Source organism: Ranitomeya variabilis, chromosome 5, assembly GCF_051348905.1.
Source record: "Ranitomeya variabilis isolate aRanVar5 chromosome 5, aRanVar5.hap1, whole genome shotgun sequence".
NCBI classification, from domain to species: domain Eukaryota; kingdom Metazoa; phylum Chordata; class Amphibia; order Anura; family Dendrobatidae; genus Ranitomeya; species Ranitomeya variabilis.
In genome coordinates, this window is record NC_135236.1 from 514,794,351 (window position 1) to 514,938,529 (window position 144,179).

The following is a 144,179-nucleotide window of genomic DNA, read 5'->3' on the forward strand; positions in this document are numbered from 1 at the left end:
ACCCCCATCTGAAGCATATAGCCAATCTGATACCTGAGTTGGATGCAAAAGCCCCAATAGCCTTAACTCCTGGGAAGAGATATGAGTCCACAAGACTAGATAATATATCAACGGCTTCCAGAACGCTCCAGATGCACAGAGACTCCACCTCTGCACACACATTCCTGGCTCACTCCCTACAATCACTCTTACTATCCAGCGGATCCCGGTGAGAGTTGTAATGCAGTCGTGTGTGTGTGTGTGCTAGAATCTGTATATGTGAGCCTTATGCAGCCTCCGTATAGCATATTGTGAATTGAGGCATATTGCGCTCTGTATCTTCCAGTTTAGTGATAATGCTCTTAGCTCTGCACATAGATAGGTGCATTTCTGTACAGAGCAGAACCGTGCTAGTAGCATTTCTGTATTATGCACCCTGCATCATTCTTTGCTGTAATGTCCCAGTTGCTGATGTAATTGCACCCTGTATCATGCTGTTGTTACTGTGATGTGCCAGTACTGATACACTGTTTATTCTTTGCAGTTTTTACCAATATCATCCACTATTATCGTAAAGCATTGTTGTTCAGTAGGAACCAGGCAACCCCCACATGTACTTATGCTGGCTAACAGATGTAAATCATTCAGCTGCGGCGCTGAAAACTAAAACTGCGAGCACTAAAAAATACTCGGAGGACCCCCGAGCGTGCTTGATAAATCTCGAGTAACGAGTATATTCGCTCATCACCAATCCTCACCCATCCCCTGCTGACTGTGAAACCTCAGGGGCAGGGTCCTCCCTCCTTATGCACCTGTGTGCCTTGTTTTTTGCTCATGTTTAGTTGTATTTGTCTATATTTGCCCCCTTTTCACATGTAAAGCACCATGGAATAAATGGCGCTATAAAAATGTACAATAATAATAAAAATAATAGTAATAATAATTTAGATATTTATTCTTTATTGCACTTATTTTATGATTTAAATAATTTCAGATTTTGATAGAATTTGATGCAAAACAAAATAAGCTTTTTTTTATTTTTTTTAATTTTTTTTAGTTTGTCATTGGGAAAAGGGGGATCATTTCAACTTTTATGTTTTTAAAATGAATGATCTCCTTCAAAGTAGCACCAAGAGGACAGCCGTGGGGGGGGGGGATGTCTTTGGGGCCTCCAACCAGCCTCCAACCAGCCTCCAGCTGACATGGTAACATTCCATCAATGCACACAGTTGAAAACCTGTTAAATGCCACTGTCAGAGATTGACACAGACACCTAAATTGTTAAACAGTCGTGATCAGACCAAGCTCAAATCTTGGTTTTAGGGAGCATGTAATGGCTTTATTACAAAACTGGCACACAGCATTAATGGGGCAGGTTCACCTTCTCAACCTGCTTTATACTCCTGCACCCAACATAGGATGTACAGGTGCTTCTCACAAAATTAGAATATCATCAAAAAGTTTATTTATTTCAGTTCTTCAACACAAAAAGTGAAACTCATATTATATAGAGTCAATACAGAGTAATCCATTTCAAGTGTTTATTTTCTGTTAATGTTGATGATTATGGCTTAAAGCCAATGAAAACCCAAAAGTCATTATCTCAGTAAATTATAATTCTTTATAACACCAGCATGAAAAAGGATTTTAAAATTCAAAATGTTGGCCTACTGAAATATATATGTTCAGTAAATGCACTCAATACTTGTTTGGGGCTCCTTTTGCATCACTTAAGCATCAATACAGCGTGGCATGGAGGTGATCAGCCAGTAACATTGCTGAGGTGCTATGGAAGCCCAGGTTGCTCTGATAGCAGCCTTCAGCTCATCTGCATTGTTGGGTCTGGTGTCTCTCTTCTTCCTCTTGACAATACCCAATAGATTCTCTATGGGGTTAAGGTCAGGTGAGTTTTCAGGCCAATCAAGCACAGTGATACTGTTGTTTTTAAACCAGGTATTGGTACTTTTGGCAGTGTGGACAGGTGTCAAGTCCTACTGAAGAATGAAATTTCCATCTAAAAAGCTTGTCGGCAAAGGGAAGCATGAAGTGCTCTAGAATTTTCTGGTAGACGGCTGCGCTGACTTTGGTCTTGATAAAACATAGTGCACCTATATGAGCAGATGACAAGGCTCCCCAAACCATCACTGATTGCCACACTAGACCGCAAGCAGATTGGATTGTGGCCTCTCCACTCTTTCTCCAGACTCTGGGACCTTGATTTCCAATTGAAATGCAAATTTACTTTCATCTGAAAACAACACCTTGGACCACTGAGCAACAGTCCAGTTCTTTTTCTCCTTGGCCTAGGTAAGACACCTCTGGATTTTTCTATTGGTCATAAGTGGCTTGACATAAGGAATGGGACACTTGTAGCTCATGTCCTGGATACGTCTGTGTGTGGTGGCTCTTGAAGCAATGACTCCAGCAGCAGTCCACTCCATGTGAATCGCCCCCAAATTATTGAATGGCCTTTTCTTAACAATCCTTTCAAGGCTGCAGTTATCTTGGTTGCTTTTGCACCTTTTTCTACCACATTTTTTCCTTCCACTCAACTTTCCATTAATATGCTTGAATACAACACTCTGTGAACAGCCAGCTTCTTTATCAATGACCTTTTGTAGCTTACCCTCCTTGAGGAGTGTGTCAATGACTGCCTTCTGGACATCTGTCAAGTAAGCTGTTTTCCCTATGATTATGGAGCCTACAGAAATAGACTAAAGGACCTTTTTAACGCATTTCTGACATTGGGCATCATAGTACGCTGATGTTGGATACCCTCCCTTTGATGTGGGCTCTGGCGGTGAGCCCACATCTTTCCTGGGACATGTCATCTGTTTTGAACAGCTGACATGTGCCCGCTGTAGCCGCAGGTGGAATCGCGATCCACCCGCGGCTATTAGCTGGTTAAGTGCCATTGTCAAACGCTAACAGTGGCATTTAAATGGCACTTCCGGCAATTGCGCCGGAAATACGCACACCATTGACCCGCGTCACATGGCCGTGGGTCAACGGTGTGTCGGCATGACAACCCGAGGTCTACTGGAGACCTCTATGGTTGTCACTGCTGGATTGCTGTGAGCGTCACCCAGTGGTCGGCGCTCATAGCAAGGCAGCAATTCTACTGCATAGAGGTGATCTGACCATCACCTCTATGTAGCACAGCCGATCGAGTTGTGCCAGCTTCTAGTCTCCTATGGAGACTATTGAAGCATGGCAAAAGTAAAAAAAAGTGTTTAAAAATATAAAAAAAAATAAAAAAATATAAAAGATCAAATCACCCCCCTTTCGCCCCATTCAAAATAAAACAATACAAATAAAATCAAACATACACGTATTTGGTATTGTCGCATTCAGAATCGCCCGATCTGTCAATTAAAAAAAAATGTATTAATCTGATAGCTAAATTGTGTAGCGAGAAAAAGAGTCAAAATGCCAGAATTACTTTTTTTTGCTTTTAGTATCAATAAAAGCATCAGTTCAGCACACAAAAAATAAGCCCTCACCTAACCTGAGATCATGAAAAATGGAGATGCTACAGGTATCGGATAAAGGCCCAATTTTCTTTAGCAAAGTTTGGATTTTGTTTTCACCACTTAAATAGAAAGAACCTAGACATGTTTGGTGTCTACGAACTTGTAATGACCTGGAAAATCATAATGGCAGGTCAGTTTTAGCATTTAGTGAACCTAGCAAAAAAGCCAAAAAAACAAAAAACAAGTGTTTGATTGCATTATTTTTGCAATTTCACAGCACTTGGAATTATTTTTCCCGTTTTCTAGTACATGACATGGTAAAACCAATGATGTCGTTCAAAAGTACAACTCGTCCCACAAAAATTAAGCCCTCACATGGCCATATTGTTGGAAACATAAAAAAGTTATGGCTCTGCAAAGGAAGGGAGCAAAAAACGAACACGCAAAAACGGAAAAAGCTCCGCTCATGAAGTGGTTAACTGCTTAGGAAGACTTTGCAGGTGTTTTTTGTTAATTATTCTTTTTTACTGAGATCTACTTTTGGGTTTTCATTATCATCGTCAACATTAACAGAAATAAAGACCTGAAATAGATCACTCTGTAATGACTCTATATAATATATAAGTTTCACTTTTTGTATTGAAGAACAGAAATAAATTTACTTTTTGATAACATTCTAATTTTGTGAGAAGCACCTGTATGCTAAGAGGTCCAACTTGCAATCAAAAAAATATAAAGAAGCCACTAATATTAGGGAGGCTAATATTGGAAAATTATAACTCATCATGGTTATTACCACTCTTTGAGTATAGCTTTTCATTTTCTCTATAATTGTGACTTCCATCAAAATCAGACCACAATTTATTTCCAAAAGGTTCCATTACTCTTTCTTGCAATCTGCTCCCAAGCACATGCATTCTAGACTTAACCCTGCTGTTCTGTTAGGTCAAAAATGACCGTTTTTGAAATTCTATAATGTTATAAAAATTCAGCGTGTGATTCTGAGACTTGAGGCTCCCTGACTTTTCGTCATTAGGGGGGTACTCTCTGTGGGAATTTTTTTTTTTTTTAATTTTTGTTTACTTTATTTGGTACAATTTTTTTTACACTTGTACTGTTCGGTCAAAACTGACCGATAGGCCTTTATTCAGCTCTCCAGACAATTTTTGACAAAAATAAAGGTGCTATCACCTCATTTTGAACTATATATTGCATCTACTACTATTATAAATGTATCTGACTACTTTTGGTCAGAACAGATTTACACATACCAACATTTTCAACTTGCGATACAGCCGACGGATTCGCTTCCAGTATAGCTATGCGCAATTTATTTCACTGGTTTTTATTTACGCTGCTGTTCATATAGATCTAGTTCCATTCAGTTGTCAACATTTCATATTGTAAATCATGATTTTCTGATTTTCCATGTGTTTGCTGGTTGTACAGTATTACACTGTGCAATGCTGTCCTAAGCAGAATTCACCTAAAGTGTTGTACTGTGAGCTTTTTCCTGATTCAAAAAAAAAGTTTTTGATTTAATTTTTCATCTGATTATTGAAAACCATGTTCACATACAGTAAAACAATGCAACAGGTAATCAAATAACACTTGAATTAGGTACAAATCACAACTTTGTTAGGTCCGGTCAAAAATGACCGGGAACAGTATAAGTGTATAAAAAACAACGTTTTTTGCCATTTTATAGAGAAAAAAGCTTTTTTTTTTTTTTTTGCCTTTGAAAAAAGTATATCTACATAATGTTTGATATTATTACTTATAGTTAACATTTAGATCAAGATTTTTTTTTTATCTGCAAAAATAATCAATTTTTACAAAAATCGAAAAAATACCATGTTCCCTTTTGGATATAAAAAAAATATAAAACAAGCTTTGTATTTTTTTTTTTTTCTGGTATTTGAACAACCATCTTCACAAGCAATATAATAGTGCAAAAACTGTTTAAAAAAACCACTTAGATTAGCTAAAAATGATTATTTTATAAGGACGGTCAAAAATGACCGGGAACAGTACAAGTGTATGTGAAATCTAAACAGAACAGCAGGGTTAATCGAGTTGTGATAGGTCGAGTGGAGTAAGCCGGTGACATGTACCTATGTTAGTGTTTTATCCAGCAAAAACAAAATACAATTGTGTTTTGTAAACTAACATAACTGATCCTTCTGTCCCCTGATATCATCTGCCTGGGCAGAGTCTGGAGGCCCCCTTTTTTCACCAACATTAATCTAACATGTATTGAAAGGCATGGATACTAGGTAGGGGAAAGTGACTGATCAGATTGAGGATTATTAATGTCCAGCATTGCAGAATGCAATAGTATAAAAAATAATAAAGTACCGTATTTTCCGGCGTATAAGACGACTTTTTAACCCCTGAAAATCTTCTTAAAAGTCGGGGGTCGTCTTATACGCCGGGTATCGCCTTGCCGGGTGTATATGGTGGGTGGGGGGGGAGTGGGCCTGATGACGACGAGGGGGCGTCTCACAGGAAAGTGAGTATCCCCCATTACCTCATTGTATCACTGCAGCGTGGGGTCTCTGCTGGGAGCGGCGGCGGCTGTGCTGTGGGGCGGCGGCTCCTCTTCTTCAGTGTGGGGCCTCTGTGCTGCTGGGCGGCAGCGGCGGCGGCTTATCTTCAGGCAGTCGGGGCTCCTCCGGTATCTCCTTAAAGCCCAGAGGCCCTGCCGGCAACTCCATCGGTGCAATGCAATGGCCTCCGGGAACATGGCCGCTGCTCAGATTCAGATCTGATTCAGATCTGAATCTGAGCATGCGCCGCCCCCAGCGGCCATTTTCCCGGAGGTCACCGCATAGCAGCAATGGAGCTGTTTCCGGGAAAATGGCCGCTGCTCAGATTTAGATCTCGTCTCCCGAGATCTCGGGACGAGATCTGAATCTGAGCAGCGGCCATGTTCCCGGAGGCCACTGCATTGCACCAATGGAGTTGCCGGCAGGGCCTCCGGGCTTTAAGGAGATACCGGAAGAGCCCCGACTGCCTGAAGATAAGCCGCCGCCCAGCAGCACAGAGGCCACACACTGAAGAAGAGGAGCCGCCGCCCCACAGCACCCACGCGGCACAATGAGGAGCAGCAGCCGCCGCTCCCAGCAGAGACCCCACGCTGCAGCGATACAATGAGGTAATGGGGGATACTCACTTTCCTGTGAGACGCCCCCTCGTCGTCATCAGGCCCCCTCTACCCCCCCAAAAGGCACAAAAGTCACCGGCCCTATAAGACGACACGGTTTATAAGAAGACCCCCGACTTTTAAGAAGATTTTACATTTTAACTGGAAAAGTTGGGGGGTCGTCTTATACGCCCAGTCGTCTTATACGCCGGAAAATACGGTAATACTGTCATACTGATATACAGTATGATTATAATAAAACATTGATACCCAAAAGACTTAATGTATCAGTAAATGATAATAAAAATGTGATAGTGTTTTCACTTTTCAGTCCTATAAATAGGAAAATAATACATTGTTTGTCAATAATCTCTCATATATAGATTGCCTGTAGAATATAAATTCCCTGAATGAAAGCTGTCTGTATAGAATCTCCACATCCTTGTAAATCATAAAGATTATAGAGCTGATTCATAAAAAAAAATTTATTCCGAAATCTGGCATTAAACTGTTTGTAATGTCACAAAAGGTTTGCGCAACTCATAGTTGTCAAAAAAAAATTGCATAATTGTCATTTTAATACCAGTTTGGAGTTGGGGGGCATGGTCAAATGTGTCCCAAGAAATTCATCACAATTTACAACAGAAAAGTGGAGTAAATTTAGATAGGAACATAGTACATTTCTCATGCTGGCTTACTGAAAAGATGTGCCAAACTCATTCAGAGGCAGACACCTCTTAATAAAATTGATGCATAGTACTCCAGTGCACCCTTGATCATGGCTGCTATACAAAACACCAGTTTTGATGAATCAGCTCCATACTTTTTAGAGGCCCTTGCAGTCTGCTCAGTTTAAAGGACACCTTGGAACAAGAGCTATATGGTTGCCATACGCAGCGGAACAGAGCAGAGTTCAATAGTCTAAGTTAGCAAGGTCGAGTATAAAACAAAGATAAGCATTAGAGATATAAAGGTTAGATCAGCAAAAAAAGCTACCAAGAAACCAAATCAATACATCAGACATACCAAAGCAATACAGCCAAAAGGTCAGGTTGTAGGAGAGCATGATCAGAAGACAAGAAAGACACACTGTAGAAATGGAAGAGGGACTGCCGATTGAGAAAGTAGGGAATGCAATTTGAAATGCAAGATTACAAGAATGGAACTAAAGATGACATATCATATATTTCTCAACTGCTATTTGTCATTTGGCAATCTGATTAACCCCTTACAGACATCGAGCGTAATAGTACGCCGATGTCGGTATCCCTCCCTTTGATGTGGGCTCCGGTGATGAGCCCACATATTTCCCAGGACATGTCATCTGTTTTGAACAGCTGACATGTGCGCGCAGTAGCCACGGGTGGAATCGCGATCCACCCGCTGCTATTAACTGGTTAAATGCAGCTGTCAAACTCTGACAGCAGCATTTAAATGGCGCTTCTGGCAATTGCGCTGGAAATACACACACCGGTGACCTGTGTCATATGATCGCGGGTCACCGATGTGTCGGCATGACAACCCGAGGTCTCTTTGAGACTGCTATGGTTGTCAGTGCCGGATTGCTGTGAGCAACACCCAGTGGTCGGCGCTCATAGCAAGTCAGCAATTCTGCTACATAGAGGTGATCTGACCATCGCCTCTATGTAGCAGGGCCGATCGAGCTATGGCAGCTTCTGGTCTCCTATGGAGACTATTGAAGCATGCCAAAAGTTAAAAAAAATGTTTTTGAAAATGTAAAAATTTTTTAAAAATGTTCAAATCACCCCCCCAAATAAAACCAAGCCTACACATATATGGTATAGCCGAGTTCAGAATTGCCCGATCTATCAATAAAAAAAGAATTAACCTAATCGCTAAACGGTGTAGCAAGAAAAAAGCAAAAACACCAAAATTAAGTTTTTTTGGTCGCCGCGACATTGCATTGAAATGCATTAATGGTCGATAAAAACATATCTGTACCAAAATGGTATAATTAAAAAACGTCAGCTTGGCACGCAAAAAATAAACCCTCACCTAACCTGAGATCATGAAAAATGAAGACACTAGGGGTATTGGAAAATGGCGCAATTTTTTTTAATCAAAGTTTGGAATTTTTTTACCACTTAGATAAAAAAGAACCAAGACATGTTTGGTGTCTATGTACTCATAATGACCTGGAGAATCATAATGGCAGGTCAGTTTGGAACTGCACTTGGAATTTTTTTCTGGTTTTCTAGTACATGACATGGTAAAACAAATTATGGCTTTCAAAAGTACATCTCGTCCCGCAAAAAACATGGCCATATTGACAGAAAAGGTAAAAAAGTTATGGCTCTTGGAAGAAGGGGAGCGAAAAACAAAAACGCAGAACCGAAAAAAGCAAAAAGCTCCAGGGGTTTAGGGGTTAAAGCGGTTGTCAGCTTTGAAAATTCCTACTTGCTAAATAGGTCTTCTAAGGATAAGCTGATCACCTGAATTTCTAGTTCTTACTCTTCTAAAGATTATCTGTAAAGGTTTATTAATTCTGTATTAAATACTAAAATTGTTTGCAAAACTTAAGAGTCACAAAAAACAATATTGTAAAATCTCTTAATGACCATCCCATTACATTCACCTTCTTGCCCCCTTGATCTAAATTTCCCTTTTTTTCCCCTACTTCTACCCTTCCCACATCTTTCTATTCAAATCAAGAGGACAACATTTTGCAAAATTTGCTTAACTATTCTTCCCTAAATTTTCTGCTCAGCAAGGGAATATATTCCCTGCAGCACTACAAATAGAGAATTTCACAGTTCCCATTAAGATGACTGTTCTGTGTAAAATAGTCAAAATTGAGAGACCGCAGTGGTTGCTACACTAGTTGATACCATTAAGGTCTCTCAGTTTTAATTATACTTCTATCTACTGGTTAACAAAGTACAATGATATATTTATCCTGTAACAAAATGGGCTTTGTAATCTATTTCCATGATGGCTCCTCCAGAAACAGAAGTTCTCTGAAGTCACTATTTGCAATTTAAATAATATCAAATAGATGTTCCTGTATTACCTCGCAATTCCAATAAAGCATTTAATTATTTTTAATCACACAACACAGGGGCTGTTTGTAGGTTACAGCAACGATCTCCTTCAATGGATAAGCACTACACTTTCTAATACCACTTTTCATCAGGTTTTTTTGCCTCATTCATCCCTTTTGCATTAGGATTTATTGAATCTATGGATGATAATGTATTAGTGTAGTGCACAGTTGTGCTCCAAAGTTAACATACCCCGGCAGAATTTTTGCTTTCTTGGCCTTTTTTTCAGAGAAAGAATGAATGATAACACCAACTGTTGTCTCCACTCATGGTTCGTGGTTGGGTGAAGCCATTTATTGTCAAACTACTGTGTTTTCTCTTTTTAAATCATAATGACAACCCAATACATCCAAATGACCCTGATCAAAAGTTCACATACTCTGGTGATTTTGGCCTGATAACAAGCACAGAAGTTGACACAAATGGGTTTGAATGGCTATTAAAGGTAACATCCTCACCTGTGACCTATTTGCTTGTGATCAGTGTGTGTGCATAAAAGCTGAGTGAGTTTCTGGGATCTAGACAGACTCTTGCATCTTTCATCCAGCTACTGATATTTCTGGATTGTGAGTCATCCGGAAAGCAAAAGAATTGTCAATGGATCTATGGATAAATGTAGTTGAACTGTATAAAACAGGAAAGGGATACAAAAAGATAGCCAAGGAATTGATAATGCCAGTAAGCAGCGTTCAAACTGTTATTAACACGTGGAACAGGGGCTCTGTAAAAACAAAACCATGGTCAGGTAGACCAACAAAAATGTCATCCACAACTGCCAGGAAAATTGTTCGTGATGCAAAGAAAAACCCACAAATAACATCAGCTGATATACTGGACTCTCTGAAAACTATCTGTGTGGCTGTTTCAAGATGCGCAATAAGGAGGTACTTGAAGAAAAATGGGCTGCATGGTTGAGTCGCCAGAAGAAAGCCACTACTGCGCAAATGTCACAAAGTATCTTGCCTACAATACGCAAAAAAACACAGAGACAAGCCTCAAATCTTCTGGAGCAAGGTAATTTGGAGTGATGAGATGAAAATTGAACTTTTTGGCCAGAACCATAAGCGTTGGATATGGAGAGAGGTCAACAAGGCCTATGATGAAAGAAACACCATTCCTACTGTAAAGCATGGAGGTGGATTGCTGATGTTTTGGGGATGTGTGAGCTACAAAGGCATAGGAAACTTGGTCAAAGTTGAAGGAAAGATGAATGCAGCACATTATCAGCAAATATTGGAGGCAAATTTGCACTCATCAGCGAACTTGGACGTTCCAACATGACAACGATCCAAAACACAAGACCAATTTGACCTGTCATTTGCTACAGCAGAACAAAGTGAAGGTTCTGGAGTGGTTATCTCAGTCTCCTGACCTCAATATCATTGAGCCACTTTGGGGAGATCTCAAGCATGCAGTTCATGCTAGACAGTCCAGGAGTTTACAGGCACTGGAGGTTTTTTGCCAAGAAGAGTGAGCAGCTTTATCATCTGAGAAAATAGAGAACCTCATCCACAACTACATGAAAAGACTTCAAGCCTTCATTGATGTTAGAGGGGGCAATACACAGTATTAAGAAATGGGGTATGTGAACTTTTGATCAGGGTAATTTGGATGTTTTGGGATATTATTATGATTTTAAAAGAGAAAACACAGTAGTTTGACAATAAATGGCTTCACCCAACCACTAATCATGAGTGGAGAAAAAGTTTTGGTGTTATCATTCTTATTCGCTGAAAAAAAGGCCAAGAAAGCAAAAATTCTGCCGGGGTATGTAAACTTTTGAGCACAACTGTATGTTTCACTGGAATTATGCTTTATATGTATTTACTGTTATTAGCTGCTATTTCGTTTTTATTGCCTTCCTCCCTACTTGGGGCTTGATAAAGGAGCTAATAATTCTCGTGCTTTGGGTAAAAGCATGTGCTTTTACCCAACAGTTGCATTATACAGTATTTAAATAGAATCTTTCACCAGGATTTGGCTACCCCATCTGAGAACAGCATGATGTCAGGGATCCTGATTTTAACCTCGTATCACTTAGTTTACTGGATGCAGCAGTTTTGATAAAATCATTGTTTTTCTACTGTAGATTTAAAAAGCTGATCTGTGCATAGCCCCCCATACACTCCTAATTGGCAGATTTCTGTATACATTTTGCATTGAGAGAAAACTGAAAATCAGTGTTAGGGGCACGGCTTCACAACACAGGAAGACTAATAGGCATGTGACACCTAATCCAGTAATGATAATCACCTGCTGATAAAACCTTGAATTTATTGAACCTACAGCAAACAGTCTAGTAAGTCACAGATCTCTAGAATCATGGTATCTGCCCCTACTATAAGCTGCTTTCACATCACATAGCAAATAGCAGCTAGAACATTACCTGTAATTATATAATTACTGAATAATATTCCTTCATTTCCTTGTTTTCCCTTTATTACCTGATCATTTTTTATATTATTTTCAATACAATGTTACAGAAACCCACATTTTGTATACATGTACTATTTTTCAATCAGACACCTTTAAAATGAAATATACTTGAGACTTTTGTGTAATTCAATGTATTTCTGTAGATCTTCAATTGTAAAACTACCAAAACTCTGTGTTGTCATTACCTGACACTGCCAAGGAAGCCATGAGTATATGCAGAGAAAAACATAAAAAATAACTAGGTTTCTCAATCAAGCAGGCAAGATAAAGAAAAATTCTGAGCTGCTGAAACCCAAAGCTATTATCACAGGGTTACAGCGACAGTGTGGACTGAGAAGACAGCAGCGTCTGATTGCTCCTACTCCAGCGCCGAACTTCTGGCAGAACAAGGGTTAATCGACCATGTTGGAAATCTCTGTGCTCACCGCTGTGCTTGGTTAGCCACTCGTTTTCCATTTATAATCTGGGCTTTGTTACTAATCCTCATCAGAGCTAGCATTTGCTACATGGCTATTGGTGGGAGAGGAGCACAAATGAGAAGGAATTTGAAGGAATTATTAGTGACTGTTGCTTAGTTTGTATACATGGCAATTCCTTATCTTTCTCTGCTTTTGTTTGTCTGGAGTTTTCTGTTAACCCTAGTCCATGTTGCTTTGTTTGTTGGGTTGGTGTACTATGGTGCACAGTAGCGCCCCCTCTTCCCTAGGTGGGAGAGGTGAACAGACGAAGGGCTATCTTAGAAGATAAGGCAAGGGTGGAGGCCCCGGCATCTTCACCTACAGAAGAATCCTGGGTAGTAGGGCAAGCTAGGGCGCCCCCTAGTGTTAGTGACAGGGAAGGAGCCCCTGGTCCCGGGTCACTTGACAGCTGTGTCATGGCAGCTATGCTTTAAGTAATTGTGCATTCATTGTAGTTCACATCCTGAATTGTTCATTACATAGAAACATCAGCACTGGTGCAAAATCTAACGGCATTCAATCAGACAAGTATTCCTTAAGCGAATAACATAAACATATGGCTCTAAGTGACAGTCAGTAAAGGTGTTTACTTCAGTGTTACGGGTCACGGTTCTTTGATATGAGCCTTTTCTCATTCTTCTTACATGCAGATTACATACTGCAAAACCATGGCTGTTTATTTTATTACTGTATCTATAATTTTTTTATTCAGTTTTGATTGAGATATACAGTTCATTTAGCTAAATGTAGTTTTTTAAAATAGGCATCATAAAAAGACTAATCCACAAATCACAATTAACTACTTTGTAAAACTTTAGAAGTGTCTACAGTCAAATGTGACAGTAAAACTGCAAATAGTTTCCTTCTATGTGAACTGTAAATCATTGGCGTTTTAGGTGGAAGAAATACACCTTAGAACAAGAGCTTATTCTTTTATATTTATTACAGCTACAAAAAAATTAGTCGTCTCATCAAATTCAGACACAAAGAAAGTAATACATTTTATGAAGAGTAGAAGCAAATGGTCAAGTTTTGCCCTTTTTGGAGATCATCTAATATGGTGATGATAAATTGACCTGATAGAACATACAATTTATCTTAATATAAGTAACTGCTGGTGGCCATCTGTTGTGTGTTCCATACTTATCACTTTGGAATATACAAGTACCATACCTGCGTTATCATCTCAAGCTAGTGGAATGTGAAGGAAAGTGTGAATGTGTGAAGCTAAAGTGCTGATGTCCTGTAATTACTATGAGCTGAAGAATGTACAAAAAATGAAACATACGCATTAGGGAGAACCAGTGCAACATTTCTGGACAGTAATATCATAAATCAACATCATTGATTTCAGTGTATTTATAAAATCTCATGAAAATAACTACCTATTTATCCAAAAAGGGAAATTGTGTGAATTCCATTTTTGTGTTTCCTTTTTTATGATCCAGATAGAACAGGAAATGATTGCAAATAGTTCTATGGTGTCTTAAGTGCAAAACAAAAGACATTAATAGTGGGTGTTTATAGTCTGATGCTGGGCAAATGACAAAGTGAACACCTCTTTTTTGTCTATGATGCCTGATATTATTGCATAAAGGTAATTGTCAAACACAGCACCTTCTTATAGGTTAACGTGTGGGCAAAGCTGTTGGGCATAGTATATAAGAAAAGAATATGCAAAAGAATGAGTGAATTTGGCCCTCTTATCTGTCCAGACTATATTCTCCCAGTATTTCACAAGCTTGTCTAAATATTGTTCAGGAAACTTTAAACTTGCTCAAACATGCTTATTTCTGGTGAAATGAAATTATAGTCTTTCCACTTCTGGATTATGGCCCCAACAGTGCTCACGGGAACCTTCAGTTGTTTAGAAATTCCTCTGTAACCAATGCCATCAGTATGATTTGCAAGTTCTGAAGGCCTTGAGATAGCCAGTGGCGCTGCTACCATGAGGCGAGTTGAGCTCTTTGGCTCAGGCGGTACTGCCATCCCTGAAGAGAGGGGGAGGCAGATTCTGTCGGTGTAGTAACTGGATTTGCGTCAGAGATGCAGGTTCAGTTACTATGCTACGCTATTGAGTCTATTCAGGGCTCCGTCCTGGATCTCCTCATCCAGCCCTCCCCAACTCACGTGACATCATCACAGGTCCTGACGCTAAAGTCACTCTTCTCCATGCATCTCCTCGGGTTGCTCATGGATGGCTGCTCTGTGCACCCAGGACCTGTGATGAGGTCACAGGAGGGGGAGGAGTCAGTGGTCACATGATCAGGGTAATCGTGTATGCAGGACTCTGCTGTGGTGATTGTCATGGTGCTGGATGAGGGGAAGATGATGTGTGGGGTCAGGAGGGGTTTGCAGGGTGGATATAGCAGAGCCATGTGTGTACAAGGTATACAGAGCGGAGCCGTGTGTGTACAAGGTGTGCGGAGCAGAGCCGGGTGTGTAGGGTGCAGAGCCGTGTGTGTTTGAGGTGTACGGAGCAGAGCCATGTGTGTACGATTTGTGCGGAGCAGAGACACGTGTGTACAAGGTGTATGGAGCGGAGCCGTGTGTGTACTTGGTGTATGGAGTGGAGCCATGTGTGTACTTGGTGTACAGAGTGGAGCCGTGTGTGTACGAGGTGTACGGAGCGGAGCCATGTGTGTACGAGGTGTGTGGAGCCATGTTTGTACTTGATGTACAGAGTGGAGCCGTGTGTGTACTTGGTGTATGGAGTGGAGCTGTGTGTGTACTTGGTGTACGGAGCGGAGCCGTGTGTGTACGAGGTGTATGGAGTGGAGCCGTGTGTGTACGAGGTGTATGGAGTGAAGCCGTGTGTGTACGAGGTGTGTGAAATGGAGCCGTGTGTGTACTTGGTGTACGGAGTGGAGCCGTGTGTGTACGAGATGTACGGAGCAGAGCCGTGTGTGTATGTGGTGTACGGAGCGGAGCCATGTGTGTACAAGGTGTACAGAGTGGATCCGTGTGTGTACGAGGTGTATGGAGCGGAGCCGTGTGTGTACTTGGTGTATGGAGTGGAGCCGTGTGTGTACGAGGTGTGTGGAACGGAGCCGTATGTGTACGAGGTGTATGGAGAGGAGCCGTGTGTGTACAAGGTGTACAGAGCGGAGCCGTGTGTGTACAAGGTGTACGGAGTGGAGTCATGTGTGTACGAGGTGTATGGAGTGGAGCCGTGTGTGTACTTGGTGTACGGAGTGGAGCCGTGTGTGTACGAGGTGTATGGAGTGGAGCCGTGTGTGTACGAGGTGTATGGAGTGGAGCCGTGTGTGTACTTGGTGTACGGAGCGGAGCCGTGTGTGTACGAGGTGTGTGGAACGGAGCCGTGTGTGTACGAGATGTATGGAGTGGAGCCGTGTGTGTACTTGGTGTATGGAGTGGAGCCGTGTGTGTACGAGGTGTATGGAGTGGAGCCGTGTGTGTACTTGGTGTACGGAGCGGAGCCGTGTGTGTACGAGGTGTGTGGAGCGGAAGCCATGTGTGTACAAGGTGTATGGAGCGGAGCCGTGTGTGTACAAGGTGTACGGAGTGGAGCCGTATGTGTACCATTTGTGCGGAACGGAGCCGCGTGTGTGCAAGGTGTACGGAGTGGAGCCGTGTGTATACTTGGTGTATGGAGCGGAGCCATGTGTGTACTTGTTACATGGAGTGGAGCCGTGTGTGTACAGGGTGTATGGATCAGAGCCGCATGTGTACAAGGTTTATGGAGTGGAGCCAGGTGTGTAGGAGATGTACGTAGAGTGGCCGCGTGTGTACAAGGTGTACAGAGCAGAGCCGCATGTGTACAAGGCTTACAGAGTGGAGCCATGTGTGTACTGAGTGGAGCCGTGTGTGTGCGTGAGGTGTACAGAGCGGAGCCGTGTGTAAGAGGTATACAAAGCGGAACCGTGTGTGTATGAGGTGTGTGGAGCCGTGCGTGTACGAGGTCGGTGTATGGTGGGGAGCAAATTTCATACATCCCAAACGTCCCGGATCCAGTGGGACAGTCCTGATTTTGAGAGGCTGTCCCGGCCGGGAGCTTACTTTTCCTGTGGACACAGAAGTACACGGCGGAGCCCCGAGGAGCACTTTAAAACTCACACGTGACGTTCCACCGAAAGTGACGTGCTGGAAGCTGACTGGAAATTATGTAATTTCGGGAGGAGATTGTGACGGAACCATGGAGGCACTCCAGGGAATGCTTCAGATCCATCACCGTGTCCTCCTCCGACAGCGCGGACAGCGGGATCACCTTGGAATCGGGGATGCTGGCCATGTGAGCGGATCATGATATGTCCTGCAGCGGGATGCTCAGGTGGGCATTACAATGGGAGCCGGGCTGCTATAGTATCTTTATAGAATCTTTCTTTCCCTCTCTGTTCTTTCTTTCTCTGCGTTCTTTATTTCCCTCTCTAATCTTTTTTTCTCTCTCCTTTCTTTTTTTCTGTTCTTTCTTTCTTTCTCTGTTCTTTCTTTCTTTCTCTCTCTGTTCTTTCTTTCTTCCCCTCTTTCTCTCTCTCTCTGTTCTTTCCCCTTTCTTTCTCTCTCTCTCTGTTCTTTCTTTACCCTTTCTTTCTCTCTCTCTGTTCTTTCTTTCTTTCCCCTCTTTCTTTCTCTCCCTCTCCTTTCTTTCTTTCCCCTCTTTCTTTCTCTCCCTCTCCTTTCTTTCTTTCCCCTCTTTCTTTCTCTCTCTGTTCTTTCTTTCATTCCCCTTTCTTTCCCCTCTTTTTCTCTTTCTCTCTCTGTTCTTTCTTTCCATTCTTTTTTTCTTTCTTTCCCTCTCTGTTCTTTCTTTCCCTTTCTCTTTCTTTCTTTCTTTCTTTCTGTTCTTTTCCCCTCTTTCTTTCTCTGTTTTCTTTCCCCTCCTTCTTTCTCTCTCTGTTCTTTCTTTCTCTCTCCTTTCTTCCTTTCTTTCTCTCTCCGTTCTTTCTTTCTCTCTCTTCTTTCTTTCTTTCTCTCTCTCTGTTCTTCCTTTCCATATAACCAACAAACAGAAAAAGGGGGCGGGGTGTTAAAAAGGTACTATTGGCCTCTCAGATCCTCAATATTAATCTGACCTGATAGCAAAATGACTATATTTGCCCATAGGATGAATAGTATATACATGATCTCATTTATATGGTACAAATCAGTGGTGCTTATAAGAAAAGGATGTTATACCCATACATGTTATTGTGACTTACTTGGGCAAGTGGAGGACATATCCTATGGGCAACTATAGTCATTTTGCTATCAGGTCAGATTAATATTGAGGATCTGAGAGGCCAGTAGTACCTTTTTAAAGGGCATCTGTCACCCCACAAATCGTATATGAGCTGCGGCCACTGGCATCAGGGGCTTATCTACAGCATTCTGTAATGCATACTGTAATGCTGTAGATAAGCCCCCGATGTAACCTGAAAGATGAGAAATAAAGGTTATATTATACTCACCCAGTGGCGGTCCCGCTCCGTTACGGGTCAGATGAGCGTCGCCGTCCACTCCAGCTGTTTGCGGGAAGTCAGAAGTAACAGAAACACGCTATCAGGCCACATTCACATGTTCAGTATATTACCTCAGTATTTGTAAGCCAAAACCAGGAGTGGAACAATCAGAGGAAAAGTATAAAGAAACACGTCACCACTTCTGGATCTCTCACCCACTCCCGATTTGGCTTACAAATACTGAGGTAAAATTCTGACCAAATACTGGACGTGCGAATGTGGCTTTAGGCTGGTTTCACACATCCTGATATTTCCGGTACCAGAAAAAACGGTACTGGAGATATTCGTGTCCTTGTGTGTAATACGTGTGGCAACTGTGTGCCGCATCTGTATGACACGGACGCCTGCCGGGGAAGAAGTGCTACAGTAAGCTCTGTTTCCCCGGCCAAGGGCACACTTAAAATGAAGCAAGTTGATCACTTCACCTCAGGCGGCATTTAGTCCCTGAAGAAGTGTAAAGATCGATGTTTCAAATATATTCCTATTTAAAAGTGTATGTATTTTCCATGTGCGTCAGGTTAGGCTAGTAAAGAGTAAACCATATTTATTTGTACTGATTTTACTACGGGGGGCACCATTTTGCTGTTCGCCTCAGGCAGCAGAGAGGCTAGGTTCACCCCAGGAGATAGCTCATTGTTTTACCCATCATGAGTTGTTTCCTATGTGGCACCTTGATAATAAGACATTTTTTTTATAGGCCATCAATTGAACCAGCTAGTAATATTTTTCACTAAGTAGCAGGATTGCTTTCTAATTACATACCTCCCGACTTTTGAAGATGGGAAAGAGGGCCAAGGGCAAATTTTAGGCCACGCCTCTGACCACACCCATTCATAATTAGTCACACCCATATCCACATCCCAACCACACCCATTTAGCACTGCTGATCACACTGTTTCATATACAATAATTAAACAAAAAATATGGCCACACAGTGCTCCATACCGTATAATGGCCACACATGATGCTCAATACTGTATAATAGCCACACAGTGCTCCATACTGTATAATGACCGCACATGATGCTCCATACTGTATAATGGCCGCACATGATGCTCCATATTGTATAATGACCGCACATGATGCTCCATACTGTATAATGGCCGCACATGATGCTCCATACTGTATAATGGCCGCACATGATGCTCCATACTGTATAATGACCGCACATGATGCTCCATATTGTATAATCACCACACATGATGCTCCATACTGTATAATGACCACACATGATGCTCCATACTGTATAATGACCGCACATGATGCTCCATATTGTATAATGACCACACATGATGCTCCATACTGTATAATGACCGCACATGATGCTCCATATTGTATAATGACCACACATGATGCTCCATACTGTATTATGGCCACACACTGTATAATAAGCGAGAAAACAGCCGCACTCTCTCGGGTTATAGCTTGCAAAGTGGTGTATTTATTCACATGTGTTTGACATTCAAATATATGTACACATACAGCAGGATAAGAAAAAAAGTGACGTTTCGACCCAGTTCCGGGTCTTTCTCAAACTGCAAGTAAACATAAAATACAATTAGTGTTTATGTACATAGAGCATAATGCGTGAAATTAATATTTACAACTATATATACAACTGTAATCACTAATAAAAATTCCATGAGTCCCCTTGAGGTGAAGGATCTTTTTGAAGGTACAATAGATGCACTGCAAGTCCTTTCCCTGGATTGCCAGTGGATATACACAGTATATGGATGGTTTTGTACCGCGAGATTTAGGACCAGAGACACAATAGTGGAGAGAGTTTGTGTGGTCAAAATGAATAATCTAGGTTGCCCAGTGGTGAACTAAATGCATAATGGTATATAGTGGATGAAGTGGATGAAAACCTAGTGCACTGACCTGAGTAGCTGATGCTGTTTGAAAATTTGAAATTAGGTCCCAAAAGGGGCTGCGGGTAGAAAAGGGGGGATAAGAGGGGGAATCCTTAGTAAGGAGAAACGAGGTCTGTGTGGTATGAAAGGAAATATAGATTGTGGGCAAGTTACCAACCTCCTCTTGGTGTGGCGCTGGGGTATCCTGCTTCCTGGAAGTGTGTGGGCTAATGTGAGCATTGTAGCTCCATTTATAATGCCTGCTGGCCATAAAGTGAGGTCATGTCAGGGTGAGCTGTGGAGCACAGAGTGCGAGCTGCATGGATTGTGTCTAGGAGTCAGATGTGATGTAATGGCTGGGTTGCCTGCATAATGCTGCTCATACTTATAAGAAAGGCCCAGAGTGTGTCGGGAGTCCACCTGGGTAAACTGCTAATGTGAAACCCCATAGGAAATGCATATTGAATATAAAATATAAAAATAAAAATAATAATAAACAATAAAAATGGAAAAATGGGAATAAATATACATAGACTGTGGGATGGAAAAAAAAAAAACAATGCTCCATATTGTATAATGACCGCACATGATGCTCCATATTGTATAATGACCACACATGATGCTCCATACTGTATAATGGCCACACACAGTTCTCCATACTGTATAATGATCCCACATGATGCTCATTACTGTATAATGACCCCCCCTCCTGTATGCATGGCTCATCTCCCTCCCATCCCATATACATGGCTCATATCCCCCCCTCCTGTATGCATGGCTCATATTCCCCCCCCTGAATGCATGGCTCATATTCCCCCCTAGATGCATGGCTCATATTCCCCCCTGAATGCATGGCTTATCTCTCCACCCCCGCTCCTGCTCCCATCTTGCATGGCGCGCCGTTTTATATCCTCCTTCATCCCCCCATCCCCCAGTCCCATACTCACTTGTGCCACATTGCACAGCCACGCCGACATCCCTCTCGCTCTGTCCCAACTCCCGGCGCAGCACCTTCTTCCTGCGTGAGCGGTCACGTGATACCGCTCATTAAGGTCATGAATATGCGCATATTCATGACCTTAATGAGCGGTACCAAGTGACCGCTCATTCAGGACGAGCTGTGTACGCCGAGACCAGGCATCGCTGGAGCAAGGTGAGTATCGTCTTCAAGGAGGGCGGGTGGGAGTTCAGGAGGGCAGGCGGGCAGGCGGGCGGGTGGGCGGGCGGCTGGGGGGGGTGCAGGGGGGGTTGTCAGAGTCGGGAGGTGACCCAGAACTTGGCTTAACACAGGGGCGTGGCTTAACACAAGGGGGCATGTCGGTTCACTTTTCCTGCTGTCTGCGGGATCAGAGCGTCCCGTGCGGGACTGCAGGGCAAAGCATCAAATCCGGGACAGTCCCGCACAATGAGGGATGGTTGGGAGCTATGCTAATAGATTTCAGTTGATGTTATAACTTTCAAATGGCTTTTTGCACCTTTCATTCTTCATGTGTTCAATACTTTTTTCCTGTGTTATTTCTCATTATTATACATAACATAATTTATGGACATCTATAGTTTGGTTTATTTGCCTTTATGTATGGGTTGCTACTAAAGATGAGTGACTATTTTAATGTTTGCTTCAGAATACATTCACCGAATTTGCAATATTCGTTGATTAATTCATCAAATATACGCCGAACATAGCCGAACGCCATTCACTCTAATGGGAGGCAAAAACGCATGCACAACATCTTAGAATGGCCCCAAATGCTGCCAAAGCACATCAAATGAGGGACAGACACCAGGAAAGTGGCCTCAATTCGCCCACATTACAGATTTTAACATGGCACTGCAGCAATCAGCCAGGAATGAGGTATCGGGGTTTGGGACAGCATTTAAAGCTTTCCAATGTACATCACAGTAAGATGAGGTGGGTGAGGGACTGGTGTAGAGATCCTTTGCTGGGAGCCCTGATACCACATGCAACACCTCTACTTGCTTTCATGCTGAGCCACACTCAGGTGGCACAAATATCAGTTTTCTAGACTACTATTGTCAGAAAAATTTCAGCTTTGCAACACTGGTAGTTGAGTCCAAGGAATTGGAGGCCTGACGATCTCGGAGGCCTACTGCAACAGGCAACACGCATGAAGGAGACCAAACCAGGAGTCTACACATTTACAAAAATTGTGGCAGACAACAACAAGGTGTCATCAATTGCAATAAAGTAGAATTATAATAGCGGGGACTGACACCTATTCCACTACAGCCAACCCAGCAGATATAGACTGTAATGGGCAAGGTGGTGGAATCACTGTTCCATATCCCTCTGAAAGCCTGGAAGGGGCGTAACTAGATGTCCTACCAAATCCCTACTCAGACAAGTGGCAGCAGGTGAAAACATTAGCAGCCTGGAGTCCTGTGTTCCAACCCCACCCAGGACAGCATCTGCAAAGAGTTTGTATGTTCTAACCATATATGCAAGGGTTTCCTCCCAGTACTTATTTTTCTACCCACACTCCAAAGACATACAGATAGTAAATTTCAATTATGAGTCCCAATGGTGACAGTGGCAGTAATGTCTGTAAATGTCTGTAAAGTGAATGTTGAATTATTGGAGCTATATATGGGAAAGAAAAATTTAAATTGATGCTCAGCCACACTCAGATGGCAAAAATATCAGTTTTGTAGATTACTATTACTATTGTCAGAAAAATGTAAGAATAGTAACATGGGTAGTTGACTCAATAAGAGTGGAGGACTGCCGATCTCGGAGGCCTACTGCTACTGGCAACGCATATGAAGGAGACTCAACCAGGAGTCTACACATTTCCAAAAATGTATTGGCAGACACCAACAAAGTGACATCAATTTCACCACAGTAGAAATAGTATAATAAGGACCAACAAATCTTCCACTACAGCCAACCCAGCAGATAGACACCCAACCAGGATTGTTCACATTTCCAAAAATTAGTGGCAGGCACCAACAAAGTGGCATCAACTTCACCACAGCAGAAATAGTATAATAGGGACCGACATATCGTTCACTACACCGAATTTAGCAGATGGACACCTAACCACGAGTGCACACATTTAAAAAAATTAGTTGGAGACACCAACAAAGTGGTATCAATTTCAAGAGATTAGAAATAGTATAATAGGGACCAATGCATCTTCCACTACAGCTAACCCAGCAAATGGACACGCAGCAAAGAGTGGACACATTTCCAAAAATTAGTGGCAGTTACCAATAAAGTGGCATCAATTTCACCACCTACCCCATTTGGACCTCGAACACCGAGCATAATCCCCCTTCCACCACAAACTCGCTTTTTCCCATTCATGTTGCTCAGATGGTGTGCTATGAGTACAGTATTAGCAACTAAAAATTATATTTTTTTACTCTGCACAGCTTAATTTCAGTGGCACTAAATGAGAACGTGAAATATGGTGTGCTGAATTGAGTTAATCACAGAAAACAAATCTGTGTGGATGAGGCCTGTATGACAAAGAAGATGTGCTCCAAACAATTTAGAGATCTCCCCTACTGTATGACTTTAGTAACAGAATTATTTTTTTATGTGAATGGGAACATACAACAGGATTTATAACAGGGCGCTATGGATCCAGGATCCAGCCTACAACTGTTACTCTTCTACCCAACACCAACTACCAGAGAGTGTTTGATACTCGTCAGAAGATAGGTGTAACAGATGTATGTCTCAAGCTAGGTATAAAAGATGTCCGTGAAAAATTGGATGCCAAAGATGCACATAAACTAGAAGATAGCCTCCAAACTATTTAAAAGTGACATGGCCCCTACTGTATGACATTAGTAACAGAAAAATTTTGGGGTCCTGTCGATAAGGCCTGTATAAGATTGAGTGGATATTCCAAACAATTTAAAAGTGACATGTCCCCTATTGTATGATGTTAGTAACAGAAGAATTATTTTGGGCCTGTCGATAAGGCCTGTATAAGATTGAGTTGATGCTCCAAACAATTTAAAAGTGACATGTCCCCTACTGTATGATGTTAGTAACAGAAGAATTTTGGGGGGGCCTCTCATAAGGCCTGTATAAGATTGAGTGGATGCTCCAAACAATTTAAAAGTGACATGTCCCCTGCTATATGACGTTAGTAATAGAAGAATGTTTTTGGGCCTGTCGATAAAGCCTGTATAAAATTGAGTGGATGCTCCAAACAATTTAAAAGAGACATGTCCCCTGCTATATGATGCTAGTAACAGAAGAATTTTGGGGGGCCTGTCGATAAGGCCTGTATAAGATTGAGTAGATGCTCCATACAATTTCAAAGTCACATGCTTCCTACTGTATGACGTTAGTATCAGAATAATTTTTGGGGGCCTGTTGATAAGGCCCGTATAAGATTGGGTGGATGTTCCAAACAATTTAAAAGTGACATGTCCCCTGCTATATGATGTTAGTAACAGAAGAATTTTTGGGGGCCTGTTGATAAGGCCCGTATAAGATTGAGTGGATGCTCCAAACAATTTAAAAGTGACATGTCCCCTACTGTATGACGTTAGTAACAGAAGAATTTTTTGGGACGGGAATGGGAACGTACAACAGGATCAATAACAGGACGGCTATGAGAAGTACAAGATCTAGGATCCAGCCTACAACTATTACTCATCTACCCAATACCAAATACCGGAGAGCGTTTGATGCTTGTCAGAAGATAGTTGTAACAGATACATGTCTCAAGCTAGTTATAAAAGAAGCATGTGAGAAATTGGTTGCCAAAGAAGCACATAATCTAGAAGATATGCTCAAAACAATTTCAAACTCAGATCTCTCCTGCTGTATCACGTTTGTAAAAAAATAAAATAAATAAATTTTAATGTGCAACAGCTCTGCACACATAACAATTTCAACACCACTAAATGAAAAGGTTGGATATAGCAGGCTGTATCTTGTTTATCAACAGAAAATATTAGAATTTTTTGTAATGCATGTTAGGTCTGCAGACAAGTTCATATCACCACCACAACATGACAATGTGGACTGTATCATATTCAGCAGCAGAAAATATTATAATTTTTTAAATGCGCGTTAGGTCTGCAGACAGGTTCATATCACCGTCACAATATGACAATGTGGGATACGGCGGGCTGTATCACATTCAGCAACTGAAAATATACAATTTTTTTTATTGCACGTTAGGTCTGCAGACAGGTTCATATCACCGCCACAACATGACAATGTGGGATGCGGCAGGCTATTTCAAATTTAGCAACATAAAAAATCTACTTTTTCAATGTGCCTTAGGTCTACAGAGTTTCATATCATCACAGCATTAAATGACAAGGTGGGATACAGCAGGTATTTTTACACTTTTCTATTGAAAAAATATTATTTAAAATGCTTTACTTGTACATGGAGCACAATAGAAGCAGTGCACAGCACACCTGTAGGACGTGTGACATGCTGGCTTTGTCTGTGGACTTCAGTGATGGCCCAAAACAAAAAATTCCTGAAGACAAATTTTGCAGCCACACTGGACACTATCTAGCTTCCCTATCTGAGCAACCATCTATCTAACTATCTAAAATGTAGGATACAGCAGGCTTTTTCACATTTAGCTACTGAAAAAATATTATTTAGAATGCTATACTCATGCATGAAGCACAATAGAAACAATGCATAAAAACACTTGTAGGACATGTGCCCTGCTGGCTTTGTCTGTGAACCTCAGTAATGGCCCCCCCAAAAAAAATTCCAGAAGGTAAAATTTACTGCCACACTAGACACTATCTAGCTACACTATCTGACTGATACACAACCGCCTAACTAACTAGCTAAAATCTTGCTGTTAACAGTGGGAGCATCAGAAGCAGCCTCTCTGCACTGTTGCAGTATCAAAATGGCATTAAAACAAGATGTCCGCTATTTATATGGAGAGGGCCATGTGATTTCAGCAGCCAATGACACAAGCCGTTGTGTCAGGACATTGTGGGTGTTTCCTGTTCCCTGATTGGCTAGCCGCAATGTACACACATAAAGTTAGGAATAAAATAAATGACTGCTGTGCTGTGCTTACAAGAAATCCGCACCTCTGAGCTCTGCAAACCCCCTCCCCTCATCAAATATGTGCCAAACACTCGTGGTACACCACTATTACCGTTGCTAAAATGCTTAAAATATTTTTGTGGCAGCACAAATATTTTCCCACACTTTTATCGAATGTTACCGGTTTTTAACAATTTTATAAAATTTTGCTCGGGTTTCCGATCATGAATCCGAATGTGCCATATTTGTGTCGAATTTATGTTTGGCTATCGTTTTCCAAACAAATTCGCTCATCACTAATTGCTGCTGACATCTAGTGAGAATTTTATGTCAATAGCACCTTTAGAAAGTTATTTATTTAGACAATTGATGATGTGTTCAATAATTATTTCACTCGCTGTATATGTTTAAAAATTAACCATCCCTGCATCAAGATAATCTAAGGTAAGCATCTTACTCATCCATTTGGCACAATTCAGAGCATACTAGACTTTTCAATTGTCAGACATTTTATCATAGTCCATATTAAATCTGGCTTAGCTACTGCAAGTCATTTACACTTAGTCAAATTTATTATACTTGATGCAGAACAGAATTAAAAATGACACATTATTATTCATAACTGTAGTGTGCAATACCTGGGCCATATTTTTTGGAAAATGCCATTAGAACACTTTTCTTCCCAGAGAGAACACACTTACTACTTGATGGAAAATTCCACTTACAAATTAAAGCAAAAATGTCGTTGCTTTGTATGTGAAACACATAAATATATACAGTGGTCTCATCTGACCAGAGTATATTCTTCCAGTATTCACACAGGCTTTTCTAAATGTTGTTGAACAAACTTTAAACACGCTTGAACATGCTTTTTGTTCTGCAATGGAGTCTTGCGTGGTGAACGTGCATACGGGCTATGGAAGTTGTCTGAATTACTTATTTTTTCTCTGAAGCACGTGTACCTGCTGATTACAGGTCTTCTTTTACCTCTTCACAAGTTGTCCTTAGCTCTTGGACTAATCTTATGATAATTCTTTTCTCTCCTCTGTCTGAAATTTTGTGGGGAGCACCTGGTCGTGCTTAGTCTTTAATAAAATGCTGTTCTTTCCACTTCTGGAATGTGGCCCCAACAGTGCTTACTGGAACCTTCAGTGGCTTAGAAATTCTTCTGTAACCAATGCCATCAGTATGTTTTGCAACAATAAGGCTGTAAAAGTCTTGCGACAGCTCACTGGTTTTAACCATCGTGAGATGTTACTTGTGTGGCAACATGGTAATAGGATACGTTTTGATAGATTGCCAAATATTTTGTCATGGCCATTTTGATGGTTTTGTGTGAGTTTTGAGGGTTTTGTGTGAAATTATGTCCAATTTGCCTTTTTTTCCCTGTTTTTTCTGTGTTGTTCCAATAGAAAAAGAAATAAAAGTATATAACAAAACATGCCTAGTTGCAATAATTTTCTGGTAGAAATTCTTCATTTTCTGGAACAATTTCAAGGCTGCACTTTCAGCCATGACTGTACGTATATACCAACCTAATGTATTACTGTTCTCATTAAAAACCACCTTATAACCAAAGACATTGGTCAGCTACATTCAGTCTGATAGTGACACTAATATTTGAATACTTTCTGACAGCATTTACCTATTTTGAGACTTAAAGTTTATAGCTTCCACTGTCTACAGCCTGAATTTAAATGACATTGGACACTTTTTAGACAGAACACACGAATGAAACAAAAAATAATAAAATTAATTAAGAAAAGATACAACCTACAATACCAATGGTTTGATGAATAAGAGTTCTCCATTTAGCACATTTTAGGGTCTCCATTTTAAACCTCTCGTAAGATAAAAAGATTTAGATATTCACATACTAACTAAAAGTGAATTTTTGAAGATACAATTTTCCTTTGTAAACAGATGCCAAGAACTGTAAGTAATTTATTTATCTTCATTTGAGGTCTTTGTGTAAATGAAATGCTAAAAGATGAAAAATGTAGGAATGAAAACTGCAAGAGGCCCAACTTGTGCTTTCAAAATCACTTTTACTGTTAAGTGATTACACATTAAACCACAGGCACATAATAAATCTTACCTATGAAGAATGCAGTGTATTTTCATTCCTAGAAGAAAAGAAAATTAAAGCTCCTATTTGTATATAATCCAGTTTTAAATCAAGAAAAAAGAACAGATGTTCTGTAATGAACATCTGTGCACAAGCTTCATGTGAAACAGTGCCGACAGAAAATTCAAGTGTTTCCGCCATTGAGCAGGTGTCCGGATGTTATGGGTAGCACTGTCACTTTTTGGGCTGTTTTTATGCACAAGGGCCATGTTTAACATTAAAGACAATTCTTGTTAGCTTATCTTTTATATAGATAAATTATAAAAATGAGTAATACATTTTAGATTTAGATATCTAGAAGCTTGTTACTGTGGGTATAATTTATATCAGAAAAAGGAAACCTTTCTGTTTACACTTGCTATTAGTGACTAAGGATAATTAGACCGTTATACACTTTATATGAATTGGTGCAGGAAAGGAAATAATGTCCTCTGTCCACTGGGTGGATACCTGTGTAAAATGGAAAAATTTTCATGAACGCGGCATTCCTTTTTTATACATATTCTACAGTGGGGAAAAAAAGCATTTAGTCAGCCACCAATAGTGGAAGTTCTCCCACTTAAAAAGATGAGAGAGGCCTATAATTGACATCATAGGTAGACCACAACTGTGAGAGTCAAAATGAGAAAACAAATCCAGAACAGCACCTTGTCTGATTTGGCGAGATTTATTTAGCAAAATATGGTGGAAATAAGTATTTGGTCACCTAAAAACATGCAAGATTTCTGGCTCTCACAGACCTGTAACTTCTTCTTTAAGGCTATGTGCACACGTTCCGGATTTTTTGCATTTTTTCGGCAGTTTTCGCTGCAAAAACGTTTAAAAAACGTTTATAATAAGCATCCCATCAATTTAATGCATTCCATGAAGAAAATGCAGCATGTTCATTAATTTTGTGGAAAATCTGCAGATTTGCCGCTAAATTATTGTATTGGGAACCTCCGGAAAAAAACGTGAGAAATCCGCAAAAAAAAGCAATAAAAACGTCAAAGATACGCGTGCGGATTTCATGCCAAAGTAGTCCGGATTTGCTCAGGAAAATTCTGAAAACTTTCCTGAGTGTGAGCACATAGCCTAAGAGGCTCCTCTGTCCTCCACTCATTACCTGTAGTAATGGCACCTGTTTGAAAGTGTTATTAGTATAAAAGACACCTGTCCACAACCTCAAACAGTCACACTCGAAACTGCACTACAGTGAAGACTGTGGGAGCAATAATAAGAAAATGGAAGACATACAAGACCACTGATAATCTCCCTTGATATGGTGCTCCACCCAAGATTTCACCCCATGGGGTCAAAATGATCACAAAAACGGTGAGCAAAAATCCATGAACCACACGGGGACCTAGTGACTGACCTGCATAGAGCTGGAATGACCATAATAAAGGCTACCATCAGTAGCACACTACTCTGCCAGGGACTCAGATCTTGAAGTGCCAGATGTGTCCCCCTGCTTAAGCCATTACATGTCCGGGCCTGCCTGAAGTTTGATAGAAAGCATTTGGATTATCCAGAAGCGTATTGGGAGAATGTCATGTGGTCTGATGAAACCAAAGTAGAACTGTTTGGTAGAAACAAAACTCATCGTGTTTGGAAGAGACAGAATGCTGAGTTGCATCCAAAGAACACCATACCTACTGTTAAGCATTTGGGTGGCAACATCATGCTTTGGGGCTGGTTCTCTGCAAAGACACCAAGACGACTGATCCGTGTACATGAAATAATGAATGGGGCCATGTATTGTGAGATTTTGAGTGCAGACCTCCTTCCATCAGCAAGGGCATTGTAGATGAAACGTGGATGGGTCTTTCCCATCCAAAGCACACCGCCAGGGCAAAGAAGGAGTGGCTTCTTAAGAAGCATATGAAGGTCCTGAAGTGGCCTAGCCATTCCCCAGATCTCAAGCCCATAGAAAACCTTTTTGAGGGAGTTGAAAATCCATGTTGCCAAGCGACACGCCCAAAACATCACTGCTCTAGGGGAGATCTGCATGGAGGAATGGGCCAACATACCACCAACAATGTGTGCCAGTCTTGTGAAGACTTACAGAAAACATTTGACCACTGTCATTGCCAACAATGGATATATAGCAAAATATTGAGATGAACTTTTGTTAATGACCAAATACTGATTTTCCACCATAATTTGCAAAATAAATCTTGCCCAATCAGACACGGTGATTTTCTGGATTTGTTTTCTCATTTTGACTCTCATAGTTGTGGTCTATCTATGATGTCAATTAAAGGCCTCTCTCATCTTTTTAAGTGGGAAAACGTGCATGATTGGTGGCTGACTAGATACTTTTTTTCCCCACTGTATATGTCTCAAAAACTGCTGGTGCCCTTAAAAGTGGATTTACACTGCTCAACTATCGTGAACATGCATTACTAGAAATGCTGACTTTCTTGCAGTGTAAACAGGTTGCTGGTCAACCAACAAATGAGCAAAACACTCATGCATCCGGTGATACGATCCTTTGTCTACTTCATCAGCATTATTGGTGGCACATCAGCCTGTGTAAATATGTGCTGTTGAGATTAATGAAAAGCTATTAGAAAATTACTGATTGTTCTATGTGCATCATGTGCATGGTCAGTCTTTCTATAGAGCAGTGTTTCCCAACTCCGGTCCTCAAGAGCCACCAACAGGTCATGTTTTGAGGATTTCCTTAGTATTACACAGGTCAGTGAATGCTTGCCTGTGCAGGTGATGCAATTATCACCTGTGCAATACTAAGGAAATCCTGAAAACATGACATGTTGGTGGCTCTTGAGGACTGGACTTGGGGAACACTGCTATAGAGGCTATTAAATAACCACTGATCAGCTTGTATATTACCTATCAATGGTCTTTTATGGTATAAATGCATATAAAAGGTTCATGAACTATTGGCTTCAATATTTTGATCTCTGCTTAGTGTTACATTTTTTAGGATTTTAGAGATGATACAAAAAGTTTAGCTGTGTGTTGAACTCGGCCTATCTTGGTGATTGGAACATTTACATAATCCACAAAGTTTACAGCTTAAATGGCTTGTTCAATCTTAAACTTCAAATACGCAGTTACTTGTGCGCTGTGGGGATTCTCCAGTGCTGGCGCCGGGAAAGCGATCATGTGACTACAAGTATGCATTATGCATTCTCCCGGTCACACTCTGACTAGACTGTTTCCTTCCTCACTCAATACACTAGCATTGACCGACGCCACGCCCATCTAGTCGGAATGTGGCTGAGAGTTTACTTGCAGACACATGACGAGTCTTTCCCCAGAATATCTTTTATCCTTATAGCGAAATTGCACATCAATTGTGTTCTTTGTAATCTGACATGTTAGATTAAATATTATGTACTTCATAGATGTGTTCAATGGCAAAAAAAAATATTTTATCTTTGTCTAGTTTTGTCCTTTTAGCAAAAAATCTGCCTGTCCTTAAATATAATCAAATATGGACGTCAGAGAATTTAGGCATTAGATAAGTATGGATATAAATACTTCTGCCAATTTTACGCTATGTTAGTGAAGGTAAAGGTCAGTATCTATTAGGACAGAGTAAACAGAGGAGGGAAACTCTTGTATAACCCATGTGATAACGTCAGTGCAACCTCTCAACGTCTCCATCAGTGATGGACAAATTCTAACAGCTGAACTTTTACTCACAACTCAAACACTCCAGCAACATTAAGCTAGGAGAACATTACTTAAGCAAGCTATTAAGTTCAAGGAAGAAACACAATTGAAGAGTAATGAATGTTTTGTTTCCCGTTCACTGTTCAGTGTAAGTGCACTGGAAATAGATCCGCCATCAGTGGGAACACATATTGGAATTTAACCCACTGCCTGAGCAAGAGTTGGAACATGCAGACTCATTCCTGAAGGCACCAAACTATACGTGGGCAGTTAGTAATCTCTCCACAGTTACTGAAAGCCAATGACTGAAATCTAACCCCCTAACAGGTTCTTGTAGAATGGAAATATTAATCAAAGTATCCCAACTGATTTCAGTTACCTTTTATGGTGATGGTAAATGGCTTTAGTGAAACAAAACTAAGACTAGTCCAATTTAGTCTACGACGAATTTCAATAAGCATGTCTTATTTTATATGTTCCACTAACCAAAACAGTGTATTTTTTGGAATTTAAGTAACTTGATCCTATGTAAAAAACAAACACGGGACTGATACAAAAATGAATATTAACAACTGAGAACTAAGATTTAAAGCGATATTTCACCATAATAACTCGTCATTGCAAAACCAGCCCTTTGAACTTTATTGCCTTTGTTTTGATTTCATTTATTTCCATAGGTTAAGTGCAAGAGCATATTAGATAGGAATTTTGGGGAAAAAATCCAAGTCGCACGTAAAGGTGAAAAAAAATCAATTTAGCTAATACTGTACATTACTGATTTTGTTATATGAATTCAATGTGCAATAAAAGCAACAAGACTCCTCATGTCTGTATGATTATGGTGATTCTGTACGTGCATAGTTTACTATTGCAGTATCATAAAATATTCTGAACTTATTAAAGCAAAGTAATGGTATCATTTTGGGGCACATGCAATGCTTTCATCACATTTTATTGCATTTTCTTGTGGGAGGTGTGTGTCACAATTCCTGCGCTCCGTGAGCGATTGCTATGCTGCCTGATAACAACTGTGTCTTGCTGAACTGTCAGTGTTTTGATTGACAGCTTGGCTTTCCAATCGTGTCATGGACTTACTTATATCTCAGTGCTTTGATTGATAGCTCAGTTGTACAATCTGTGACTGGGAGGTGCGGGACTTTCTCTAGGTGTTCGGTGTTCTGGAGATTGCCCTAGCTACTTAAGTAGATTAACCAGATTTAGTTTGCACTTCCTTGTGAGTGTTAGCCTGATTCTGTTGTTCTGAGTTCTGATCTTCTGTTGCATTACCCTTTTGGACTGTGTTCTGAATATCCCTTTGTCTTGTCCTTTGGCTTTGATCTGCTATCTCTTGTTATTGATCCTGGACTGTGACCTGACTTATGCCTTTGTCTATTCCCTTGGTTACCTACGTGCTCTCTTGGTATTGACTCTGGAACATCTGACTTTTCTGCCTCACAGCCTGTCCTTAAGTAAAGACTAGCATCACAGTGTGCAGCCAAAGAGGCATATATTTTGCCTCAAAATCCACGTGAAATCACCCCACAAAATTCCTTCTATAGTAATGGGAAACATGGCTTGTACATTTGTGTCCAAAAGTTTTGAGACTGACACAAGTTTTGATTTTTACAAACTTTGCTGCTTCAGTGTGTTTAGCTATTTTATTCAGGTGTTTTTTTGGTTACTATGATAAGCATTTACTGAGATTATAAATTATCTCCAGATACCTTTCTTTAATAATTGCAGTGTCCTTAGGCAAAATTGTGAATGAGCCCACTCCCTTAGATGAAAAGCAACCCCACACATGAATGGCCTCAGGAAGCTTTACTGTTGTTATGTCACAGGACTAATGGTAGTGCTCACCTTTTCTTCTCCAGACAATTATTCTTGCAGATCTCCCAAGCAGTCTGAAGCTGACTTCATCAGAGAAAATTACTTTGCAGGATCTACAGGTACTGAACTGTACACTGGCGGATACAGACAGAAAAGTGCCCCCGTACAACAGCAATACATGAACCCTTTGCAGTCCAATATCTCATCATAATTCAAAATTCCACAAGCTTTGGAGGTGGCAGTGGGTCCTTACCTTTTGGGCCTCAGCCCTCAGTGTCCTGAATGTATGTTAAATCATGCCAGATGCAAAGCAATATTTCACAGGGCAGTCTGGCCACAGGAGTGGCCCACTGTAAATCTGACATGTAGGGCAGCTCATGAACCCAGGTATGACCAGACGTACATAAGAAGCATAATATATATATATATATATATATATATATATATATATATATATATATATTGTGACGATTCTCCAGTCTCTGTGGATGGGGATGCTCACTTGGCTGGCCGTTGAGGCATACGCTGAGACGCTCAGGGTTAAACAGTCAATTTGGTTTATTAATACACACCATAAACCGAGTCTCAGGTACTTGATAACATGCAGTACCGCATGCACCGTCCGGCCACCGTTCGACTCTACAGTACCCACGGTCCTCGCTGAGCTTGGTGTGCCTAACACGGATTAGTGCCACTAACTGTCTGTGATGACCGCACAGGTTCCTGGATTTCTCTTATCCTCAGAAGTGTCCTCTTCGGAGGTATACCACAAGCCTCCTCTCTCTGGCTCAGCCTAGCTCGCACTGCCCCCGCACAAACACACAGACTCCATCTTGGGTGTTCAGATACGCCCCCTTGGGTGGGGTATGTAAGTGACTGGACCCACCTATCTCTCCAAGCCACCTGGAAGCCTTCCCGATGTATAGTAACACTCAGCAGTAGATCTGCTGAGCAAAATAAGCCCAGGCTTCCATCACAGGACCACCCACCTCTGTGATACATACAGCCCATTAACCACATGGCCACCCGCCAAACCCTAATATATATATATATATATATATATATATATATATATATATATATATATGTGTGTGTGCACACACATACATACACATATGCACAGTATATCCACAAAGCACATAGGTACCTATAGAGAAACACACTGTTTACTGTACGTACTCATTGTAACATGTGTAATACACTATGTACACAATATTACCTATATGTGTACCATATACACACTGTCATGTACACTATATACTACATGCTATTATGTACACTATATACAAATTAAATACCTACTTGAATACACTATATACCATATTCATACTAGTTACTATTATAAACTCTATATACTACATACATTTACGTATGCTACAGACTGTACACAGATTTAGATATACCTATGCTGAAGTCAGTCTCCAGAAGCAGTCATGAGCGGTCAGCAGGATATTAGGTACACAGCCGAGCAGGGCTGAGAGATGAGCAGCTTCCTGTCATTGCCTCTGCATACAATACACCTACCATGTCTGTACTCCCTCTCCCTCTGTCCCAACTGCCTGCCTAGTGATAACCGGAGAGGGAGAGAGAAGATTGGACATGGGTTATACACTGGCGGCTATGGAGCAGTGACACTGCTAACATGGAGGTGAGGTATAATTGGGATCTGGGGCACTTTTCCAAGCTCCGATACTGCCGGCAGCTGCAGACTTATCACAAATCCAGCATCAATCTGTGATGCCACCACCTGCTGGACATAATGATGTTTTCACTCAGAGAAGACATAATTACTGAGGCTTCCAGCCACTGAGCTCAGACAGAAAGTTTACCTGGACTGTACAGGAATGGGTCAGGAAGTTCACAAAATCAGCAGTTCATCATGAATCTGTCCACTTGGGCCTGGTGTGAAAACATGGCAAGGCAGATACATGTCCATCATCGAGTGTCATCCAATCACAGGTGTGCAGATAAAGCGGAGTCTGTGACTGGTTTACAGGGGGTGAGGCACAAGTGTCACTGCAACACTGTGTAAGGGCCCTCTCCATTATCTCCCTTTATAGTGGCTGTAGCTAATGTCTTCACCAAGCACACTTATCTACCCCACTGGCCATTCACGTACAGCACAGACCAAAAGTTTGGACACACCTTCTCATTTAAAGATTTTTCTGTATTTTCAGGACTATGAAAATTGTACATTCACACTGAAGGCATCAAAACTATGAATTAACACATGTGGAATTATATATTTAACAAAAAAGTGTGAAACAACTGAAATTATGTCTTACATTCTAGGTTCTTCAAAGTAGCCACCTTTTGCTTTGATGAATGCTTTGCACACTCATGGCATTCTCTTGATGAGCTTCAATAGGTAGTCACCAGAAATGGTCTTCCAACAATCTTGAAGAAGTTCCCAGAGATGCTTAGCTCTTGTTGGCCCTTTTGCCTTCACTCTGCGGTCAAGCTCACCCCAAACCATCTCGATTGGGTACAGGTATGGTGACTGTGGAGGAGAGGTCATCTGACGTAGCACCCCATCACTCTCCTTCTTGGTTAAATAGCCCTTACACAGCCTGGAGGTGTGTTTGGGGTCACTGTACTGTTGAAAAATAAATGCTGATCCAATTAAACGCAAACCGGATGGAATAGCATGATGCTGTGGTAGCCATGCTGGTTCATTATGCCTTCAATTTTGAATAAATCCCCAACAATGTCACCAGCAAAGCACCCCCACACCATCACACCTCCTCCTCCATGCTTCATGGTGGGAACCAGGCATGTAGAGTACATACGTTCACCTTTTCTGTGTCGCACAAAGGCACGGTGGTTGGAACCAAAGATCTCAAATTTGGACTCATCAGACCAAAGCACAGATTTTCACTGGTCTAATGTCCATTCCTTGTGTTCTTTAGCCCAAACAAGTCCCTCCTGCTGCACAAAGTCTTCTCTTAACAGTTGTTGTAGAGATGTGTCTGCTGCTAGAACTCTGTGTAGCATTGACCTGGTCTCTAATCTGAGCTGCTGTTAACCTGCGATTTCTGAGGCTGGTGACTCAGATAAACTTATCCTCAGAAGCAGAGGTGAATCTTGGTCTTTCTTTCCTGGGGCGGTCCTCATATGAGCCGGTTTCTTTCTAGCGCTTGACTGCCACTGCACTTGGGGACACTTTCAAAGTTTTCCCATTTTTTCGGACTGACTGACCTTCATTTCTTAACCCCTTCCCGACATGTGACGGAATAGTACGTCACATGTCGGGACCCCCGCTTTGATGTGCGCTCCGGCGGTGAGCGCACATCAAAGTCGCGACATGTCAGCTGTTTTTTACAGCTGACATGTGCGCGCAATAGCGGCGGGTGAAATCGCGATCACCCGCCGCTATTAACTAGTTAAATGCCGCTGTCAAACTCAGACAGCGGCATTTAACTACCGCATCCGGCCGTGCGGCCGGATATGAGCGCATCGCCGACCCCCGTCACATGATCGGAGGTCGGCGATGCTTGTACATTGTAACCATAGAGGTCCTGGAGACTTCTATGGTTACTGATCGCCGGTGGCTGTGAGCGCCCCCCTGTGGTCGGCGCTCACAGCACACCTGCATTTTAGCTACATAACAGCGATCTGATGATCAGTGTTATGTAGCAGAGCCGATCGGGCTGTGCCTGCTTCTAGCCTCCCATGGAGGCTATAGAAGCATGGTAAAAGTAAAAAAAAAAAGTAAAAAAAAATGTGAAAAAAATAAAAAAAATATAAAAGTTTAAATCACCCCCCTTTCGCCCCAATCAAAATAAATCAATAAAAAAAAAACCCAACCTACACATATTTGGTATCGCCGCGTTCAGAATCGCCCGATCTATCAATAAAAAAAAAGCATTAACCTGATCGCTAAACGGCGTAATGAAAAAAAAAATCGAAACGCCAGATTTACGTTTTTTTGGTCGCCACGACATTGCATTAAAATGCAATAACGGGCGATCAAAAGAACGTATCTGCACCAAAATGCTATCATTAAAAATGCCAGCTCGGCACGCAAAAAATAAGCTTTCACCCGACCCCAGATCACGAAAAATGGAGACACTACGGGTATCGGAAAATGGCGCAATTTTATTTATTTTTTTTTTTGCAAAGTTTGGAATTTTTTTTCACCACTTAGGTAAAAAAGAACCTAGTCATGTTAGGTGTCTATGAACTCGTACTGACCTGGAGAATCATAATGGCAGGTCAGTTTTAGCATTTAGTGAACCTAGCAAAATAGGCAAGCAAAAAACAAGTGTGGGATTGCACTTTTTTTGCAATTTCACTGCACTTGGAATTTTTTTCCCGTTTTCTAGTACACGACATGGTAAAACCAATGATGTCGTTCAAAAGTACAACTCGTCCCGCAAAAAATAAGCCCTCACATGGCCAAATTGACAGAAAAATAAAAAAGTTATGGCTCTGGGAAGGAGGGGAGCGAAAAACGAAAACGGAAAAACGGAAAAAGCTCCGGGGGTGAAGGGGTTAAAGTAATGATGGCCACTCGTTTTTCTTTACTTAGCTGCTTTTTTCTTACCATATTACAAATTCTAACAGTCTATTCAGTGGGACTATCAGATGTGTATCCACTAGACTTCTGCACAACACAACTGATGGTCCCAACCCAATTTATAAGGCGAGAAATCCCACTTATTAAACCTGACAAGGCACAACTGTGAAGTGAAAACCATTCCCGGTGACTACCTCTTGAAGCTCATCAAGAGAATGCCAAGAGTGTGCAAAGCAGTCATCAAAGCAAAAGGTGGATACTTTGAAGAACCTAGAATATAAGACATAATTTCAGTTGTTTCACACTATTTTGTTACGTATATAATTCCACTTGTGTTAATTCATGGTTTTGATGTCTTCAGTGTGAAGGTACAATTTTCATAGTCATGAAAATACAGAAAAATCTTTAAATGAGAAGGTGTGTCCAAACTTTTGGTCTGTACTGTGTATATATATATATATATATATATATATATATATATATATATATATATATATATATATATATATATATAATTTGTTTAAAATACAAAGGAAATGTGCCATTTATAACTTTATGCATACATAGGTATAAACATGGATTGAAGAAAGAACCATAATTATGGCTATAGAAACTCTCCATATAACATAGCGTGAGAGAAAAAAATGGAGCTTAGAACTCTAATTATCAAAAAAACCTTGGGAATATAGTAAATAAATAAATAAGTCCCCAGTTTAGATCAAAATACAAAAAATCTTTATTAACAATTAAATAACCAGGACAGGTGCATGTAAATATTACCATACGTTATGAAAATAGTACTAAAATCAGATGGGCAATGATACAATCATGGGGAAGCACAATGAGCCAGTCAAAAGATGTGGTGAGGAGTAGGGTTGAGCGAAACGGATCGAACATTTTCAAAAGTCGCCGACTTTTGGCAAAGTCGTGTTTCATGAAACCCGACCCGATCCCAGCGTGGGATCGGCCACGCGGTCGGCGATCTTTGCGCCAAAGTCGCGTTTCGTATGACGCTTTCAGCGCCTTTTCTCAGCCAATGAAGGTGGACGCAAAGTGTGGGCAGCGTGATGACATAGGTCCTGGTCCCCACCATCTTAGAGAAGGGCATGGCAGTGATTGGCTTGCTTTCTGCGGCATCACATGGGCTATAAAGGGGCGTGCACGCCGACCGCCATCTTACTGCTGCCGATCTGAGCATAGGGAGAGGTTGCTGCCGCTTCGTCAGAAGCAGGAATAGCGTTAGGCAGGGTACATTAACCCCCAAACCGCTTGTGCTGTAGCGATTTGCACTGTCCAACACAACCTTTTCTTTGCAGGGACAGTGGAAGCTCGATTTCTCTTCATCAGCTCTGTAGCTTATTGGGCTGCCCTAGAAGGCTCCCTGATAGCTGCATTGCTGTTTGTACGCCGCTGTGCAAACCAACTGCTTTTTTAAAAGCACAAATCCTGTTGCTCCTTCCTTTCTGCACAGCTATCTTATTTGTTTGTCTACACTTTTTGTGTGCAGCAGTCCTTTTTATTGCTGCCTGCCATACTTTTCAGAGATTATTGTAGGGAGATAGTAATTGTAGTACAGTCCCTTTTATTTTATTTTTTTATATCCAGCCACTTTCAGCCCCTGAAACTGTAGTGTAAAACAGTGGGCCTGTATTTTTCTGCACTGCCCACACCTGAAAAGGGAGAAAAATATTGCCAATCAGTGCATCTGCGCCAGTCCTGTTTGTGGTATCTCTGTCAGTCATTTTGTGCCACAGAAACTATACTGTAATATAGTGGGCCTGATTTATTCACTAGTCTCCCATATAAAAAAAATAAAAATAAAGGGAGAATAATATTGCCAAATCTGTGCATCTGTGCCAGTCGTGTCTGTGGTATCTCTGTCAGTCATTTTCAGCCACAGAAACTATACTGTCATACATTGGGCCTGATTTATTCACTAGTCTCCCATATAAAAAAAAATAAATAAAGGGAGAATAATATTGCCAAATCTGTGCATCTGTGCCAGTCGTGTCTGTGGTATCTCTGTCAGTCATTTTCAGCCACAGAAACTATACTGTCATACATTGGGCCTGATTTATTCACTAGTCTCCCATATAAAAAATAAAAAAAGGGAGAATAATATTGCCAAATCTGTGCCAGTCCTGTCTGTGGTATATCTGTCAGTCATTTTGTGCCACAGAAACTATACTGTGATATAGTGGGCCTGATTAAATCACTTGTCTCCCATATAAAAAAAAAAAATAAAGGGAGAATAATATTGCCAAATCTGTGCATCTGTTCCAGTCCTGTCTGTGGTTTCTGTCAGTCATTTTGTGCCACAGAAACTATACTGTCATACATTGGGCCTGATTTATTCACTAATCTCCCATATAAAAAAATAAAAATAAAGGGAGAATAATATTGCCAAATCTGTGCATCTGTGCCAGTCGTGTCTGTGGTATCTCTGTCAGTCATTTTGTGCTACAGAAACTATACTGTCATACATTGGGCCTGATTTAATCACTAGTCTCCCATATAAAAAAAAAATAAAGGGAGAATAATATTGCCAAATCTGTGCCAGTTGTGTCTGTGGTATCTCTGTCAGTCATTTTCAGCCACAGAAACTATACTGTCATACATTGGGCCTGATTTATTCACTAGTCTCCCATATAAAAAAAAAATAAAGGGAGAATAATATTGCCAAATCTGTGCATCTGTGCCAGTCCTGTCTGTGGTATCTCTGTCAGTCATTTTGTGCCACAGAAACTATACTGTCATACATTGGGCCTGATTTAATCACTAGTCTCCCATATAAAAAGAAATAATAAAGGGATAATAATATTGCCAAATCTGTGCATCTGTGCCAGTCATGTCTGTGGTATCTCTGTCAGTCATTTTCAGCCACAGAAACTATACTGTCATACATTGGGCCTGATTTAATCACTAGTCTCCCATATAAAAAAATAAATAAAGGGAGAATAATATTGCCAAATCTGTGCATCTCTGCCAGTCCTGTCTGTGGTATCTCTGTCAGTCATTTTGTGCCACAGAAACTATATTGTCATACAGTGGGCCTGATTTATTCAGCACTCACCCACACATAGAAAAGGAGATTTATATTCACAACAAGTTAACATACACCTTCTACCTTGTTTTTCAGTACCATATAACGGTTGTTAGTTTGGTTACATTTTCCCAAGAATGAGGAAGGCTGGTGGAAGAGGTTGTGGCCGTGGGCGGTCATTGCCATCTGGTAATGCTGATGGTGGTGGTGGTGGTGCTGGTGGAGCATCGGGTGGTAGAAGGAAAATCAAAATAGCACCTAAGTCTCGAGTTGTTGAGCCAGCGTCATCGTCCGGCTACACAAGGCCTTGAACACTACCTTTTCTGGGAGTAGGAAAACCGCTGTTAAAGCCGGAGCAACAGGAAAAAGTTTTGGCTTTCCTTGCTGCCTCTGCCTCTATCTCTTTCGCCTCCTCTTCAGATAGTTCAAAATTTAAAAGTAGCCAGTCGTCGGTAGATGCTCCCGGTCAGGAACAAGTTGATTCCTTGTGTCCTTCCCCCAAAACAACAGTGAAGGATGCGTCAGGCGACACAACAGTTTACTCCATGGAGCTCTTTACACATACCGTGCCTGGGTTAGAAAGGGAAATAGTTAACAGCTCACTAGAAGATGATTCGGACATGGAGTGCACTGATGCACAGCCACAGCTAGATTGTCATGCTGTTCCATCGACTCACATCACTACATTGCCCTCGCAGTGTACTGAGCCAGAAACTGACCCTGATGAGACGATGGTGCCCATTCCCGAACGTTATAGCACCTTACACGGTGACACAGAGATAGCTGAACATGAGATTGAAGAGGAGGTGATAGATGACCCAGTTGTTGACCCAGATTGGCAGCCATTGGGGGAAGAGGGTGCCGCTGGAAGTAGCTCAGAAGTGGAGGAGGAGGATCGTCAGCAGCCATCTACATCACATTTGCATTCATCTGGCAGGCCCGTTTCTGGCCAAAAAAGTTTGGCAAAACCAAAACCATTTTTCGGACAGCGTGGCCATCTGGTTAAAGTAGCACAGTGTGCAATGCCTGAAAAGGTATTCAATAGTAGGAAGAGTGCAGTCTGGCAATTTTTTAACCAAAATCCGAATGATCAGTGCAAAGTGGTCTGTAAGAAATGCTCAAGGACATTTAGTAGAGGTCAGAATGTCAAAAGTTTAAATACAACTTGCATGCGTCGACATTTAACCACCATGCACTTGCAAGCCTGGACAAGCTACCAAACGACCCGTAACGTTGTTGTACCCACTCATAATGAAGCTAGTCAGCAACTCTACATTCCTTCCCTTACTGTAAGCCCACCGGTTAGAACAACAACAGCAGCAAATGTGGAGGTGTCATCGCTAGGGCAAAGCAGTCAGGGAATCAGAAGTTTATTGGTAGGAAACACAGCATGTAGGCCTACATCGAGAATACCATCACCAACCCTCTCTCAATCTGCCATGTCCACCACCACCGCAAGTCCCACCATATGCACCTCGCCAGTCCAGCTCACCCTCCAAGAGACTCTCATTAGGAAAAGAAAGTACTCACCCTCTCATCCGCGTACACAGGGTTTGAACGCCCACATTGCTAGACTTATATCATTAGAGATGATGCCCTACTGCTTGGTTGAAAGCGAAGCTTTCAAAGCCTTGATGGCCAACGCAGTACCACGCTATGAGCTACCCAGTCGATACTTCTTTTCAAGAAAAGCCATCCCAGCCCTCCACCAGCATGTCAAAGACCGCATTCTCCATGCACTGAGGGAATCTGTCAGTAGAAAGGTGCACCTCACAACTGATGCATGGACCAGTAGGCATGGTCAGGGACGTTACGTGTCCATCACTGCACACTGGGTTAATGTGGTGGATGCAGGGTCCACAGGGGACAGCCACAGTGGGACAGTTCTGCCTAGCCCACGGTCTAGGAAACAGTTGGCTGCAGGCGTTCGCCACCCCTCCTCCTCCTCCTCCTCCTCCTCTTCCAGCCGAAGCAAAAGCTCATCCACAGAGCTCAGTTGCACGACCACTCCATCCGCAGCTGCCAGTGTTGCACATGAGGTGTCCCATTATGGAACAGCTAGTGGTAAGCGTCAGCAGGCTGTGTTGGAAATGAAGTGCTTGGGTGACAACAGACACACCGCAGAAGTTCTGGCTGAGTTCTTGCAGCAAGAAACTCAGTCATGGCTGGGCAGTGTACATCTTGAGGCAGGCAAGGTAGTCAGTGATAACGGGAGGAATTTTATGGCTGCCATAGCCCTTTCAGAACTGAAGCACATACCTGGCCTGGCTCACACCTTGAACCTGGTGGTGCAGTGCTTCCTGAAAAGTTATCCGGGGTTACCAGCCCTGCTCCTCAAAGTGCGATGACTTTGCTCTCACATCCGCCGTTCGCCCGTACATTCCAGCCGTATGCAGAACCATCAGCGATCGTTGAAGCTTCCCCAGCACCGCCTAATGATCGACATTGCTACAAGGTGGAACTCTACACTGCACATGCTTCAGAGCCTGTGCAAACAGAGGCGTGCTGTCATGTATTTGTGGGAGGATACACATACACGGGCAGGCAGTTAAATGGCAGACATGGAGTTGTCTGCTGTGCAGTGGTCGAAGCTCCAAGTCCTCTGCCAAGTCCTTCAGTGTTTTGAGGAATGCACACGGCTGGTCAATGTGGACGACGCCATCATAAGCATGAGCATTCCACTAATGCGTCTGCTGATGCAAAGTTTGATGCACATTAAGTAGCAGGCGTCTGCAGCCGAGGAGGGAAGCCTTGATGACAGTCAGCCATTGTCTGCTCAGGGAACTCTCGGGGACAAGGTTGCGGACGAAGAGGAGGAGGAGGAGGAGGAAGATGGGGATGATTATTTATGGGAGGAGGAAGCATCTCAGGGGGGAATAGAAAGTGTTGGTGGTGCAAGGTCAGGTACAGGTTTTTTGCGGGAGACAAGTGATGTAGATTTGCCAGAAAGTGCTCCTCAACCCAGTACAAGCATTGATTTGACACCTGAAACATTGGCCCACATGGCTGATTATGCATTGCGTATCCTAAAAAGGGATCCCCGCATTATCAAAATGATGACCGATGACGATTACTGGTTGGCCTGCCTCCTGGATCCACGTTATAAAGGGAAATTGCAAAATATCATGCCACATGAGAACCTTGAGCAAATATTGGCTACCAAACAAGCAACTCTTGTAGACCGTTTGGTTCACGCATTCCCAGCACACAGCGGCGGTGATGGTTCTCACACGAGCTGCAGGGGGCAACATGCAAGAGGTGTTAGAGGGGCACAAATCAGAAGTGGCGTTCGACAGAGGGGTTTTATGACCAGGTTGTGAAATGATTTCGCAATGACCGCAGACACGACAGGTACTGCAGCATCAATTCAAAGTGACAGGAGACAACATTTGTCCAGTATGGTTACTAACTATTTTTCCTCCCTTATCGATGTTCTCCCTCACACGTCATTCCCCTTTGATTACTGGGCATCTAAAATAGACACCTGGCCTGAATTGGCAGAATATGCATTACAGGAGCTTGCTTGCCCCGCTGCTAGTGTGCTATCAGAAAGAGTATTCAGTGCTGCTGGTTCAATACTGACTGAAAAAAGGACTCGTCTGGCTACCCAAAATGTTGATGATCTAACCTTCATTAAAATGAACCAATCATGGATTTCTAATTATTTTGCTCCACCTTTCCCTGCTGACACCTAGCTTTCCTGTAAAAAGGTCTTGCTTTTGGACTCGTCTTACTGACTGCTCCAATTTCTCCATTTGCAGCTGCTGTATGTCCACCATAGGCCTTTTTTACACCTCCCTAAATGGGCTGACTCCCCCCATGGGGCCGTGGTCACCACTTGGCACAAGCACCCGTGCGAGTGCCTTTTGGCTGAACAGGGGGGTGTGCCCACTTTTGGGCGACGGCACTGGCACAGGGTCCCTCATAGTACAATGAAGTGTTTCTTGCGGTGTTGGTGCACACCCAACGTCAGACACACCGTCGTAACATGAGGGGCCCTGGGCGAATACCGCCACCCACGAGAGAGTGTTCCCCCCCAGCTCAAACAGTGCTCTACCACTTGCAAAATTACCTCTCACTGCTCCACCGTTTAGTCTGTGCTGTTAAATCTTTCAGTGGCACTGCCAATACCAATTTGTTGACATGATTGTTGATAGTAAAAATATTCAGGGGCCCTGCCCTATATTTACACCAGTTAATACTTTGCGCCAACTACCACTGTCTGCAAGTCAGCAGAGGAGCCCACCCCTGTACCTAGGTATGCCACCTTTTTATTTGTGAATTTTTTTTTTGCCAGACATTAACCTCACTTTATTATATTGGCCTACTAACTGTGTCAGACACTCCTTACAGTTGTCCTCCACTGAACAAAGCTAGGCCGCCTGAGTACACCTGTAACCTATTTTTAACTGCATTTTGCCTATTACTTTTTTGGGCCTGCTAACTGTGTCTGCCCCTCAGTGCAATTGTCCTCCGCTGACCACACCAATGCTGCCTGTGTACCCCTGTAGCCTAATTTAAACTGCATAGAGCCTGCTTTTTTATTTTAGGCCTAGGAAGTCTGTCTGCGGTCCCTCCTTGCAATCGTCCTCCGCTGACCACACCAAAGCTGCCTGTGTACCCCTGTAACCAATTTAAACCTGCATAGAGCCTGCTTTTTCATTTTAGGCCTAGGAAGTCTGTCTGCAGTCCCTCCTTGCAATCGTCCTCCGCTGACCACACCAATGCTGCCTGTGTACCCCTGTAGCCTAATTTAAACTGCATAGAGGCTGCTTTTTCATTTTAGGCCTAGGAAGTCTGTCTGCAGTCCCTCCTTAGAATCGTCCTCCGCTGACCACACCAATGCTGCCTGTGTACCCCTGTAGCCTAATTTAAACTGCATAGAGGCTGCTTTTTCATTTTAGGCCTAGGGAGTCTATCTGCGGTCCCTCCTTGCAATCGTCCTCCGCTGACCACACCAATGCTGCCTGTGTACCCCTGTAACCAATTTAAAACTGCATAGAGCCTACTTTTTTTATTTTAGGCCTAGGAAGTCTCTCTGCGGTCCCTCCTTGCAATCGTCCTCCGCTGACCACACCAATGCTGCCTGTGTACCTCTGTAACCAATTTAAACCTGCATAGAGCCTACTTTTTTATTTTAGGCCTAGGAAGTCTGTCTGCGGTCCCCCCTTGCAATCGTCCTTCACTGACCACACCAATGCTGCCTGTGTACCCCTGTAGCCTAATTTAAACTGCATAGAGGCTGCTTTTTCATTTTAGGCCTAGGAAGTCTGTCTGCAGTCCCTCCTTTCAATCGTCCTCCGCTGACCACACCAATGCTGCCTGTGTACCCCTGTAGCCTATTTAAAACTGCATAGAGCCTGCTTTTTTATTTTAGGCCTAGGAAGTCTGTCTGCGGTCCCTCCTTGCAATCATCCTCAGCTGACCACACCAATGCTGCCTGTGTACCCCTGTAACCAATTTAAAACTGCATAGAGCCAACTTTTTAATTTAACACATACTACCTTTGTCTGTCTGCACCACTCAATACCGTTGTCCTCCACTGAATAAGCTGAGCTTCAATCTGCAGGCTTTCGGACAGTATTTAGAATTTTAAACTGCATTTGGCCTACTAGTTTGGGTGGGCCTAGTAACGGTGTCTGCCGCTCCTGGGTTTTCTCCTGTTTGGTTTTCCTGAGCTTCAATCTTCAGGCTTTCGGCCTACATTTTAAATATTAAACTGCATTTGGCCTACTACTTTGGTTGGGCCTAGTAACGGTGTCTGCCGCACCTTGGTGTTGTCCTGTGTTATTTTCCTGAGCTTCAATCTTCAGGCTTTCGGTCTATATTTTTAATATTAAACTGCATTGGGCCTACTAGTCTGGTTGGGCCCTTAAAACCGGTGTCTGCCGCTCCTGGGTTTTCTACTCCACTGAACAAAACAATGCCGCCTGGTTAGTCCTGTTACCAATTTTGAACTGCATTTAGCACACTTTATTATTTGGGCCTATATCTGTGTTTCCTCTTCATCCTGCCCATTGCCCAGCCAGTGCTAGATGAGTCTTGTGGTACATTGACCCAGACCACTACATTCCCCTTGCATGCTACACAGCTACAATCTGACCCTGCTGAAAGTCAGGTTCCCCTTCCCGCATACTATACCACCTTACACAGGGACAAAGAGGAAGGTGCAGATGAAAGTGCAGGTTCCTTCATCAGGTGGGGGGCATACTCGTTGGTGACGTCACTGGCACAGGGCCCCTCAGAGTACGCAAAAGTGTCGCTGCCGGTGGGAGGCGCCCCCGCCGTGCAAACACACCGCCGTACTTTGAGGGGCCCTGTGCCAGTGCCAGTGCGAACGAGTGGGCCCCCCCTGCTTGCTCAGTGATCACAGCACTTGCAAAGTTGAAATACCTCTCACTGCTCCACCGCCGTGAGGTAGTCCACGTTTCCTGGGCCCACTAAAAACTTGAACCAGCCCTACCCCCCACAACTTTAGCCAAATGACCCCCAATTTCCAATGCCTAACTATTATTATAAAGTAAATTAAGATTGACAAGCTTCAGTAACAAGAATGGATGTTTTTGCCATTAAAATGGGCACTGTAGGTGTTTTCCTCCACTCACTGCCGACTATGCTTCCCTATTGACTTTCGTGTTTCGGTCGATCCCCAACTTTTGGCGATAATCAGACGATTTCACTCGACTCGACTTTTGACAAAGTCGGGTTTCGCGAAACCCGACTCGATCCTAAAAAAGTGAAAGTCGCTCAGCCCTAGTGAGGAGCACAGATGAGGTGCACTGCGGCTCCCAATTTTTTCTCTCATTCTATACACCTTTAACTTTAGCCCTTTTAGAGATCATTTCAACTTGCTTAGCAGTTCACAATAACAGCAATTTTGACTAGAGGTTCCCAAACTTTTTCATTCCATTTTATGTGATCTTTACAAAAGAAAAACAAAACTAAACCAAAAAAAATTAAAGCCTTAACTAAAACACCGCCATCACCATTACTGGTATAGACTGTGTGTGAATGACACGGAAGCATAATAACTCTCACTCTGACTATCCCCGAAAGGCTATGGAAACCCGAGCTGGACCGGCCCATCACTATACAATTTATTGCCTCTTTCAGGTCTTTCTAGTACAGGTTTATAGTAAGTAGCATATTAAAAGCTGAGTTTACAGCTATGCTTTGCTGCAGGCTTTGTAGGTTGGTCTATTTGAAAATATAATAGCTAATTGACATTCCTGGTGATATTATGAGGGTATACCGGTATATTTTTTTCTAAATAATCAAATAAAAACAAAAGCTGCTGAGAGCACTGATGCTGTAAAGTAAAAAGGAAAAATGGTTTTGGAAGGATTTCTCGACACATGCTCTCTATACACTCAACAATTTGGTGCTTTGTGAGGAGTTAAGGGAATCACTGGGGAGTCTTTTAGAAGATCTTGCCAAACTTTCATCTTTTATTTTCAGAAGAACAGGTTAGAGAGTTGTAATCACAGAAACACCCGCACCCCTTCTTTTAAGTACTATTGCTAAATAAGCAACTTCAGCTCCAGTCTAACAAAACATGCTGCAAACATTCAGTTTGCATGTGTGCCTAACTGTTCCACTCAAAAAGATCTTAAGCCATGAAGACAACAAGGGTTGTTAATAAGAACTCTAGAGACAGTAAAGGTTAAATTTGGTCAGTAGACGCATGAAGACTTTTTCTCTAAACTTTTATTGTGTTGATCAAGAATGAAAATAAAATTATTTTTATAGGGTAAATTAATCTCTTTTTTTTTAACTTCTTTACAGCATAGGGCACTGTACTTTATTAGACCATCTAGGGTTAAAGATTTACAAAAAATTGGCAGCACGTGGCTCAGTATTTATTACTGTTACTTTGCAGCTCTGGGGTCCTGTGTTCAAATCTCACCAAGAACAACACCTGCACGTATTTGTGTGTCCTCCTTGTGTTTTCGTGAGTTTCCTCTGGGTGCTCCGGTTTCCTCCCACACAAAGACATACGGATAGGGAACATTGATTGTGAGCCCCAATGGGCACAGTGGTGATAATTATGTCCCACAACATGGGTATCATACACCATTGTATTGTTGCTGTGCAATAAGGTTTGCCTTTTAGAAGTTTGTCTTTCCTCTCTCCCTTTTTGCCTGCTTAGCTCTTATGTCAGCAACCCCCTCCTTTTCTTCCTAATTCTGTGCCAGCCATCTTATGAAGCACATGTCTTGTAGCTCTGATTCAGAAAAGTATTTTTTACCTACTACAGCTGGTGCATCTACTGCTACTGTAATAGTGCATAGCACAAGAATATACCTTCTTCTGTAATCTTTATACATGCCTACTGCAGTCAAGGCAATCTTGAAACAGTGTCTCAAGAACGATCCACACTCACATCCTAGTTATGGTGTCAGAATAGTAAAAATGACTTCTGCTATATACTGTACATCCATAAAGTCATATTACAGCATCTATGTATGTAGATACAGCGCTGACATCAGAAAGTCTGCTACCAGCATAAAATAAATCATCATTGTGAGTGTGTAAAGCATCACAACACAGCTTCCCTCAGTATATACCATGTTACAATCCAGCAGATCATTTAACTATACAGATCCATTCTGCCTGTGAAGTAGAATGGCTGAGGGAAAGACTACATGCCCTTTGCAAGATCCACCATCACATGAATGAAGCATAGGTCCCTATCCACATTCCAGTGAGAAGTCTAAATGCTCTATCAAGCTCAACATGAACTTTTTTGTAAGGTATCATCTTACCGCAAAATTTTCTGAGTCACATCAACATCATCTCTCAGTCAGCTTCTCTCGAACTACCATTATAGGGAACTGTAGAAAAACTGTGTTCAGTGTATGACATTTATGACAGAAAAGCCCAAGGATATATTATAACTCTGAAGAAGGTTAATACACATGATTCTCTTGAAGAACTGAAAAGTTCCAGTAACTTAATTTTGAGAGAGACCACAGTACCTGATGTTTAAGTCCAAGATCGATTCAAGAATTGCACAAATTTCAGAGATGTTATCTGGCATTTCTGGGTCCACCAAATAGTCAAAATGATCATCTAAGTCAGTGTTCCCCAACTCCAGTCCTCAAGAGCCACCAACAGGTCATGTTTTCAGGATTTCCTTAGTATTGCACAGGTGATGGAATTATTGCCTGTGCAGGTGATGCAATTATCACCTGTGCAATATTAAGGAAATACTGAAAACATGACCTGTTGGTGGCTCTTGAGGACTGGAGTTGGGGAACACTGATCTGAGTGATGTTCTTCAAAACATTTATGTCTTAGTGAGCAGCTTCAAGGGCACATGCACAAGCTGAGGCTACTAAAATACAAACCGCATTTGTACAAAAGAAGGCAGATATAAATGCACTGGAAGCAAGTGTAGCAGCAGAGCGGTGCGTAGGAAGGCAGAAATTAATGCATTCAGAGTGAGCGTGACAGCAGAAGCAGCACAAAAAAGGTCAGAAAGAGAGGCGCAAGAGAAAGAGTGAGAGTTCACCACAATCAAGAGCTCGCCACAATCATGGCAAGGTTTAAGGTCCTGGAACAAGCTGTCAATGGGAGTCAAATAAATAGCATCAGTTTAAGCAAAATAGATGCAGAAGATCCTCTTATGGATATAAGAGACTATGTACTAAGCCAAAATAGCTAATTCCTGAATGCTACAATTGTTACTGACAGTACAGATATTCCTCCAATGTAACAGGACACAGATCCTTCTTCAGTATCCTGCATTCCAGGTAAGTACAATCCATTGCCAATCCCTCATCCTGAGCCTCATTCCTGCACCAGAACGTACAAGGACCCTGCCCCTAAGCACCTGCACATAAGCCACTGACAAGAGCAACAAAGGTGAAAAGATCACAAACCCTAATCGCCTGTGTCCCATTCATAAGAAACCACATGCTCTAAGAAGTGCATTGGCTTCAGAAAGAAACTGCTCCAGGAATGCAAGGATATTCTGAAGAATAGTAGGGTATGTTCCAGATGTTGTGCTTCTACAGAACACTTTGCAAAATACTGTAAATCACTATTAAGTGTTTGGAGCATGAGAGTTAACACCGTGTGCAAGCGTTCCATGCATCCATACATCCCAACCTAACTCTACACTGCTTGCGCCTTCACTCACCATAAGGCACTGTGAGTAGGATATAGATCAAGCAGTGAGTCCTACCACATTATCTTCTCCAAGCACATAAGTCTGCGGAGAAGTTCTCTGATTAGTGTTGAGCGATACCTTCCGATATCGGAAAGTATCGGTATCGGAAAGTATCGACCGATACCGTCAAAGTATCGGATCTAATCCGATACCGATACCCGATCCCAATGCAAGTCAATGGGACGAAAATATCGGAATTAAAATAAACCCTTTCTTTCCTTGTAGGTTAATTCTACATGAAGGAAAACAACTAAGAATAATGTAGGATGTATTGGGGGAGGTGGCGGAGACATTAAAGGCACAGAGGATTAGCCCAAACAAATAGAATAGCAGTTTTTTTTGTTTTTTTTTATGACGTTCGGCGTTAGAAAGATTTTGACTATGTTTTTTTTTTTTTTTTCAGATATTGATGTTTCACTACTTCCACGTCCTTTACCTTCTTTTTTACTTCTCCCACTTTCTTCTTCATTATCCTCATCATCAGCTTCTTTGACATCAACTATCTTCACCTTATTCATCTTCTTCTTCTTCTACCTATATATTTTTTTTTTACATTGTTCATATTCTTTTTATTTAACTATTATCTTTTTCATATTCAACTTCTTCATCATATTCTTATTTGTGACAGGCATTCCCGTAGTTGTTATCTATAAAAGTTTGAAGATTACACCTTCCGTTCTGCCTGTCACAAAAGAGTTACATTTGTCCGCGTTCAGTTTGGCCTGCAGCATCAGGCTTTATCCAGGGGCACCACGAGGAGGAACGGACTCACCCCCATACAATGCTTAGTCTTCTTCTGCTTATAATTTAGATAATATCTTTTGCTCTGATATTTAGTCTTATGCATAATGTTCTTCTGCTCTTTGTTCTGCAGCCTCTTGTTCTTCTGCTTCTCGGTCTCCCAGGTCGTCGTCGTCTCCAGGGTCGTCGTCTCCAGGGTCGTCGTCTCTGGGGTCGTCGTCATCGGGGTGGTCTTCAGGGTCATCGTCTCCAGGGTCGTCGTCATCTCAGTGGTCGTCGTCTCTGGTGTCGTCGTCATCTTAGGGGTGGTCTTCCGGGTCGTCGTCTTTAGGGTCTTGAACTTGGAAATGTAGCAGAAGGTACAAGAAGGCTGAGAAAATGCCGAGAAACAGCTGATGGAACTGGAACTCGGATGGCTACCCGAAGGTCCAAGAGCCAATGGAACTACCGAGGACCAGCTGACGTTACTGGAACCCGGTTACTAAGCAGGAGGTACCCGTGCCTGAAAGCACTACCAAGGACCACCTGACATTGGTGGAACTCGGATACCCAGAGGGAGGCACCTAAGCCAAAGGCTCTGCCCGGAACCAGCTGACGGTACTGGAACCAGGATGGGGAGCAGAAGGTACAAGAGCAAAAGACACTGCCGAGAACCAGCTGACGGTACTGGAACCCGGATGGGTAGCCGAAGGTCCAAGAGCCAATGGAACTACCGAGGACCAGCTGACGTTACTGGAACCCGGTTACTAAGCAGGAGGTACCCGTGCCTGAAAGCACTACCAAGGACCACCTGACGTTGGTGGAACTCGGATACCCAGAGGGAGGCACCTGAGCCAAAGGCTCTGCCCGGAACCAGCTGACGGTGCTGGAACCAGGATGGGGACCTATTCAAGCTTGTCTTCCTAGAGCCCCAACTAGCGGTGTTGGAGCAAAGGGTCAGCAGGGGGAGAAGAGTGTAGGCCGAAGCCTGCACTGGAGGCATTTGTAGGTCTGTTGTGTCTGCGTGGCTGTTGCAGGACACGTTGCCGGCTACACAGCAGGGGAACAGCTGGCGGTGCTGAACCCCACTGACACATTGGCTGGTGTTTATCTCTGTGCAGCTAGCAGTAGCGGGCACCAACTGGCGGTGTTAGAGCCCAGGGTCAGCAGGAGGAGGAGAGGGAGCAGAGTGTAGGCCGAAGCCTGCACTGGCGGCAGCTTTTGTGTCTTCGTGGCTGTTGCAGGACACGATGCCGGCTACACAGCAGGGGAACAGCTGGCGGTGCTGAACCCCACTGACTCATTGGCTGGTGTTTTTCTCTGTGCAGCTAGCAGTACCGGGCCCCAACTGGCGGTGTTAGAGCCCAGGCTCTGCAGGGGGAGCAGAGTGTAGGCCGAAGCCTAATTGAACCAATTTTAAAGGTAACCTTTAACCCCCCCTCAGGGGTTACAAACTAGAAGAGCCACACCTTATGCAGCAGTAGTGCTGCACAAGTCAAAGGTTGCTCTTTTAATTTTTCTCCTTGCACACGCTGAATGAAACACGTATAACATTTAGCCCTTTATACAGTCAAACTGTGTTGGAGGCGAGAGTTCCCTTCGTAATGAGACGCAGCACAGATGTCAAAAATCCCACCTTGTTGCTGGGTGCAGCCTCCTGAGCGTTGTTATTTGCTGTACAGGAGTCTGCGCTGTCGTGTTATCCCTTGGCCTTGCGCTGTTAGCGCTGCCCGTCTCCTGACATCATTTAATGTCGGCCGGTGCGGTTCGCGATGACCATGAATCCCAGCCCCGTAGTGCCTTTACAGTGTTTCACACTGCGGGGCTGGGATTCATGGCCTGGCGCAGTACATATGTTCGCCTCTCGCTCGGGTCCTTACACCTGCTACAGACTGTGCGGCGTCAGCTGATCCCTTATCGCATGCCACGGCCATGAAGCCGCACAGTCTGAAGAAGACGGAAGGAGATGAGTGACAACAGGCGAAGATATGCACTGCTCATGCCCGTCAATCACACCCTCGCAGTCAAAATAAATAAGACACCGAGGGGCGTTGTGTCGGGCAGGGCGGCCGCAGAGGCGCAGCCAGCCAAACAATGATGTCAGAAGAAGGGCTGTGCTACCAAGGGGGTTGCTGCGTGTCATTACAAAGTAAAGTCACACCTCAGGGACGTTTTAATGGTCACACAGAGGACACATTTTAGACGTGTTTTCAGTTCCACATGTGCGAGGAGAATAAGTTTATGAGCCACCTTGCACACATGCAGCATTACCGCTGTACAAGGTGGCTGGAAAACATACAAACGCCTGGGGGAGGGGGGACAGGTTCCCTTCAATTTCAGTTCTTGTGTCTGCGTGGCTGTTGCAGGACACGTTGCCGGCTGCACAGCAGGGGAACAGCTGGCGGTGCTGAACCCCACTGACACATTGGCTGGTGTTTTGCTCTGTGCAGCTAGCAGTACCGGGCACCAACTGGCGGTGTTAGAGCCCAGGGTCAGCAGGAGGAGGAGAGGGAGCAGAGTGTAGGCCGAAGCCTGCACTGGTGGCAGCTTTGTGTCTGCGTGGCTGTTGCAGGACACGATGCCGGCTACACAGCAGGGGAACAGCTGGCGGTGCTGAACCCCACTGACACATTGGCTGGTGTTTTGCTCTGTGCAGCCAGCACTTCGGGGCACCAACTGGCGGTGTTAGAGCCCAGGATCTGCAGGGGGAGCAGAGTGTAGGCCGAAGCCTAATTGAACCAATTTTAAAGGTAACCTTTAACCCCCCCTCAGGTGTTACAAAGTAGAAGAGCCACGCCTTATGCAGCAGTAGTGCTGCACAAGTCAAAGGTTGCTCTTTTAATTTTGTTCCTTACACAAGCTGAATGAAACACGTACAACATTTTGGCCCTTATACAGTCAATCTGTCTTGGAGGCGGGAGTTCCCTTCGTAATGAGACACAGCACAGCTGGCAAAAACACCACCTTGGCGCGTGGCACGGCCTCCTGAGCATCGCATTTTGATGTACAGGAGTCTGCGTTGTTGCGTTATCCCTTGGCCATGCGCTGCCCATCTTCTGACATCATTTCATGTCGGCTGGTGCGGTTCGCGATGCCCATGAATGCCAGCCCCGCAGTGTCTTTACATAGTTCAAACACTGCGGGGCTGGGATTCATGGCCTGGCGCAGTACATAGGTTCGCCTCTCGCTCGTGTCCTTACACCTGCTACAGACTGTGCGGCGTCAGCTGATCCCTTATCACATGCCACGGCCATGAAGCCGCACAGTCTGAAGAAGACGGAAGGAGATGAGTGACAACAGGCGAAGATATGCACTGCTCATGCCCGTCAATCACACCCTCGCAGTCAAAATAAATAAGACACCGAGGGGCGTTGTGTGGGTCAGGGCGGCCGCAGAGGCGCAGGCAGCCAAACAATGATGCCAGAAGACGGGCAGCGCTACCAAGGGGGTTGCTGTTGTGATTTTGCTTTTTGCTCCCTCTAGTGGTCATTAGTGATTTGACTCTGGAGCGTCTGTCTTTTCCTATATCCTCACCTGGGCCGTTAGTTCAGGGGCGTTGCTATATAAGCTCCCTGGACCTTCAGTTCAATGCCTGGCATCGTTGAAATCAGAGCTAATCTTTTGTGCTCTTGTCCTCTGATCCTGGTTCCTGTTTTTCAAGCTAAGTCTGCTTCTTTGCTTTTTGCTTTTGTTTTGTTTGGTATTTTTGTCCAGTTTGTTCCTATCTGTATCCTGACCTTTGCTGGAAGCTCTAGGGGGCTGGTGTTCTCCCCCCGGACCGTTAGACGGTTCGGGGGTTCTTGAATCTCCAGCGTGGATTTTTTATAGGGTTTTTGTTGACCAGATAAGTTATCTTGCTTTATTCTGCTATTAGTAAGCTGGCCTCTCTTTGCTGAACCTGGTTCATTTCTGTGTTTGTCATTTCCTCTTACCTCACCGTTATTATTTGTGGGGGGCTTGTATCTTGCTTTGGGGTCCCTTTCTCTGGAGGCAAGAGAGGTCTTTGTTTTCTTCTCCTAGGGGTAGTTAGATTCTCCGGCTGGCGCGAGTCATCTAGCGATCACCGTAGGCATGATCCCCGGCTACTTCTAGTGTTGGCGTTAGGAGTAGCTATTTGGTCAACCCAGTTACCACAGCCCTATGAGCTGGATTTTTGTATCTTGCAGACTTACACGATCCTCTGAGACCCTGTCCACTGGGGTCATAACAGTATGCCAGGCCAGTATTAAATGTTTAATGCATTGCAGAAGTGGGATTATAAGAAAGAAAATTTTGAGTTTTTTTTTTCCCTCTCTCATTTTTTTTTTTTTCTTTTCCCCTTTACCTCAGAGTGGCTTAAGCTTGCTGCAGACATGAATGTCCAGACCTTGATTACAAGTGTGGACCAGCTTGCCGCTCGTGTGCAGGGTATACAAGATTATGTTACCAGAAATCCTAGGTCTGAACCCAAGATTCCGATTCCTGAACTGTTTTCAGGAGACCGATTTAAGTTTAGGAATTTCAGGAATAATTGTAAATTATTTTTGTCCCTGAAACCTTGTTCGTCTGGAGACTCTGCTCAACAAGTAAAAATTGTTATTTCATTCTTACGGGGTGACCCTCAGGATTGGGCTTTTTCGTTGGCGCCAGGAGATCCGGCATTGGCTGATATTGATGCGTTTTTTCTGGCGCTCGGTTTACTTTATGAGGAACCCAATCTTGAGATTCAGGCAGAGAAAGCCTTGCTGGCTATGTCTCAGGGCCAGGACGAGGCAGAGGTGTATTGCCAAAAATTTCGGAAATGGTCCGTGCTGACACATTAAAACGAGTGTGCACTGGCCGCTAATTTTAGAAAGGGCCTTTCTGAGGCCATTAAGAATGTTATGGTGGGTTTTCCCATTCCCACAGGTCTGAATGATACCATGTCCCTGGCTATTCAAATTGACCGGCGGTTGCGGGAGCGCAAAACCGCAAATTCCCTCATGTTGTTGTCTGAACAGACACCTGATGTGATGCAATGTAATAGAAAAACCGCAAATTCCCTCATGGTGTTGTCTGAACGGACACCTGATTTGATGCAATGTGACAGAATCCTGACTAGAAATGAGAGGAAAATTCATAGACGCCGGAATGGCTTGTGCTACTACTGTGGTGATTCTACACATGTTATCTCAGCATGCTCTAAACGTATATCTAAGGTTGTTAGTCCTGTCACCGTTGGTAATTTGCATCCTAAGTTTATTCTGTCTGTAACTTTGATTTGCTCACTGTCATCTTATCCTGTCATGGCGTTTGTAGATTCAGGTGCTGCCCTGAGTCTTATGGATCTCTCATTTGCTAAGCGCTGTGGTTTTATTCTTGAACCATTAGAAAATCCTATCCCTCTTAGGGGTATTGATGCTACGCCATTGGCAGAAAATAAGCCGCAGTATTGGACACAGGTTACCATGTGCATGACTCCTGAACACCGCGAGGTGATACGTTTTCTCGTTCTACATAAAATGCATGATTTGGTTGTTTTGGGGCTGCCATGGTTACAGACCCATAATCCAGTCCTTGACTGGAAGGCTATGTCAGTGTCTAGTTTGGGCTGTCGTGGTATTCATGAGGATTCCCTGCCTGTGTCTATTGCTTCTTCTACGCCTTCGGAAGTTCCGGAGTACTTGTCTGATTATCAGGATGTCTTTAGCGAGTCCAGGTCCAGTGCATTGCCTCCTCATAGGGAATGTGACTGTGCAATAGATTTGATTCCAGGCAGTAAGTTTCCTAAGGGAAGACTGTTTAATCTGTCGATACCTGAACATACCGCTATGCGTTCATATATCAAGGAGTCTCTGGAGAAAGGACACATCCGTCCGTCTTCTTCCCCTCTTGGTGCGGGATTCTTTTTTGTGGCTAAAAAGGACGGATCTTTGAGGCCTTGTATTGACTATCGGCTTTTAAATAAGATCACTGTCAAATTTCAGTATCCTTTGCCGCTGTTGTCTGACTTGTTTGCCCGGATTAAAGGTGCCAAGTGGTTTACCAAGATAGACCTTCGTGGTGCGTACAACCTTGTGCGCATTAAGCAAGGGGATGAATGGAAAACCGCATTCAATACGCCCGAAGGTCATTTTGAGTACTTGGTGATGCCTTTTGGGCTCTCTAATGCCCCTTCAGTTTTTCAGTCCTTTATGCATGACATTTTCCGGAACTATCTGGATAAATTTCTGATCGTTTATCTGGATGATATTCTGGTTTTTTCTGATAATTGGGACTCGCATGTGGAGCAGGTCAGGATGGTCTTTAAAATTTTGCGTGAAAATTCTTTGTTTGTCAAGGGCTCAAAGTGTCTTTTTGGTGTACAGAAGGTTCCCTTTTTGGGGTTCATTTTTTCCCCTTCTGCTGTGGAGATGGACCCAGTCAAGGTCCGAGCTATTCTTGATTGGACTCAGCCCTCGTCAGTTAAGAGTCTTCAGAAGTTCTTGGGTTTCGCTAACTTCTACCGTCGTTTTATCGCTAACTTTTCTATCATTGTGAAACCTTTGACGGATATGACCAAGAAGGGCTCCGATGTGGTTAATTGGGCTCCTGCTGCCGTGGAGGCTTTCCAGGAGTTGAAACGTCGGTTTACTTCGGCGCCTGTTTTGTGCCAGCCTGATGTCTCGCTTCCCTTTCAAGTTGAGGTGGATGCTTCAGAGATTGGAGCAAGGGCCGTTTTGTCGCAGAGAGGCCCTGGTTGCTCTGTTATGAGACCTTGCACCTTTTTCTCTAGGAAGTTTTTGCCTGCGGAGCGAAATTATGATGTGGGCAATCGGGAGTTGTTGGCCATGAAATGGGCATTTGAGGAGTGGCGTCATTGGCTCGAGGGTGCTAAGCATCGTGTGGTGGTCTTGACTGATCACAAAAATCTGATGTATCTCGAGTCTGCTAAACGCCTGAATCCTAGACAGGCCCGCTGGTCATTGTTTTTCTCCCGTTTTGACTTTGTTGTCTCGTATTTACCAGGTTCAAAGAATGTGAAGGCCGATGCTCTTTCCAGGAGCTTTGTGCCTGATGCTCCTGGAGTCGCTGAACCTGTTGGTATTCTTAAGGATGGTATTATCTTGTCAGCTATTTCTCCAGATCTGCGACGTGTGTTGCAGAGATTTCAGGCTGATAGGCCTGATTCTTGTCCACCTGACAGACTGTTTGTGCCTGATAAGTGGACCAGCAGAGTCATTTCCGAGGTTCATTCCTCGGTGTTGGCAGGTCACCCAGGAATTTTTGGCACCAGAGATCTGGTGGCCAGATCCTTTTGGTGGCCTTCCTTGTCTAGGGATGTGCGGTCATTTGTACAGTCCTGTGGGACTTGTGCTCGAGCTAAGCCTTGCTGTTCTCGTGCCAGCGGGTTGCTCTTGCCCTTGCCTGTCCCTAAGAGACCTTGGACACATATCTCCATGGATTTCATTTCTGATCTTCCGGTGTCTCAGGGCATGTCTGTTATCTGGGTGATATGTGATCGCTTCTCCAAGATGGTCCATTTGGTTCTTTTGCCTAAACTGCCTTCCTCTTCCGATCTGGTTCCTGTGTTTTTCCAGAACGTGGTTCGTTTGCACGGCATCCCTGAGAATATTGTGTCAGACAGAGGATCCCAGTTCGTTTCCAGATTCTGGCGATCCTTTTGTAGTAGGATGGGCATTGACTTGTCGTTTTCGTCTGCTTTCCATCCTCAGACTAATGGACAGACGGAGCGAACTAATCAGACTTTGGAGGCTTATTTGAGGTGTTTTGTCTCTGCTGATCAGGACGATTGGGTGACCTTCTTGCCGTTAGCTGAGTTTGCCCTTAATAATCGGGCTAGTTCCGCCACCTTGGTTTCGCCGTTTTTCTGCAACTCTGGTTTCCACCCTCGTTTTTCTTCGGGTCATGTGGAACCTTCTGACTGCCCTGGGGTGGATTCTGTGGTGGATAGGTTGCAGCGGATCTGGAATCTTGTGGTGGACAACTTGAAGTTGTCACAGGAGAGGGCTCAGCGCTTTGCCAACCGCCGCCGCGGTGTGGGTCCCCGACTACGTGTTGGGGATTTGGTGTGGCTTTCTTCCCGCTTTGTTCCTATGAAGGTTTCCTCTCCCAAATTTAAACCTCGTTTTATTGGTCCTTACAAGATATTGGAAATTCTTAATCCTGTATCCTTTCGCCTGGATCTTCCTGTGTCGTTTGCTATCCACAACGTGTTTCATAGGTCCTTGTTGCGGCGGTACGTTGTGCCTGTGGTTCCTTCTGCTGAGCCTCCTGCTCCGGTGTTGGTTGAGGGCGAGTTGGAGTACGTGGTGGAGAAGATCTTGGATTCTCGTCTCTCCAGGCGGAGGCTTCAGTACCTGGTCAAGTGGAAGGGCTATGGTCAGGAAGATAATTCCTGGGTGGTCGCCTCTGATGTTCATGCGGCCGATTTAGTTCGTGCCTTTCACGCCGCTCATCCTGATCGCCCTGGTGGTCGTGGTGAGGGTTCGGTGACCCCTCACTAAGGGGGGGGTACTGTTGTGATTTTGCTTTTTGCTCCCTCTAGTGGTCATTAGTGATTTGACTCTGGAGCGTCTGTCTTTTCCTATATCCTCACCTGGGCCGTTAGTTCAGGGGCGTTGCTATATAAGCTCCCTGGACCTTCAGTTCAATGCCTGGCATCGTTGAAATCAGAGCTAATCTTTTGTGCTCTTGTCCTCTGATCCTGGTTCCTGTTTTTCAAGCTAAGTCTGCTTCTTTGCTTTTTGCTTTTGTTTTGTTTGGTATTTTTGTCCAGTTTGTTCCTATCTGTATCCTGACCTTTGCTGGAAGCTCTAGGGGGCTGGTGTTCTCCCCCCGGACCGTTAGACGGTTCGGGGGTTCTTGAATCTCCAGCGTGGATTTTTTATAGGGTTTTTGTTGACCAGATAAGTTATCTTGCTTTATTCTGCTATTAGTAAGCTGGCCTCTCTTTGCTGAACCTGGTTCATTTCTGTGTTTGTCATTTCCTCTTACCTCACCGTTATTATTTGTGGGGGGCTTGTATCTTGCTTTGGGGTCCCTTTCTCTGGAGGCAAGAGAGGTCTTTGTTTTCTTCTCCTAGGGGTAGTTAGATTCTCCGGCTGGCGCGAGTCATCTAGCGATCACCGTAGGCATGATCCCCGGCTACTTCTAGTGTTGGCGTTAGGAGTAGCTATTTGGTCAACCCAGTTACCACAGCCCTATGAGCTGGATTTTTGTATCTTGCAGACTTACACGATCCTCTGAGACCCTGTCCACTGGGGTCATAACAGGTTGCTGCGTGTCATTACAAAGGAAAGTCACTCCTCAGGGACGTTTTAATGGTCTCAGGGGACACATTGTAGACGTGTTCCGTTCCACGTGTGCAAGGATAATAAGTTTATGAGCCACCTTGCACACATGCAGCATTACTGCTGTACAAGGTGGCTGGAAAACATACAAACGCCTGGGGGAGGGGGGACAGGTTCCCTTCAATTTCAGTTCTTGTGTCTGCGTGGCTGTTGCAGGACACGTTGCCGGCTACACAGCAGGGGAACAGCTGGCGGTGCTGAACCCCACTGACACATTGGCTGGTGTTTTGCTCTGTGCAGCTAGCAGTACCGGGCCCCAACTGGCGGTGTTAGAGCCCAGAGTCAGCAGGAGGAGGAGAGGGAGCAGAGTGTAGGCCGAAGCCTGCACTGGCGGCAGCTTTGTGTCTGCGTGGCTGTTGCAGGACACGTTGCCGGCTACACAGCAGGGGAACAGCTGGCGGTGCTGAACCCCACTGACACATTGGCTGGTGTTTTTCTCTGTGCAGCTAGCAGTACCGGGCCCCAACTGGCGGTGTTAGAGCCCAGGCTCTGCAGGGGGAGCAGAGTGTAGGCCGAAGCCTAATTGAACCAATTTTAAAGGTAACCTTTAACCCCCCCTCAGGTGTTACAAAGTAGAAGAGCCACAGCTTATGCAGCAGTAGTGCTGCACAAGTCAAAGGTTGCTCTTTTAATTTTTCTCCTTGCACACGCTGAATGAAACACGTATAACATTTAGCCCTTTATACAGTCAAACTGTGTTGGAGGCGAGAGTTCCCTTCATAATGAGACGCAGGACAGATGTCAAGAATCCCACCTTGGTGCTGGGCGCAGCCTCCTGAGCGTTGTTATTTGCTGTACAGGAGTCTGCGCTGTCGTGTTATCCCTTGGCCTTGCGCTGTTAGTGCTGCCCGTCTCCTGACATCATTTAATGTCGGCCGGTGCGGTTCGCGATGACATGAATCCCAGCCCCGCAGTGTCTTAACATTGTTAAAACACTGCGGGGCTGGGATTCATGGCCTGGCGCAGTACATATGTTCGCCTCTCGCTTGGGTTCTTACACCCGCTTCAGACTATGCGGCGTCAGCTGATCCCTTATCGCATGCCACGGCCATGAAGACGCACAGTCCGAAGAAGGCGGAAGGAGATGAGGGACAGGCGAACTTATGCACTGCTCATGCCCATCAATCACACCCTCGCAGTCCAAATAAATAAGACACCGAGGGGCGTTGTGTGGGGCAAGGTGGCCGCAGAGGCGCAGGCAGCCAAACAATGATGCCAGAAGACGGGCAGCGCTACCAAGGGGGTTGCTGAGTGTCAATACAAAGGAAAATCACACCTGAGGGACGTTTTAATGGTCGCAGAGGACTCATTTTAGACGTGTTCAGTTCAACATGGCCAAGGAGAATAAGTTTCTGAGCCACCTTGCACACATGCAGCATTACTGCCGGACAAGGTGGCTGTAAAACATAGATACACCTGGGGGAGGGGGGACAGGTTTCCTTCAGTTTCAGTTCTTGTGTCTGCGTGGCTGTTGCAGGACACGTTGCCGGCTACACAGCAGGGGAACAGCTGGCGGTGCTGAACCCCACTGACACATTGGCTGGTGTTTTTCTCTGTGCAGCTAGCACATCTGGGCCCCAACTGGCGGTGTTAGAGCCCAGGGTCAGCAGGAGGAGGAGAGGGAGCAGAGTGTAGGCCGAAGCCTGCAGTGGAGCAAGTTGAAAGGGAACCTTTAACCCCCCCCCCAGGCGTTTGTAGCTGAAAGAGCCATCGTGCACAGCACTAATGCTGGAAAAGGTAAACTTAGCTCTTTTAATTATGGCCCTTGCACATGCTGAACCTAACACTTATGAAATGTGTCCCCTCCTACCGTGATACCGTCCGGTTGGTGGAACTTTCCTTTGTCATGTGACGCAGCACAGCTGTCATTCTTACCCCCTTGGCGCCGTGCGCCGCCTCCTCAGCGTTGTTTGAATCAGTCCCGGAGCCTGCGCTGTTAGGTTAGCCCTTGGCCATGCACACATTTTGCGCTGCCCGTCTTCTGACATCATTTGGTGTCAGACTGGCTGCGCCTGTGCGGCTGCGCTGGCCGAGATCCCGCCTCGCAGTGTCGTCTAATGTAATCCCACCGCGGGCCTGGGATCCGTGGCCATGCGCATTGCATATCCTCACCTCTCACTCCCCTCCCTACGGCTTCTTCAGACTGTACGGTGTCACGGCCGTGGCATGCTATTAGGGATCAGCTGACACCACACAGTCTGAAGAAGCCATAGGGAGATGAGTGAGAGGCGGAGGTTCAGATATGCACTGCGCATGTCCATGGATCACAGGTCCGCAGTGGGATTAAATCAGAAGACACTGCGAGGCGGGATCTTGGCCAGCGCGGCCGCACAGGCGCAGCCAGCCTGACACCAAATGATGTCAGAAGACGGGCAGCGCAAAATGTGTGCATGGCCAAGGGCTAACCTAACAGCGCAGGCTCCGGGACTGATTCAAACAATGCTGAGGAGGCGGCGCACGGCGCCAAGGGGGTAAGAATGACAGCTGTGCTGCGTCACATGACAAAGGAAAGTTCCACCTACCGGACGGTATCACGGTAGGAGGGGACACATTTCATAAGTGTTAGGTTCAGCATGTGTAAGGAGCACCACGAAAAGAGGCACTTTTTCCCTTTGCATCATTACTGCTGCACAAGGTGGCTCCTTCAGTAACAAACGCCTGGGGGGGGGGCGACAGGTTCCCTTAAATTTAACTTGTTGTTTCTGCGTGGCGGTCGCAGTACACGTTGCCGTATACACAGCAGGGGAACAGCTGGCGGTGCTGAACCCCACTAACACATTGGCGAGGTGTTTGGCTCTGTGCGTACAGCACTTCTGGACGGCAACTAGCGGTGTTGGAGCCCAGGGACAGGAGGAGGAGGAGGAGGTGGAGGAGATAGGAGGGATTGCCACACACACAGCTGGGGAACAGCTGACGTTACTGAACCCCAATAACAGAGGAGGGACTGTTGGGACTGTGCGGACAGCACTTCTGGACGGCAACTAGCGGTGTTGGAGCCCAGGGACAGGAGGAGGAGGAGGAGGTGGAGGAGATAGGAGGGATTGCCACACACACAGCTGGGGAACAGCTGACGTTACTGAACCCCAATAACAGAGGAGGGACTGTTGGGACTGTGCGTACAGCACTTCTGGACGGCAACTAGCGGTGTTGGAGCCCAGGGACAGGAGGAGGAGGAGGAGGTGGAGGAGATAGGAGGGATTGCCACACACACAGCTGGGGAACAGCTGACGTTACTGAACCCCAATAACAGAGGAGGGACTGTTGGGACTGTGCGGACAGCACTTCTTGACGGCAACTAGCGGTGTTGGAGCCCAGGGACAGGAGGAGGAGGAGGAGGTGGAGGAGAAAGGAGGGATTGCCACACACACAGCTGGGGAACAGCTGACGTTACTGAACCCCAATAACAGAGGAGGGACTGTTGGGACTGTGCGGACAGCACTTCTGGATGGCAACTAGCGGTGTTGGAGCCCAGGGACAGGAGGAGGAGGAGGAGGTGGAGGAGATAGGAGGGATTGCCACACACACAGCTGGGGAACAGCTGACGTTACTGAACCCCAATAACAGAGGAGGGACTGTTGGGACTGTGCGGACAGCACTTCTGGACGGCAACTAGCAGTGTTGGAGCCCAGGGACAGGAGGAGGAGGAGGAGGTGGAGGAGATAGGAGGGATTGCCACACACACAGCTGGGGAACAGCTGACGTTACTGAACCCCAATAACAGAGGAGGGACTGTTGGGACTGTGCGGACAGCATTTCTGGATGGCAGCTAGCGGTGTTGGAGCCCAGGGACAGGAGGAAAAGCAGAGGAACACAATGTAGGCTGAAGCCTGATTGGAGAAAGTCGAAAGGGAACCTTTAACCCCCCCCAAGGCGTTTGTAGCTGAAAGAGCCAGCTTGTGCAGCACAAAAGATGCAAAAGGAAAAGGTGGCTCTTTTCATTATGCTCCTTGCAAACACAGAACTTAACACTTATAAAATGTGTCCCCTGAAACCGTGAGACCGTCCCAGAGGTGGAACTGTCCTTCGTAATATGACGCAGCACAGCCGTCATTCTTACCCCCCCCCCCCCCCGGCTCCGTGCCACGGCTCCTCAGCGTTGTTTGATTCCGTCCCGGAGCCTGCGCTGTTATGTTATCCCTTGAACAGGCACACTTAGCGCTGCCCATCTTCTGACATCATTTGGTGTCAGGCTGGCTGCGCCTGTGCGGCCGCGCTGGCCGAGAGCCCGCCTCTCAGTGTCGTCTAATGTAATCCCACTGCGGGCCTGGGATCCATGGCCATGCGCAGTGCATATCCTCGCCTCTCATTCCCCTCCCTACGGCTTCTTAAGACTGTGCGGTCTCACGGCCGTGGCATGCTATTAGGGACCAGCTGACACCGCACAGTCGGAAGAAGCCGTAGGGAGATGAGTGAGAGGTGGAGGTTCAGATATGCACTGCGCATGTCCATGGATCTCAGGCCCCCAGTGGGATTAAATCAGAAGACACTGCGAGGCGGGCTGTCGGCCAGCGCGGCCGCACAGGCGCAGCCATCCTGACACCAAATGATGTCAGAAGACGGGCAGCGCTAAGTGTGCCTGTTCAAGGGATAACATAACAGCGCAGGCTCCGGGACGGAATCAAACAACGCTGAGGAGCCGGGGCACGGCGCCAAGGGGGTAGGAATGACGGCTGTGCTGCATCATATTACGAAGGAAAGTCCCACCTCCGGGACGGTTTTACGGTATCAGTGGACACATTTTATAAGTGTTAAGTTCTGCGTGTGCAAGGAGCTAAACAAAAATAGCTACCTTTTCCTTGTGCAGCATTACTGCTGCACAAGGTGGCTCTTTCAGTAACAAACGCCTGGGGTGGGACAGGTTCCCTTAAATTTCAGTTGTTGTGTCAGCGTGGCGGTCGCAGGACACATTGCCGACTACACAGCTGGGGATCAGCTGACGTTACTGACACCCAATAACACTGGGTCGTATGTTTTGACTGTGCAGACGGCACTTCTGAGCCTCAACTGGCGGTGTTGGAGCCCAGGAATTACAGTTCAGGTAGTAGAAAGATGAACACAACAGGAGACCTGGATACTGTAGACAGTCACCCAATTATTTAATCAGGAAGAGGAGTGGCAAATTCCTGCGAGATCCAGGCCTGGTTCATTTTCAGGAAAGTAAGCCGGTCAACGTTATCGGAGAATAGTCGCATGCGACGGTCTGTTAGTACACCACCTGCAGCACTAAAGACACGTTCCGATAATACACTAGCCGGAGGGCAAGCCAGCACCTCCAATGCATACTGGCTTAGCTCTGGCCATGTATCCAGCTTTGAGACCCAAAACTTGAAAGGGGAAGAGCCGTCTGGGAGTACAGCAAGAGGGCAAGACATGTAGTCTGTCACCATCTGACGGAACCGTTGCCTCCTGCTGACTGGAGCCGTCTGTGATGGTGTAGACTTTTGTGGCGGGCACAGAAAACTGTGCCACAGTTCGGCCATACTGGTCTTGCCTTGGGCAGAGGCACTGCTTCTGCTCCCTCTTTGTGCAGAGCCTCCACCACTGCCTGGACGCACTGAGCTGCTTTGTAATGCACTAGCTGCACTTCTCTCAGTTGGAATGGAGAAGATGATGGAATTCACCAGTGTGTCTTGGTACTCCCGCATTTTTCGCTCCCGGTTCAACGGTGTGATGAGGCTTTCTACGTTGTCCCGGTAGCGAGGATCGAGGAGGGTGAACACCCAATATTCAGACATGTTGAGAATGTGGGCGATGCGGCTGTCGTTTCTCAGGCACTGCAGCATGTAATCCACCATGTGCTGCAGACTGCCAACTGCCCAAGAAACGCTGTCCCCTGCTGGAGGCGTGATCTCTGCCCGCTCGTCATCACCCCACCCTCGCTGTACACACTGAGTACTGGACAATTGTGTAACTCCCTCCTCTGGACGGATGTCTTCCTCCTCCATTGACTCCTCCTCATCCTCCTCACAAACTGTCCCCTGCCTACGCGTTTGTGAGGAACCACGTGGCGCTGACTGTCCAGAAGATGATGGAAATGCTGAATCCTCATCCTCCACCTCTTCCACAACATCATCCCTTAGCGCTTGCAGTGATTTTTCAAGCAGGCAGGTAAGGGGGACAGTCATGCTGACTAGTGCATCATCTGCACTGGCCATCCGCGTGGAATAATCGAAGGGACGCAAAACCTGGCAGACGTCCTTCATAGTGGCCCACTCTGTGGTTGTGAAGTCTGAACGGCGCGGAGTGCGACTTCTTTGCGCCTGATGCAGCTGGTACTCCATTACAGCTTGCTGCTGCTCACACAACCGCTCCAACATATGTAACGTGGAATTCCACCTGGTAGGTAGGTCACATATGATGCGATGTTCCGGCAGGTGGTGTCGGCGCTGCAGAGCCGCAATGCGCGCTTTTGCCGTGCTGGAACGCCGCAAGTGAGCACAATCTAGGCGGACCTTGTGCAGCAGTGCATCAAGATCCGGATAGTCCCTCAAAAAACTCTGCACGACCAAATTGAGCACATGCGCCAGACATGGGATGTGAGTGAGGTTGCCGAGGCCCAGAGCTGCCACCAGATTTCGGCCATTATCACACATTACCATGCCTGGCTGGAGATTCGCTGGCACAAACCACACATCGCTCTCCTGCTTGATGGCATTACAGAGCTCCTGCGCTGTGTGGCTTCGATTCCCCAAAGAAATTAATTTCAAGACGGCCTGTTGACGTTTGGCCACGGCTGTGCTCATGTCGGTCGTAACAGGTAAACGTTCATCACGGGTCCATGTGGAGGTGGACTGTGACGGCTCCTGCAGCGATGATTCTGAGGAACTGGTGTAAGAGGAGGAGTCAATGCGTACAGAATGGATTCCTGCAATCCTTGGAGTGGGCAGGACACGTCCTGCGCCACTCGCACGGTCTGTACCCGGCTCAACGACATTAACCCAATGGGCAGTGAGGGAAAGGTATCGCCCCTGTCCATGTTGACTGGTCCACGCATCGGTGGTGAGGTGGACCTTGCTACTGACGGCATTCAGTAGCGCGTGTTTTATGTGTCCCTCCACATGCTTGTGCAGGGCAGGGACGGCTTGCCTGCTGAAGTAAAAGCGGCTGGGCACATTGTACTGTGGGACTGCCAATGACATCAAGTCACGGAAGCTGTCAGTCTCCACCAGCCTGAATGACAGCATTTCCAGTGACAGAAGTTTGGCAATGCCTGCAGTCAGAGCCTGTGCTCGTGGGTGGTTTGACGAGAAAGGCCACCTTTTCTCCCATGCCTGTACTACCAATGGCTGTAGACTGGGCTGGGAGTGTGTGGATGACTGGGAACGTGGTGCTGCGGGTGGAATTACAGTGGGTCTCTGGACAACAGGGCCAGAGGTTCTTCCACGGCGATCCTGGGAGGAAGCCGATCCAGCTGCGTGTGAGCTGGAGGAAGAGGCAACACGAGCTGAAGAGTTGGTAGCTGCCGCTGTTGTTTGGCCTAGCTCTTCAGTGTGTTTTTCTAACTCCGCCGCGTGCCTGTTGCGCACATGTTTCCACATGTTGGAGGTATTGAGGTTGCTGACATTTCGACCTCTTTTTACTTTGTGATGACACACCTTGCATTTGACATAGCAAATGTCATCTGCAACTGTGTCAAAAAAGGACCAGGCACTGCAAGTCTTGGGAGCGCCCTTTTTGGCTTTTGGAAGAGACATGCTCCTAACGGGTGCCAAAGCGGAGGCTGCAGGATCCGCAGTCTTCCCCCTCCCTCTCCCTCTTTGGGCCGTACAGGGAATCTCTTCCTCAGAGCTGCTCCCACCACCTTCCTGTCCCTCACGCCAAGATGGGTCAAGGACCTCATCATGTACACTACCCTCTGCCCCCAACTGCTCCTCCTGGGTAGTCTCAGCAGCAGAGCACGCACCAGAAAGTGGCACCTGAGTGTCATCATCAGCGGATGCGGCCTGCGATGTGGTGACCGGAAGCACTGGCCCACCCGCCTCTTCAGAGGAAGAGAGAAAAAGCTGTTGGGCATCACTGCACCCTGCCTCTTCTTCCATTTCTCCAATGCTGCTTGGCTGGCCCCCTGTTTCCAAGCCAAGAGATTCAGGGAACAGAAGTAGAGACGGCTCCTGTCCTGGGCTCTCTGTCTGCCTGGGCAATTTGGCAGGTGGTGAAGAGACAGATGGCTGCTCTCCAGTGCTCTGTGTCTGAGAGGATGTGGCACTAATTGAAGTTGATGCATTAGCTGCCATCCATCCGACAACGGCTTCAATTTGTTCTTCACGCAGCAGCGGTGTACGGCGCTCTGCGACAAAGCTGCGCATGAACGACTGTTCCCTGGTGAAACTGGGTGCTGAGGAGTCACCGGTGCCCGCAGCAGGCACAGAATCCCCACGTCCTCTCCCTGATCTGCGCCCACGCCCACGTGCCTTACTCACTGCCTTCTTCATCTTGGTTGACTGATAAAGATAAGCAGAAAAGTACTAAAGGCTTTGTGTGCTTATTCCTGAACAACTCCTAACAGGTATAAGAGTGGACTAGACTTTAATATGAGCTAATGTGGCCTACACAAATGTTAAGTGGTGTCACTGGTGTGTTTGGTGAACTTTATTATTTATTTATTTTTTGGGGACTGAACTGACAACAGAGAGAGCTGCAGTCACACGGAGACCGTGCAGACAGCCGTAAACGGCGCTGCAAGGCCCCAAAACCCTCCTCTTCGTTATCCTATGTAGTGTTTTTCCACAAGTTAGCTGGAGACGGGTGGAAAGACACTAATAGGAATTTTTTGAAAAAATGTGCAGCAGCCTGCACTACTTAAAATAAAAGGAAAATTGATTTTGCGGTATGACGCAGTGGAGAACCCTGAGCTGGAGACAACCAGGCTATGGCTGCTCACAGACTACAGGGCGAGCTGCAGTCACACGGAGACCGTGCAGACAGCCGTAAACGGCGCTGCAAGGCCCAAAAACCCTCCTCTACGTTATCCTATGTAGTGTTTTTCCACAAATTAGCTGGAGACGGGTGGAAAGACACTAATAGGAATTTTTTGAAAAAATTAGCAGCAGACTACACTACTTGGAAAAAAAAAAAAAAAGAACAGTATGAGGCAATGAACCACCCTCCCTGAACTGAATACAACCAGCTATGGATGGCCTATGTGGCTGCACTCAGACTAGAGAGTGGGCTGCACTCACACACACACACACACACAGACCTTGCAGATCGCTGTGAAAACAGCGCTACAAGGCAAAAGCAAGGTGAATAGTAGGTGAACACAGCGGTTGCTAAATTAACCTTTGAAAAGCACAAAGAAGCAAATCGCTATCTCTAAACTGGCCCTCAGTCAGCAAACAGTGTCCTGTCACTAACTGAATTCACAGCAGAGTGAGCGCAAAATGGCGCCAGCGACTTTTAATCTGCATCATGACATCATTTCAGCAGCCAATCACAGCCATGCCAGTAGTTTCATGCCCTCCATGCTGAACAGGATGTGCCCACACTTGGAATCATTCTCATTGGCTGAATTTGTGCAGCTTGAATCTGGGATGTCATGATTCTCAATGGCGAGAGAACATAGCCCAGCATATATGAGAACTAGCTCTTGGAAGATGGAAACTATACTGACCATGAACTAAACCTGCCGCACAACTAGAAGTGGCCGGGTAGCATGCCTACGTTTTTTTATCCCTAGACGCCCAGCGCCAGCCGGAGAACTACCTAATCCTAGCAGAGGAAAAGACAGTCCTGGCTCACCTCTAGAGAAATTTTCCCAAAAGGCAGACAGAGGCCCCCACATATATTGGCGGTGATTTTAGATGAAATGACAAACGTAGTATGAAAATAGGTTTAGCAAAATTGAGGTCCGCTTACTAGATAGCCGGAAGACAGAAAGGGCACTTTCATGGTCAGCAGAAAACCCTATCAAAACACCATCCAGAAATTACTTTAAGACTCTAGCATTAACTCATAACACCAGAGTGGCAATTTCTGCTCACAAGAGCTTTCCAGACACAGTAACGAAACAGCAGCTGTGAACAGGAACAAAAATGCAAAAACACACAAGGACAAAAGTCCAACTTAGCTGGGAGTTGTCTAGTAGCAGGAACATGCACAGAAAGGCTTCTGATTACATTGTTGACCGGCATGAAACTGACAGAGGAGCAAGGTTATATAGCGACTCCCACATCCTGATAGGAGCAGGTGAACAGAGAGGATGATGCACACAAGTAATTCCACAAGTGGCCACCGGGGGAGCCCAGAATCCAATTTCACAACAGTACCCCCCCCTCAAGGAGGGGGCACCGAACCCTCACCAGAACCACCAGGGCGATCAGGATGAGCCCTATGAAAGGCACGGACAAGATCGGAGGCATGAACATCAGAGGCAGTGACCCAAGAATTATCCTCCTGACCGTATCCCTTCCATTTGACCAGATACTGGAGTTTCCGTCTGGAAACACGAGAGTCTAAGATCTTTTCCACAATGTACTCCAACTCACCCTCAACCAACACCGGAGCAGGAGGCTCAACGGAAGGCACAGCCGGTACCTCATACCTGCGCAACAATGACCGATGAAAAACATTATGAATCGAAAAGGATGCAGGGAGGTCCAAACGGAAGGACACAGGGTTAAGAATCTCCAATATCTTGTACGGGCCGATGAACCGAGGCTTAAACTTAGGAGAAGAAACCCTCATAGGGACAAAACGAGAAGACAACCACACCAAGTCCCCAACACAAAGCCGAGGACCAACACGACGACGGCGGTTGGCAAAAAGCTGAGTCTTCTCCTGGGACAACTTCAAATTGTCCACCACCTGCCCCCAAATCCGATGCAACCTCTCCACCACAGCATCCACTCCAGGACAATCCGAAGATTCCACTTGACCGGAGGAAAATCGAGGATGAAACCCCGAATTACAGAAAAACGGGGACACCAAGGTGGCAGAGCTGGCCCGATTATTGAGGGCGAACTCCGCCAAAGGCAAAAAAGCAACCCAATCATCCTGATCCGCAGACACAAAACACCTCAAATATGTCTCCAAGGTCTGATTAGTCCGCTCGGTCTGGCCATTAGTCTGAGGATGGAAAGCAGATGAAAAAGACAAATCTATGCCCATCCTAGCACAGAATGCCCGCCAAAATCTAGACACGAATTGGGTCCCTCTGTCAGAAACGATATTCTCCGGAATACCATGCAAACGAACAACATTTTGAAAAAACAGAGGAACCAACTCGGAAGAAGAAGGCAACTTTGGCAAGGGAACCAGATGGACCATCTTAGAGAAACGGTCACACACCACCCAGATGACAGACATCTTCTGAGAAACAGGCAGATCCGAAATAAAATCCATCGAGATGTGCGTCCAAGGCCTCTTCGGGATAGGCAAGGGTAACAACAATCCACTAGCCCGAGAACAACAAGGCTTGGCCCGAGCACAAACGTCACAAGACTGCACAAAGCCTCGCACATCTCGTGACAGGGAAGGCCACCAGAAGGACCTTGCCACCAAATCCCTGGTACCAAAGATTCCAGGATGACCTGCCAACGCAGAAGAATGAACCTCAGAGATGACTCTACTGGTCCAATCATCAGGAACAAACAGTCTACCAGGTGGGCAATGATCAGGTCTATCCGCTTGAAACTCCTGCAAGGCCCGCCGCAGGTCTGGAGAAACGGCAGACAATATCACTCCATCTTTAAGGATCCCTGTGGGCTCAGAATTACCAGGGGAGTCAGGCTCAAAACTCCTAGAAAGGGCATCCGCCTTAACATTCTTAGAACCCGGTAGGTAAGACACCACAAAATTAAACCGAGAGAAAAACAACGACCAGCGCGCCTGTCTAGGATTCAGGCGCCTGGCAGACTCAAGGTAAATTAAATTTTTGTGGTCAGTCAATACCACCACCTGATGTCTGGCCCCCTCAAGCCAGTGACGCCACTCCTCAAAAGCCCACTTCATGGCCAAAAGCTCCCGATTCCCAATATCATAATTCCGCTCGGCGGGCGAAAATTTACGGGAAAAAAAAGCACAAGGTCTCATCACGGAGCAGTCGGAACTTCTCTGCGACAACACCGCCCCAGCTCCGATTTCAGAAGCGTCGACCTCGACCTGAAAAGGAAGAGCAACATCAGGCTGACGCAACACTGGGGCGGAAGAAAAGCGGCGCTTGAGCTCCCGAAAGGCCTCCACAGCATCAGGGGACCAATCAGCAACATCAGCACCCTTCTTAGTCAAATCAGTCAATGGTTTTACAACATCAGAAAAACCAGCAATAAATCGACGATAAAAGTTAGCAAAGCCCAAAAATTTCTGAAGACTCTTAAGAGAAGAGGGTTGCGTCCAATCACCAATAGCCTGAACCTTGACAGGATCCATCTCGATGGAAGAGGGGGAAAAAATGTATCCCAAGAAGGAAATCTTTTGAACCCCAAAAACACACTTAGAACCCTTCACACACAAGGAATTAGACCGCAAAACCTGAAAAACCCTCCTGACCTGCTGGACATGAGAGTCCCAGTCATCCGAAAAAATCAGAATATCATCCAGATACACAATCATAAATTTATCCAAATAATCGCGGAAAATGTCATGCATAAAGGACTGGAAGACTGAAGGGGCATTTGAAAGACCAAAAGGCATCACCAAATACTCAAAATGGCCCTCGGGCGTATTACATGCGGTTTTCCACTCATCCCCCTGCTTGATTCGCACCAAATTATACGCCCCACGGAGATCAATCTTAGAGAACCACTTGGCCCCCTTTATACGAGCAAACAAATCAGTAAGCAGTGGTAACGGATATTGATATTTAACCGTGATTTTATTCAAAAGTCGATAATCAATACACGGCCTCAAAGAGCCGTCCTTCTTAGACACAAAGAAAAAACCGGCTCCTAAGGGAGATGACGAAGGACGAATATGTCCCTTTTCCAAGGACTCCTTTATATATTCTCGCATAGCAGCGTGTTCAGGCACAGACAGATTAAATAAACGACCCTTAGGGTATTTACTACCCGGGATCAAGTCTATGGCACAATCGCACTCCCGGTGCGGAGGTAGTGAACCAACCTTGGGTTCTTCAAAAACGTCACGAAAGTCAGACAAGAATTCAGGAATCTCAGAGGGAATAGATGATGAAATGGAAACCAAAGGTACGTCCCCATGAGTTCCTTTACATCCCCAGCTTAACACAGACATAGCTCTCCAGTCGAGGACTGGGTTATGAGATTGCAGCCATGGCAATCCCAGCACCAAAACATCATGTAGATTATACAGCACCAGAAAGCGAATAACCTCCTGGTGATCAGGATTAACACGCATAGTCACTTGTGTCCAGTATTGTGGTTTTTTACTAGCCAATGGGGTGGAGTCAATCCCTTTCAGAGGTATCGGAGCCTCCAATGGCTCCAAATCATACCCACAGTGTTTGGCAAAGGACCAATCCATAAGACTCAAAGCAGCGCCAGAGTCGACATAGGCGTCCGCGGTAATAGATGACAAAGAACAAATCAGGGTCACAGATAGAATAAACTTAGACTGTAAAGTGCTAATTGAAACAGACTTGTCAGGCTTCTTAGTACGCTTAAAGCATGCTGATATAACATGAGTTGAATCACCACAATAGAAGCACAACCCATTTTTTCGTCTAAAATTCTGCCGCTCGCTTCTGGACAGAATTCTATCACATTGCATATTTTCTGGCGTTTTCTCAGTAGACACCGCCAAATGGTGCACAGGTTTGCGCTCCCGCAGACGCCTATCGATCTGAATAGCCATCGTCATAGACTCATTCAGACTCGCAGGCACAGGGAACCCCACCATAACATCCTTAATGGCATCAGAGAGACCTTCTCTGAAAATCGCCGCCAGGGCGCACTCATTCCACTGAGTAAGCACAGACCATTTGCGGAATTTTTGGCAGTATATTTCAGCTTCATCTTGCCCCTGAGACAAGGACATCAAGGCCTTTTCCGCCTGAAGCTCTAAATGAGGTTCCTCATAAAGCAACCCCAAGGCCAGAAAAAACGCATCCACATTGAGCAACGCAGGATCCCCTGGTGCCAATGCAAAAGCCCAGTCTTGAGGGTCGCCCCGGAGCAAGGAAATTACAATCCTGACCTGCTGTGCAGGGTCTCCGGCAGAGCGAGACTTCAGGGACAAAAACAATTTGCAATTATTTTTAAAATTTTGAAATTGAGATCTATTCCCCGAGAAGAATTCAGGCAAAGGAATTCTAGGCTCAGACATAGGTGCATGAACAACAAAATCTTGCAAATTTTGTACCTTTGTGGCGAGATTATTCAAACCTGTAGCTACACTCTGAAGATCCATTTGAAACAGGTGAACACAGAGCCATTCAAGGATTAGAAGGAGAGAAAGAGAGGAAGGCTGCAGTATAGACAGACTAGCAAGTGATTCAATTAAGAGCACACTCAGAACTAGAGGAAAAAAAAAAAAAAAAATTGTAGCAGACTTCTTTTTTCTCTCCTTTCTCAGCCAGTAATTTAACCCTTTTTTGGGCCGGTCAAACTGTCATGATTCTCAATGGCGAGAGAACATAGCCCAGCATATATGAGAACTAGCTCTTGGAAGATGGAAACTATACTGACCATGAACTAAACCTGCCGCACAACTAGAAGTGGCCGGGTAGCATGCCTACGTTTTTTTATCCCTAGACGCCCAGCGCCAGCCGGAGAACTACCTAATCCTAGCAGAGGAAAAGACAGTCCTGGCTCACCTCTAGAGAAATTTTCCCAAAAGGCAGACAGAGGCCCCCACATATATTGGCGGTGATTTTAGATGAAATGACAAACGTAGTATGAAAATAGGTTTAGCAAAATTGAGGTCCGCTTACTAGATAGCCGGAAGACAGAAAGGGCACTTTCATGGTCAGCAGAAAACCCTATCAAAACACCATCCAGAAATTACTTTAAGACTCTAGCATTAACTCATAACACCAGAGTGGCAATTTCTGCTCACAAGAGCTTTCCAGACACAGTAACGAAACAGCAGCTGTGAACAGGAACAAAAATGCAAAAACACACAAGGACAAAAGTCCAACTTAGCTGGGAGTTGTCTAGTAGCAGGAACATGCACAGAAAGGCTTCTGATTACATTGTTGACCGGCATGAAACTGACAGAGGAGCAAGGTTATATAGCGACTCCCACATCCTGATAGGAGCAGGTGAACAGAGAGGATGATGCACACAAGTAATTCCACAAGTGGCCACCGGGGGAGCCCAGAATCCAATTTCACAACACTGGGAACTTCCGATTCCGGTATCCGATACGCGGCAAGTATCGGAATCCCGGTATCGGAATTCCGATACCGCAAGTATCGGCTGATACCCGATACTTGCGGTATCGGAATGCTCAACACTATCTCTGATACAAATTGTGTGTTAAGATATGCCTGGTGAATGTGTAATCAGAGAGGTCCATCAGAGAAAACGAGGGTGTGCTCCATCTTGAATGATCAGAGCAAGTGATCATGTAAGAGGGTGGTGCTGTTATGGACAGTAACACGCTGCCACTTTAAGAGACAGCACCCCCTTTTTTGGTGTGATGGAATGTTCTGCTTCCCCCTGCTTTAGACTGTGAAGATGAACTGCCCTAGAATAAGGGGAGGAGTTGAGCCTAAACTGTGTGTGTGAGCTGAAGCTGCTACAGAGAGAACTGTGTGCTGTTAGCTACAAGAAAGGTCCCACAGCCTGGGACAGAGTCTACTTGTGAAATTTGCAAGACTTTTCCAGGTACAGCAAAGGTGGCTGTTCTGTGCTAGTTTGTGAAGCCACGAAGATACTGAGAAAGGGACTTACAGTTTCCAGGAGCATCCCTAGGACTCAGAAGCAAGGAGAAGACCACGTTTCACAGAGCTGACAGAAAGCCGTGCGCACCACCATATTAGATTGCTTGGGGGCCCCCCTGAGACTGGACCTGAGTCCCCAACATCACTGTGAGTCTGTTCCTGTTTGGTGCACCTGTTAGGGCCTAGTGTAGGCTTCAGTAGTCAGTACACGGCAGCCGTGGGGCCTGCTTAGTAAAGGCCAGGGAGGTTATATGTAGAGTAGCATCGTTATTTGTTTATTGTTTAAATTTGCTTGTGAGACATATTTGGAGTCTGTAATAGCTGGAGCACCGTGCTATTTTACAGACAAGATAAAGTTTATAACTCTTGTAAAGTGTCTCTTGCCATTGCATACCCCTGTTTGCATCTTCCTCACCCACTTCATTCCTTGCCTCCCAATAAATCTACCCTTTGTTGTTTGCACCTCATCTTGTGTACAGTAGTCTTCCTGCACCGTGGTGGTCCCCCGGCCATCGCTTCAATCACTTGCAAGGTCAGTAGTCTTTGATTTGTTCAGTTCAAAAGGATGGGTTTACCCTTACAGCTTAGGCAACTGCACTGGTGTTACAGTGGTTCTATAGTAGCTTCTCTTGAGAGCAATGTGGAGAAATTGGCTAGGTGAGAGGCTCTGGACTGGCGTCTAAGGGGTAAGGTTTCTCCTTGTGGAGAGTGACATACTGATTTGGCTTTTATCCTAAGTCATATTGCACGACTCGTTAAAGGGTTGATTGTGACTTGTAGGATCACGACTTCCAACAGGTGGCGCTATAGAGTTTAAATCCTCTTTTTCTCTGAAGAGGCAATTTGCATATTAAATTTCCCTAATACGCCTCCTTACCTTGACAACACATAACGCATTCACATTTATGGGTAAATGGTTTCTTCAATTGGTTGGGACTGCAATGGGGACACCAGTGGCATGAGTTACTGCAAATCTTTTTTTAGCGGTTTTTGAAGACAAATTGGTGGGAATGAATAGTATTGAATTTCTAGGCATAAATATAAAAATACATGAAGGACAGATTATCACTGAATCGTTTCATAAACCCAATTCAGCAAACATGTTATTGCATTATAGAGTGCACATCCCTTGCACACTAGAAAGGGCTTACCATATTGCCAAATGCTGCGATTATGCAAAATGAATAATACAGAAATCATGTTAGAACAACAGAATTAAAAGATCGTTTTAGACAAAGAAGCCATCCATTCTCAGCCCTAGATGAAACACAAGATCGTATTTCTTCTATATCACATGTAGATATACTTTCCAAAACAACAAAAAAGAGGAATAAAAAATCTATAATCAAATCCGTTAACCAAAAAACACAATTAATTTTTAATTTTAAACATAGCCCAATGGATAAAGTGATACATAAGAAAAAATTGGCATATTTTGTACACTGACAAAGATCTACGTAACATGGGAATATTAAAACCAATATTATCTTTTTGAAGTACCCATAACATAGGTGATATTCTTGTTTCTAATCGACTTCTACCTCCAAATAATAATTAGTTACAAAATGACACACCAAAAGGCAATTCCAAATGTGGAAATTTCCCAAGCTGCTGGAGCGCCCGCAAGCAGCTGTCCACGCATTGTGAATTTCCCAAAAATTTTTGAATGGCCTTTTCTTAACAATCCTTTAAAGGCTGTGGTTATCCTGGTTGCTTGTGCACCTTTTTCTACCGCACTTTTTACTTCAACTCAACTTTCCATTAATATGCTTGGATACAGCAGCACTGTGTGAAAAGACAGCTTCTGTAGCAATAACCTTTTGTGACTTACCCTCCTTATGGAGTGTGTCAATAAGTGCCTTCTGGACATCTATCAAGTCAGCAGTCTTTCCCATGATTGTGGAGCCGACTGAAACAGACTAAGGCTAGTTTCACACTAGCGTTAACTGCAATACGTCGCAAATGCGTCGTTTTGCCGAAAATACGCATCCAGCAAAAGTTCTTGCTGGATACGTTTTTTCGTCATAAACTAACATTAGCGACGCATTTGCAACGCATTTGCGACGCATTGCCAAACGTCACGTCCGTTTTGCGACGCTTGGGCGTGTGGTAGCGGACCGTCGGGAGAAAAAAACGTTTTTTGCTCCCGACGGTCCACTTTTTCCGACCGCGCATGCGCGGCCGGAACTCCGCCCCCACCTCCCCGCACTTCCCTGCACCTCACAATGGGGCAGCGGATGCATGGGAAAAATGCATCCGCTGCCCCCGTTGTGCGGCGGAGACCACCCTAGCGTCGGGAACGTCGGCCCGACGCACAGCGACGGGTTGTTCCCGACGCTAGTGTGAAACTAGCCTAAGGGACCTTTTTAAAAGCTTAGGAAGCCTTTGCCGGTGTTTTTTAGTTAATTATTCTAATTTACTGGGATATTGACTTTCTAGGTTTTCTTTGGCTGTAAGCCATAATCATCAACATTAACAGAAATAAACACTTGAAATAGATCACTGTGTTTGTAATCACTCTATATAATATAGGAGAATCACTTTTTGTATTGAAGAACTGAAATAAATTAACTTTTTGATGATTTTCTAATTTTGTGAGAAGCACCAGTATGTCTACAAAAACAGAAGGTCCAGATGAAGCAAGTATACAATAAATAACACATGTGCAAATTTAAAGTACTATAAAAAAAACACAGAGAATTGTTTAGGGTACAAAGAAATCTATTCTGCTTACGTTGGTCGCCCACAGTCTTTATGATTCAAAAACATGTAGATGTTAATATTGGTTTGTTATCAATAAGAGGTTCTGAATCGAGAATGTATATTTGCCAAGATGCTAAGAATAGGTCCGTGACAATAGCCTCCTCCACTAGAAGTGTGAAATGTGGCGCAAACGTGATGATCTGGAAATTGGAAAGAACCAGCCCATAACTAATTTTTTTAAACATCTTGCATAATGATCAGTATTGCATAGGGAAGAAAAAGAAAAGGGGTGAATTCCACCATTACAAATAATGAATCTGTGGGGGGAAGGGTGCTTCGAACAATGCAGCCTTGTCAACAGTGTCTCAATCACAGTATCAAAATCTTCATCAAAACAGTGCCAGAAAACTACGTGTGTGATTCCAGCTTTCATTATACTCCTGTGAGTATTCTTCAATAAAAAAACACGCACCTTAGTGTTATTTTCTATTTTTCACAGAAAGAATATTGGAGTGAGATTAAAATGCATTGTATCTTGAACATGATTAATAGAAGCTAGTACATTTTGACATTAAAAAGGTTAATCTTTTCAAAGAGTATTAGATGTAGTGTTAATAAATTCAAGCCATGAATACAATATTCTAACAAAAGACAAAATTGTTTAGTGTCATATAATAGGACTCTATAAACATGTATATCAGTTTTCATCTTAGAAAAACATGCTGTTCCAATCACCTCTTCCTGAAATCACAGCAGTATGGGTTAATTAGTAATATCTTTTGTCCAGTAGAAACAGACATGTGTATAATCTGCAAATGGTAGACGCCAAATAATTTGCTTTTCAGAAAGGTACATTTGATGTGCTTGATCGTGTGCAGCAATTTAGGAAATATTTCTTAAAAAGATAAATAATATTATACAAACTGATTTAATTCCTTATATAGGCATATGAAAAATTTTTCCTGCCGTTTTTCATATCATAAATAAAAATTACTTTTGCAGCCCAAAGTTATTTTGGGAAGACGGGTTAGTATTTCGGGTTGCCTATCAGTTCTCTTAGTGTTTAGAGAACCAGCTGCCTCCCATTTGGAGTGGGGATAATCAGCAAATGATGGCAATGATCATAATTCAGCTCTAGACGAAAGTACTATTCATCAAGACAGGTGTAATTTATGCCAATCTTAATGAGTGGACATCGTGGAGTCAGACACTCCCAAAGTGCACATCTGATCATGAACCTGGACAAGTATCGTGTGCATCCAAGGCCTATGTCAGAAATTTCATTCCAGTCTATGGCTTCCAGTGAGTGATTTCTGGGGTGCAGAATGCCACAGTTCATCATGAATAAGACAAGCTGTGGTGTCACGCCCCCACTGTGCCCAGAGAAGCTGGCATGAAAACAGTTGCACCTAAATTTTGCGACTTTTCAAATCTTTAGGCTATGTGCACACGTTCAGGATTTCTTGCAGAAAATTCCTGAGAAAAACCTGAAATTTTCTACAAGAAATGTGCATGCGTTTTTGCCGCGTTTTGGCCGCGTTTATGGTGCTTTTTTTTCCGGACATTTCCCAATGCATTTTATAGTGGGAAATCCGCAAAAAAACCCACAAAATTAATGAACATGCTGCGTTTTACTGCGATGCGTTTTTTTTCGCGGAAAAAAATGCATCATGTGCACAAAAATTGCGGAATTCATTCTAAATGATGGGATGCATATTGTATGCTTTTTTTTGCGGTTTCATAGCGAAAAAATGTGAAAAAAAACCACGAAAAATCAGCAACGTGTGCACATAGCCTTAAAGTCGCAATTCTACAGTGAAAGCTTTGATGAATCGGGGCCATACAGCTATAAATTGCAGACTCAGAATTAGATATGAGCGGATCGGCAGAGGGATCCAATTTAAATCTAATGTCTTGAAATTAGCAGTAATATGCAAATTCGAACATTTTGAGATTCTGTTCACAGTTTGCAAAAAAAAAGAAAAAAAACCCTGCTATTTCCCACGCTGCTGAAGCATAAGAGAGCAGGTTAATTTCGTATTGCATGTCGTGCGGGCTTCCCCATGAAGACCTGCAACTATAACATCTTATAGATTATCATACCTTATAAAGCAGTGATCATTAACTAGCAGTTTCTAGTGGAACACAGTTTGTATGGCAGTCATTTTCCGTCTCCAGAGCCACTGGGTAAGTCTCTCTTTTCTGCACTGTTGAAGTTGATATGATCAGCGGGGTTCATTCGTTCTTTCTTTCTTTTTCCTTCTCTCTCTCTTCTCTCTTTTTCTTTCTCTCTCTTCTCTCTTTCCTCTCCTATAGTGTAAGCCCTTAAGGTTAGAAAGGTCTTTTCTCTCTTTCTACCCTCTCCCCATGTGTATTTTTTGAACAATTGCAAGTTTTCTGTCAATGAGATTCATGCTAATTTATTCGCCGCTAATCAAATTTTCTTGTAAATTTCAGCGAACCTGGTGAATTTGAATTTCAAGAGATCAGCTAATTTTTAGTCCAAATGATCACAGCTAGAGATGATTGGATCCAGCAAAATTCTAATTTGTCTGTTTGTATAGATTTTTCTGAGAAAATTGATTCACAGGGAAAGTAAGACATAAAAAATGAAAAAAAAATCTTAATTCTCACTTCGCCATTCATCATTCTGGCTCCTCAACTTCTCACTGCCATCTGCTTTGTTCTCGCTATATATTTGGATCATCGCTGTGTAATGCAGGTGTCTGGATGCAATGAACAGAGATAACAACTACAGTCAAGGGTTGATATACTGCTATTTATATAGGCTTCCATTGGTGTACAGCACAAAGGGCTGTGAGAAGTCAGCATAGTAAAAGATTGGGGCATCCATCAGTGCCATCATCAATGACTGATATGCTTTCTCTTGCCGTAGGCCCCACTGAATGGGTTGACGTTTGGCTCCTCCGGCCATACCCCGTAACATCTCTTTGAGTGGTATTGCAATCTTGGTGAAATCTCTTATGAATCTGCTCTAGCCCTAGGATTGCTCTCAGGTCGGTAGGCATGGGCCACATCTATACTGCAGCCACCTTCTCTGCAGTCTGGTAAACTCCTGCACTAGACACGGTGTGTCCCAAGTATTGAATTTCCTTCTTGAATAGGTGACACTTCCAGGGCTTAATTTTTAATCCATGTCTTTGCAGCTGGTCCAACACTTGCTCCAGCCAGAGAAGATGCTTTTCAAACATGGCAGAATAAATTATTATGTCATCCAGATAGATCAAAGTGGCTTCGAAGTTCAGATCTTCCAAGCATATTTGCATCAAACACTGAAATGCTCCTGGTGAATTTGTCAGTCCGAAATGCATCTGGTTGAACTCAAACAGGCCTATAGGAAGGACAAAGGCTGTCTTCGGGCAATCCTTCTCAGCCATCGGGACTTGCCAGTGGCCACTGGCTAAATCAAGTGAGGAAAAATATTTGGCTTTTCTTAATGCAGAAAGGGACTCCTCAATTCTGGGCAAGGGATAGGAGTCCTTGTACAATACTGTGCATTGTATCCAGTCACCTGCAATACAAGCATAATAGTGGCCAGCTTAATCCAGACAAATTGTTAAAAATAATAATATTCACCTCACCGCTCACCTGTCCCGTCACCTTCACAGCCAAGTGTTTGTTCCTCCAAGCCTCTTCTTTTCCTCTTCCATTGTCGATCGCATCCTCTTTGGCCTCTTTAATCCAGACCATGGATTCCAGCATAACAAGGCCTTTGACGTCACTCATTTCATGAGATCACAATGGTACAAGGCGTGTTGCCCGAGTTGCCTGTTTAACCCCTTCAGCTCTGATCCATTATCCCCCCGGTACTCTGACATCAGAATGTTACCTGACTATGCTTTTGTCTCTTCCTTCTGTTTATGACATACCCTCCTAACCTTGGACTCCTTGACCACTCTGACTCAAAACTTGGCTATAAGAAGTGACTAGCGTCACAATTACTTGTATCAATTGCACCTGTTTGAACTCGTTATCTGTATAAAAGACACCTGTCCACACAGTCAATCACTCTCCAACCTCTCCACCATGGCCAAGACCAAAGAAGTGTCTAAGGAAACAAGGGACAAAATTGTAGACCTGCACAAGGCTGGGATGGACTTCAGGACAATAGGCAAGCAGTTTGGTGACAAGGCAACTGTTGGAAGAATTATTAAAAAATGGAAGAAACAGAAGATGTCTGTCAATCGTTTTCAGTCTGGGGCTCCATGCAGTATCTCACCTCGTGCTGTAAGGATGATTCTGAGAAAGGTCAGGAATCAGCCCACAACTGCACGGTCAATCACCTGAAAAGAGCTGGGACCACAGTCTCAAACATTAACATTAATAACACACTGTGCCATCATTGATTAAATTCCTGTAGGGCACTAAAGGTCCCTCTGCTCATGCCAGCACATGTCCAGGCCTGTTTCAAATTCACCAATGATGAGCTGTATGATCCATAGGAGGCATGTTGGAGAGTCATGTGGACAGATGAGACCAAAATAGAACTTTTTGATATCAACTCCACTCGCCGTATTTGTGGGAAGAATAAGTACAACCCAAAGAACACAGTCCCAGCTGTGAAGCATGGTGGAGAAACATCATACTTGGAGTGCTTTTCTGCAAAGGGGACAGGGCAACTGCACCATTTTGAAGGGAGAGCGGATGATCTCATGTATCGCGAGATTATGGCCTAAAATCTCCTTCACTCAGTAAGAGAACTGGAGGTGGGTTTTGGCAGGGTCTTCTAACATGAAAATGACCTGAAATACGTAATCAGGGCAAAGGAGTGGCTCTGTAATAAGCATTTCAAGGTCCTGGACTTGCCTATCCAGTCTCTAGACCTGAACCCAATAGAAAACCTTTGGAGGTGAAACTCAATGTGACAGCCCTGAAACCTGAAAGATCTGGAGAAGGTCTGTATGAAGGAGTGGGCCAAAATCAATTCTGCAGGGTGTGTAAACTTGGTCAAGAACTGCAAGTAACCTGACCTCTTTAATTGCAAACAAAATTTACTGTACCAAACATTAAGTTCTGTTTTTTATTGTATCAAATACTTATTTCATGCAATAAAATGCTATTTAATTATGTAAAAATCATACAATGCGATTTTCTGGATTTTTTTTAAGATTCTGTCTCTCACAGTTGAAGTGTACCTACGATAAAATTTACAGACCTCTACACTCTTTGTAAATGACAAAACTTGCAAAATTGGCAGTGTGTCAAATATTTATTTTCCTCGCTGTAATTCAAACATGATTTCATACTTGTTGAGATTATCTGTATGTTTTAGTTTAATTACAGTGGAACTAGTACTTTGGATACAGTAATTTAGTAACAACATTTTATCGTTACAACTATAAAGTCGTACAAGTTAAGCTTTGAATTGCCATCAAAGGTTTTAACCTAACTATTCATAGAACCATTTAAGACCAATTTCAAAAAAATATATCTATCTCAAGAGGAGGTCTCTCTACTCTGAGGCAACCACTGATTTTCTGCCTTGATCAAATCAACAATTTAAATAATTTTGAACTCCCATACAGATGAGAAAGTGGGCCCATCTCATCCTATATTACTTTGGGACAACAATGCAGGAATCCATTGTCCCATTACGGAATATTTAGATTGAATTTCACCTATTAGATTGAAGACAGGACACAATGTTTTGCCTTACAAAGCTCAAGTTTTACTTGTGGTTTGTTCAAGTAATACAATCCAACAATGCATCCCTCAGACTAAAAAATGTTTGACCGTTATCAACTCTTATATTTGGGATGGAAAGAGAGCGAGGGTGGCTACAGATATTTTATACAAAAAAAGAGCAATGGCAGATTAGGATTGCCAAACATTCCATCATATTTTTTGGCACCTCTGATCAGACAAAGCTTGTATTAGTTTGAGACAAACTCCTCCCCAGCCTGGATTCAATTAGAAACCAATCAAAATAAGAACTGCCCTCTGCAAGACATTATATACAATCAGTTATTTAATCCCCACCCTCGGGAGTCCAAACACCCAGTATTTAAAGCTATAATCCACGCATGGAAACAGAGGGTACAATAGAACCGACTATATCCAAAACTTCTCTATTCAGTTATTGGCCTTTATCCACAAATTCGACATCCTGGATAATTGGATTAAAACCGGATTAAAAACAAAAAAAACTTCCACAACGGGACTAATTTTACACTTTTCCAAGAAATCGGGAATGAACACAACCTTTCACCATCAGATTTCATATTTTATGTCATTTTAACCCCTTAATCCCATATGACGTACTATCCCGTCGAGGTGACCTGGGACTTAATTCCCAGTGACGGGATAGTACGTCATATGCGATCGGCCGCACTCACGGGGGGAGAGCGGCCGATCGCGGCCGGGTGTCAGCTGACTATTGCAGCTGACATCCGGCACTATGTGCCAGGAGCTGTCACGGACCGAAGTGTACCGGCGGTACAGGGAAGCATCGCGCAGGGAGGGGGCTCCCTGCGTGCTTCCCTGAGATGATCGGTACAAGGCGATGTACTCACCTTGTACTGAGCGTCTCCTCCCTGCAGTCCCCGGATCCAAAATGGCCACGGGGCTGCATCCGGGTCCTGCAGGGAGTACTTCCGGGTCCACAGCAGGCGCTGTTAAGCCTGCACGGCTGTGCAAACTGTCAGATCAGCGATCTGTGATGTCACCCCTGGGACAAAGTAAAAAAAAAAATTTCCACATGTGTAAAAAAAAAAAAAATTCCTAAATAAAGAAAAAAAAAATATATTATTCCCATAAATACATTTCTTTATCTAAAAAAACAAAAAAACAATAAAAGTACACATATTTAGTATCGCCGCGTCCGTAACGACCGTACCTATAAAACTGTCCCACTAGTTAACCCCTTCAGTGAACACCGTAAGAAAAAAAAACGAGCCAAAAAACAACGCTTTATTATCATACCGCCGAACAAAAAGTGGAATAACACGCGATCAAAAAGATGGATATAAATAACCATGGTACCGCTGAAAACGTCATCTTGTCCTGCAAAAAACGAGCCACCATACAGCATCATCATCAAAAAAATAAAAAAGTTATAGTCCTCAGAATAAAGCGATGCCAAAATAATTATTTTTTCTATAAAATAGCTTTTATCGTATAAAAGCGCCAAAACATAAAAAAATGATATAAATGAGATATCGCTGTAATCGTACTGACCCGAAGAATAAAACTGCTTTATCAATTTTACCAAACGTGGAATGGTATAAATGCCTCCCCCAAAAGGAATTCATGAATAGCTGGTTTTTGGTCATTCTGCCTCACAAAAATCGGAATAAAAAGTGATCAAAAACTGTCTCATTTTTACAAATTTTGTGTGAAAAAAAGTTAAATGTTAATTTTTATTTAAACATTTCAAAAATTCCTGTGAAACACCTGAAGGGTTAATAAACTTCTTGAATGTGGTTTTGAGCACCTTGAGGGGTGCAGTTTTTAGAATGGTGTCACACTTGGGTATTTTCTATCATATAGACCCCTCAAAATGACTTCAAATGAGATGTGGTCCCTAAAAAAAAAATGGTGTTGTAAAAATGAGAGATTGCTGGTCAACTTTTAACCCTTATAACTCCCTAAAAAAAAAAAATTTGGTTCCAAAATTATGCTGATGTAAAGTAGACATGTGGGAAATGTTACTTAAAGGGAAGGTGCCATAAAAAAAATTTTTTATACAGCAATTGTAAAAATGTAAAGAATTAATGTTTAAATTTTCTTAAAAAATATTTTCATTTGTTTATAATTTAGTAAAATATGAAAAATAATTTGAAAAGTTTTGGAATTTCCATTTTTAAACACTAGGGGGAGCAGCTGCTGAAATTTCAGAAAAACCTAGTGTACAACTAGCTCACATTACAGCACTGCAGTAATTTTGGGCGGAGTCTGCTGACGTGTGTGATGTCTCCTCTCCTTCCCTTCTAGGTGTTTGCTAAGGGATAAGAGAGGATGAGATTCAGGAACCCAGTGAGCAGCCATTTTGTTGGTGACTGCAGAGTAAGGCTGCCGTCACACTATCAGTATTTGGTCAGTATTTTACATCAGTATTTGTAAGCCAAAACCAGGAGTGGAACAAATAGAGGAAAAGTATAATAGAAACATATGCACCACTTCTGCATTTATCACCCACTCCTGGTTTTTGCTTACAAATACTGAGGTAAAATACTGACCAAATACTGCTAGTGTGACGGCAGCCTTATACTGACAAGTAGACAGTCACCGAGGATGGCAGGCAGCAAGGATTCTGGGAGATATGTGGTGGAGGGAGCAGGGTGACAGCAGCACAGAGTATTTCAGGAGAGCAGTGTGCTGGTCTATGGAGGGGGCACCATGTTCAGTGCGCGGAGCAGCCAGGGATTGTACATAGAGCGCTGTCTTTTATACACATGGATGGACCGCCTGCTCCACAGAAATCCAGGAAACATTTCTGCGGATTGATGGCCTGTTCTGATCCAGACTTTGCATGCAGACCCCATTCCCCTCCTCAGATCCTGTCTTCTCCATCCTGTCCTGGCGATGTGTGAAAGTGAGACATCAGGCGCAGTACGGGGTGACGCTGGGAAGGAAATGTAGCCATATAATAATGATAAAAATGAGACCCCTCTCTTCAGCTGCCTCACTAGCCCTGACTGCACCTAACTGAAGGTCATGCTGCCCCCTCTATTACCCCAGACCCGCGTGCAGGTGCTCAGCCAGAACCACCATAGAATGGGTCCGCTTTCTGAAGATAATACTGCCATAGTGTTCTCACATAATGCCACCATATAGATCACACATAATACCGCCATATACATCACACACAATACTATCAAATAGATCACACAATACTGTCATACAGTTCTCACATACCACCATATAGATCACAAATAATACCGCCATATAATTCTCACCTAGTACTTCCACATAGATCACACATAATCCCACAATATAGTTCTCATATACCACCGTCATATAGTTTTTACATCATTCCACAACACTGAGCAAACATAATATTGCCATATAGATCACATATAATACCGTCACATAGATCACACAATACTTGGCGGCATAATGTGTGATATTATATATATATTATAATATCCCGGCATAATGTGTGGTCTTTATGGGAGTATATGTGATATATATATATATATACATATATATATATATATATATATAGGCATTATACGTGATCCATATGGTATTGTGCTGCTCTAGGGAGGTGAGAGACGTATGGTGGAAGGAGCAGGGTGACAGGAGCACAGTATTTCAGGACAGCAGTGTACTGGTCTGTGGGTGGGAGGGTGTGCTCACACTCACACGCTCGCAACTGTATACTTGTAGCCTTTACTGGCTATTAAAATGGGGGACACCCCCCAAAAAGAGATACTGTCCCCCCCCAGGCTAAAAACATCAGCTCTCAGCCGCCTTTTACATGCGCCTTTTCTGGCACTTTGCCTGGCAATTTCCACTTACCCTGTAGCGGTAGCAAGTGGGGTTCATATTTGTGGGGTTAATGTCACCTCCATATTGTCCGGTGACATCAAGCCCACGGCTTAGTAATGGAGAGACGTCTATAAGGCACCCATCCATTACTAATCCTATAGTTGTATTGTAAATAAAGACTCGGCCAGAATAAAGTCCTTTATTAATCTTTTTTAAACCATACCGAACGCATAATCCTCGACTCCCTCATCTCCCACAACAAAAATAATAAACCACATTGAGGAAAGACACGCAGGGGGGAGAGGAGTGCATAGGAGAGGATTAGATACTGACTGCTGAGCCGTGTATCTAATCCTGGCCTGTGTGATACCGACAGCTGAGCCGTGTATCTAATCCTGTCCTGTGTGATACCGACAGCTGAGCCGTGTATCTAATCCTGTCCTGTGTGATACCGACTGCTGAGCCGTGTATCTAATCCTGTCCTGTGTGATACCGACTGCTGAGCCGTGTATCTAATCCTGTCATGTGTGATACCGACTGCTGAGCCGTGTATCTAATCCTGTCCTATGTGATACCGACTGCTGAGCCGTGTATCTAATCCTGTCCTGTGTGATACTGACTGCTGAGGACACAGTACACGGGACAGGATTAGCTACCCAGGACAGAGGTAGCAGTGGTAGGTGTATATAGAGGCAGGTAGCAGTGGTACATAGAGGCAGATAGTGGTATACAGAGGCAGGCAGGCAGTGGTATACAGAGGCAGGCAGGCAGTGGTATACAGAGGCAGGCAGGCAGTGGTATACAGAGGCAGGCAGGCAGTGGTATACAGAGGCAGGCAGGCAGTGGTATACAGAGGCAGGCAGGCAGTGGTATACAGAGGCAGGCAGACAGTGGTATACAGAGGCAGGCAGGCAGTGGTATACAGAGGCAGGCAGTGGTATACAGAGGCTGGCAGGCAGTGCTAGGTGGTATATAGGCGCTGGTAGCAGTGATAGATGCATAAGAAAATAAAAACGCTGTACTTACCTTCTTTCCTCTACCAGGAAGTGCTGAGTCATGTTCAGGGCAGAGCAGTGTGACGATCTCCCTGCTCTGCTCTGAACAGGTCGGCAGTGATTGCAGCCTGTAATGTAATACTAAGTACAGGCTGCAATCACAGCTCCTCGCTGCAGATATTTACCCTGGACCCTCGGCAGCAGCTTCTCCCAGCAGCAGCTTCTGCCATCGCACGCACTGAGCTGTGTGTGCGATGGCAGAGGGAAATAAACAAAATGGCCGTGATCTCCTCTCACAGCTGTGACGTGGCAGCTCAGTGGGCGTGGCCAAGTCACAGCTGAGAGGCAGGAGATGCCCGACCGTTGGCTCCTATGTACATGGCTGCCGTAAGTGAGGTGTGCAAGTGTCGTGCCCAGACACTTACACCCACACTAATGAAAATGGCGGCCTCCAGTGGTGAATGTAAAAGTGAATAAATAAAAAAGTATGAAAGAGGTACATTTACTTTTGTATTAAAAATAATTGATTGTATAATCAATAATTATTAATACAAAAACTAAAATCACGGCACCCTCCCTTTAAGTATTTTGCGTGACATATCTCTGTGATTTAAGGGCATAAAAATTAAAAGTTGGACAATTGCTAAATTTTCAAAATTTTCGCTAAATTTCCATTTTTTTCACAAATAAACGCAAGATATATCGAAAAAATTTTACCACTATCATGAAGTACAATATGTCACGAGAAAACAATGTCAGAATCTCCAAGATCCGTTGAAGCATTCCAGTGTTATAACCTCATAAAAAGACAGTGGTCAGAATTGTAAAAATTGGCCCGGTCATTAATGTGCATACCACCCTCGGGGCTTAAGGGGTTAAAGGAGAACATTAGGAAATGTATCCATAACAAATCCTCAAAAAAATAAATAGTCACTCGTCTCCTGGGCAATACAGGCCACCAATCTCTGTGGAGCATAAAAAATTTATACTGCCATTTTAATAAAGACAGCATCTTCTCCAAAAACGTATACATTTCACGATGGGAATTAGAGCTGAACAATCCACTGCAGGCTGATCAATGGGAAAGGGCCATTGGCTACACATACGCTTTTATTATCAATGGTCTTACACAAATTATATTATAAAATTCTAGTCAGGTGGTGTTACACTCCCGCCAGACTCTCTCATATTAACTCGGAATATACACCGCTTTGCTGGAGAGAGTGTGACTACCCAGGAAATCTTTTCCATATATTCTGGAGCTGCCCAAAAGTTAAAACACTATGGAAACAGATCTTCCAGGTGATAAACACACTTGCCAGCAAAAACCTCTTGATAACTCCAAAGATGGCCCTACTCTCAATAGATATGGAAGAAATCGACCCATCAATCAGACACGTAATTATTCACTTTCACCTGGTCGTTAAAAACTCCTTGGCCTTTTTCTGGAAGAAGCCAGAGTTATCATGACTCCTCGACATTATGGAAAAGATGTATCTACACAACTCCATGGAACTTCGTTTTGCAACAAACACCAACTGTCTCATATAATACTTTAAAAAATGGGACCGCTGGAACACGTAATTTCCAAAACCATAGCTCCACCCTCAATTCAAATTTCCCCTTTCCTCAGTATCCAAACTGACATTGTTATATAGTTGGTCAGTGGTACATTCCACATTCCAATTTTAAGTGTTATTATTATTATTACTATTTATTGTTATAGCGCCATTTATTCCATGGCGCTTTACATGTGAGGAGGGGTATACATAATAAAAGCAAGTACAATAATCTTAAACAATACAAGTCATAACTGGTACATGAGGAGTGAGGACCCTGCCCGCGAAGGCTCACAATCTACAAGGGATGGGTGAGAATACAGTAGGTGAGGATAGAGCTGGTCATGCAGCGGTTTGGTTGATCGGTGGTTACTGCAGGTTGTAGGCTTGTCGGAAGAGGTGGGTCTTCAGGTCCTTTTTGAAGATTTCGATGGTAGGCGAGAGTCTGATGTTAGACTCGTTAGGATTATACTTTAAGTTAGATTCATTGTCATTAATGTTCTATTCAAAATGTTGTTCATATGTATCCTTATTATGCTCTGTAAAGTTTAATTTCCCTCACTTTATCCCCCCATCACCCCATGTTACCCCTCCCCTCCCGCCTTATTATCCCCTTTTTCTGTTATGTTAAAACCAGTGAATATACTTGAAATAAAAAAATGTTTGTGTACTCCTGATGTCAATAAATGACTAGTGTTGAGCGATACCTTCCGATACTCAAAGGTATCGGAATCGGATGGTATCGGCCGATATCCAAAAAGTATCGGATATCGCCGATACCGATACTCGATACCAATGCAAGTCAATGGGACACAAGTATCGGAAGGTATCCAGGATGGTTCCCAGGGTCTGAAGGAGAGGAAACTCTCCTTCAGGCCCTGGGATCCATATTCATGTAAAAAATAAAGAATTAAAATAAAAAATATGGATATACTCACCTCTCCGGCGGCCCCTCGACCTTACCGATGTAACCGGGAGCCTCCGTTCCTAAGAATGAGCGTGTGAAGGGCCTTCGATGACGTCGCGGCTTCTGATTGGTCGCGTGACCGCTCATGTGACCGCTCACGTGACCAATCACAAGCCACGACGTCATCGCAGGTCCTTCACGCGCTCATTCTTAGGAACGGAGGCTGCCGGTTACAGCGGTAAGGTCCAGGGGCCGCCGGAGAGGTGAGTATATCCATATTTTTTATTTTAATTCTTTATTTTTTACATGAATATGGATCCGATTCCGATTTCTGATATCACAAAAGTATCGGAACTCGGTATCGGAATTCTGATACCGCAAGTATCGGCCGATACCCGATACTTGCGGTATCGGAATACTCAACATTATAAATGACCTTTGAGAAGCATCCAAATAACTGTTTAACTTCTGTTCTCTCGTACAGCTGTAAATGAATTATGTATTGTTTGACAAAACCTTATTTATTATCCTTCTTGATCCAAAATAAGCAAAGCAAAAAAAACATTATATTTCATATATATAAGTGTGCGTATGTGCTTCCACTTCTCAGGGCATGGGGGTCACATACATAAGAGACTTTTCAAGTAGATAGCCATAATTATTTTCACAGAGAAAGGTTTGATGACATCATGTTTCTTGAAAAAACATGAACGCTGACAAGGGAACACTTTCTTGGCAATTTCACTTGTATCTAAACTTAAAAAACATTACAGAGAGATTTTGCAGACTGTAAGTTAAGACCTAAGAAAGCAATGGTCAATCAGGACTTCAAGTCCATTTTTTCATACCGTCCCTGTGCATGGCTCCTGACCTCATAGATTGGCTGTCTGTTAAAAATCACGGAAAATCTATTTTCAAGTGCTTTCCAATATATTTTTTTGACCCTGCAATGTGACACTTAAAAAGTTATTAGCATTAATGTAACCTCGAAGAGGAGAAACCCTCTTGAAAAACATTTGTTTGTTAATCCAGTTTGCGCAACATGATATAGTTTGCCTTTCCTTAGGGTCTTATGATGTACTGTTACTGTATGCTACAGTGATCATGGAGCAATTTTGCCCATACCCTAAGGTACATGAAGATAGAAATGTATTGGAATATATTGCAGTTAAAATTAAGAAAATTAAATGAAAATGTAAATAATAACTAGAGTCAAAGATTTAATAAAAGAACAAGCATTTTACAGGATCACAAAACCATAAAAATATCCAAACAAATATTTTAATAAACAAACTTAAAAATTATGATGTTGGCTCATTCAAAAATGAATTGGGTGAAATGGTGGAGAAAGATGATGAAAAAGTCTAATCTATTAAACACCTTCTCTACAAATCACCAGGCATTCATCCCCATGTTCTACAGTATTTAAATACCATGATTGACAGACTATTATTTCTAATATTCAAGTATTCCATAATAACAGGGTTTGTTCGACTTGAGTGGTGCATAGCAAGTATGGTAAATTGGATAGTTCACACTAGACCTTGGAAATCAAGGTCCCAGTGTATGGAGGAAGAGTGGAGAGGCACACAATCCAAGCTGCTTGAGGTCTAGTGAGAAGTTTCCACAATCAGTGATGGTTTGGGCAGCTACAGTATGTCATCTGCCGGTGTAGGTACACTGTGTTTTATCCAGACCAAAGTTAGCGCAGCCATCAACAGGGAAATTTTAGAGCACTTCATGCTTCCCTCTGCCGACAAGCTTTTGGAGATGGAAATTTCATTCTCCAGCAGGACTTGGCACCTGTCCACACTGCCAAAAGTACCAATACCTGGTTTAAAAACAACAGTATCACTCGCCTGACCTTAACCCCATAGAGAATCTATGTGGTATTGTCAAGAGGAAGATGAGAGACATCAGACCCAACAATGCAGACTAGCTGAAGGCCGCTATCAAAGCAACCTGGGTTTCCATAACACCTCAACAGTGCCACAGGCTTATCGGCTTCATGCCTCATTGATGCAGTGATTGATGCCAAAGGAGCCCTGACCAAGTATTGAGTGCATTTACTGAATATACATTTCAGTAGGCCAACATTTCGGATTTTAAAATCATTTTTTCAAGCTGGTATTATAAAGTATTCTAATTTACTAAGATGATGACGTTTTAGTTTTCATTGGCTGCAAGCCATAATCATCAACATTAACAGAAATAAATACTTGAAATACATCACTCTGTTTGTAATGACTCTATCTAGTATAAGAGTTTCACTTTTTATATTGAAGAACTGAAATAAATTAACTTTTTGATGATATTATAATTTTGTGAGATGCACCTGTATTTGTTTCGCTATGTATTATTCTGGGCTAATTTAAAAGTTGAATGGTAAAAGGGAAGGAATGGCTTTTGCAGTGCCGTTGGTTTGGCGTGAGCAGAAAAATTACTATTCATACTTTTATTTTTGTATGATTTAAATTGCTGGATATTCTAAGGGAAACAAGTCACAAATGATGTATCTTGACTGTGAGTCTGCTCTTAAACCAGTACCACATGATGTAGTGAATCCAGTGCCTGTCCATCCCACAGCAGGAATGGTAATTGAAACCGATGGATCTGATCCTGATGAGGAAGATGATGTTGATTGGCATGATGTTTTTCATGATTCAGTACAACCGGAAGGTCAGCTGCGCTTGCTGAACCAATCAGATTTAGATGATCTGGTAAGATCTGTCATTATCCAAAGAAAAGTCACAACTGCTAACTTCTAGACTTCAGGAATGAAATTTGCCACTTCACACTTTAATAATCTGTGCACCAAGTTAGCTGCATACTAGGCAGTGGAAAGCGATGTCTGTTTCTGTAGCGATGTAAATGGTCTCATGATAGAGTTAGATGATACACATACTCCCGATGAATGGAGACTATTCATGGACTCTAGCAAAACGAGTTTTGGAAGCTGTCTTGTTGCACAAGGGTAATGACAAACCATTTGTTCCATTGGCTTATTTTCAAATATTTGAAGGGAAGTAACAGTGTAGAGGGATCATTCTCATTTGCACTTGGAAATACAAGAAGCAATTGCATGAAACTGTAAGAGAGAAGACACAGATTAGATATTAGAAAAACATTTTTGACAGTGAGTGTGATCAATGAGTGGAACAGGCTGCCATGAGAGGTGGTGAGTTCTTCTTTAATGGAAGTCTTCAAACACAGGCTGGACAGACATCTGTCTGAGATGGTTTAGTGAATCCTGCATTGAGAAGGGGGCTGGACACGATGACCCTGGAGGTCCCTTCCAACATTCTATGATTCTATGATTCTACTCTCTGCCACATGATGTTGTGATGGACAATTCACTAAACAAGAGTGAAGAGGGATTTTTTTTTTTACTTTGGAACTTTCTGACGCACATTGGTGTAATGGTTGACCCACTAAACAAGTCAAATGAAGACCTGAGTGCCTTTCCTGAAAAACTGAAATATAACTATTCGCGAGTTCTAGATTTTGGGCATGGAACATTGATCCAAGGAACCAGTCTGTTTGCCATATATAAAATCAGGAAGGAATTTACCCTTTAATAAAAGGCAAATACCATCTTCCTTGGTATGGTTTTCGTAGAGATCAGTGGATAAATCCATATAGGATCCACTTTAAGTCAAATTTCCTCAGATTTGAGGTCCTGCAAATTTGAACATGTTGCAGTTCAATTTGTGAAGATTGTAAAAAAAAAATCTCAATTTTACACACTGCTCAAGACTGAGAAATTGGGTAGTTGAAATCAGACTCCACCATGTGGGATTCAAATAATATAGGGAAGTGATGTACCTGAATATTCAATCAGTATGAGCGTGAAGTGATTAATTTGTGATGTATATAAACTAAAAGTCAGAGAGTTTTTTCTTCCTATAAAATTATGCAGAACGTAGAAAAAAAACCTATTTCCAAATTGCTGGATTTTGTTCATTCTGCCTCCGCATAAATCAGAATAGAAAGCGATCAAAAAATGTCATGTGCCCAAAAATGATACCAATAAAAACATCAGCTCGTCTCGCAGAAAACAAGCCCTCACATTTCTCTGTGGGTCAAAATATGGAAAAATTATAGCTCTAAAAACGCGTTTCTGCAAAAATTTCTCCTTGCAAAAAAAAAGTCTTTTAGTGTATGACAGCAGCCAAACATAAAAAAAGGATATAAATCTGGTATCAATGTAATCGCACCTACCCGAAGAATAAAGTCGCCTAATCACTTATACCACATGAGGAATGGCATAAAAAATAAATAAAACCAAGTCTTCACCTGCTGTGGATTTGTTCATTCTGCCTCCCAAAGATCCCAGTAAGGCTCAGCGCACATTTAGCCTGCGCTCTACACTAAGGGCTAACACGAGGGTTTCCATGTACATCTTTGAAATGCATAAGTCAGACAGAGCCACCGGTGGAAAATTCCCTATAATGAGGCAGATGGAGGCACTGTGAACTCTAAAGGACCTGTGATCTGGCAGTGTCCGTCTTTTTAGGCATGCATAAAAATGCAGTCCAGTATAATTTTGTGCACCTCTGAAAGGAAGGACACCGCTGAACAAAGGCCAGATGGAGTCCAGAGTAACTCTGCTGCCTCATTATAGTGATTGGATCCTTTGAGGGTTTCATCTGTCATGTCACTCAGAGATTTCAATGGAAACCCCAAAGAAAGTGCTCAGCATAGAACACTGGATAACTGTGATCCCAAACATTATGTAAAATGTATCCAATAAAAGCTTTAACTGAATCCACAAAAAAGCGAGCGCTCACTCTGGTCCATCATGTGTTAATGGAAATATAGGGGTTTCCACATTACTGGTGGTACAAAGGCTCTGGAAAAGCAAAATGGCTTATTGCCCCCAAATAGAAATTCAGTGAATTCTGCGCTCCCAAATCCAAATGCCCCCTCCCGTCTGAGCCCCAGTGGGCATAAACCACCTTTAGCATTCACATTTCACAGGGGTATAATTTCCAAAATGGGGTCACTTGAAGGGGGCTCTCCAAGTGGGTCATGGCACCCTCAAACCATAATAGTAAAATCTGCACTATAATATGGCGCTCCTTCCCCTTTGAGCTTTGTACTGTGCCTCAAAAGTAGTTAATTTTCATGACTCTACGTTATAAACTTATGTGAAGCACCTGGGGGTTCACGGTGCTCACCAAACATCTAGATAAGTCCCTTGAAGGGTCTAGTTTCCAAAATGGGGTCACTTGGGGGATTTCCACTGTTTAGGCACATCAGTGGCTCTCCAAATGCGACATGGCATCCGCTCTCGATTGCAGTCAATTTTGCTTTCAAAGTATGAAATGGTGCTCCTTCCCTTCTGGGCCCTGCCGGGCGCCCAAACAGTTGTTTTCCTCCACACATGAGGTATCGGTGTACTCAGGAGAAATTGCAAAACAATTTTTTGGGTCAATTTTCTCCTGCTACTTTTGTTAAAATAAAAAAAATTGGTGCTAAAATGATTTTTGTGGAAAAAGTGTGATTTTTAATTTTCATGGCTCAACGTTATAAACTTACACTTTGTATTCTGTATCTATTTATGTTTTAATCATTACTAATAAATATGTTTATGTAAATGACTACTAATTGGTTCTAGCAGTGTATTTATCTCTATATAGTATATTATGGTAATCGAAGCCCAGGATGGAGATAGACGTGGAGGGTGCCATTTCTGCTGGTGAAGACGACGAGGAAGGAAGGAATCCGGCCAAACCAGCCAACGTTAAAATCCAATTTATTCACAAGCCATTAAAAACAAGGATCCAAGGAAATCATGTAAAACCTGAAACATTTCTTGCACAACACCGGTGCCCTTAGCCATAGGATATATCTTTGCAATACACACTTGATGTACATACCGGTAAATGGCAATCATGTGCAAAGGAATGATAATTGCATCTAGAAACAGCAGCTGCATGCTACAATGATTAACCATAGAATGTCTAGCGATTCTAGAGAGAAAGCAAAAAAACCCCACAAATTAAATTCCCTCCGGGATCATAAGACAATCAATGGTTAATCAGTGTAGCACCCATCTGTTGTTTCTAAATGCAATTAGCATTCCTTTGCATCCATTTGATTGGTATTTACTGGTATATATATCATGTTTGTATTGCAAACCAATATCCTATGACTAATGGTGCCTTGTGTTGCGTCAAAAACAAATCCGTTTTTACATAGTTTCCTTGGATCCTTGTTTTTAATGGCTTGGGAATAAACTGGATTTTAACGTTGGATGGTTGTACCAGATTCCTTTCTCCCCTCCTCCTCTAGTGTTTGCTCAGGATTTTTGGGAAACAAACGTGCGTTCAGAGCTCATGGATGAGATACTCATGTGCTAAGTCAAATTGGAGTACACATCTCTGAAGATTCTCTGTCTTCATTCCCACGTTTACTTCTTCTCAGAGAACTGTGAAGCCATCAAGGATATTGCTGCCATTGAGAAAAGGCATGAAGGAAAATGGGGCCTGACAAAGTTAGGAGACTATTGCTGGACAATCGAGAGATGCTCCAGAGCTACACTACAAACAGCAGGCCAGGGTGGAAAACATGGTGAAACGTTTTAAAGCCTTGGTTTGTCTGATGAATTTAAAGTTACATATTTTACATTCCCATTTGGACTACTTTTTTGAAAACCTTGGTGCAAGGAGAAATATTTCAAGAGAATATCAAGGAGATGGAATGACGTCAAGGATGGATGATGTCAAGGTAGATGGAATGTGAACATAATGGGGGACTACTGCTGAATGCTTCTATAAGAGAAAATGTATCAAGAGAAGCTTTGAAGAGCAAAGGAAAAGGCACACTAACTAATTTCCAACAAAACTGCAGAATGAATGTTCAATGAATTTTTATACAGTCATGGATGAAAGTGTTGGAATTTCTCCCAGAACAGTATTCAAGTTACACATGTTTTGTTATGCACATAGCTATTTACATTGTGTGTATTGGAAAAACACAAATTGGATATAATTTCACACAACACCCCAAAACAGGGCCAGACAAAATTGTTGGCACCTTTCCCAAAATCTGTGTAAACAGCTTTATTTCAAGCATGCAATGCTCCTTACACTGCTCCCTCCCCCACCTCCTCTTAATTGAAACTTCAATTCAAAGATCTAAATTCTGGCTCAGACCCTGATACTTCATGCATGGCCCTTGGTTGACTGCTTCTGTGCTATTATAAAATGTTCTACTGTGGGTCCATTGATCAGTCAACTACCTGTGTTACTATCATTACATTTTCCTATCATTAGTGCTCTATCAAGGTGATATTTTGGCCACCTGAGTGTTGCTGGGAAATAAAGAGCTGTTGCACGAGGTATCAGGGCTCCCAGGAGAGAAGGCTTACACCGCTCTCTTACCTACTTTGTCTTAATTGAAACTACAATTCAAAGTTCTAAATTCTGTCCCAGACCCTGATACTTCATGCATGGCCCATGGCTGACTGCTTCGGTGCTATTATAAAATGTTCTACTGTGGGTCAATTGATCAGTCAACTACTTGTTTACCATCCCAACATTTATCTAACATTAGTGCTCTACCAAGCTGATATTTGGGCCACCCGATTGTGGTTGGGCAAAACTGTTTGAGTTGTTACATGAGGTATCAGGGTTCCCAGAAAAGAAGGCTTACACCGCTCCCTCACCCACCTCTTCTTAATTGAAACTTCAATTCAAAGCTCTAAATGCTAGCCCAGACCCTGATACCTCATGCTTGGCACATGGATGACAGCTGCTGTGTCATCAAATTGTTATAAAATTACTACTGTGTGTAAATTAATGCCCCTTTTTCCTGGTGTCTTCCCCATATTTTTGGAATTGTTTGGACTAATAGTAGGGTCTCCTTCATGTGTGTAGCCTGAATTTGGCAGTTCTTCTACTTGTTACTGATCAATGTTTAAGCTGGAAATGCTGGTCCAAGCCCAGTCCCAGTCCCACACATCCATGCTGTGAAATTACACTATTTGTATTCTGGGTCAATTGATGCCACTTTTCCTGGTGTCTTTCCCTAATTTGAACTGTTTTGGAAGCCTTTTGTCCCCCCTTAAGGTGTTATGTGTACGTTTGGTTTTGTCTCCCAGTGAATTCAATGGGGTTCAGGTATGTTCAGCGAACATGTTCATGTTCTGTATATATACACTCAAAGGTATGAACTGGGACATAAATTGGTGTGCATGCAGCATGTAAGCGCATGGTCACACTAGCCACTGAACAGAATAAACCAAGGACAGAAACATAATGATTAAATACCCTGCAGTAAATAAAAAAATAGCAAAGTGCATGAAAATAATGTATGGTATTTAGTTAACATGTTTTTTGATGAAAAATGTGAACGCCATCCAGCCTCGTCACGGCAACCGGAATTGGGAAGGTCCTAACGCTAATATTAAAAACCTTACCATTTGTCTAGTGACAGGCATGTACAGGTGCTTCTCATAAAACTTGAATATCATCAAAAAGTTAATTTATTTCAGTTCTTCAATACACAAAGTGAAACTCATAAATTATATAGAGTCATTACAAACAGAGTGATCTATTTCAAGTGTTTATTTCTGTTAACCCATTACTTGCCAAATTAAAATGTTTACAAGTACGGATTTTTCAGAAAAGGGCATCCCAATATTCAATTAAAAATGACAATGACATGATTTCCTATTTTGAAAACATTCATTTTACAAACACAACACAAAAAATTGGACCCAATTATAAAAATTATAAAATCTTAGTTGCTAGAAGCTAAAGATTAGGCGTCCTCAAAAAAGAACGTTGGTAGATAATGGGTTTTTAATGTTGATGATTATGGCTTACAGCAAATGAAAACCCAAAAGTCATTATCTCATTAAATTAGAATAATTAACAAAAAACACCGACAAAAGCGTTTAAAAAAGTCCCTTAGTCTTTCAGTAGGCTCCACAATCATGAAGAAGACTCCTGACTTGACAGATATCCAGAAGGCAGTCATTGACACACTCCACAGGGTAAGCCACAAAAGGCCATTGCTAAAGAAGCTGGCTGTTCACAGAGTGCTGTATCCAAGCATATTAATGGAAAGTTGAATGGAAGGAACAATTGTGGTAGAGAAAAGTGCACAAGCAACCGGGATTACCGCAGCCCTGAAAGGATTATTAAGAAAAGGCCATTCAAAAATTTGGGGGATTCAGACTGCTGCTGGAGTCATTGCTTCAAGAGCCACCACACATACACAGAGGTATCCAGGACATGGGCTACAAGTGTCGCATTCCTTGTGTCAAGCCACTCATGACCAATAGACAATGCCAGAAGCGTCTTATCTGGGCCAAGGAGAAAAAGAAGTGGACTGTTGCTCAGTGGTCCAAGGTGCTGTTTTCAGAAGAAAGCAAATTTTGCATTTCAATTGGAAATCAAGGTCCCAGAGTCTGGAGGAAGAGTGGAGAGGCACACAATCCAAGCTGCTTGTGAAGTTTCCACAATCAGTGATGCTTTGAGGAGCCATGTCATCTGCTGGTGAATTTTCACTGTGTTTTATCAAGACCAAAGTCAGCGCAGCCGTTTACCAGAAAATTTTAGAGCACTTCATGCTTTCCTCTACCAACAAGCTTTTTGGAGATTGAAATTTCATTCTCCAGCAGAACTTGGCACCTGTCCATACTGCCAGAAGTACCAATACCTGGTTTATAAACAACAGTATCACTGTGCTTGGTTGGCCAGCAAACTCGCTTGACCTTAACCTCGTAGAGAAGCTATGGGGTATTGTCAAGAGGAGGATGAGAGTCACCAGGCCCAATAATGCAGATGAGCTGAAGGCTGCTATCAAAGCAGCCTAGGCTTCCATAACACCTTAGCAGTGTCACAGGGGAGTACAGTAAACTATATGGAGGACTATAATTAGTGTATTATACTATATGGATAACTATGGGGAGTGCAGTATGCTATATGGAGGAATATGTGGGGGCTATTGTAATATTTGAAGGGCTATGTGAGAGCCTTTATACTGCATGCAAGCAACTATGCAGTGAAAGCTTTTGTGGGGTCCATCATACTGTGTGGAGGGTTGTGTGGGGGCCGTTATACAGTGTTGAGAGGTGTTGAGCCATTATACTGTATGTAGACCTATTATACTGCATATAGGGCTATGTAGGGATCAGTGTTGGGAGTTCATACTTTGTTGGGGTCACCATAATTTTCCAGGGGAGTTGGGGGGTGGAGTACACTAGGGTCATCATACAATGCTTGTGGAGGGTACTGTAGAGGAATTCACTGTGGGGTTATCTTTCAGTGTTTGTGGGGCACTTTTGTTAACATCATACTTGAGAAAGTAACATGGAAAGTCTGCAAAATTGAGATATTCTATTCTGTGACCCCACCAAATATTCACATATGGCTCTTGAAATAACTCCTTTTAAAGAGTGATGAGGGGCGTGATAAATTATGATGAAGCAAAGCAAAATTCACTGAACGGGGGTGATGGTTTTGTAGTATTTGGGCTGATGGTGTCTGTGTGCCAGGGCTGCTTTTTGTCATAGTTTGGCCCTGTTCCTTCCCTTAAACAGTTAACACAAGTTTGTTAAAAAAAAAATAACAAGCCCTCATATGACTTTGTCACCCCAAAAAATGTGACAATAGAAAATAAAGAAAAGTATGACATACAGGACAAAACTACCTGTGACGTCAAAGGATTAACAGACAAATTAGTAAGCTATTGTTATCTATTAAATTGGCTAACATAGACCAATATTTTTCTCTGTACAAAGGTCATGTGAATACGAGGCAGATGTGCAGTACCTAGCTGCAGCCACTATCAGAATTTGGAGCAGCTCCTCAATTGAGCACTTCAAGCCAAGAACAGCTGATTGTCAGGGGTGCCGGATGTCAGACCCTGATCATTCAGACATTGATGACCTAAGGATAGGTCAATGATAGAGTAGTGGACAACTTCTTTAAGTACTTAAAAAATATGCTTTAGAGCGTTACAAATTACTTCGCATTGACTTGTAAAGAACTCAAAATAAAATAACTTTGATGTGTATGCCGCTATAGTATGTGTTCAGCTGCTCAGTGGTATTAGGATTAGGAAAAGATTTCAAGCAGAGAGATCTTCAAATGCTTTAAAGTCATATATTGTGCTTTCTTCTGTTTATACTCTGCTCTTTAACTTCTTGACATTATAATGGATACCTGCCAAAAAGGAGCGATTTATCTACTGTTTCTTTGTGCAATATGAACAGAGAACTTGCGCAATTTCCACAGCATTTACCATGGTAACATAGAAGAGCATCACATCACTTTAGTAAGCGTTATTATTTAGTCACAATGGGCTTATTTCAATGAAAAAGGGAATGCAGTTCTCAATAAAAATATAACTCTACAACATTTTTGATCCAATAGCTTTACATATTTGCGTCTCATTTGGCATTTGCACAATAGAAATTTGAATCTCCCTTTTTCCACTTCCCAAAACTGTTGTGTTGGAGGCTCATGAAGACATTGAAGTACACTGAACTTATCATTCATGATATTTCTGGAACTAATCTAAGGTGATGTGTGGTTTGTGACAAGGTATGCTATCATTCTAGAAGTAGAAGGCAGAAGATTTATAAACTGTGGGGAGTCGCTTATGGCCATCATTACTACTAAACTGTGACAATTGAACAAAATTCAGCATTGAAAGGTTGCAAGGTGATTTCTATCAGAATACTTCTCTCCTCACATCCAGTCTTCAAACAGTCATTTGGCTTTCCTATTAGTTACCTCATGTGACTTTATTTGTCATTGCTGAATAAAATATTGCCAACAAAATTTTGTCGAGCCCATGTAAAATGAGGCCATACTAATGTAGTGTCATAGAGACCAATAGAAGCGTAAGAGAGACCATTGGTTGAGCGAATGAAAATGTTGCGGCTGAAGTAAAATATGTAAATTGAAAAATAATCAGTTTAAGGATAGTTACCAGGGGGTATTTATGAAACCTACTCTGATTGGATCACAGTTATGAGTGGGGTATAAAAGGGGTCAGTATTGGACCCTCTTTTAATATTATTATTTTTGGGATACTTACAAAGCAGAAATGATACTAAACTCTGACTGTTAATCAACATAGATGAGAATATTATCACATTGATATTCATTATTTAATTATTTTACTCATATAGTGCCATTAATTCCACACCTCTTTTCAGACATCAGCATTGCTGTCCCTATTGGGGCACACAATCTAAATTCTCTACCACTATGTTGTTGGAGTGTGGGAGAAATCCCACACAACCACAGAGAGAACATTCAAACTCCTTCTAGATGTTGTCCTTGGTAGGATTTGAACCCAGGAGAAAGCCAGTCCTGTAAAGCAACAGTGCTAGCCACTGAGCCACAATGGATTAAGGAAAACTTGAAATGTGAGCGAAGTCAAAAATGGAGCATATTGTGTATAAATGTAAGATGCATTTGGATAAAGAAAACAAGTTTGTCAATTATGTATTCAACAGTAAAACACTGGAAATTGCTCAATTCAAGTATAACATGCATGAGAAAGCATAAATACACATGTCTAGAACATAGTGTTTAATGATGAGCGGACCCATGGATGTTCGGGTTTGGCAGGTTCGACTAATATACAGTTGAAAGTTTGGTTCAGGTTGAAACTTGACCCTGAACGAAATACAAGTCAATGAGGACCCAAATTTTGGTTCTGTAAAATGGCTATAAAATGGTCTAAGGGCTAGGGGGCAGAAAAAGTAAGCAAAATGGGGTAAGATCAGAAAAAATGCCCTACAAGCAAAGGTGGATAGGTAAATAACTTAAATCCCTTGGTCAGTAAACATTGAGTTAATTAGCTTACCCAATAGGCTGGAGAGAATCACTAGAATGGTGTGAGGTTCGCAAAACCACATTCCAGAAGTTTTTTAACCCTTCAGGTGTTTTACGAGCACAAAAGCAATGTGGCAGGAAAAAATTAACATTTTACAAAAAATTTACTTTGGAACCAAACTTTTTTCTTTTCACAAGGGTATCAGGAGAAAATGGACCCCAAACTTTTTTGCGCAATTTCTTCTGAGTATGCCAAAACCCCATATGTGGGGAAAAGCCACTGTTTGGGCGCATGCCAGGGCTCGGAAGGGAGGGAGCACCGTTTGACTTTTTGAACGCAAAATTGGCTGGAATCAATGGCGGGTGCCATGTCGCATTTGGAGATGCCCTAGTGTACCTAAACAGTGGACACCCCCCAATTCTAACTCCAACCCTAACACAGTACTAACCCCAACCCTGACCCCAACACACCCCTAGCCCTAATCCCAACTCTAATCATAACCCTAACCACAACCCTAACCCTAACACCACCCTAACCCCAACACCACAACACTAACCCCAGCACAACTTTAGCCCCAACCCTAACACTAGCCCAACCCTAACCCTAGCTCTAACCCTAGCCCCAACCCTAACCCTAGCCCAACCCTAATCCTAGCTATAACCCCAACTATTACCCCAACCATAGCCCTAACCCTAGTCCCAACCCTAACCCTAGCTATAAACCCAACTATAATCCCAACCATAACCCTAACCCTAACCCTAGCTGAAAAATGGAAAAAAATACATTTTTTATTATACTATTTTTACCTAACTAAGTTGGATATACAGGGGGGTTTGATTTAGTATATTTTTTTATTTTGATCACTGTGACAGGGTCTATCACAGTGATCAAAATGAAACAATAGGAAAAATCTTCTGTTGTTGCCAGGTGCCAGCTGGCAGATCTCAGCTGGCGCACTGCGCATGCACCGACCATTTTTTTCTCGGAAGAAGATGCCAAGAGCCGGGGGACACAGCCGGAGAGACCGGGGGGACATCGCAGGTACCGGGATGCTCGGGGGACCTTTTTTCTCTCTCCTCTGATGTGCTAGATTATATCAGAGGAAAGAGAAATAAATGGCAAATCTGTATTTTTTTTTGTGGTTGCCTTTATTCCATGAACAACGGTGATCGCAACACTGGGGATGGTAAAAACCAACCTGAATCATGTACCGGGGGTAGCTGAGACCCCAGAAATTTTCCAACGCTGGGGGGCACTATAACCTTATTTCTCTGTGCCATTAAAAAGCAGCGCTGAGGAATAACTGACGCCGCTAAAAGGCGTATCGGCGGATGTTAAGGGGTTAAAAACACCATTTTTTTAATTCTTGATGCACTGCAAACAAGAACAGCAGTTTATGTCAGCTCTCTTACTTTTCTTGAATAAATATATTAAAACGATGACTAGTATGACTTACAAGCCATATGATTGCATTTATTTTTGTAAAGGATTTTTTTAAAGACAAAAGAAATTTCCAACACTTTAAAATTGTAATTGTACCTGTCTGCCTTACAAAGTGTGTGTTTTAAATTTTTTTGCTCATTTTTTTAGTCCAATATTACTGTCATGCTTGTCAGCAGAATACTGTTGCAGGTGCTTGCATTTAGAACGTTTACGTTCTCTTGCCATGTCCTTTTTGGGTAAGGTGGAAAGTTTATTTATTTTAATCTTTAAAAATCGTCCACAATTTGCTTTTTGCATATATGTTGTACTAAACGCCGCTGTAGAATGTTCTTTTTTTGGCTGGTACATATTTTGAAAGCAGTGAGAATTTAAAGAATAATTTAAATAAATGAAAAAGTTTGATGTCTTGATACTTGTTTACTAGCAAAATTAAACAACCATAAGCCTCACAACAATATTGCAAGCTTCAGCCCCATCTTCCTCTTCGTGTTTGCACCTACCACACAGTTCTTGGTTAAGGCTATTTTTGTGAGGGTTCAAATAAAATATTGTTTAAGATTTGAATTTAAAGAAAATGAAAAAAAACAAAATCCCTTTTTAATTTGTGCATATCTGGTTTATTAGTCCAGTTTGGAAACTGTACACCACGTAACAATACAACAGGCTGTTGCCACAGATTCCTTTTTTGGAGTATACCAACTTACCAACATAGAATTCTTGGTTATGGCTTTATTGTCAAGAGGTGAGAATAATGTTTAACCCCTTTACCCCGAAGGGTGGTTTGCACGTTAATGACCGGGTCAATTTTTATAATTCTGACCCCTGTCCCTTTATGAGGTTATAACTCTGGAACGCTTCAACGGATACTGATGATTGTCAGATGGATTTCTCATGACATATTGTACTTCATGATAATGGTAAAATTTCTTTGATATTGCTTGCGTTTATTTGTGGAAAAAATGGAAATTTGGCGATAATTTTGAAAAGTTTGCATTTTTCCAAATTTTAATTTTCATGCCCTTAAATCACAGGGATATGTTACACAAAATACTTAATAATTAACATTTCCCACATGTCTACTTTACATCAGCACAGTTTTGGAACCAACATTTTTTTTTGTTAGGTAGTTATAAGGGTTAAAAGTTGACCAGTGATTTCTCATTTTTACAACACCATTTTTTTAAGGACCACATCACATTTGAAGTCACTTTGAGGGGTCTATATGACAGAAAATATCAAAAAGTGACACCATTCTAAAAGCTGAACCCCTCAAGGTGCTCAAAACCACATTTAAGAAGTTTATTAACCCTTCAGGTGCTTCACAGGAATTTTTGGAATGTTTAAAAAAAAATGAACATTTAACTTTTTTTCACAAAAAAATTACTTCAGATCCAATTTGTTTTATTTTACCAAGAGTAACAGGAGAAATTGGACCCCAAAAGTTGTTGTGCAATTTATCCTGAGTACGCTGATACCCCATATATTGGGGTAAGCCACTGTTTGGGCGCATGACAGAGCTCGGAAGGGAAGGAGCGCCATTTGACTTTTCAATGCAAATTTGGCTGGAATTGAGATCAGACGCCATGTTGCATTTGGAGAGCCCCTGATGTGCCTAAACAGTGGAAACCCCACACAAGTGGCACCATTTTGGAAATTAGACCCCCTAGGGAACTTATCTAGATGTGTGGTGAGCACTTTGAACCCCCAAGTGTTTCACAGAAGTTTATAATGTAGAGTCGTAAAATAAAAAATCTAATTTATTTTACAAAAATGATATTTTTGCCCCAATTTTTTATTTTTCCAAGGGTAACAGGAGAAATTGGACAGCAAAAGGTGTTGTTCAATTTGTCCTGAGTATGCTGATACACCATATGTTGGGGTAAACCACTGTTTGGGCGAATGGCAGAGCTCGGAAGGGAAGGAGCGCCATTTGACTTTTTCAATGCAGAATTGTCTGGAGTTGAGATCAAATGCCATGTCGCGATTGTAGAGCCACTGATGTGCCTAAACAGTAGAAATTCCCCACAATTGACAGCATTTTGGAAACTAGACCACCTAAGGAACTTATCTAGATGTGTGGTGAGCACTTTGAACCCCCATTTGTTTCACTAAAGTTTATAATGTAGAGCCGTAAAAATTTAAAAATCTTTTTTTTTCCACAAAATGATCGTTTAGCCCCCAATTTTGTATTTTCCCAAGGGTAACAGGAGAAATTGGACCTCAATGTTGTTGTCCAGTTTGTCCTGAGTACGCTGATACCCCATATGTGGGAGAAAACTACTGTTTGGGCACATGACGGGGCTCGGAAGGGAAGAAGTGGTGTTTCAGAATGCAGACTTTGATAGAATGGTCTGCAGGCATCACGTTGCATTTGCAGAGTCCCTGATGTACCTAAACAGTAGAAACCCCCCACAAGTGACCCCATATTATCGCTGAAACCCGGCCGCGATTTGCCGCCCTCCCCCCTTGAGAGTAGCTGATCGCATATGACGTACTATCCTGTCGATGGTCATATGGACCCAGGTCACCTTGACCGGATAGTACGTCTGATGTCAGAAAGGGGTTAAAGCTTTAAAAAACTACACATTTTGATTTTTCCATACCTATTTTACTAGTAAAATTTGACAACCATGCACCCCACAACCATACTGTGGGCGGTTGCTGCATTTAGAAGCAGTGTACCTACATGGGATTTGATATTATGTCCTTTTAGGCCATGTGGATTTAACATGATTGGCAAAAAGTCTAAAAAGAAATAACATAAAACTGAGACATTTATATACGTCTGTTTTAGCATTCCTGTTTGTTTGTTAATTGGAGACATACGTTATACCAATTCTGTTAATTTTTAATTTTTATAGAGACAACATATTCCGCAGCACTTTATTATTTTAGAGGGGACATTACAGGATAAACATAACTCATATACCAAAAGTAGTAAGAGCCCTGCTTGCAAGCTTACAATCTATGAGGAAATAGGTTAGATATGAATGGTAAATGGCAAAATATCCTTGTATTGTATGATACAGCCATAATATACTAACTAGGGTCTTCAAATAATGCTACATGAAGTGATCGCCAGCTAGTATATATACAGCACAGAGACAGAGGGCTATTAAAGTGCATATAGGGTGTATGAACAGATGCTACGGGGGTCAAGATTTTGAAGAAAATTTTGTATGGGCCAAAGTGGGATAGTTAGATAAATTAAGTGGATCAATAAGTCAGTCTAAAGAAATGTGTTTTTAGGGCATGCTTACAACTGTGCGTATTGGGAATTAATCAAATTCTCCTGGGTAGTGCATTCCAAAGAATTGGTGCAGCATGCGGGAAGTCTTGAAGACAGGAATGGGAAATTCAATTAAATGAGGATTTTATTTTAAAGGCATTAGCTGAATGGAGGGCACTGGTAGGGTAGTAGACTGAGACAAGAGAGAAGATGTAGGGTGATGAGTTTATATTGAACTCTGTTTCGGATGGGCAACCAGTGCAATGACTGGCACAGGGTGGAGGCATTGTTGCAGTAGTTGGAAAGTAATATGATCCTGGCTGCTGCTTCAGGAAAGATTGGAGAGTGGAGGGTTTAGTAAGAGGAAGGCCGAATAGTAGAGTTATAATAGTCGAGACGAGAATGAATGAGAGAAACAGTAAGAGTTTTTGCAGAGTCGAAAGTAAGAAAAGGTCGAATTCTAGAGATATTTTTGAGGTGTAGGTGACACGAGCAGGAGAGTGATCAAATGTGTGGAGTGAAAGAAAAATCTGAATCAAATATGACACCAAGACAGCAAGCATGTTGCTGCAGGAGCCTCATACGGAGATAGGAATATCGTGCATAGGTAGGTTAGAGGAGGGAGGAAAACACAAGGAGTTCAGTTTTTGACAGATATTCAGTTTTAGATACAGGTAGGACATAATATTAGAGACAACACATGCACCCTAGTTAGCATTTCTGTTGATTCAACATATTTTCAGATTTCGATTGGATCAGGTTTGGATTTTCAGGTTTGTTTGTTTAAACATTTTTCAAAATGTTATACTTGTGCCAAAATTTATTATAAATGTTACTGACAATAAATATGGTAGTGTAAGAAAAAAAAAAACATACCACATAAAAATGTGCAAGCTGCTAGAAAATTGCAGATTTCACCATCATCACAGACTATGATTCTTTTCTGTAAGAGCGGGGATACAGTGGAACTACCACTTCAATATGTGAAACTTCATTGACTAAGCTTATTAGGGTCTGGGATGGAGATTGATAGAGATGGATTGTAGATCCCGTGAATTATTATTATCTATTCACAATGTTTCTATGTGAAGCCATTGTGCCTTTAGTCAGCACTCAGCATGCTTACATTTCCATACTTGTCTTTTCTTCTGCATGAAGGACATTAAAGGGGCGATACCCAGAGTGAAAGTTATCCACAGGATAGATCATAACTTGCTAATCACTAGGGACTCCACTGCTGGGAACCCCACAGATCAAGCGAACACGAAAATGCTCTATTCATTGTCTGGAGCCAGGAAGGATTTTTTTTCTGTAAAAATGATGAAATTCAAAACTGCCTCAAAGGGATTTTTGGATTCACTGTGTTTTTACTTTAGGCTTCCTATATGATATCCATATGTCCTAATAAGACATATGGAAAGTGCTTGTCATTCCTCATTTATAAAAGCTTCAGGACATGCAAATTAATTATTTTAGCTCTTGGGACTGTAGTGTGGAACCAAGACTTTGTCTAGTACATATTTACCATAAAAGTATGCATTTCTGACCTGTATATAGTACTCCCACAATATCTTCTCACTGCTTGCTTACCATGCCTCAGCAGATGTTGCAAAATTAAAAAATAGAACATCACTGTTTTGTTGATTTTATCTTTTTTTTACTAATAAGGGAAAAAAGTAATCAAATGTCTTCGATTTCAAGAATTCGATCTTCAGTGTTTGAGTTTTTACCTAATAAAGTACAGTATACAGGTACTGAAGTGGTAAAATAGTCGGATTCGGGAAAATTGGCACAAATAACTTCTAATATCCGTGTATTCGTACCGAATAACAAATCCAGTCTAAGTCAATGGGAAAGCTGAATATTTTTCTGCTGGATCCAACAAAAACAGGGGCATGGGAAAAAAGCTGAAATTTATGGGAAGGAGTTAAAACTAAATGGGAACAGCATGGAGAAGATGCCTGCATACCTTTCTGACTCACATATGGTATCTGGGAATAATGTTGTAAGACAATTTCGTCGGTTTTATGGATTTTTTAAAAAGACCTACCAAACCAAAATTTTATTTGAAAGGGAAAAATGCTAAAACATTTTTTCTTCATAATTACATGTATACAACGCAAAAATATGTATTAGCATATGTTCACACGGAGCTTTTTGGCTTAAGTTTTTCCTTTATCATTTGTAAGGGCTCTCACTCCCTCCTTCATGCCAATTAGTTAGCAAGATAATGGAACACATATTCCCCATCACTTTACAATGCCATTTCAAACATGCCCATTTGAATTTTGCGTGTCACCCGCCACCATCACCATGTCCACTGCCATGTCATTATGCGGCCCTCACTTCCAATTTGCAGAGTGCCCTGAAACCTGAGAGAGGCAAGGGCCATCAGGTGGCCCTGTACCATACATTTGGGAGTGCTCTCACTCCTACATTTGGGAGGTCCCTCCCTTATGCCAAATAGTTAGCAAGATAGTGGAATACATATTCCCCATCCATTTACAATGCCATTTCAAACATACACATTTGAATTTTAGGCTTCGCCCGCCGCCACCACCACCATGTCCACTGCCATATCATTATGCAGCCCTCACTTCAAATTTTCAGAGGGCCAGCAGGTGCTGTGAAACCTGCATTTTGTATGGTCCACAGTTCATTTTTGCCACCGGATCCCAATGGGAAAATTGTCATAGAGGGTGACATAGCATATTTTATTTAATAGATTACTTATTTTTAGAATACTACCACCAGCGGCGCTTGCTCTCGCTGTTATCAGTGACAGCAGATGTAGGGAGATGGGAGTAGTACTCTCTCATCACTAGTGTTGAGCGATACCTTCCGATATCGGAAAGTATCGGTATCGGAAAGTATCGGCCGATACCGTCAAAGTATCGGATCTAATCCGATACCGATACCCGATCCCAATGCAAGTCAATGGGACAAAAATATCGGAATTAAAATAAACCCTTTCTTAACTTGTAGGTTCATTCTACATGAAGGAAAACAACTAAGAATAATGTAGGATGTATTGGGGGAGGTGGCGGAGACATTAAAGGCACAGAGGTTTAGCCCAATCTAATAGAATAGCAGGATTTTGTTTTGTTTTTTATGACGTTCGGCGTTAGAAAGATTTTGACTATGTTAATTTTTTTTTTATTTTGTCAGATATTGATGTTTCACTACTTCCACGCCCTTCACCTTCTTTTTTACTTCTCCCACACTTTCTTCTTCATTATACTCATCATCAGCTTCTTTGACATCAACTTCTTCACCTTATTCATCTTCTTCTTCATCTTCTACCTATTATTTTTTTTGTTACATTGTTCATATTCTTTTTATTTTACTATTATCTTCTTCATATTCAACTTCTTCATCATATTCTTATTTGTGACAGGCATTCCCGTAGTTGTTATCTATAAAAGTTTGAAGATTACACCTTCCGTTCTGCCTGTCACAAAACAGTTACATTTGTCCGCGTTCAGTTTGGCCTGCAGCATCAGGCTTTATCCAGGGGCACCACGAGGAGGAACGGACTCACCCCCATACACTGCTTAGTCTTCCTCTGCTTATAATTTAGATAATATCTTTTGCTCTGATATTTAGTCTTATGCTTAATGTTCTTCTGCTCTTTGTTCTGCAGCCTCTTGTTCTTCTGCTTCTCGGTCTTCCAGGTCGTTGTCGTCTCCAGGGTCGTCGTCTCCGGGGTCGTCGTCATCGGGGTGGTCTTCAGGGTCATCGTCTCCAGGGTCGTCGTCATCTCAGTGGTTGTCGTCTCTGGTGTCGTCGTCATCTTAGGGGTGGTATTCCGGGTCGTCGTCTTTAGGGTCTTGAACTTGGAAATGTAGCAGAAGGTACAAGAAGGCTGAGAAAATGCCGAGAAACAGCTGATGGAACTGGAACTCGGATGGCTACCCGAAGGTCCAAGAGCCAATGGAACTACCGAGGACCAGCTGACGTTACTGGAACCCGGTTACTAAGCAGGAGGTACCCGTGCCTGAAAGCACTACCAAGGACCACCTGACGTTGGTGGAACTCGGATACCCAGAGGGAGGCACCTAAGCCAAAGGCTCTGCCCGGAACCAGCTGACGGTACTGGAACCAGGATGAGGAGCAGAAGGTACAAGAGCAAAAGACACTGCCGAGAACCAGCTGACGGTACTGGAACCCGGATGGGTAGCCGAAGGTCCAAGAGCCAATGGAACTACCGAGGACCAGCTGACGTTACTGGAACCCAGTTACTAAGCAGGAGGTACCCGTGCTGAAAGCACTACCAAGGACCACCTGACGTTGGTGGAACTCAGATACCCAGAGGGAGGCACCTAAGCCAAAGGCTCTGCCCGGAACCAGCTGACGGTGCTGGAACCAGGATGGGGAACTATTCAAGCTTGTCTTCCTAGAGCCCCAACTAGCGGTGTTGGAGCAAAGGGTCAGCAGGGGGAGCAGAGTGTAGGCCAAAGCCTGCACTGGAGGCATTTGTAGGTCTGTTGTGTCTGCGTGGCTGTTGCAGGACACGTTGCCGGCTACACAGCAGGGGAACAGCTGGCGGTGCTGAACCCCACTGACACATTGGCTGGTGTTTTTCTCTGTGCAGCTAGCAGTACCGGGCCCCAACTGGCGGTTAGAGCCCAGGGTCAGCAGGAGGAGGAGAGGGAGTAGAGTGTAGGCCGAAGCCTAATTGAACCAATTTTAAAGGTAACCTTTAACCCCCCCTCAGGTGTTACAAACTAGAAGAGCCACGCCTTATGCAGCAGTAGTGCTGCACAAGTCAAAGGTTGCTCTTTTAATTTTGTTCCTTGCACAAGCTGAATGAAACACGTACAACATTTTGGCCCTTATACAGTCAATCTGTCTTGGAGGCGGGAGTTCCCTTTGTAATGAGACGCAGCACAGCTGGCAAAAATACCACCTTGGTGCTTGGCGCGGCCTCCTGAGCATCGCATTTTGCTGTACAGAAGTCTGCGTTGTTGTGTTATCCCTTGGCCATGCGCTGCCCGTCTTCTGACATCATTTCATGTTGGCTGGTGCGGTTCGCGATGCCCATGAATCCCAGCCCCGCAGTGTCTTTACAGTGTTTCACACTGCGGGGCTGGGATTCATGGCCTGGTGCAGTACATATGTTCGCCTCTCGCTCGTGTCCTTACACCTGCTACAGACTGTGCTGCGTCAGCTGATCCCTTATCGCATGCCACGGCCATGAAGCCGCACAGTCTGAAGAAGGCGGAAGGAGCTGAGTGACAGCCTGGTGAAGATATGCACTGCTCATGCCCGTCAATCACACCCTCGCAGTCAAAATAAATAAGACACCGAGGGGCGTTGTGTCGGGCAGGGCGGCCGCAGAGGCGCAGCCAGCCAAACAATGATGTCAGAAGAAGGGCTGTGCTACCAAGGGGGTTGTTGCGTGTCATTACAAAGTAAAGTCACACCTCAGGGATGTTTTAGTGGTCTCAGGAGACACATTGTAGACGTGTTTTCAGTTCCACATGTGCGAGGAGAATACGTTTATGAGCCACCTTGCACACATGCAGCATTACCGCTGTACAAGGTGGCTGTAAAACATACAAACACCTGGGGGAGGGGGGACAGGTTCCCTTCAATTTCAGTTCTAGTGTCTGCGTGGCTGTTGCAGGACACGTTGCCGGCTACACAGCAGGGGAACAGCTGGCGGTGCTGAACCCCACTGACACATTGGCTGGTGTTTTTCTCTGTGCAGCTAGCAGTACCGGGCCCCAACTGGCGGTGTTAGAGCCCAGGGTCAGCAGGAGGAGGAGAGGGAGCAGAGTGTAGGCCGAAGCCTGCACTGGCGGCAGCTTTGTGTCTGCGTGGCTGTTGCAGGACACGTTGCCGGCTACACAGCAGGGGAACAGCTGGCGGTGCTGAACCCCATTGACAGAGAGGTGTGTGTTTTGCTCTGTGCAGCCAGCACTTCCGGACAGCAACTAGCGGTGTTGGAGCCCGGGCTCTACAGGTGGAGCAGAGTGTAGGCCGAAGCCTAATTGAACTGATTTTAAAGGTAACCTTTAACCCCCCCTCAGGGGTTACAAACTACAAGAGCCACAGCTTGGGCAGCAGTAATGCTGCACAAGTCAAAGGTCTTTTAATTTTGCTCCTTGCACACGCAGAAAGAAACACGTATAACATTTAGGCCCTTAAGCAGTCAAACTGTTTTGGAGGCGTGAGTTCCCTTTGTAATGAGACGCAGCACAGCTGTCAAAAATCCCACCTTGGTGCTGGGCGCGGCCTCCTGAGCATCGTTATTTGCTGCACAGGAGTCTGCGCTGTCGTGTTATCCCTTGGCCTTGCGCTGTTAGCGCTGCCCATCTTCTGACATCATTTAATGTTGGCCGGTGCGGTTCGCGATGACCATGAATCCCAGCCCCGCAGTGTCTTTACAGTGTTTCACACTGCGGGGCTGGGATTCATGGCCTGGTGCAGTACATATGTTCGCCTCTTGCTCGTGTCCTTACACCTGCTACAGACTGTGCGGCGTCAGCTGATCCCTTATCGCATGCCACGGCCATGAAGCCGCACAGTCTGAAGAAGGCCGAAGGAGATGAGGGACAGGCGAACATATGCACTGTTCATGCCCATCAATCACACCCTCACAGTCAAAATAAATAAGACACCGAGGGGCGTTGTGTGGGCCAGGGTGGCCGCAGAGGCGCAGCCAACCAAACAATGATGCCAGAAAACGGGCAGCGCTCCCAAGGGGGTTGCAGCGTGTAATTACAAAGGAAAGTCACACCTCAGGGACGGTTTAATGGTCACAGAGGACACATTTTAGACGTGTTCAGTTCCACGTGTGCAAGGGGAATAAGTCTCTGAGCCACCTTGCACACATGCAGCATTACTGCTGTACAAGGTGGCTGTGAAACATACAAACGCCTGGGGGAGGGGGGACAAGTTCCCTTCAATTTCACTTCTTGTGTCTGCGTGGCTGTTGCAGGACACAATGCCGGCTACACAGCAGGGGAACAGCTGGCGGTGCTGAACCCCACTGACACATTGGCAAGGTGTTTGGCTCTGTGCAGCCAGCACTTCTGGGCCCCAACTGGCATTGTTAGAGCCCAGGGTCAGCAGGAGGAGGAGAGGGAGCGGAGTGTAGGCCGAAGCCTGCACTGGTGGCAGCTTTGTGTCTGCGTGGCTGTTGCAGGACACGATGCCGGCTACACAGCAGGGGTACAGCTGGCGTTGCTGAACCCCACTGACACATTGGCTGGTGTTTTTCTCTGTGCAGCTAGCACATCTGGGCACTAACTGGCGGTGTTAGAGCCCAGGGTCAGCAGGAGGAGCATAGTGTAGGCCGAAGCCTGCACTGGAGCAAGTTGAAAGGGAACTTTTAACCCCCCCCCCAGGGGTTTGTAGCTGAAAGAGCCATATTGTACAGCACTAATGCTGGAAAAGGTAAACTTAGCTCTTTTAATTATGGTCCTTGCAAACGCTGAACTTGACACTTATGAAATGTGTCCCCTCACACCGTTAAACCGTCCGGTCGGAGGGACTTTCCTTTGTCATGTGATGCAGCACAGCTGTCACTCTTACCCCCTTGGCGCCGTGCGCCGCCTCCTCAGCATTGTTTGAATCTGTCCCGGAGCCTGCGCTGTTATGTTAGCCCTTGTCCATGCACACATTTTGCGCTGCCCATCTTCTGACATCATTTGGTGTCAGGCTGGCTGCGCCTGTGCGGCTGCGCTGGCCAAGATCCCGCCTAGCTGTGTCATCTAATGTAATCACTCTGCGGACCTGTGATCCATGGCCATGCGCAGTGCATATCCTTGCCTCTCACTCCCTTCCTTCCAGCTTCTTCAGACTGTGCGGCGTCATGGCCGTGGCATGCTATTAGGGATCAGCTGACGGCGCACAGTCTGAAGAAGGCTGAAGGAGATGAGAGAGAGGCGGAGGTTAAGATATGCACTGCGCATGTCCATGGATCACAGGCCCGCAGTGGGATTAAATCAGAAGACACTACGAGGCGGGATCTCGTCCAGCGCGGCCACACAGGCGCAGCCAGCCTGACACCAAATGATGTCAGAAGATGGGCAGCGCAAAATGTGTGCATGGACAAGGGCTAACATAACAGCGCAGGCTCCGGGACAGATTCAAACAACGCTGAGGAGGCGGCGCACGGCGCCAAGGAGGTAAGAATGACAGCTGTGCTGCGTCACATGACAAAGGAAAGTCCCTCCGACCGGACGGTTTAACGGTGTGAGGGGACACATTTCATAAGTGTCAAGTTCAGCGTGTGCAAGGAGCACCACAAAAAGAGCCACTTTTTCCTTTTGCATCATTATTACTGCTGCACAAGGTGGCTCTTTCAGTAACAAACGCCTTGGGGGGGGGACAAGTTCCCTTAAATTTAAGTTGTTGTGCCTGCGTGGCGGTCGCATGACACGTTGCCGTATACACAGCAGGGGAGCAGCAGGCATTACTGAACCCCACTAACACATTGGCGAGGTGTTTGGCTCTGTGTGGACAGCACTTCTGGACAACAACTAGCGGTGTTGGAGCCCAGGGACAGCAGGAGGAGGAGGTGGAGGAGATAGGAGGGATTGCCACACACACAGCTGGGGAACAGCTGACGTTACTGAACCCCAATAACAGAGGAGCGACTGTTGACTGTGCGTACAGCACTACCAGGCAACAACTAGCGGTGTTGGAGCCCAGGGACAGCAGGAGGAGGAGGTGGAGGAGATAGGAGGGATTGCCACACACACAGCTGAGGAACAGCTGACGTTACTGAACCCCAATAACAGAGGAGCAACTGTTGACTGTGCGCACAGCACTACCAGGCAACAACTAGCGGTGTTGGAGCCCAGGGACAGCAGGAGGAGGAGGTGGAGGAGATAGGAGGGATTGCCACACACACAGCTGGGGAACAGCTGACGTTACTGAACCCCAATAACAGAGGAGCGACTGTTGACTGTGCGTACAGCACTACCAGGTAACAACTAGCAGTGATGGAGCCCAGGGACAGCAGGAGGAGGAGGTGGAGGAGATAGGAGGGATTGCCACACACACAGCTGGGGAACAGCTGACGTTACTGAACCCCAATACCAGAGGAGCGACTGTTGACTGTGCGTACAGCACTACCAGGCAACAACTAGCGGTGTTGGTGCCCAGGGACAGCAGGAGGAGGAGGTGGAGGAGATAGGAGGGATTGCCACACACACAGCTGGGGAACAGCTGACGTTACTGAACCCCAATAACAGAGGAGCGACTGTTGACTGTGCGTACAGCACTACCAGGCAACAACTAGCGGTGTTGGAGCCCAGGGACAGCAGGAGGGGGAGGTGGAGGAAATAGGAGGGATTGCCACACACACAGCTGGGGAACAGCTGACATTACTGAACCCCAATAACAGAGGAGCGACTGTTGACTGTGCGTACAGCACTACCAGGCAACAACTAGTGGTGTTGGAGCCCAGGGACAGCAGGAGGAGCAGAGGAACACAGTGTAGGCCGAAGCCTGATTGGAGAAAGTCAAAAGGGAACCTTTAACCCTCCCCCAAGGCATTTGTAGCTGAAAGAGCCAGCTTGTGCAGCACAAAAGATGCAAAAGGAAAAGGTGGCTCTTTTCATTATGCTCCTTGCAAACACAGAACTAAACACTTATAAAATGTGTCCCCTGATACCGTGAGACCGTCCCGGAGGTGGGACTTTCCTTCGTAATATGACGCAGCACAGCTGTCATTCCTACCCCCTTGGCGCCGTGCCCCGGCTCCTCAGCGTTGTTTGATTCCATCCCGGAGCCTGCGCTGTTATGTTATCCCTTGGCCAGGCACACTTAGCGCTGCCCATCTTCTGACATCATTTGGTGTCAGGCTGGCTGCGCCTGTGCGGCCACGCTGGCAGAGAGCCCGCCTCGCAGTGTCGTCTAATATAATCCCACCACGGGCCTGGGATCCGTGGCCATGCGCAGTGCATATCCTCGCCTCTCACTCCCCTCCCTACGGCTTCTTCAGACTGTGCGGCGTCACGGCCGTGGCATGCTATTAGGGATCAGCTGACGGCGCACAGTCTGAAGAAGGCGTAGGGAGATGAGTGAGAGGCGGAGGTTCAGCTATGCACTGCTCATGTCCATGGATCTCAGGCCCCCAGTGGGATTAAATCAGAAGACACTGCGAGGCGGGCTCTCGGCCAGCGCGGCCGCACAGGCGCAGTCAGCCTGACACCAAATGATGTCAGAAGAGGGGCAGCGCTAAGTGTGCCTGGCCAAGGGATAACATAACAGCGCAGGCTCCGGGACGGAATCAAACAACGCTGAGGAGCTGGGGCATGGCGCCAAGGGGGTAGGAATGACAGCTGTGCTGCGTCATATTACGAAGGAAAGTCCCACCTCCGGGACGGTTTTACGGTATCAGTGGACACATTTTATAAGTGTTCAGTTCTGCGTGTGCAAGGAGCTAAACAAAATTAGCTACCTTTTCCTTGTGCAGCATTACTGCTGCACAAGGTGGCTCTTTCAGTAACAAATGCCTTGGGGGGGGGGACAGGTTCCCTTACATTTCAGTTGTTGTGTCAGCGTGGCGGTCGCAGGACACATTGCCGGCTACACAGCTGGGGATCAGCTGATGTTACTGAAACCCAATTACACTGGGTCGTATGTTTTGATGTGCAGACGGCACTTCTGAGCCTCAACTGGCGGTGTTGGAGCCCAGGAATTAAAGTTCAGGTGGTAGAAAGATGAACACAACAGGAGACCTGGATACTGTAGACAGTCACCTAATTATTTAATCTGGAAGAGGAATGGCAAATTCCTGCGAGATCCAGGCCTTGTTCATTTTCAGGAAAGTAAGCCGGTCAACGTTATCGGAGGATAGTCGCATGCGACGGTCAGTTAGTACACCACCTGCAGCACTAAAGACGCGTTCCGATAATACACTAGCCGCAGGGCAAGCCAGCACCTCCAATGCATACTGGCTTAGCTCTGGCCAGGTATCCAGCTTTGAGACCCAAAACTTGAAAGGGGAAGAGCCGTCTGGGAGTACAGCAAGAGGGCAAGACATGTAGTCTGTCACCATCTGACGGAACCGTTGCCTCCTGCTGACTGGAGCCGTCTGTGATGGTGCAGACTTTTGTGGCGGGCACAAAAAACTGTGCCACAGTTGGGCCATACTGGTCTTGCCTTGGGCAGAGGCACTTCTTCTGCTCCCTCTTTGTGCAGAGCCTCCTCCACTGCCTGGACGCACTGAGCTGCTTTGTAATGCACTAGCAGCACTTCTCTCAGTTGGAATTGAGAAGATGATGGAATTCACCAGTGTGTCTTGGTACTCCCGCATTTTTCGCTCCCGGTTCAACGGTGTGATGAGGCTTTCTACGTTGTCCCGGTAGCGAGGATCGAGGAGGGTGAACACCCAATAATCAGACATGTTGAGAATGTGGGCGATGCGGCGGTCATTTCTCAGGCACTGCAGCATGTAATCCACCAGGTGCTGCAGACCGCCAACTGGCCAAGAAACGCTGTCCCCTGCTGGAGGCGTGATCTCTGCCCGCTCGTCATCACCCCACCCTCGCTGTACACACTGAGTACTGGACAATTGTGTAACTCCCTCCTCTGGATGGATGTCTTCCTCCTCCATTGACTCCTCCTCATCCTCCTCATCCTCCTCACAAAGTGTCCCCTGCCTATGCGTTTGTGAGGAACCACGTGGCGCTGACTGTCCAGAAGATGATGGAAATGGTGAATCCTCATCCTCCACCTCTTCCACAACATCATCCCTTAGCGCTTGCAGTGATTTTTCACGCAGGCAGATAAGGGGGACAGTCATGCTGACTAGTGCATCATCTGCACTCGCCATCCGCGTGGAATAATCGAAGGGACACAAAACCTGGCAGACGTCCTTCATAGTGGCCCACTCTGTGGTTGTGAAGTCTGAACGGCGCGGAGTGCGACTTCTTTGCGCCTGATGCAGCTGGTACTCCATTACAGCTTGCTGCTGCTCACACAACCGCTCCAACATATGTAACGTGGAATTCCACCTGGTAGGTAGGTCACATATGATGCGATGTTCCGGCAGGCGGTGTCGGCGCTGCAGAGCCGCAATGCACGATTTTGCCGTGCTGGAACGCCGCAAGTGAGCACACTCTAGGCGGACCTTGTGCGGCAGTGCATCAAGATCCGGATAGTCCCTCAAAAAACTCTGCACGACCAAATTGAGCACATGTGCCAGACATGGGATGTGAGTGAGGTTGCCGAGGCCCAGAGCTGCCACCAGATTTCGGCCATTATCACACACTACCATGCCTGGCTGGAGATTCGCTGGCACAAACCACACATCGCTCTCCTGCTTGATGGCATTCCAGAGCTCCTGCGCTGTGTGGCTTCGATTCCCCAAAGAAATTAATTTCAAGACGGCCTGTTGACGTTTGGCCACGGCTGTGCTCATGTCGGTCGTAACAGGTAAACCTTCATCACGGGTCCATGTGGAGGTGGACTGCGACGGCTCCTGCAGCGATGATTCTGAGGAACTGGTGTAAGAGGAGGAGTCAATGCGTACAGAATGGATTCCTGCAATCCTTGGAGTGGGCAGGACACGTCCTGCGCCACTCGCACGATCTGTACCCGGCTCAACGACATTAACCCAATGGGCAGTGAGGGAAAGGTATCGCCCCTGTCCATGTTGACTGGTCCACGCATCGGTGGTGAGGTGGACCTTGCTACTGACGGCGTTCAGTAGCGCATGTTTTATGTGTCCCTCCACATGCTTGTGCAGGGCAGGGACAGCTTGCCTGCTGAAGTAAAAGCGGCTGGGCACATTGTACTGTGGGACTGCCAATGACATCAAGTCACGGAAGCTGTCAGTCTCCACCAGCCTGAATGACAGCATTTCCAGTGACAGAAGTTTGGCAATGCCTGCAGTCAGAGCCTGTGCTCGTAGGTGGTTTGACGAGAAAGGCCGCCTTTTCTCCCATGCCTGTACTACCGATGGCTGTAGACTGGGCTGGGAGTGTGTGGATGACTGGGAAAGTGGTGCTGCGGGTGGAATTACAGTGGGTCTCTGGACAACAGGGCCAGAGGTTCTTCCATGGCGATCCTGGGAGGAAGCCGAACCAGCTGCGTGTGAGCTGGAGGAAGAGGCAACACGAGCTGAAGAGTTGGTAGCTGCTGCTGTTGGTTGGCCTAGCTCTTCAGTGTGTTTTTCTAACTCAGCCGCGTGCCTGTTGCGCACATGTTTCCACATGTTGGAGGTATTGAGGTTGCTGACATTTCGACCTCTTTTGACTTTGTGATGACACACCTTGCATTTGACATAGCAAATGTCATCTGCAACTGTGTCAAAAAAGGGCCAGACACTGCAAGTCTTGGGAGCGCCCTTTTTGGCTTTTGGAAGAGACACGCTCCTAACGGGTGCCAAAGTGGAGGCTACAGGCTGCGCAGTCTTCCCCCTCCCTCTACCTCTTTGGCCCGTTCTAGGAATCTCTTCCTCGGAGCTGCTCCCACCACCTTCCTGTCCCTCACGCCACGATGGGTCAAGGACCTCATCATCTACACTACCCTCTGCCACCAACTGCTCCTCCTGGGTAGTCTCAGCAGCAGAGCACGCACCAGAAAGTGGCACCTGAGTGTCATCATCAGCGGATGCGGCCTGCGATGTGGTGACCGGAGGCACTTGCCCACCCGCCTTTTCAGACTCAGAGAGAAAAAGCTGTTGGGCATCACTGCACCCTGCCTCTTCTTCCATTTCTCCAATGCTGCTTGGCTGGCCGCCTGTTTCCAAGCCAAGAGATTCAGAGAACAGAAGTAGAGATGGCTCCTGTCCTGGGCTCTCTGTCTGCCTGGCCAATTTGGCAGGTGGTGAAGAGACAGATGGCTGCTCTCCAGTGCTCTGTGTCTGAGAGGATGTGGCACTAATTGAAGTCGATGCGTTAGCTGCCATCCATCCGACAACGGCTTCAATTTGGTCTTCACGCAGCAGCGGTGTACGGCGCTCTGCGACAAAGCTGCGCATGAAGGACTGTTCCCTGGTGAAACTGGGTGCTGAGGAGTCACCAGTGCCCGCAGCAGGCACAGAATCCCCACGTCCTCTCCCTGCTCCGCACCCACGCCCACGTGCCTTACTCCCTGCCTTCTTCATCTTGGTTGACTGATAAAGATAAGCAGAAAAGTACTAACGGCTTTGTGTGCTTATTCCTGAACAGCTCCGAGTCCTAACAGGTATAGGAAACACTAATTTTCTAAAGTGTGGACTAGACTTTAATATGAGCTAATGTGGCCTACACAAATGTAAAGTGGTGTGTTTGGTGAACTTTATTATTTATTTATTTTTTTGGGGCTGAACTGACAGCAGAGAGAGCTGCAGTCACACGGAGACCGTGCAGACAGCCGGAAACGGCGCTGCAAGGCCCAAAAACCCTCCTCTACTTTATCCTATGTAGTGTTTTTCCACAAGTTAGCTGGATACGGGTGGAAAGACACTAATAGGATTTTTTTGAAAAAATGTGCAGTAGCCTGCACTACTTAAAACAAAAGGAAAATTGATTTGACGGTATGACGCAGTGAAGAACCCTGAGCTGGATACAACCAGGCTATGGCTGCCCACAGACTACAGGGTGAGCTGCAGTCACACGGAGACCGTGCAGACAGCCGTAAATGGCGCTGCAAGGCCCAAAAACCCTCCTCTACTTTATCCTATGTAGTGTTTTTCCACAAGTTAGCTGGATACGGGTGGAAAGACACTAATAGGAATTTTTTGAAAAAATGTGCAGTAGCCTGCACTACTTAAAACAAAAGGAAAATTGATTTGACGGTATGACGCAGTGAAGAACCCTGAGCTGGATACAACCAGGCTATGGCTGCTCACAGACTACAGGGCGAGCTGCAGTCACACGGAGACCGTGCAGACAGCCGTAAACGGCGCTGCAAGGCCCAAAAACCCTCCTCTACTTTATCCTATGTAGTGTTTTTCCACAAGTTAGCTGGATACGGGTGGAAAGACACTAATAGGAATTATTCGAAAAAATGAGCAGCAGACTACACTACTTGAAAAAAAAAAAAAAGAACAGTATGAGGCAATGAACCACCCTCCCTGAACTGAATACAACCAGCTATGGATGGCCTATGGCTGCACACAGACTAGAGAGTGGGCTGCACTCACACACACACACAGACCTTGCAGATCGCTGTGAAAACAGCGCTGCAAGGCAAAAGCAAGGTGATTAGTAGGTGAACACAGCGGTTGCTAAATTAGCCTTGGAAAAGCACAAAGAAGCAAATCGCTATCTCTAAACTGGCCCTCAGTCAGCAAACAGCGTCCTGTCACTAACTGAATTCACAGCAGAAATAAATATAGAATCACTGCACTCAATGGAAAAGTATGTTTTCAAGTGAATACATTTTATTTACGGTGGTAGGTGAAGCGACAGTTTTGACGTTTCGGCCGGACTCCGGCCTTTATCACATAGTCGCCTTTAAGGTCACCGAAAGATTATTGGCACCGTTTTTGGACTATCTCAAATTGTTGATGTACATCCAGTTTAATGGATGGTCCAGGAGGAGTTTGCGGCAAGCCAAGGAAGCGCTGTCCTGACTGTGACCACTGAGAAGAATTGGTGGCGCAGTAGTCCTGCGGGAACAATGGCGTGCTAGTGCAGTATATGTGTACTGCACGGGAGGAGGAACAGCAAGCCAGGGGAGCGCTGTCCTGACCGTGATAACTGAGTAGTATTGGTAGCGCAGTGGTCCTGCGGGAACAACGGCGTGCTGGTGCAGCACACATGCTGCACCAGCACGCCATTGTTCCCGCAGGACTACTGCGCCACCAATTCTTCTCAGTGGTCACAGTCAGGACAGCGCTTCCTTGGCTTGCCGCAAACTCCTACTGGACCATCCATTAAACTGGATGTACATCAACAATTTGAGATATTCCAAAAACGGTGCCAATAATCTTTCGGTGACCTTAAAGGCGACTATGTGATAAAGGCCGGAGTCCGGCCAAAATGTCAAAACTGTCGCTTCACCTACCACCGTAAATAAAATTTATTCACTTGAAAACATACTTTTCCATTGAGTGCAGTGATTCTATATTTATTTTTGGACTTTACGGAACTTTTGGTTCCTTTTCACTGGCACCTTTTCTCTACGTGGTCGAGTGCTAACCATCTATACTAGAATTGAATTCACAGCAGAGTGAGCGAAAAATGGCGCCAGCGACTTTTAAACTGCATCATGACATCATTTCAGCAGCCAATCACAGCCTTGCCAGTAGTTTCATGCCCTCCATGCTGAACAGGATGTGCCCACACTTGGAATCATTCTCAATGGCTGATTTCGTGCAAATTTGTGCAGTTTGAATCCTGGAAACTTCCGATTCCGGTATCTGATACGCGGCAAGTATCGGATCTCGGTATCGGAATTCCGATACCGCTAAGTATCGGCCGATACCCGATACTTGCGGTATCGGAATGCTCAACACTACTGGCAAGACATAAAGAGTCTGTCCAAGTTTTATAGGGAGAGGTAATGACCTGATCAAAAACAGCTGAAAATTGAGCTGCAAGTTTTTGAGGAGCATAGAAAGGGTCATTAACCTCTTCAGCACCAAAGGAAACCAAATTAATTTAATATGGGAACCAAACACACAGGCTAAATTGAAGATCTGCAATTCACAATAGGCAGTGATCTTCTACCTCCAGGTCTCCCATGCTGACGTGACACACTTGTGATATTCTTTAGCCCCTCTCAGTTGATTTATGATCACAGACCAGACCACATCAAAGTTGAATGTTTTTTAGCCCCAAACACAAGCATATATGTTAAAAAAATGGTAACAGATATAGCTAACCTCTTTAAAATTTGTTAAATAAAGGCGTGAATCTGTTAATTTGAAAGATTATGTGATTTTATAGTCAGAACAATTTTATTTGCTATAGCCTTGTACACATTAGAATAAAACTTAGGATTACAATTTGAACCTGAATAGCTTGATGTTTAACATAAAGAAAATTGACGTTCATGAATAAGAACTGGCTACAGTTTTAGGTTTGAATCAAGAAGCAATTTTCAGAATGTCCTGTTTTTAGACTTGTGTATTTTTGATACATTATCTTTTTAGTGAAATAATAAAGTATATGCATTTTTACCTGGAGATTGAGTGCTGGTCCGAAATCTATATGTATTATCAGCATCCTTTTCATCCAGGATCTATTGTCCGCTCCAATCTTGGAAGATCATAATTTTTCTTGAGGTGAGCTAAACAATCCTGCCCTTTTTATATTGTCAATTCTGAGATGTTTACCAAGTATCTCCATTAGTTGTTACTGGCCCTTCTTTCTTAGTTTGTCCCTCAGGTTTTATACTACAGTTTTTTCAGATGGCCTTTAGAGATTTTTTTTAAATTTCTACATAGATTGAGCCGTGTGAAGGCTTATTTTTGAGTGATGAGCTTATGGTTTTATTGATACCAATTTAGGTAAAATATAAATCTTTGATTAGGGATGAGTGAACTCGTGGAAGTACGGGTTTGGTGGGTTTGGCTTAACTTGAGTCCAAAGTTCAGCTCAGGTACCAGAACTTGAACCGAACTTGACCCCGAAACCCATATTAGTCAATCGGGACCCAAATTTTGCTGCTGTAAAATGGTAATTCTAAGGGCTAGGTGGCTACAAAAGTAAGCAAAATGAGGGTGAGTAGGACAATTGCCCTGCAAACAAATGTGGATAGGGAAATTACTTAAAATAACATTAAAAAAAAAAATCTTGAACCAGGTGGTGGAGGTCCAATTGGAGGAGTGGAGCAGTGCTTTGCATGTGTAATTTACTGTACTTGTTAATAAATAAATGAATTAACATTTTTTAATAACAGGCCAAAGGAAAGCAGACATCTGTGAGCTGGTCTTATTATGCTGGGAAAGGGGCAATATCAATGGAGCTGTCCAGCTTATTAATATCAGTCCCCAGCCATCTGTTTTGCCTTTGCTGGTTATTAAAAAAGGGGGACCCAAAAAAAATTATGTGATGTCCCCCGTATTTTTAGTAACCTGCTAAGGCAAACAGCTGATGGATGATATTAATTGGATGTGAAGGTCCTTGAATATTGTCCCCTTCCCAGCGTAATAAGTCCAGCCCTCAGTCAACCCAGAAATGGTGCATCCATTAGATGCGCCAATTCTCACACACAATATAATGTAGTCCCCTCATAGAGCATAATGCAGCCCCCTCAGAGGATAATGCTGCCTTCTCAGAGTATATTGCAGCCCCCTCACACACAAACAGTATAATGCAGCCATCAACACACACACAGCATAATGTATCCCCCCACACACACTGTATAATGCAGCCCCCCACACAGAATAATGAAACCCCCCACACACAGTATAGCGAAGTCCCCACACACAGATGGCCTGGTCTGCCTGCCCCTAATGCCAGCCCTGCCTGTACACAGTCAAGGCAGCCAGTGCCAGAGGAAGCAAAACAATCTCAAACCATCTTTGAATCTTCACCATATCTGACTAAGTACTGTGTTATTTTCTTTGCAGGCCTCATTACATTTTCAGTAAATAGTAGAATAATGTGCTATACCAAAAAGCTCTATCTTGGTCTCATCTGTCCACAAAAATTTTTTCCAGAAAGATTTTGGCTTGCTCACATACATTTTGGCAACCTGCAGTCTAGCTTTTTTATGTCTCTGTGTCAGCAGAGGGCTCCTACTGGGTCTCCCGGTATAGCATTTATTTTCATTGAAATGTTGACGGATATTTTTTGCTGACAATGACGCACCCTGACATTGCAGGACAGCTTGAAATTTTTTGGGAAATTGATTGGGGCTCCTTATGCATCATCCTGCGTTGCAACCTTTCATCAATTTTTCTCTGTTGGCCATGTCCAGAGAGATTAGCTACAGAACCATGGGTTGTAAACCTCTTGATAATGTTGTACACCATGGACAAATGAACATCAGGAGTTATAGAAATGGTTTTGTAACCTTGAGATTGTTGATATTTTTCAACAATTTTGTTTCTCAAGTGTTCACACAGTTCTCTTTCTGTTCTCTATACTTAGTGTGGCACACACAGACACATTATTATTATTATTATTATTATTATTATTTATTGTTACATGTGAGGAGGGGTATACATAATAAAAACAAGTACAATAATCTTAAACAATACAAGTCATACTGGTACAGGAGGAGAGAGGACCCTGCCCGCGAAGGCTCACAATCTACATATTTCAAATATTGAGTCAACTTCTTCCCTTTATATCTCATACCAGGTGTGATTTTCATATCTGTTATTTGCCACAGGAGAGTTTGAAAGAGCATCATATTTTTGAAACAATATTGTTTACCCGCACTTTTGGAAAGGTGACAACAATTTTGACTGACCCATTTTTTTGTAGTTTAGTGTGAAATTATGCCCAATTTGCCTTTTTTTCTCAGGTTATTTTGTTATTCCAACACACACAAAGGAAATAAACATGTGTATAACAAAACATGTTTAATTGCAAAAACTTTCTGGGAAAAATATTTCTTTTTCTGGAACAATTGCAAGGATGCCAACACTTTTGGTCATGACTATGTACATGTGCTTCTCACAAAATTAGAACATCATCAGAAACTTAATTTATTTCAGTTCTTCAATACAAAAAAGTGAAACTCATATATTATACAGAGCCATTGCAAATAGAGTGATCTATTTCAAGTGTTTATTTCTGTTAATGTTGATGATTATGGCTTACAGCCAATGAAAACCCAAAAGTCATTATCTCTGTAAATTAGAACATTTAACAAAAAACACCTGCAAAGGCTTCCTAAGCATTTAAAAAGGCCCCTTAGTCTTTTTCAGTAGGCTCCACAGTCATAGGGAAGACTGCTGACTTAATAGATGTCCAGAAGGCAGTCATTGGCACACTCCACAAGGAGGGTAAGCCACAAAAGTTCATTACTAAAGAAGCTGGCTGTTTACAGAGTGCTGTATCCAAGCATATTAATGGAAAGTTGATTGGAAGGAAAAAGTGTGGTAGAAAAAGGTGCACAAGCAACCGGGATAACCGCAGCCTTGAAAGGATTGTTAAGAAAAGGCCATTCAAAAATTGGGGGAGATTCACAAGGAGTGGACTGCTGCTGGAGTCATTGCTTCAAGAGCCATCACACACAGACCTATCCAGGACATGGGCTACAAGTGTCACATTCCTTGTGTCAAGTCACTCTTGACCAATAGACAATGGCAGAAGCATCTTACCTGAGCCAAAGAGAAAAATAACTGGACTATTGCTCAGGGGTCCAAGGTGTTGTTTTCAGATGAAAGTAAATGGGCAGCATGGTTGCTCAGTGGTTAGCACTGCATCCTTGCAGCGATGGAGTCCTGGGTTCAAATCCCACTAAGGACAACATCTGTAAGGAGTTTGCATGTTCTCCCCATGTTTGTGTGGATTTCCTCCCGGTACTCCAGTTTTCCTCCAGCATTCCTAAGACATACTGATAGGCAGTTTAGATTGTGAGGCCCATCGGCAACAGCGATGATAATGTGTGCAAACTGTAAAGCGTTGCTATATAAACACAGAGATTATTATTATTATTATTATTATTAATTTTGCATTTTATTTGGAAATCAAAGTCCCAGAGTTTGGAGGAAGAGTGAAGAGGCACACAATCCAAGCTGCTTGAGGTCTAGTGTGAAGTTTCCACAATCAGTGATGGTTTCGGGAGCCATGTCCTCTGCTGGTGTAGGTCCACTGTGTTTTATCAAGACAAAAGTCAGCACAGCAGTCTACCAGGAAATTTTACAGCATTTCCTGCTTCCCTCTGCCATTAAGTTTTTTGGAGAGGGAAATTTAATTCTCCAGCAGAACTTGGCACCTGTCCAGATTGCCAAAAGTACAAATACCTGGTTTAAAAACAACATTATCACAGTGCTTGATTGGCCAGCAAACTCGCCTGATTTTAACCCCATAGAGAATATATGGGCTATTGTCAAGAGTAAAATGAGTGATATCAGATCCAATAATGCAGATGAGCTGAAGGCTGCTATCAAAGCAACCTGGGCTTCCATAACACCTCAGCAGTGCCACAGGCTGATCACCTCCATGATATGCCATATTGATGCAGTAATCGATGCAAAAGGAGCCCTGACCAAGTATTGAGTGCATTTACAGAACATACATTTCAGTAAGTACTAACACAATCATGAAGCACCAAAGTAAACTGTAACTGAGAGCAAACAACCTCAGCTCTCCCAAAGTACCCAAAGGGCACCAAATCACCAGGACCACTCCAAGCAGAGATCAACACAAAAAGACGGAGTAAAAAAGTCTACAAAGACATAATTATGTATAAAAAATTTATATAGCGTTTTATTACAATAAATCCAACAATATATCAACAACAAAATATAACAAAAACTGCAAAAGAGTGCTGTAGGCACTATGCAAATAGAAAGGGACAATAAGGAGGAGACATGACGGAAACTAAGTAAGGAGGGGAGTACTAAAATACATCCTTTTGGCAACGGATGTAAGCCAATACCATTTCTAAGGGTCCCGCAGGTATCCCATAACCATAAGTAATAGAAGATATGTGCAGCATATCCCAGACTTACCCATTGCAGTCATCAGGGAAAGTACCCCCACCTTCTCAGCGCCCCCGGACGTACGTTTCGCTAGATAGCTTTCTCAACAGGGTTCCTGTTGAGAAAGCTATTTAGCGAAACGTACGTCCGGGGGCGCTGAGAAGGTGGGGGTACTTTCCCTGATGACTGCAATGGGTAAGCCTGCAATATGCTGCACATAACTTCTGTTACTTATGGTTATGGGATACCTGCGGGACCCTTAGAAATGGTATTGGCTTACATCCGTTGCCAAAAGGATGTATTTTAGTACTCCCCTCCTTACTTAGTTTCCGTCATGTCTCCTCCTTATTGTCCCTTCCTATTTGCATAGTGCCTACAGCACTCTTTTGCAGTTTTTGTTATATTTTGTTGTTGATATATTGTTGGATTTATTGTAATAAAACGCTATATATATTTTTTATACATAATTATGTCTTTGTGGACTTTTTTACTCCGTCTTTTTGTGTTGATACATTTCAGTAAGCCAACATTTGGGATTTTAGAATAATTTTTCAAGCTGATGTTATAAAGTATTCTAATTTACTGAGATAATGACTTTTGGGTTTTCGTTGGCTGTAAGCCATAATCATCAACATTAACAGAAATAAACACCTGAAATAGATCACTCTGTAATGGCTCTATATAATATATGAGATTGAAAAACTGATAACTTGTTGATGATATTCTAATTTTGTGAGAATCACCTGTATATATGTACACACGTTCAGATATATTACATATACACAGTCATATTTATTATATACACAGTGTTTGTGTGTGTAGATAGACCTTTCATTGCGCATATAAGGAAGGAAGGTAGCCAAGAAGTTAGATCATTTAAAAGAAATGCTTCATAACTACAGAGCCACAGATCTCTCCACAGGAAGGAAAACACTGTTATCTCTACATTTACTTTACAAAAAGATAAACCACATTTTTTTGTTTTACTGGACACAGCTAAGTAAACTTAAGAGGGGAAAGATCTATTAGTCTTCCAAATGCTTTGAAGGATTCTACATGGTAGATCTGATCTTTTGAACTAGAAGGACACAACATAGGATAAAACAATAAGGGTACCGTCACACAGTACCATTTTAATCGCTACGACGGCACGATCCGAGACGTCGCAGCGATCGTATGATTATCGCTCCAGCGTCGTAGACTGCGGTCACACTTTGCAATCACGGCGCTGGAGCGATGCCGAGGTCCCCGGGTAACCAGGGTAAACATCGGGTAACTAAGCGCAGGGCCGCGCTTAGTAACCCGATGTTTACCCTGGTTACCAGCGTAAACGTAAAAAAAACAAACAGTACATACTTACATACCGGTGTCTGTCCTCCGGCGTTCTGCTTCTCTCCACTGTGTAAGCACAGCGGTCGGAAATCAGAGCGGTGACGTCAGACGTCACCGCTGTGCTCGCTTTCCGGCTGGCCGGCGCTCACAGTGCAGAGAAGCTGAGACGCCGGAGGACAGACACCGGAATGTAAGTATGTACTGTTTGTTTTTTTTACGTTTACGCTGGTAACCAGGGTAAACATCGGGTTACTAAGCGCGGCCCTGCGCTTAGTTACCCGATGTTTACCCTGGTTACAAGCGAACACATCGCTGGATCGCTGTCACACACAACGATCCAGCGATGTCAGCGGGTGATCAAGCGACGAAAGAAAGTTCCAAACGATCTGCTACGACGTACGATTCTCAGCAGGATCCCTGATCGCTGCTGCGTGTCAGACACTGCGATATCGTAACGATATCGCTAGAACGTCACGAATCGTACCGTCGTAGCGATCAAAATGGCACTGTGTGACGGTACCCTTAGTCTACACTGTAATGACATTGTTAGTTGCTAAGGGAAAAGGGAAGGATAACAGAGATTTTATTGAATTGTATAGAACATGCTGGTCAGTGTCCAAGGGCTCTAATTTCTGTGTAATCTGTCCTCAAAACAGGATTACGGGAGACATAATATATTTACAGGTCATGCAAGTATATCTCTGATAGATATCAGCTTATGTTAGAAACTGGAGGGAAACCTGTATATGTGTTTTTCTGTTGAATGTTAATTGCTCAATTCTATTTTCAGTTAGTTCACACTCCATTGTTTGTATGAATGGGTTTCCAAAACTAATCTCAAGGGTGAAAGTAGATTTTACTTTCTCACAATTATGTTCAATGTACAAACTTGCCCAAAACTAGTTCTAGCATGTCCTCTCCTTGTTCCTGATCAACATTAAAGAAAAACGTCAGCTACAAGGCTTGAGAAGTCTCATAATGCTTCTTCCCATTTTACCTTTATTTCTGTAGTTGAAAACTCCCAAATATTAGTATTTATTGCACCAGACAAGGGTCACAAACATGTGTCTGCCATCAATTCACATTTGTGAAAATTAGTATAGTAGGTGACTACTTCAGTGCCAAATCTTCTATTCAAAATGGATCAAAGATCACAGACTGACATTGTTAACTTATAGCCACCATGCCCCTAAACAATGATTGTGCCTCCTTATAAATGCCATGTCACTAATAGTGTTGAGCGATACCTTCTGATATCGGAAAGTATCGGTATCGGAAAGTATCGGCCGATACCGTCAAAGTATCGGATCTAATCCGATACCGATACCCTATCCCAATGCAAGTCAATGGGACGAAAATATCGGAATTAAAATAAACCCTTTCTTTCCTTGTAGGTTCATTCTACATGAAGGAAAGCAACTAAGAATAATGTAGGATGTATTGGGGGAGGTGGCGGAGACATTAAAGGCACAGAGGTTTAGCCCAATCAAATAGAATAGCAGGATTTTGTTTTGTTTTTTATGACGTTCGGCGTTAGAAAGATTTTGACTATGTTAATTTTTTTTTTATTTTGTCAGATATTGATGTTTCACTACTTCCACGCCCTTCACCTTCTTTTTTACTTCTCCCACACTTTCTTCTTCATTATCCTCATCATCAGCTTCTTTGACATCAACTTCTACACCTTATTCATCTTCTTCTTCATCTTCTACCTATTATTTTTTTTGTTATATTGTTCATATTCTTTTTATTTTACTATTATCTTCTTCATATTCAACTTCTTCATCATATTCTTATTTGTGACAGGCATTCCCGTAGTTGTTATCTATAAAAGTTTGAAGATTACACCTTCCGTTCTGCCTGTCACAAAACAGTTACATTTGTCCGCGTTCAGTTTGGCCTGCAGCATCAGGCTTTATCAAGGGGCACCACGAGGAGGAACGGACTCACCCCCATACACTGCTTAGTCTTCTTCTGCTTATAATTTAGATAATATCTTTTGCTCTGATATTTAGTCTTATGCTTAATGTTCTTCTGCTCTTTGTTCTGCAGCCTCTTGTTCTTCTGCTTCTCGGTCTTCCAGGTCGTCGTCGTCTCCAGGGTCGTCGTCTCCGGGGTCGTCGTCATCGGGGTGGTCTTCAGGGTCATCGTCTCCAGGGTCGTCGTCATCTCAGCGGTTGTCGTCTCTGGTGTCGTCGTCATCTTAGGGGTAATCTTCCGGGTCATCGTCTTTAGGGTCTTGAACTTGGAAATGTAGCAGAAGGTACAAGAAGGCTGAGAAAATGCCGAGAAACAGCTGATGGAACTGGAACTCGGATGGCTACCCGAAGGTCCAAGAGCCAATGGAACTACCGAGGACCAGCTGATGTTACTGGAACCCGGTTACTAAGCAGGAGGTACCCATGCCTGAAAGCACTACCAAGGACCACCTGACGTTGGTGGAACTCGGATACCCAGAGGGAGGCACCTAAGCCAAAGGCTCTGCCCGGAACCAGCTGACGGTACTGGAACCAGGATGGGGAGCAGAAGGTCCAAGAGCCAATGGAACTACCGAGGACCAGCTGACGTTACTGGAACCCGGTTACTAAGCAGGAGGTACCCGTGCCTGAAAGCACTACCAAGGACCACCTGACGTTGGTGGAACTCAGATACCCAGAGGGAGGCACCTAAGCCAAAGGCTCTGCCCAGAACCAGCTGACGGTACTGGAATCAGGATGGGGAGCAGAAGGTACAAGAGCAAAAGACACTGCCGAGAACCAGCTGACGGTACTGGAACCCGGATGGGTAGCCGAAGGTCCAAGAGCCAATGGAACTACCGAGGACCAGCTGACGTTACTGGAACCCGGTTACTAAGCAGGAGTTACCCGTGCCTGAAAGCACTACCAAGGACCACCTGACATTGGTGGAACTCAGATACCCAGAAGGAGGCACCTAAGCCAAAGGCTCTGCCCGGAACCAGCTGACGGTGCTGGAACCAGGATGGGGACCTATTCAAGCTTGTCTTCCTAAAGCCCCAACTAGCGGTGTTGGAGCAAAGGGTCAGCAGGGGGAGCAGAGTGTAGGCCGAAGCCTGCACTGGAGGCATTTGTAGGTCTGTTGTGTCTGCGTGGCTGTTGCAGGACACGTTGCCGGCTACACAGCAGGGGAACAGCTGGCAGTGCTGAACCCCACTGACACATTGGCGAGGTGTTTGGCTCTGTGCAGCCAGCAGTACCGGGCACCACCTGGCGGTGTTAGAGCCCAGGGGTCAGCAGGAGGAGAGGGAGCAGAGTGTAGGCCGAAGCCTGCACTGGCGGCAGCTTTGTGTCTGCGTGGCTGTTGCAGGACACGTTGCCGGCTACACAGCAGGGGAACAGCTGGCGGTGCTGAAACCCACTGACACATTGGCTGGTGTTTTTCTCTGTGCAGCTAGCAGTACCGGGCCCCAACTGGTGTTGCTAGAGCCCAGGGTCAGCAGGAGGAGTAGAGGGAGCGGAGTGTAGGCCGAAGCCTGCACTGGTGGCAGCTTTGTGTCTGCGTGGCTGTTGCAGGACACGATCCCGGCTACACAGCAGGGGAACAGCTGGCGGTGCTGAACCCCACTGACAGAGTGGCGGGTGTTTTGCTCTGTGCAGCCAGCACTTCCGGACAGCAACTAGCGGTGTTGGAGCCCGGGGTCAGCAGGAGGAGGAGAGGGAGCAGAGTGTAGGCCGAAGCCTGCACTGGAGTAAGTTGAAAGGGAACCTTTAACCCCCCCCCCCAGGCGTTTGTAGCTGAAAGAGCCATATTGTACAGCACTAATGCTGGAAAAGGTAAACTTAGCTCTTTTAATTATGGTCCTTGCAAACGCTGAACCTAACACTTATGAAATGTGTCCCCTCACACCGTTAAACTGTCCGGTCGGTGGAACGTTCCTTTGTCATGTGACGCAGCACAGCTGTCATTCTTACCCCCTAGGCGCCGTGCGCCGCCTCCTCAGCGTTGTTTGAATCTGTCCCGGAGCCTGCGCTGTTAGGTTAGCCCTTGGCCATGCACACATTTTGCGCTGCCCGTCTTCTGACATCATTTGGTGTCAGGCTGGCTACGCCTGTGCGGCCGCGCTGGACAAGATCCCGCCTCGCTGTGTCATCTAATGTAATCACTCTGCGGACCTGGGATCCATGGGCATGAGCAGTGCATATCCTCGCCTCTCACTCCCCTCCCTACGGCTTCTTCAGACTGTGCGTCGTCACGGCCGTGGCATGCTATTAGGTATCAGCTGACGGCGCACAGTCTGAAGAAGGCGTAGGGAGATGAGTGAGAGGCGGAGATTCAGATATGCACTGCGCATGTCCATGGATCCCAGGCCCGCAGTGGGATTAAATCAGAAGACACTGCGAGGCGGGATCTCGTCCTGCGCGGCCGCACAGGCGCAGCCAGCCTGACACCAAATGATGTCAGAAGACGGGCAGCGCAAAATGTGTGCATGGCCAAGGGCTAACCTAACAGCGCAGGCTCCGGGACAGATTCAAACAACGCTGAGGAGGCGGCGACGGTGCATAGGGGGTAAGAATGACGGCTGTGCTGCGTCACATGACAAAGGAAAGTTCCACCGACCGGACAGTTTAACGGTGTGAGGGGACACATTTCATAAGTGTTAGGTTCAGCATGTGCAAGGAGCACCGCGAAAAGAGGCACTTTTTCCTTTTGCATCATTACTGCTGCAGAAGGTGGCTCTTTCAGTAACAAACACCTGGGGGGGGACAGGTTCCCTTAAATTTAAGTTGTTGTGCCTGCGTGGCGTTCGCATGACATGTTGCCGCATACACAGCAGGGGAGCAGCAGGCATTACTGAACCCCACTAACACATTGGCGAGGTGTTTGGCTCTGTGCGGACAGCACTTCTGGACAGCAACTAGCGGTATTGGAGCCCAGGGACAGCAGGAGGAGGAGGTGGAGGAGAGAGGAGGGATTGCCACACACACAGCTGGGGAACAGCTGATGTTACTGAACCCCAATAACACGGCAGCAAGTGTTGACTGTGCGGACAGCACTTCCAGGCACCAACTAGCGTTGTTGGAGCCCAGGGACAGCAGGAGGAGCAGAGGAACACAGTGTAGGCCGAAGCCTGATTGGAGAAAGTCGAAAGGGAACCTTTAACCCCCCCCCAAGGCGTTTGTAGCTGAAAGAGCCAGCTTGTGCAGCACAAAGGATGCAAAAGGAAAAGGTGGCTCTTTTCATTATGCTCCTTGCAAACACAGAACTAAACACTTATAAAATGTGTCCCCTGATACCGTGAGACCGTCCCGGAGGTGGGACTTTCCTTCGTAATATGACGCAGCACAGCCGTCATTCCTACCCCCTTGGCGCCGTGCCCCGGCTCCTCAGCGTTGTTTAATTCCGTCCCGGAGCCTGCGCTGTTATGTTATCCCTTGGCCAGGCACACTTAGCGCTGCCCATCTTCTGACATCATTTGGTGTCAGTCTGGCTGCGCTTGTGCGTCCGCGCTGGCCGAGTTCCCGCCTCGCAGTGTCGTCTAATGTAATCCCACCGCGGGCCTGGGATCCGTGGCCATGCGCCGTGCATATCCTCGCCTCTCACTCCCCTCCCTACGGCTTCTTCAGACTGTCCGGTGTCACGGCCGTGGCATGCTATTAGGGATCAGCTGACGGCGCACAGTCTGAAGAAGGCGAAGGGAGATGAGTGAGAGGCGGAGGTGAAGATATGCACTGCGCATGCCCATGGATCCCAGGCCCGCAGTGTGATTAAATCAGAAGACGCTGCGAGGCGGGATCTCGGCCAGCGCAGCCGCACAGGCGCAGTCTGCATGACACCAAATGATGTCAGAAGAGGGGCAGCGCTAAGTGTGCCTAGCCAAGGGATAACATAACAGCGCAGGCTTCGAGACAGAATCAAACAACGCTGAGGAGCCGGCGCACGGCGCCGGGGGGGTAAGAATGACGGCTGTGCTGCGTCACATTACGAAGGAAAGTCCCACCTCCGGGATAGTTTTACGGTATCAGTGAACACATTTTATAAGTGCAAGGAGCTAAACAAAAATAGCTACCTTTTCCTTGTGCAGCATTACTGCTGCACAAGGTGGCTCTTTCAGTAACAAACACCTTGGGGGGGGGACAGGTTCCATTACATTTCAGTTGTTGTGTCAGCGTGGCGGTCACAGGACACATTGCCGGCTACACAGCTGGGGACCAGCTGACGTTACTGAAACCCAATAACACTGGGTCGTATGTTTTGACTGTGCAGACGGCACTTCTGAGCCTCAACTGGCGGTGTTGGAGCCCAGGAATTAAAGTTCAGGTGGTAGAAAGATGAACACAACTGGAGACCTGATACTGTAGACAGTCACCTAATTATTTAATCAGGAAGAGGAGTGGCAAAGTCCTGCGAGATCCAGGCCTTGTTCATTTTCAGGAAAGTTAGCCGGTCAACGTTATCAGAGGATAGTCGCATGCGACGGTCAGTTAGTACACCACCTGCAGCACTAAAGACGCGTTCCGATAGTACACTAGCCGCAGGGCAAGCCAGCACCTCCAATGCATACTGGCTTAGCTCTGGCCATGTATCCAGCTTTGAGACCCAAAACTTGAAAGGGGAAGAGCCGTCTGGGAGTACATCAAGAGGGCAAGACATGTAGTCTGTCACCATCTGACGGAACCGTTGCCTCCTGCTGACTGGAGCCGTCTGTGATGGTGTAGACTTTTGTTTCGGGCACACAAAACTGTGCCACAGTTGGGCCATACTGGTCTTGCCTTGGGCAGAGGTACTGCTTCTGCTCCCTCTTTGTGCAGAGCCTCCTCCACTGCCTGGAAGCACTGAGCTGCTTTGTAATGCAATAGCAGCACTTCTCTCAGTTGGAATGGAGAAGATGATGGAATTCACCAGTGTCTCTTGGTACTCCCGCATTTTTAGCTCCCGGTTCAACGGTGTGATGAGGCTTTCTACGTTGTCCTGGTAGCGAGGATCGAGGAGGGTGAACACCTAATAATCAGACATGTTGAGAATGTGGGCGATGCGGCGGTCGTTTCTCAGGCACTGCAGCATGTAATCCACCATGTGCTGCAGACTGGCAACTGGCCAAGAAACGCTGTCCCCTGCTTGAGGCGTGATCTCTGCCCGCTCATCATCACCCCACCCTCGCTGTACACACTGACTACTGGACAATTGTGTAACTCCCTCCTCTGGATGGATGTCTTCCTCCTCCATTGACTCCTCCTCATCCTCCTCACAAAGTGTCCCCTGCCTACGCGTTTGTGAGGAACCACGTGGCGCTGACTGTCCAGAAGATGATGGAAATGGTGAATCCTCATCCTCCACCTCTTCCACAACATCATCCCTTAGCGCTTGCAGTGATTTTTCAAGCAGGCAGATAAGGGGGACAGTCATGCTGACTAGTGCATCATCTGCACTCGCCATCCGCGTGGAATAATCGAAGGGACGCAAAACCTGGCAGACGTCCTTCATAGTGGCCCACTCTGTGGTTGTGAAGTCTGAACGGCGCGGAGTGCGACTTCTTTGCGCCTGATGCAGCTGGTACTCCATTACTGCTTGCTGCTGCTCACACAACCGCTCCAACATATGTAACATGGAATTCCACCTGGTAGGTAGGTCACATATGATGCGCCGCAATGCGCGATTTTGCCGTGCTGGAACGCCGCAAGTGAGCACACTCTAGGCGGACCTTGTGCAGCAGTGCATGAAGATCCGGATAGTCCCTCAAAAAACTCTGCACGACCAAATTGAGCACATGTGCCAGACATGGGATGTGAGTGAGGTTGCCGAGGCCCAGAGCTGCCACCAGATTTCGGCCATTATCACACACTACCATGCCTGGCTGGAGATTCGCTGCCACAAACCACACATCGCTCTCCTGCTTGATGGCATTCCAGAGCTCCTGCGCTGTGTGGCTTCAATTCCCCAAAGAAATTAATTTCAAGACGGCCTGTTAACGTTTGGCCACGGCTGTGCTCATGTCGGTCGTAACAGGTAAATGTTCACGGGTCCATGTGGAGGTGGACTGTGACGGCTCCTGCAGCGATGATTCTGAGGAACTGGTGTAAGAGGAGGAGTCAATGCGTACAGACTGGATTCCTGCAATCCTTGGAGTGGGCAGGACACGTCCTGCACCACTCGCACGATCTGTACCCGGCTCAACAACATTAACCCAATGGGCTGTGAGGGAAAGGTATCGCCCCTGTCCATGTTGACTGGTCCACGCATCGGTGGTGAGGTGGACCTTGCTACTGACGGCGTTCAGTAGCGAGTGTTTTATGTGTCCCTCCACATGCTTGTGCAGGGCAGGGACAGCTTGCCTGCTGAAGTAAAAGTGGCTGGGCACATTGTACTGTGGGACTGCCAATGACATCAAGTCACGGAAGCTGTCAGTCTCCACCAGCCTGAATGACAGCATTTCCAGGGACAGAAGTTTGGCAATGCCTGCAGTCAGAGCCTGTGCTCGTGGGTGGTTTGATGAGAAAGGCCGCCTTTTCTCCCATGCCTGTACTACCGATGGCTGTAGACTGGGCTGGAAGTGTGAGGATGCCTGGGAACGTGGTGCTGCGGGTGGAATTACAGTGGGTCTCTGGACAACAGGGCCAGAGGTTCTTCCACGGCGATCCTGGGAGGAAGCCGAACCAGCTGCATGTGAGCTGGAGAAAGAGGCAACACGAGCTGAAGGGGTGGTAGCTGCCGCTGTTGGTTGGCCTAGCTCTTCAGTGTGTTTTTCTAACAACGCCGCGTGCCTGGTCCGCACATGTTTCCACATGTTGGAGGTATTGAGGCTGCTGACATTTCGACCTCTTTTGACTTTGTGATGACACACCTTGCATTTGACATAGCAAATGTCATCTGCAACTGTGTCAAAAAAGGCCCAGGCACTGCAAGTCTTGGGAGCGCCCTTTTTGGCTTTTGAAAGAGACATGCTCCTAACGGGTGCCAAAGTGGAGGCTGCAGGATCCGCAGTCTTCCCCCTCCCTCTTCCTCTTTGGCCCGTTCGGGGAATCTCTTCCTCAGAGCTGCTCCAACCACCTTCCTGTTCCTCACGCCAAGATGGGTCAAGTACCTCATCATCTACACTACCCTCTGCCACCAACTGCTCCTCCTGGGTAGTCTCAGCAGCAGAGCACGCACCAGAAAGTGGCACCTGAGTGTCATCAGCGGATGCGTCCTGCGATGTGGTGACCGGAGGCACTGGCCCACCCACCTCTTCAGACTCAGAGAGAAAAAGCTGTTGGGCATCACTGCACCCTGCCTCTTCTTCCATTTCTCCAATGCTGCTTGGCTGGCCCCCTGTTTCCAAGCCAAGAGATTCAGAGAACAGAAGTAGAGATGGCTCCTGTCCTGGGCTCTCTGTCTGCCTGGGCAATTTGGCAGGTGGTAAAGAGACAGATGGGTGCTCTCCAGTGCTCTATGTCTGAGAGGATGTGGCACTAATTGAAGTCGATGCATTAGCTGCCATCCATCCGACAACGGCTTCAATTTGGTCTTCACGCAGCAGCGGTGTACGGCGCTCTCCGACAAAGCTGCGCATGAACGACTGTTCCCTGCTGAAAGTGGGTGCTGCGGATTCACCGGTGCCTGCAGCAGGCACAGAATCCCAACGTCCTCTCCCTGCTCTGCACCCACGCCCACGTGCCTTACTTCCTGCCTTCTTCATCTTGGTTGACTGATAAAGATAAGCAGAAAAGTACTAACGGCTTTGTGTGCTTATTCCTGAACAGCTCCTAACAGGTATAAGAAACACTAATTTTCTAAAGTGTGGACTAGACTTTAATAAGTGCTAATGTGGCCTACACAAATGTAAAGTGGTGTGTTTGGTGAACTTTATTATTTATTTATTTTTTGGGGGCTGAACTGACAACAGAGAGAGCTGCAGTCACACGGAGACCGTGCAGACAGCCGTAAACGGCGCTGCAAGGCCCAAAAAACCTCCTCTACTTTATCCTATGTAGTGTTTTTCCACAAGTTAGCTGGATACGGGTGGAAAGACACTAATAGGAATTTTTTTATAAAATGTGCAGCAGCCTGCACTACTTAAAACAAAAGGAAAATTGATTTGACGGTATGACGCAGTGAAGAACCCTGAGCTGGATACAACCAGGCTATGGCTGCTCACAGACTACAGGGCGAGCTGCAGTCACACGGAGACCGTGCAGACAGCCGTAAACGGCGCTGCAAGGCCCAAAAACACTCCTCTACTTTATCCTATGTAGTGTTTTTCCACAAGTTAGCTGGATACAGGTGGAAAGTCACTAATAGGAATTATTAGAATAAATGAGCAGCAGACTACACTACTTGAAAAAAAAAAAAAATAGAACAGTATGAGGCAATGAACCACCCTCCCTGAACTGAATACAACCAGCTATGGCCTATGGCTGCACACAGACTAGAGAGTGGGCTGCACTCACACACACACACACACACACACACACACACAGACCTTGCAGATCGCTGTGAAAACAGCGCTGCAAGGCAAAAGCAAGATGATTAGTAGGTGAACACAGCGGTTGCTAAATTAGCCTTGGAAAAGAACAATGAAGCAAATCGCTATCTCTAAACTGTCCCTCAGTCAGCAAACAGCGTCCTGTCACTAACTGAATTCACAGCAGAGTGAGCGCAAAATGGCGCCAGCGACTTTTAAAATGCAGCATGACATCATTTCAGCAGCCAATCACAGCCTTGCCAGTAGTTTCATGCCCTCCATGCTGAACAGGATGTGCCCACTCTTGGAATCATTCTCATTGGCTGAATTCGTGCAATTTTGTGCAGTTTGAATCCTGGGAACTTCCGATTCCGGTATCCGATACGCGGCAAGTATCGGATCTCGGTATCGGAATTCCGATACCGCTAAGTATCGGCCGATACCGATACTTGCAGTATCGGAATGCTCAACACTAGTCACTAATGCATGCAGAATAAAGGCAGATATTCAGAATTACAACCAGCATACGTGACAAGAAAAGTAGTATTGTGTAGTGTATATATTCAATGAATAATACAGATAATTACACTCATTAGGTCAGTATATGGACAGGGTCTTGCCATCCGGCTCAGGGTCCCTCTTTCACCTCTGGTAAGCACTGATGAGGGTGAGGCTACTCAAAAGGAGAAAAGTGTATTGGATCCAGTCTCAAAGGACCTCAAGAGAGAATTTGGAGCCAACACTTTTTTATATAATTATTTGTTCTGTAATTTACTAATTGTTCTTGTTTTCCCAGAATTGATAGATGTGAAGAAATC